The following is a 144,179-nucleotide window of genomic DNA, read 5'->3' as shown; positions in this document are numbered from 1 at the left end:
GTAACCACTCCCTCTACTAATCAGGGCTGATTGGAAAAAGCTGTTCCAAAGAGGACTTTGTATTATCATTTCTTTGTACTCCCTTTTTAAAACTTTGTTTCCTTTGAACATGCCATACAAATAAAGGCATTTTAATTAATTATATATAGAGTGCCTTGGTCCTCTTTTCTTTTCCCTTCGCTATGAGACTTGAAATTGAGCTCCGGTGCATCCTGTTTCCATTGATCATCCTTGAGATGTTTCTACAACTTGGTTTGAGTCCACCTGTGGTAAATTCAATTGATTGGACATGATTTGGAAAGGCGCACACCTGCCTATATAAAGTCCCACAGTTGACAGTGCTTGTCAGAGCATTGTCCATAGCATGCTGAGACAGGATTGTGTCGGCACAGATCTGGGGAAGGTTGCCAAAACATTTTTGCAGCATTGAAGGTCCCGAAGAACACAGTGGCCTCCATCATTCTTAAATGGAAGAAGTTTGGAACCACCAAGACTCTTCCTAGAAATGGCTGCCCGGTCAAACTGAGCAATTGGGCAGAAGGGCCTTACTCAGGGAGGTGACCAAGAACCCAATGGTCACTCTGACAGAGCTCCAGAGTTCCACTGTGGAGATGGGAGAACCTTCCAGAAGGACAACCATCTCTGCAGCACTCCACCAAATCCGACCTTTATGGTAGAGTGGCCAGACGGAAGCCATTCCTCGTATTCGTCTCATTTTCAAAAGTGCATCATCACCATGGCAATGTTGACAATTTCCCTGCTTCTCCATGCTGCCTTTTCTTTGAGTGGTACAGCAGGTATGACACACAGCAAAGCAAATTTATACTTTACAATATTGAGACTTTTTACCTGTCATTCTCATGGTATCTGTATTTGTGTTGTTGATGAGGTACAACCCTCACTGCAGTGTTGCCTATTCTGTTCTGGTTTCAGAGCCCCTACTGGAGGAAAATATGGAACAAATCCCTGTAAGTGTTTCTATAGATGTCCCCCTGGGCACAGACGTCAATTCAACGTCTATTCCACGTTGGTACAACGTCATTTTTTTGGTCCATTCTGCTCATTCAATGCCTTTTTCTGTGCCCTTTCTGGAGACTCATATTGAACAGGTTCCTGCTATGGGTATGTTGATTATTTATCAGTGAATACATGTGTTTCCCATCTCAAATGGTATCCCTCCTCCACTGTGATTTCCTTTGTTTTTATAGAGGATCTGAAGGATGAGGGGAAACACCTTTGAACAGAACCCACTTCTTGGTAAGTCTGTACCAGGTAGACTCCCTCCCCTCACTAGTAGATGCTTTCTGTTGTCAGAATAAGGAGTGGGCAGTCGTGTGTAAACAAAGATACTGCGTTAACATTGCTATGACCGGTCTGTTTGAACTCCACACTGTGTCTGTCCTCCTCCCAGTCGGACAGAGGAGGACGTAGAGGAGGATGTAGAGGACAGAGAGGAGGGGGCAGAGAGCAGGCAGCGATGCCCCACAGGCTGGTCTAAATACGGATCAAGCTGCATCACTGCAAATAACTGGCTGAGCCTGCAGCAAACTATTAGACTACAAAGGGAAGCACACTACCTCACGACTGCATGGCCAGGAACGACTCCAGCACCATCATTAAGTTTGCAGACGACACAAGTGGTAGGCCTGATCACCGACAATGACGAGACAGCCTATAGGGAAGAGGTCAGAGACCTGGCCGGGTGGTGCCAGAATAACAACCTATCCCTCAACGTAACCAAGACTAAGGAGATGATTGTGGACTACAGGAAAAGGAGGACCGAGCACGCCCCCATTCTCATCGACGGGGCTGTAGTGGAGCAGGTTGAGAGCTTCAATTTCCTTGGTGTCCACATCAACAACAAACTAGAATGGTCCAAACTAGAGGTCGACCGATTATGATTTTTCAACGCAGATACCGATTATTGGAGGACCAAAAAAAGCTGATACCGACCGATTAATCGGCTGATTTTAAAATAAAACATGTATTTGTAATAATGACAATTACAGCAATATTGAATGAACACTTTTTTTAACTTAATATAATACATCAATAAAATCTATTTAGCCTCCAATAAATAATTAAACATGTTCAATTTGGTTTAAATAATGCAAAAACAAAGTGAAGGAGAAGAAAGTAAAAGTGCAATATGTGCCATGTAAGAAAGCTAACGCTTAAGTTCCTTGCTCAGAACATGAGAACATATGAAAGCTGGTGGTTCCTTTTAACATGAGTCTTCAATATTCCCATGTAAGAAGTTTTAGGTTGTAGTTATTATAGGAATTATAGGGCTATTTCTATCTATACCATTTGTATTTCACATACCTTTGACTATTGGATGTTCTTATAGGCACTTTAGTATTGCCAGTGTAACAGTATAGCTTGCGTCCCTCTCCTCGCTCCTACCTGTGCTCGAACCAGGAACACATCAACCCTCGAAGCAGCGTTACCCATGCAGAGCAAGGGGAACAACTACTCCAAGTCTCAGAGCGAGTGACGTTTGAAATGCTATTAGCGCGCACCCCGCTAACTAGCTAGCCATTTCACATCGGTTACACCAGCCTAATCTCGGGGATGATAGGCTTGAAGTCATAAACAGCTGCTGGTTGAATGAATGCTTACGAGCCTGCTGCTGCCTTCCGTCACTCAGTCAGACTGCTCTATCAAATCATAGACTTAATTATAACAGTTTCTGGATTCGACCATATTAATGACCTATCATCTCGAAAACAAAACGCTGATTCTTTGTGTGAAATATAGAACAGTTCCGTATTTTATCTAACGGGTGGCATCCATAAGTCTAAATATTCCTGTTACATTGCACAACCTTCAATGTTATGTCATAATTACGTAACATTCTGGCAAATTAGTTCGCAACGAGCCAGGCGGCCCAAACTGTTGCATATACCCTGACTCTGCGTGCAATGAACGCAAGAGAAGTGACACAATTTCACCTGGTTAATATTGCCTGATAACCTGGATTTCTTTTAGCTAAATATGCAGGTTTAAAAATATATACTTCTGTGTATTGATTTTAAGAAAGGCATTGATGTTTATGGTTAGGTACATGTTGGAGCAATGACAGTCCTGTTTCATGAATGCGCACCGCATCGATTATATGCAACGCAGGACACGCTAGATAAACTAGTAATATCATCAACCATGTGTAGTTAACTAGTGATTATGATTGATTGATTAATTTGTTTTTTAGTCTAATGCTAGCTAGCAACTTACCTTGGCTTCTTACTGCATTCGCGTAACAGGCAGGCTCCTCGTAGAGTGCAATGGAAAGCAGGTGGTTAGAGCATAAGACTAGTTAACCGTAGGTTTGCAAGCTTGAATCCCCGAGCTGACAAGGTAAAAATCTGTCGTTCTGCCCCTGAACAAGGCAGTTAACCCACCGTTCCTAGGCCGTCATTGAAAATAAGAATGTGTTCCTAACTGACTTGCCTAGTTAAATAAAGGTGTTAAAAAATATATAAAAAACGGGCAAAATACCGATTTCCGATTGTTATGAAAACTTTAAATCGGCCCTAATTAATCGGCCATTCCGATTAATTGGTCGACCTCTAGTCCAAACACCCCAAGACAGTCGTGAAGAGGGCACGTCAAAGCCTATTCCCCCCTTAGGAGACTGAAAATATTTGGCATGGGTCCTGAGATCCTCAAAAGGTTCTACAGCTGCAACATCGAGAGCATCCTGACTGGTTGCATCACTGCTTGGTACGGCAATTGCTCGGTGCCTTACCGCAAGGCACTACAAAGGGTAGTGCTTACGGCCCAGGACATCACTGGGGCTAAGCTGCCTGCTACCGCATGGCAAGCAGTACCGGAGTGCCAAGTCTAGGACTCAGAGGGTCTGTCGGAGAGTCTGCAGCAGGGAACACTGCCGTAGGTTCTGCCACAAGGTGACAAGGTGCCAGTCGGCCTGCAGACCCAGGACCATTTTAAAATGCTTAGGCTTACACTCCCTTATACTGAGGCAAGCAACGCTGCTGATGCCAAATAATCATGTAATCTTTGCATTTCACATGGGGTTTCTTTCGATTATGGTGCTGATAAGGATCATAGTGGATACTATGTTATAGCACTTTTCGAAAATGTACATCTATTGTTTTTTTTTGTTATATGCCGAGAAAATCATTCATTTTCTGTCACATGCTTTTTGAAAATGATTTGGTGCTGTGTTAAACAAAAGCTTAAGTCACTTGCTTGTACATTAATGTTGAGAAATTATTTTGTTTATTGTAAATAAAAGGAGTGTATACATTTTATTTCCTGTCAAATGTACCAACAAAAAAACATTATAAAATGATTTTATATCTTTCATCTCTTTGTGTTTTCATAATGTTCCTTCAATTCACAAGAGGCTAAATGTATCTCACCGGAGAAAGCATCCAAGTAAGAAAAACTGAGCCTCTCTGTATGTGTAGGCCGTCTATCTGATGCTGTTTGGTTAAAAAGAGTATGACATTGTTGCCGCCTGTAGCATTGAATGCAAGGGAAGCCAAAAACAATTACAAAAAATAATAGCCAAACAGCATTGAGCTAAACTAAGTGAGCTCAACTGTGAATGGTCCTGGCGCACCAAAACAAAGTCAAGGGAAGCCAGTGTGGATTTGGCTTCACTCTTATCACATCACAACGAGATACGTCATTGAAAAAAAAAAACTTGAATTGTTATGTTCTTGTCCTCCGGTAGCTAGCTAGCTAAACTTGGCCCTTTACTAAATTAGCCATGGATGGAGACAGTGATTTGGACTTGTGATTTTACTTAGTTTTCCGTACTGGCCAATGATTATAACGACAATTCTGATCCAACCATAAATTCATACTTTGTGCCCCTGGACTGAAAGGATTTAAGTTCAATATGTTGCTAGGTGTAGAAGATTAACTAGCTAACGTTGCCCGTGGAAGGAAGCAAGGATTTTAGCCAGGTAGCCTAGGACAACACAAAATAAAAGCATGTACTGTATGACAGAGTCATAGACCGTTTCGTCAACATGAAAGAAAGGCGGATGGCATTGGCATTTCTCCACAAATAGGGTGAATCTCAGGTTTACTCCTGCTTGTCGCAGGTTTACTAAACCACCGGTCCTGGCAACCATCATTACATGCACTTGGCGTCAATCATTACGCTCACCTGTTCCTCATGATGAGGCACACCTGGACTCCATTTCCTCACTCATTACCTACCCTATATCTGACACTCACTTTGGTTTATATCCCAGGCAGTAATGATGTTGTTTCTTGTATTGTTCTATGGTTTGTTTATTATTAAACTCACCACTTGCTTCCCGACTCCCAGCGTCTACGTTATAGTGAGTCAACATGTTTTTCCTACTCGAACGCACGCACATATACACACACATTGTAACCATTGACAGCAATATCATATTTAGATTACTTCAATTCGACTAAATTGTTTTTGGTCTCTTTTAGTTGACACTGTATTAGACTGAACGTAGTTGATTTGATGAAGCTGAAATGGTGATGAAATAATGGAGGCAGTGCCTGTTTCTTTGCGACTTCTAAATCAATAGTTTAGTCTGAAAATTTCATAAACATTAACTTGCTTGAGGTTGCTGTCCCGCTTTTATGATAAAACAGGTGTGGTTTAACTTATTCTGCCACTGTCTTGTCTCTGCCTTTGGCCTATAGTTCACATGCCTTGCAACCATGATTTAACAGGATATTATTAACGCAATTATCACAACAGTTGTAATATGGCTTTTCCCTGGCTTGGCTTCCCCAGTGATTATTTTTTCACACACGCACTGCTGTTGTCAATTTAACGCATTCAGACATTGAAGCATTGAGTTTTTGTAGCTAAGCCTCAGTTTTTCAGCTCTAGTGTTTAATGTAGATAGTATCTTCACTTAAAATTGTATGAAGAAGGGGAAAAAGTGTAAAAGTTTGCACTCTGATGTGTGTTTCTTGCTACCTGTCACTCAAATGGCAAGGGGTTGAATCTCATTGGCTGGAACTCGAGTTGCTTAGGGCTGGCCCACATGTTGGGAAAATGGCGCAGCACAACTTCCATAAGTCACTTTCAAACTAGGGATTTTGTGGCTAATTGAGGTAAAACAATAATTTTGCTCATAGATTATGCATGTACAGTATAAACTACACATTGACACATCCAGTCCAAAGTGGGAGGTTTAAAAATACTTACTCGTTACCAATGTACTGTAGCATATCTTTAACACTCACGTTTCACTTCCTGTAAACAACTGAGAGAAGATTTTTATTTCCTCAATATATTTATATTGGGGAGAGTTTGGTTAAGTTGAGCCACCCTTGTTTCTATAAAACCATACACAAAATTAATAATTTGACCAGATATTTAGGTAGAGGTTATCCTTTAATGTCTGAAGGAAGAAACCACAGAGAAAGTGGTAAGCAAGTTAAGTAAAAAAGATTTACACCAAGTCAAATGAATTTGTGTTACAGGTTTCGTGATGCTTATATCTAAACCAAAGTAAATCATTAAGATTGTTCTATATAAGGTCCTAAACCTAGCATGAAAGTCCATCATTGTAGCTGAGTGGACTAATATAGTCACCATGTTTGGGGTAAGCTCAGCCAATGGGATAAGTTGAGCCAATAGCAAGTATTTCTTCCCAGGCATAATGCAAGGCATTATAGCTGAGATATGCGGTAACAGTGCCTGGCCTATGTTAAATCTGATTTTTAAAATGTGCAAAGTACAGCTGGTGGTGTCAGTGTTAAAAGATGGTTCAAATTATTAAAATATTGTGTTTGGGAAAAAGAGACATGGTTTTAAACTAAGTGTTTAATATTTCATTCAGTACAGAAACTTGTTGGCAGCTTAATTTACCCTGTGGCTAAACTTACTCCATACCTGGGGTAAGTTGTGCCAAGAGACCACTTTTTTTGGACAAGCTATGTTATCAAAACTATGTTCAAATGAATTCTGATCACAGCCTTATTCTAAAATTGATACTTGTTCAGACCCTTTACTCAGTACTTTGAAGCACCTTAGGCAGCGACTACAGCCTTAAGTCTTGAGTAGGACGCTAGAACCTTGGCACACCTGTATTTGGGGTGTTTCTCCCATTCGTCTCTGCAGATCCTCTGAAGCTCTGTCAGGCTGGATGGGGAGCGTTGCTGTTCAGCTTTTTTCAGCTATCTCCAGAGATGTTTGATCGGGTTCAAATCCGGGCTCTGGCTGGGCCACTCAAGGACATTGACACTTGTCCCAAAGGCACTCCTGTGTTGTCTTGGCTGTGTGTGCTTGGGGTTGTTGTCCTGTTGGAAGGTTAACCTTCGCCCCAGTCCTGAGCTCTCTCGTGCAGGTTTTCATCAAGAATCTCTCTGTACTTTGCTCTGTTCATCTTTCCCTCGATCCTGACTAGTCTCCCTGTCACTGAAAAACATCCCCACAGCATGATGCTGCACCACCATGCATCACTGTAGGGATGGTGCCAGGTTTCTTCTAGATGTGATGCTTGGCATTCAGGCCAAAGAGTTCAATCTTAGTTTCATTAGACCAGAGAATCTTGTTTCTCATGGTCCGAGAGTCCTTCAGGTGCCTTTTGGCAAACTCCAGGCGAGCTGTCATGTGCCTTTAACTGAGGAGTGGCTTCCATCTGGCTACTGTACCATAAAGGCCTGATTGGTGGAGTGCTGCAGAGATGGTTGTCCTTCTGTAAGGTTCTCCCATCTCCACAGTGGAACTCTGGAGCTCTGTCAGTGTGACCATCGGTTTCTTGGTCACCTCCCTGACCGAGTCCCTTCTCCCACAATTACTCAGTGTGGCTGGGCAGCAAGTTCCAGGAAGAGTCTTGGTGGTTTCAAACTTATTCCATTTAAGAATGATGGAGGAAACTACAGTGCCTTGTGAAAGTATTCGGCCCCCTTGAACTTTGCGACCTTTTGCCACATTTCAGGCTTCAAACATAAAGATATAAAACTGTATTTTTTGGTGAAGAATCAACAACAAGTGGGACACAATCATGAAGTGGAACGACATTTATTGGATATTTCAAACTTTTTTATCAAATCAAAATCTGAAAAATTGGGCGTGCAAAATTATTCAGCCCCTTTACTTTCAGTGCAGCAAACTCTCTCCAGAAGTTCAGTGAGGATCTCTGAATGATTCAATGTTTACCTAAATGACTAATGATGATAAATACAATCCACCTGTGTGTAATCAAGTCTCCGTATAAATGCACCTGCACTGTGATACCCACTCCAATTTGCTTACCGCCCAAATAGGTCCACAGACGATGCAATCTCAACCACACTGCACACTGCCCTAACCCATCTGGAAAAGAGGAATACCTATGTGAGAATGCTGTTCATTGACTACAGCTCGGCATTCAACACCATAGTACCCTCCAAGCTCGTCATCAAGCTCGAGACCCTGGGTCTCGACCCCGCCCTGTGCAACTGGGTACTGGACTTCCTGACGGGCCGCCCCCAGGTGGTGAGGGTAGGCAACAACATCTCCTCCCCGCTGATCCTCAACACTGGGGCCCCACAAGGGTGCGTTCTGAGCCCTCTCCTGTACTCCCTGTTCACCCACGACTGCATGGCCATGCACGCCTCCAACTCAATCATCAAGTTTGCGGACGACACAACAGTGGTAGGCTTGATTACCAACAGCGACGAGACGGCCTACAGGGAGGAGGTGAGGGCCCTCGGAGTGTGGTGTCAGGAAAATAACCTCACACTCAACGTCAACAAAACTAAGGAGATGATTGTGGACTTCAGGAAACAGCAGAGGGAACACCCCCCTATCCACATCGATGGAACAGTAGTGGAGAGGGTAGCAAGTTTTAAGTTCCTCGGCATACACATCACAGACAAACTTAATTGGTCCACTCACACAGACAGCATTGTGAAGAAGGCGCAGCAGCGCCTCTTCAACCTCAGGAGGCTGAAGAAATTTGGCTTGTCACCAAAAGCACTCACAAACTTCTACAGATGCACAATCGAGAGCATCCTGGCGGGCTGTATCACCGCCTGGTACGGCAACTGCTCCGCCCTCAACCGTAAGGCTCTCCAGAGGGTAGTGAGGTCTGCACAACGCATCACCGGGGGCAAACTACCTGCCCTCCAGGACACCTACACCACCCGATGTCACAGGAAGGCCATAAAGATCATCAAGGACATCAACCACCCGAGCCACTGCCTGTTCACCCCGCTATCATCCAGAAGGCGAGGTCAGTACAGGTGCATCAAAGCTGGGACCGAGAGACTAAAAAACAGCTTCTATCTCAAGGCCATCAGACTGTTAAACAGCCACCACTAACATTGAGTGGCTGCTGCCAACACACTGACACTGACTCAACTCCAGCCACTTTAATAATGGGAATTGGTGGGAAATTATGTAAATATATCACTAGCCAATTTAAACAATGCTACCTTATATAATGTTGCTTACCCTACATTATTCATCTCATATGCATGCGTATATACTGCACTCTATATCATCGACTGTATCCTTATGTAATACATGTATCACTAGCCACTTTAACTATGCCACTTTGTTTACATACTCATCTCATATGTATATACTGTACTCGATACCATCTACTGTATCTTGCCTATGCTGCTCTGTACCATCACTCATTCATATATTCTTTATCCCCTTACACTGTGTACAAGACAGTAGTTTTGGAATTGTTAGTTAGATTACTTGTTGGTTATTACTGCATTGTCGGAACTAGAAGCACAAGCATTTCGCTACACTCGCATTAACATCTGCTAACCATGTGTATGTGACAAATAAAATTTGATTTGATAGTCTCAGAGGTCCGTTAAAAGCGCAGAGAGCATCATGAAGAACAAGGAACACACCAGGCAGGTTCGAGATACTGTTGTGAAGAAGTTTAAAGCCGGATTTGGATACAAAAATATTTCCCAAGCTTTAAACATCCCAAGGAGCACTGTGCAAGCGATAATATTGAAATGGAAGGAGTATCAGACCACTGCAAATCTACCAAGACCTGGCCGTCCCTCTAAACTTTCAGCTCATACAAGGAGAAGACTGATCAGAGATGCAGCCAAGAGGCCCATGATCACTCTGGATGAACTGCAGAGATCTACAGCTGAGGTGGGAGACTCTGTCCATAGGACAACAATCAGTCAGTCGTATATTGCACAAATCTGGCCTTTATGGAAGAGTGGCAAGAAGAAAGCCATTCCTTAAAGATATCCATAAAAAGTGTCGTTTAAAGTTTGCCACAAGCCACCTGGGAGACACACCAAACATGTGGAAGAAGGTGCTCTGGTCAGATGAAACCAAAATTGAACTTTTTGGCAACAATGCAAAACGTTATGTTTGGCGTAAAAGCAACACAGCTGAACACACCATCCCCACTGTCAAACATGGTGGTGGCAGCATCATGGTTTGGGCCTGCTTTTCTTCAGCAGGGACAGGGAAGATGGTTAAAATTGATGGGAAGATGGATGGAGCCAAATACAGGACCATTCTGGAAGAAAACCTGATGGAGTCTGCAAAAGACCTGAGACTGGGACGGAGATTTGTCTTCCAACAAGACCTGAATCCAATCGAGAATCTGTGGAAAGAACTGAAAACTGCTGTTCACAAATGCTCTCCATCCAACCTCACTGAGCTCGAGCTGTTTTGCAAGGAGGAATGGGAAAAAATGTCAGTCTCTCGATGTGCAAAACTGATAGAGACATACCCCAAGCGACTTACAGCTGTAATCGCAGCAAAAGGTGGCGCTACAAAGTATTTAACTTAAGGGGGCTGAATAATTTTGCACGCCCAATTTTTCAGTTTTTGATTTGTTAAAGTTTGAAATATCCAATACATGTCGTTCCACTTCATGATTGTGTCCCACTTGTTGTTGATTCTTCACAAAAAAATACAGTTTTATATCTTTATGTTTGAAGCCTGAAATGTGGCAAAAGGTCGCAAAGTTCAAGGGGGCCGAATACTTTCGCAAGGCACTGTATGTTATTGGACCTTCAATGATGCAGACTTTATTTTTTGCTACCATTCCCCAGATCTGTGCCTTGACACAATCCTGTCTCGGAGCGCTACGGACAATTCCGTCGACCTCATGGCTTGGTTTTTGCTCTGATGTGCACTGTCAACTGTGGGACCTTATATAGACGAGTGTGTGCGCCTTTCCAAATTATGTCCAATCGATTGAATTTAAAACAGGTGTACTCCAATTAAGTTATAGAAACATCAAGGATGATCAATGGAAACAGAATGCACCTGAGCTGAATTGAGTCTCATAGCAAAGGGTCTGAATGCTTACGTATTTTCTGCTTATTATTTTCAATACATTTGCAAAAAAATTAAAAACCTGTTTTCAGTTGTCATTATGGGGTATTGTGTGTAGATTGATGAGGATAACATACAGCCTTATTCTGAAGTTGATGAAATGTAACAAAATTTGGAACAAGTCAAGGGGTCTGAATACTTTCCGAATGCACTGTATCTTTATTAGAAAGAATACTATATTTTCCTGGAAGGAGTGATGCTAAATGTAAATAATGTCTAAACATACCCCACTCTCCCCTAACCATAAATGGTCAGAATACTAAAATCAGGAGCAGGAAGTGAGGCCATTAGTTGACCCCCAGTCAGACACCCTTTTATTCCTTTGGGGGTTAAATATACTTTAAGTCCATAGCAGAGGTGCTTTGGTGAACCATGCTTCCGAGATCAGTAACCATGCTTGAGACCTGGTCTACAGTCTAACAAGTTATTGTGACATACAGATAACCTGAGCTCATAGAAAATGTTGACGTGTGCAGTGGGTCCCTGGTTCGCTCCCAGCACGAGCAGTACAGGGATGGATGAAAAAACAACTGTAATCCATTACATTAGCAGAAAAAATATTGTAATTGTAACAGTACTCGTCTTGCGTTGTGTACAATCAGTCATCGACACGGAACTCCAACATGTAGCACCAGTCATGTAGCTTTATTCTGATAAGAACGCCACAAAATTGCACGTCATGCAATGCACGTCTCACCATCCAACTCTGCACTCACGCACGCTGGTTTGGTGCTTGTTCACTGGGGTAGTTACCAAAATAATACAATTACAATATACAATATAATATATTTAACAATGTACCTGATAAGAATGACACAAAATTGCACGTCATGCAATGCACGTCTCACCATCCAACTCTGCACTCACGCACTGTACAAAATATATGAACCCCCCCCACCAGACACAGTAAGTTGCTAGCTAATACTGGCGGGAATTCTCTACAACAAAATGCACAACAAATATTCTCCAAAAACCGCTGCATCTTATGTGTGATGTTCGAATAACATTTACAAACAATTTGATATAAATTGTACATTTAAATCATCACTTGAGAGTATAAAAATCACTTTTGATGTACAGTGCTTTGCAACCAACAACTTACCGCTGGTTTGGTGCTTGTTCACTGGGACGATTCTAACTGGAACATCCCCCCTCGTAAGCAAGCTACGCAAACCAGCCAATAAGATGCCATGTTGAGTAGGTGAAGGCAAAACCAACTCAAACCAAAAACCCATTGGCTTAACAATAAAGTGGCAAGTGGAATCACCAATATAACCCTGTTACACTCCCCCCTACTGAATTCCACTTGCCAAGAAAAATAACAAAATACAAAACGGCACTGTGCAACCATACCAGATACAGAGACACTCAACATATGTACAGAATAATCCAGAGGAAAAAAAAAATATTTACTACCTAATAGAGAACTAAAAGGTAAAGCTGTGTATATCAAGGATGCAGACCCTGCTTTAAATCAGTCACTAAATATTCCAGTCATTAGACTATTCTCCTTGAGAATTAGAGTGAAAAGCAGTTGATCAAACCCCTTAGCCCTCATAGGTAAACATGCCTGTCACATGTTAAGTACAGTCTGTGACTTTAAAACATCCAAGTAATAAAATAAACCACCATAAGAGACTTTATCATATCCGTCACATTACCATCCTGCAACCTCTAATCATGGTCACAATGATGTAAAAGCAAAACAAATAAAAGATGTCAATACCATTGACCCTCTATTCACATATTTAACCTTCAAGAGCTAACTTTCTGCTGATTCATAATCTCAATCAGTCTTGACACTGGTTTAAATAGCCTTCCTGCCCTTGACCTAATATGACCCCGACTACCTTCAACTGCATAAGGGGTAACAGTGTTGTGTACTGTTGCAATAGTGTGTCCGTCAACATAGTAACTGATCAGGTAAGGAATGGTCTGTGTTTGGTAGGTCAGTACGGATATCGTAAGCAGACTGGTCAATTAGCTCACTCACTACACTGTTACAGTCTCGGTCAGATTCTTGAAGACTCTCTGATCGAGGCAGACCTTCCAGCTGCAGTATATCATCCACGGAATCCAAAGGTGAGATATCCTGAGCATCCAAGGATCGCACATCACCCTCCAGGCTTGTGTCACCTGTTCCTTCAGAAGACAACTCTGACACCCACACTCTGGTTCTGTACTCAGCACCATCATCCACTGCAGTGTCCATGGCAGCTGAGACCACAAGGCTGTCATTCATGTCCTCAGACTCTGTTAATCCAGACATGTCTGTTCTCTACTCAACAGCAGCATGGGGAAGAGGAAGAAAGTTGACTGGCATTATCAGGTTGCGATGTACCGTCTTCTCCCGTCCAGTGGAGCTGTTCTGAATCTTAAAAGTGTGACTGATAGCATTCAATCCAGTGACAAGGTAGACAGTATCCTCCCAACGGTCAGCGAGCTTCCGCTTTCCCCGCTCCCCCTTGTTAGCCAGCAATACTCGATCCCCAATCTCCACTGGTGCTCCTCTGACTCTTCTGTCATAAAGGTCAGCATGCCTCTTCAACTGCTTCGCTGCAGATGCCTGTGCTGCATTCATGGCTTCTTTCAGATCTCTCCTCAAAGACTGAACAAACTGGTCATAGTCGACAACTTCTGGGTTCTCTATGACAGAGCCAAAGACTGTCAACAGGCAGTCTTGGCGTCCTCCCAAACATTAGCAGGAAAGGGGCAAAGCCTGTGGTCTCGTGGATTGTACAATTGTATGCAAACGTAAGGGACTTCAGCGCCTGAGGCCATCTGTGCTTTGCTCTCGTTGGCAGGGCCCGGATCATATTTCCCAAAGTCCTATTCATCCTTTTGCAGGACCCGTTCCCCATCGGATGTACGGCGTGGTGTGATACTTCTGAACGCCTGCAACACTCAACAGTTCGGCTATTAAAGCGCTCTCAAAGTTGGCTCCCTGGTCTGAGTGTATACGGCGAGGCATCCCGTAGACACAGAAATAGTTGTTCCACAACTGATGAGCTACTGACTTAGCAGACTGGTTCGGACACAAGAAGGCATGAGCCAATTTGGTAAAGTGGTCAGTAACAACGAGCACATCCAAGGATTTGTTTGAAGAATCTTCTGCAGACCAGAAGTCTATGCACACTAGTTCAAGAGGCTCAGTTGTTATTATGCTCTCAAGAGGAGCTCTTGCTTCCGGATCAGGAGTCTTGCTCACCACGCATCTTCTGCAGCACTTCACATAAGCTTTTACCTCCCTCTCCAGGCCATGCCAGAAGAACCTCTGTCTTGTCAGGTAGACTGTTCTCTGTTGGCCCTGGTGGCCAGCTTCATCATGGACACCCTTCAACACCATTGCTTTCATGGAGGCTGGAACCACATACAGATACATTTTCCTCTTTGTAACCACATTCTTCGAAACACGATACAGTACACCCATCTTCATGGTCAACTTGTCCCAACTTCTGAGAAGACACAAAACCTCAACACTCTCATGGGCACGCTCTCTCCGGGATGGTCTTCTCCCACTCTCCACAAAGAAGATGACTTTGCTGATCACGTTGTCATCACGCTGCTTACTCATCAGTAGGTCGTGTGGCAGAACATCGACATCGGTCTGCTCTGATGGCATAACAGCCTGTGGGAGCTGTGGCAACAGCAGTGCATGTGAGCCCACTTCACCCACCCAGCACCTGTGTGAATGAAGAACAGCTGCAACTTCATGTCTTGATAAAGCACCAGATGGGGGGTCAACAGTAGCCTGACAGCTAATGACCACTTCGTTGGAGTCAGAGGCTTTGTCAAAGGGGTGGCTGGACCAGCGAAACACATCTTGCACTCTGTCTGTGCGCACAGCGTCGGCTTCAGCTAGTAAGGTCTCGTACGGAACCCTTGTCAGGCGATGGAGTGCACTGGGTCGTACGAAGGGCTCTCTGCTCAAAGCATCTGCAACAACATTTATTTTTCCAGGGATGTACTTGATGTCAAACTCGTACGGTGCCAGCTTGGCGACCCATCTCTGTTCACAAGCATCAAGCTTTGCTTTGGTCAGAATGTATGTCAAGGGATTATTATCCGTCCATACCGTGAACTGTTGTCCCCGTAGCCAGTGGTGGAACTTGTCACAGATAGCCCATTTCATGGCAAAGAACTCGAGCCTGTGCGCAGGATACCTCGACTGTGCATAACTGAGGGACTTGCTCGCGAAGGCTATAGGTCTCGCTGTAGTTCCCGGTTCCTGCACCTGAGATAGCACAGCACCTACGCCATTGCTGGATGCATCCACCGAGAGTAGAAAGGGTTTTTCGAAGTTGGGGTGGGCCAACAAAACCTGGTCCAGTAAGGCTTGCTTTAGCTGGAATAAGGCCTGTCTGCATTCTGTTGTCCAGTCGGCAGCCGTCAACTTCCTGACAGGTGAGCTTCGCTTCTTTTTCCAGCGTGGAGCCTTGTGTCCAGTAGTCAATCCAAAGAGAGGCTTTGCAATGGTCGAGCAACCTTCAATGAACTGTTGATAATACACCACCATCCCAAGGAATGACCTAAATTTCTTCTGAGATGGAATGTCAGTGCCATCTTTCATCAGATCAGCTTCTGTTACTCCTGTAATGGCCCTCACCTTCTCAGGGTCTGTAGCTACACCATCCGCACTAATGATATGCCCCCTTGTTCACTGGGACGATTCTAACTGGAACATCCCCCCTCGTAAGCAAGCTACGCAAACCAGCCAATAAGATGCCATGTTGAGTAGGTGAAGGCAAAACAAACTCAAACCAAAAACCCATTGGCTTAACAATAAAGTGGCAAGTGGAATCACCAATATAACCCTGTTACATAATCATATTACATGTACTTTTGAAAAAATAGATTACTTAGAGGATTACTTTTAAATTCAAGGAAGATGATTGTGAGAAAAAAAACATTGACACTTCTCTTTTCTTAATGACATTCAAATCAGCATTGTAAAAAGGAGCTAATTTTATATTTGAATAGCGTGAGCGAGTCTGCCCATAAATCAGACACCACTATGATGACACACCAAATGTGTTTGATGGATCGCGGGAAAAGAGCACGAATAGACTTTTGTACCCTGCAGTCCAAGCTATGTCTTCCAATGGTGCGACTGCTGTCGGCGTCCAATTTGACTAAACGCTTGGCGGTAAATATGAGAGCGACTGTTTGGTCTACAGCGATACGGACAACACTTCTTGATATCTACACAGCGCATTGATGTGAATCACACTGCTGCTCTCTCATTTAGCTAATTGCGCTTTACGGAATGTGGTTGTTGTGGATTGCTGTTTACAAATCTAAATCGGTATTTGAACCCAATAATTAAATTCAAGAAGTTAAATCTGCCTGTCATTCATTGTTTTTGAAACCAGTGGACAGCCAGTGAAAAATGCGCTCTTGCAACAGCTGCATTGTGTGGATCCCAGCCTATGGAATAAAAGTGGGGCTTTTATTGCTCAATCTAATTCAAGCTGATTTAAAAAATACAAAAATCCATCGGCCTAATGGACACATGCTCAAACTCGCGCACTTTTGATAGACTTAAAGGAGCAATCTGTAGTTCCTACATTCATTTTTGGATTTATATAATTTATATCCATTGATGTTTGAAGAATATAACTTATTAAATGACTCATGAGCTTAGTTAAACTGTCACACTACATGAGAACCCAAAATATAAGCTTCCTTTTCTCTGTTTATCATTGTAAATGCAAACAAGCACTTTATAGACTCATAACATGTCGTCTGCGTAGAGGTGGATCAGAGAATCACCAGCAGCAAGAGCGATATCATTAATATATACAGAGGAGAGTCAGCCCGAGAATTGAACCCTGTTGCACCCCCATAGAGACTGCCAGAGGTCTGGACAACAGGCCCTCCGATTTGACACATTGAACACGTGTTGGCGGATCCCATTACGTTGCGTAGCGCGCTCTGTAGGTGTGGCTACATTGCGCGCTCTGAATAAATACCAGTAAACCGTCTGCAACTAAAGAACTAGATCAATTCAAGAAAGCCATCAATGCATATTAGTCTCCGTATCAGCACCAACTGGCAGATTTAAATATACTCTGATCTTGTATTTTATTTAAACTCATTTTATGGTTAGGAACATATGAATCATTAAAACGGCTGTCTCGTCGTTTTTCAGGCCTACCACAGTTGTCATCTGCAGACTTAATGATGGTGTTGGAGTCTGCCTGGCCATGCAGTCGTGGGAGTACAGGAGGGGACTGAGCACGCACCTGTAGGTGGCTCCATTGTTGAGGATCAGCGTGGTAGATGTGTTGCTACCTACCCTCGCCACCTGGAGGTGGCCCGTCTGGAAGTCCAGGATCCAGTTGCAGAGGGAGGAGGTGTTTAGTCCCAGGATCCTTAGCTTAGTGATGAGCTTTGAGGGTACTATGGTGTTGAACGCTGAGCTGTAGTCAATGAATAGCATTCTCACATAAGTGTTCCTTTTGTTCAGGTGGGAAAGGGCAGTGTGGAGTAAAGGTCGACCGTTTAATCGGAATTGCCGATTTAATTAAGGCCGATTTCAAGTTTTCATAATAATCGGAAATCGCTATTTTTGGACACCGATTTGGCCGATTTAAAAAAATAATAATAATTCTTGATTTGATTTATTTAACTAGGCAAGTCAGTTAAGAACACATTCTTATTTTCAATGACGGCCTAGGAACGGTGGGTTAATAACTGCCTTGTTCAGGGGCAGAACGACAGATTTTTACCTTGTCAGCTCGGGGATTCAATCTTGCAACCTTACAGTTAACTAGTCCAACGCCTGCCTGTTAGGCGAATACAGTAAGAAGCCAAGGTAAGTTGCTAGCTAGCATTAGAATTATAAAAAACAATCGATCATAATCACTAGTTAACTACACATGGTTGATATTACTAGTTTATCTAGCGTGTCCTGCGTTGCATATAATCGATGCGGTGCGCATTCATGAAACAGGACTGTCATTGCTCCAACATGTACCTAAACATAAATGCCTTTCTTAAAATCAATACACAGAAGTATATCTTTTTAAACCTGCATATTTAGCTAAAATAAATCCAGGTTATCAGGCAATATTAACCAGGTGAAATTGTCACTTCTCTTGTGTTTATTGCACGCAGAGTCAGGGTATATGCAACAGTTTGGGCCGCCTAATTTGCCAGAATTTTACGTAATTGTGACATAACATTGAAGGTTGTGCAATGTAACAGAAATATTTAGACTTATGGATGCCACCCGTATTTCACTGAAAGAATAAACGTCCTCTTTTCGAGATGATAGTTTCCGGATTCGACCATATTAATGACCTAAGGCTCGTATTTCTGTGTGTTATCGTGTTATAACTGTCTATGATTTGATAGAGCAGTCTGACTGAGGGATGGAAGGCAGCAGCAGGCTCGTAAGCATTCATTCAACCAGCAGCTGTTTATGACTTCAAGCCTATCATCTCCCGAGATTAGGCTGGTGTAACCGATGTGAAATGGCTTGCTAGTTAGCGGGGTGCGTGCTAATAGCGCTTCAAATGTCACTCGCTCTGAGACTTGGAGTAGTTGTTCCCCTTGCTCTGCATGGGTAACGCTGCTTCGAGGGTGGCTGTTGTCGATGTGTTCCTGGTTCGAGCCCAGGTAGCGGCGAGGAGAGGGACGGAAGCTATACTGTTACACTGGCAATACTAAAGTGCCTATAAGAACATCCAATAGTCTAAGGTATATGAAATACAAATGGTATAGAGAGAAATAGTCCTATAATTCCTATAATAACTACAACCTAAAACTTCTTACCTGGGAATATTGAAGACTCAAATTAAAAGGAACCACCAGCTTTCATATGTTCTCATGTTCTGAGCAAGGAACTTAAACATTAGCTTTCTTACATGGCACATATTGCACTTTTACTTTCTTCCCCAACACTTTGTTTTTGCATTATTTAAACCAAATTGAACATGTTTCATTATTTATTGGAGGCTAAATTTATTTTATTGATGTATTATATTAAGATAAAATAAGTGTTCATTCAGTATTGTTGTAATTGTCATTATTACAAATATATATTTTTTAAATCAACCGATTTAATCCGAATCGGTGTGTTTTGGTCCTCCAATAATCGGTATCAGCATTGAAAAATCATAATTGGTCGACCTCTAGTGTGGAGTGCAATAGAGATTGCATCATCTGTGGATCTGTTTGGGTGGTATGCAAATTGGAGTGGGTCTATGGTTTCTGGGATAACGGTGTTGATGTGAGCCATGACCAGCCTTTCAAAGCACTTCATGGCTACGGACGTGAGTGCTACGTGTCTGTAGTCATTTAGGCAGATTGCCTTTATTATGTCAGCTGTTATGACATGGTTATGACCATGTCTTAAGGTGGTATGACACTGGGTGTCAAGTGTTACTGTTATTTCTATTGGGGGAAAAATGAAGTAGATATTTTTCCCACTTGGAACATGTAGGCTCGCTAGACCTTGTTAATGGTTTCCTCGCGCATAAAGGTGGAGGCATGCTCTTAACCCACGATTAGTGGGTTAATAGCATGCTATTCTCATGCTTAAATTCAAGGTCAGAATATGCATAGATAGAAAAACGCATAAGGGAATTACGTTCCATTTACATCCGCTTAACTTGGGTCGGAATCTGGGCCAAATAGTTTCAAAGTAGCTGATATAGGATCTGTTTTTGCCTTATACATTCCTACTCTGAGAAAATATTTATGAATATGGGCCCTGTTTTGTAAATCTGGTCTGTAAGTAATCCATATTTACTACTACACTAAACAAAATAATAAAAACAACATGTAAATTATGGGTCCCATGTTTCATGAGCTGAAATAAAAGATACCTCAAATGTTGTGCACAAATTTGTTTACATCCCTGTTTGTGAGCATTTCTCCTTTGCCAAGATAGTCTACCCCCCCTGACAGGTGTGGCATATCAAGAAGCTGATTAAATAGAATGATCATTACACAGGTGCACCTTGTGACGGGGACAATAAAAGGCCAATCTAAAATGTGCAGTTTGGTCACACAACACAATACCACAGATGCCTCAAATGTTGAGGGAGTGTGCAATTGGCATGCAGACTACAGGAATGTCCGCAAGCGCTGTTGCCAGAGAATGGAATGTTCATTTAAGTCTCCTCCAACATCATTTTAGAGAATTTGTCAGTACGTCCAACTGGCCTCACAACCGCAGACCACGTGTAAGGCGTCGTGTGGGTGAGCGGTTTTCTGATCTCAACATTGTGAACTTGAAATCAAATTTTATTTGTCACATACACATGTTAATGTGAGTGTAGCGAAATACTTGTGCTTCTAGTTCCGACAATGCAGCAATAACCAACGAGTAATCTAACCTATCAATTTCAACTACCTTATATACATACACAAGTGTAAAGGAATGAAGAATATTTTCATAAAAATATATGAATGAGTGATGGTACAGAATGGCATAGGCAAGATGCAGTAGATGGTATAGAGTACAGTATATACGAGATGAGTAATGTAGGGTATGTAAACATATGAAGTGGCATTGTTGAAGTGGCTAGTGATACATTTTTTCCATCCATTTTTATATTATTAAAGTGGCTGGAGTTGAGTCAGTATGTTGGCAGCAGCCACTCTGTGTTAGTGGTGGCTGTTTAACAGTCTGATGGCCTTGAGATACAAGCTGTTTTTCAGTCTCTCGGTCCCTGCTTTGATGCATCTGTATTGACCTCGCCTTCTGGATGATAGCGGGGTGAACAGGCAGTGGCTCGGGTGGTTGTTGTCCTTGATGATCTTTATGGCCTTCCTGTGACATCGGGTGATGTAGGTGTCCTTGGAAGGTAGGTAGTTTGCCCCCGGTGATGCGTTGTGCAGACCTCACTACCCTCTGGAGAGCCTTGCGGTTGTGGGCGGAGCAGTTGCCGTACCAGGTGGTGATACAGCCCGCCAGGATGCTCTCGATTGTGCATCTGTAGAAGTTTGTGAGTGCTTTTGGTGACAAGCCAAATTTCTTCAGCCTCCTGAGGTTGAAGAGGCGCTGCTGTGCCTTCTTCACTGTCTGTGTGGGTGGACCAATTCAGTTTGTCCGTGATGTGTACGCCGAGGAACTTAACTTACTACCCTCTCCACTACTGTCCCGTCGATGTGGATAGGGGGGTGCCCCTCTGCTGTTTCCTGAAGTTCACGATCATCTCCTTTGTTTTGTTGACGTTGAGTTTGAGGTTATTTTCCCGACACCACACTCCGAGGGCCCTCACCTCCTCCCTGTAGGTCTCATCGTTGTTGGTAATCAAGCCTACCACTGTAGTGTCGTCTGCAAACTTGATGATTGAGTTGGAGGCGTGCATGGCCACGCCGTCGTGGGTGAACAGAGTACAGGAGAGGGCTCAGAACGCACTCTTGTGGGGCCCCAGTGTTGAGGCTCAGCGGATTGGAGATGTTACATACCCTCACCACCAGGGGGCGGCCCGTCAGGAAGTCCAGTACCCAGGGTCTCGAGCCTGATGACGAGTTTGGAAGGTACTATGGAGTTAAATGCTGAGCTGTAGTCGAACAGCATTCTCACATAGGTATTCCTGTTGTCCAGATGAGTTAGGGCAGTGTGCAGTGTGGTTGCGATTGTGTCTGTGGACCTATTGGGGCGGGAAGCAAATTGGAGTGGGTCTACGGTGTCAGGTAGGGTGGAGGTAATATGGTCCTTGACTAGTCTCTCAAAGCACTTCATGATGACGGAAGTGAGTGCGACGGGGCGGTAGTCGTTTAGTTCAGTTACCTTAGCTTTCTTGGGAACAGGAACAATGGTGGCCCTCTTGAAGCATGTGGGGACAGCAGACTGGGATAAGGATTGATTGAATATGTCCGTAAACACACCAGCCAGCTGGTCTGCGCATGCTCTGAGGACGTGGCTGGGGATGCCGTCTGGGCCTGCAGCCCTGCGAGGGTTAACACGTTTAAATGTTTTACTCACGTCTGCTGCAGTGAAGGAGTCTGCAGGTTTTGGTAGCTGGCCGTGTCAGTGGCACTGTATTGTCCTCAAAGCGAGCAGGTCACCTTGCCCTGATTAAAAGCTGTGGTTTGCGCTTTCAGTTTTGTGCGAATTCTGCCATGAATCCACGGTTTCTGGTTTGGGAATGTTTTTAATAGTTGCTGTGGGTACGACATCACCGATGCACTTGCTAATAAACTTGTTCGCCGACTCTGCATATTCGTCAATGTTGTTTGACGCAATGCGGAGCATATCCCAGTCCACGTGATCGAATCAATCTTGAAGTGTGGAATCCGATTTGGTTGGACCAGCGTTGAACAGACCTGAGCGCGGGAGCCTCCTGTTTTAGTCTGTCTATAAGCAAGGAGCAAAAAAATGGAGTCGTGGTCAGCTTTTCCAAAGGGCAGGGGAGGCCTTATATGCGTTGCGGATGTTAGAATAACAATGATCCAGGGTTTTACCAGCCCTGGTTGCACAATCGATATGCTGTTAGAATTTAGGGAGTCTTGTTTTCAGATTGGGTTTGTTAAAATCCCCAGCTACAATGAATGCAGCCTCAGAATATGTGGTTTCCAGTTTATATAGTCAAATTAAGTTTGTTCAGGGCCATCGATGTGTCTGCTTGGGGGGAATATATGCGGCTGTGATTATAATCAAAGATAATTCTCTTGGTAGATAATGCTGTCGACATTTGATTGTGAGGAATTCTAAGTCAGGTGAACAGAAGGACTTGAGTTCCTGTATGTTATGATCACAGAAAATCTCGTTAATCATAAGGCATAAGGTTTCTGTCGGCGCGATGCGTGAAGAAACCAGCCGGCTGTACCGACTCCGATAGCGTGTCTCGAGTGAGCCATGTTTCCATGGCTCACATGGTGTGCCCCTTGGTGGGGTTATGATATGGGCAGGCATAAACTACGAACAACAAACACAATTGCATTTTATCGATTGCAATTTTAATGCACAGAGATACCGTGACGAGATCCTGAGGCCCATTGTCATGCCATTCATCCACCGCCCTCACCTCGTGATTCGGCATAGTGCACATCCTCATGTCGCAAGGATCTGTACACAATACCTGGAAGTGGAAAATGTCCCAGTCCTTCCATGGGCTGCATATTCACCAGACATGACACCCATTGAGCATGTTTGTGTTGCAGTTCCCACCAATATCCAGCAACTTCGCACAGCCATTGAAGAGTGGGGCAACATTCTACAGGCCACAATCAACAGCCTGATTAACTTTATGCAAAGCGCTGCATGAGGCAAATGGTCACACCAGATACTGACTGAATGTTTTTTTTAACCCTCGCCCCTACCCATTTCTTTTTTGTTGTATCTGTGACCAACAGATGCAGATCTGTATTCTCATTCATGTGAAATCCATAGAACAGGGCCTAATGGATTTATTTAAATTGAATGATTTCCTTACATGAACTGTAACTCAGTAAAATCTTTGAAATGGTTGCATTTATATTTTTGTTCAGTGCATATATTGTAATGTTTAGTGCTGTAAGACTAATTGTTTAAGACCACACTAACCTAATACGGCACCCCATGGTGGATCCATAGCACTAAAGTTTATGGTAGCCAGTTAACCACTGAACGTGTGTGTGAGCCATGCAACGCTTTTAGATAAACAACCATCAACTCGCTCTCTCTCAACATTATTTTTATTATTCATATTGAACAGGACATATATTCTCAATCTGTTTTGTCTTTGTCTATCCCACCTGGAGACATGAAGCTGATGACTGTAGCTGCTGGTTCTGTTGCTTCTGGTGGGGTCTCGGGCCCATGAGAACTCTGGAAAAGATAAAGAATTTATGGACTTTAACCCATTTTCATGATAATACGGATAATAACATAATCGACACTGATGCTCTTTCTCTTTGAGGCCATTATATATTATCCACCCCTGCAGACTAGTACTTGGAAACAAACAAGCGTCACATACTCAACAACTCTGTCTTCCTCCTCTTCATATGGAAACAATAATTCAGGCAGAGCAGGCCCAGCAGATGTGATTAGGTGACTTAATCCTTCCCCGATCTCTGTGGATTCATTACTAAAAAAAACAACCAGGGTCTCTTTCACCAGCATTTTCAATTGAAACGAACAGAAGCTTAATTATTTTAGGCATGGAGGAGCAGAGCTAGCCGCGGGAACCCGCCCTGCCTCTACCCTGGAAGGAGAAACACTGCTGATGAGATTCGTTGAGCAGTACTCCCCGTGCCTGGACCGAAATGCGTTACAACAAAAGCCAAGGAAGCAGGAGAACAGACAGAAAGCAGAATGAAGAAATTAAAAACAGGACCAAAGGTCCACAGCCCAATCAAGCTGATCTGGGAGCAAACAGAGCAGAAGCAGCCGCAAGTCTTCAAAAGAGGATAAGCCAAACTGATCAAATCTTAAGTCCCAGAGAGCACCACAGCTCCAATCACTTTTAACCCTCAGATAGGAGTCAAATAGATGATTCAAATACTTGTGCTGCTTCATTTAGTTTGTCCAGTAAATTGTAAAGTATTGGAATGGTTACAACATCTCCAATTGCAAAATTCAAGCGCCCCTCAAAGTATAAAAAAATATTTGACAGACGTGTTTGACCAAGGTCTGATAATCACTGCTTCATTCTTGTGCTTTAACATCCATTTCAGATATGTTAAAAATTCTGAGTGGGCACAAAATACGTGAGGATACCTGGGGGGTGGTCTGGAAGGGAGCTCTGTCAGGAAGTTAGCATTTTTCAAACACCTGAAACTGCTTTTTTCCTGAATGTAGAGCCCTAATCATTATGCTTGTCAGTAAAAAAAAAAATCTGCATATCTATAACCATACCTTTTTGAGCTGTCTGTATCCTCCTGATTGGTGGTTATTTTGTTAAAGAAACTAAACCTGCTACTCTGCATCGCTGCAAAAAAATGTAAAGGAATGTGAGTCTTATTTAGTAATTGCTTGCTTTAAAAAAAGTATACCAAACTTGCCAGTAGGCATGCCAGCGAAGATAATTAGACAAGCTAGCTACTCTAACTTGATAGATAGCCTGCAATGGCTTCTTGGTATCTTGACTTGCTAAAGCCTACTTGATAAAATTGCTCTTTGGCTAGTAATATTACATAGAAACACCAGCCCAAAATTCAACAACAAAAATAAGTCACGTTTATGGCAATGTCTGTGTATTTAGAGACATACGTGTCGGATAAACAATCTTTCACAATTGGACACCCAAAATCATGCCTTTTGTTTATATTTTGGGAATACAGGGGAAGTGTACCTAGGCGTCAGTCTGCTTAACTGTAGGGGAAGCACTGAATACATCTACACTCATAAAGCAGAGCTTCAGTTCATAGACCTTCTCTAACTTGCTGAATATGAGCAACAATAATGTCACCATAATGAACTGCCATCTGGACAATGTTCCTACATTCGAGAGCACTCATTAGACTAAGGACACAACACACAATCTCCGGTCATAAAGGGGACTGAGAGGACACAAACAGTGGAGGAGATGGAGAGCAGCTCTCCCCAGCTGGGGTGACCAGAGGTTACACTTCTACACACGCCCACGTCCACACATCACACGCACACTGAATCCAGCAGGAAGGCAACTGTGACCTTCAGGAATAAAAATGTATAACTGATATTTTGTAACGCCATCATATTTTTAGACAACTTTGTCACTACATTTTCTGGAGAATGATATGCTTTCATTTGTGGCCTCTAGATAGGGGTGCCATCACAGTAATGAGGTTCCCATTCATTTCAAAGACTTTGGATATGTCTCTGCTTATAATGCTTTTTTTTATGGGTTTCTTGGCTGCTGCTGAGGAACTGATTCGCAACAATCACTTGACAAAATAATTGGACAAGAAGGGTTCAGGTTCAAGTTAACTCATCATACTAAAACACATGGAAATGTTACATGCTGACCAAACTGGCTCTGCGCGCCATCGTGATTTTGTTTATCCCCATCAGATGCGTTCATGACACACAGGTTAAAATACCAAAACCAATTATATTAATTTGGGAACAGGTTGAAAAACAAACATTCATGGCCATTTAGCTAGCTTGCTGTTGCTTGCTAATTTGTCCTGGGAGATAAACATTGGGTTGTTATTTTACCTGAAATGCACAAGTTCCTTTTTTTGCTGGATATTTTGAGCCATACAAAATCTTCTGTACTCTGACAATCTACAAATAAAGGGGAAACCTAGTTCAAATAAAATGTTATTGGTAACATACACATATTTAGCAGATGTTATTGCGGGTGTAGTGAAATACTTGTCTTCCTAGCTCCAACAGTGTAGTAGTATCTAACGATACACACCTCAAAGTAAAATAATGGAATTAAGAAATATATAAATATTAGGTTAGCCGTCTTCTAGTCGATGCCACTCTGAGATTGCTCATCCTATTTAAGCGCCTAAAAAACCAGTAAGTAGATGGGTGAGGCTGGACTTGCTTGCGCAAGCAGTTTGGAGGAAATTATTGAATAGTGCCTTCAGAAAGTATTCATACCGCTTGACTCATTAAACATTTTGTTACAGCCTGAATTCAAAACTGATTAATTATTTGATTGCGCACTCATCTACACACAATACCCCATAATGACAAAGCGAAAACAGGTTTTTAGAAATGTAGCAAATGTATAAAAACAAACTGAAATATGACATTTACATAAGTATTCTGACCCTTTACTCAGTACTTTGTTAAAGCACCTTTTGGCAGCAATTACAGCTGTGAGTCTTTATGGGTAAGTCTCTAAATGCTTTCCACACCTGGATTGTGCAGCATTTGCCCATTATTCTTCCCTAAATTATTCACACTTTGTCAAATTGGTTGGTGAAAATTGTTAGACAACCATTTTCAGGTCTTGCCATAGTGTTTAAAGTAGATTTAAGTTAAAACTGTAAAATGCTGACCAGACCGCTTTGCGTGCATGTTGATTTTGTTCACACACACCAGACGCTATCAGGACACACTGACACAACTCTGAACTAACTAAACTCTGCAAAAAAAATAAACGTCCTCTCACTGTCAACTGCATTTTATTTTCAGCAAACTTAACATGTAAAAATGTGTATGGAGATAAGACTCAACTGAGACAGACAAACTGAACAAGTTCCACAGACATGTAACTAACAGAAATTGAATAATGTGTCCCTGAACAAAGGGGAGGGGGTCAAAATCAAAAGTAACAGTCAGAATCTGGTGTGGCCACCAGCTGCATTAAGTACTGCTGTGCATCTCCTCATGGTCAGTTCTTGCTGTGAGATGTTACCCCACTCTTCCACCAAGGCACCTGCAAGTTCCCGGATATTTCTAGGGGGCAATGGCCCTAGCCCCCACCCTCCGATCCAACAGGTTCCAGACGTGCTCATTGGAATTGAGATCCGGGCTCTTCGCTGGCCATGGCAGAACACTGACATTCCTGTCTTGCAGGAACAGAACGAGCAGTATGGCTGGTGGCATTGTCATGCTGGAGGGTCATGTCAGGATGAGCCTGCAGGAAGGGTACCACATGAGGGAGGAGGATGTCTGCCCTGTAACGTACAGCATTGAGATTGCCTGCAATGACAACAAGCCCAGTCCGATGATGCTGTGGCACACCACCCCAGACCATGACGGACCATCCACCTCCAAATAAATCCTGCTCCAGAGTACAGGCCTCGGTGTAACGCTCATTTCTTCATCAATAAACGTGAATCCAAGCATCACCCATGGTGAGACACAACAGCGACTCATCAGTGAAGAGCACTTTTTGCCAGTCCTGTCTGGTCCAGCGACGGTGGGTTTGTGCCCACAGGCGACGTTGTTACGGTGATGTCTGGTGAGGACCTGCCTAACAACAGGCCTTCAAGCCCTCAGTCCAGCCTCTGTCATCAATAGGCTGAGAGTCTGAGCACTGATGGAGGGGTTGTGCGTTCCTGGTGTAACTCGGGTAGTTGTTGCCATCCTGTACCTGTCCCGCAGGTGTGATGTTCAGCTGTACCGATCCTGTGCAGGTGTTGTTACACGTGGTCTGCCACTGCGAGGACGATCAGCTGTCCATCCTGTCTCCGTGTAGTGCTGTATTAGGCGTCTCACAGAACGGACATTGCAATTTATTGCCCTGGCCACATCTACAATCCTCATGCCTCCTTGCAGCATGCCTAAGGCATGTTCACGCAGATGAGCAGGGACAGCTTTCTTTTGGTGTTTTTCAGAGTGAGTAGAAAGGCCTCTTTAGTGTCCTACGTTTTCATAACTGTGACCTTAATTGCCTACTGTCTGTAAGCTGTTAGTGTCTTAACGACAGTTCCACAGGTGCATGTTAATTGCTTATGGTTCATTGAACAGGCATGGGAAACAGTGTTTAAACCCTTTACAATAAATATCAGTGAAGTTATTTGGATTTTTAGTTCATTAATTTGGGGACAGGTCGAAGCTTGAAACATTTATTGCAATTTAGCTCGCTAGCTTGCTGTTGCGAGCTAATTTGTCCTGGGATATAAACATTAGGTTGTTTTTATCTGAAATACTCTGACAATTAATCCACAGATAAAAGGGTAAAAGTTTGTTTCTAGTCACCTCTCCTCCTTCAGGCTTCTTCTTTGGACTTTATGGCGGTTGGCAACCAACTTTAAGGTGCTTAACCACTGCCGACTGGAGTGCGGACCTCCCCCTTTCAATCACCCACGTTGGTATATGCTCCTAAAAACCAATGAGATGGGATGCAGCGCGTCTCACACAGAACCAATTTCTATTTTAGCGCCTGGCTACACATATGCTCGTTGATGCGCACTAGAAGTGTGGGTGAAAAATCTAGGATTTTGCCTGTGCTTAGCTCCATTCTGTTTTTTCTTATCCTGAAAAGCTCCCCAGTCCTTAATGATTACAAGCATACACATTACATAATGCAGCCATCACTGTGCTTGAAAATATGCAGAGGTATTTAGTAACGTGTTGATTTAGATTTACCCCAAACATAACTGTTTTCAGGACTCATGTTTTGGAATATTTGCATTCTGTTCAGGCTTCCTTTTCACTTTCTCAATTATGTTAACTGTAGTTACTCCACAATGCTTTCTCCTTTCACAGCCACTTAACGCTAACTGTTTTAACAGTCACCATTGTCCCCATGGTGAAATCCCTGAGCTGTTTCTTTCCTTTCCGGCAACTGAGTTAGGAAGGGCGCCTTTATCTTTGTAGTGACTGGGTATATTAATACACCATCCAAAATGTAATTAATAACTTCACGATGCTCAAATGGATATTCATTGTCTGTTTTTTTACATTTTATTTTGACCCATCTACCAACATGAGCAATTCTTTGTGAGGCATTGGAAAACCTCGTCTTTGTGGTTGAGTCTGTTTTGAAATTCACTGCTCGGCTGAGGGACCTTACAATTATCTGTACCTCATCTCTGTACATTGTCATTCAAAATCATGTTAAACACTTATTGTCCACAGTGAGTCCAGGCAACTTATTTTGTGACTTAAGAAAATACTTGTCTCGACAGTGACACATTTTAATTCAAAGGGTTTGAATACTTTCTGAAGGCACTATGTGTACATTTATTTTGCAAAGTTTGTGCACGCAATGCTGGCGGTTTGGCCAGCATGTTAGGACTTGGGAGACAAGTGGTTAGAAAGAGCCAATTATGTAATGCAGTGGTTAGTTAGAACAATGTAGAGCAGGATGTTGTCCTTTAAGACATGGTGAATGGTTTTGGTGCTAGGATGGACGAGAGGCATAAAAATCAAGAATAAAACAGAAGGAGAAAAAAAAGATTAAACTTTGTCCTGGTGGTACTTCCTTGCCACATTATTTGTCCTAGTAGTAACCTACAACAAACACTCATCCCGATCAACATCAAATGTTAGTCTACAAACACTTTCATTAAGAAACATTGTAGGTAAAAACGATTATGGGATATGTAAACTGTCCAATTTGATTAGTCTTTTATCTCATAACGTCCTGTGAACAACAACTGACTACTGTGTTCACACTTGGCACGATATTCTCCCGCCAAACTGAACTACGAGACAGGAACACTGGACGCATAACATCACGCGCCAGCAGCACATGGCTGTAGCAATCCCTAGCTAAACAGTTTTCTATGCTGAGCAAGGCTTCTATGCATTTTTTTTGTTAGATCTGACAAAAACTGCTATTTTAGTTTCTGCAATCTATCGTGTGGTGTCCAACTCCGATCGGTGTTCTCTCAGGCATAATGTGGCGATAGAACTTTGTTAAACACAGTCCGGTTTCTGTCTTTGATTGTACTGCAATTTACATAATCTCGCGCCAAATTATCGGAAGACAAGAGACCCTGGTTTCGCGCGCTGAGGCTAAACTCCGGACACAGTTTTGATTGACAGGCATTATAGCCCCTCAGAGAGCAAATCAGAAGTGGTAATAGCCAATAGTGAAACAAAGTTTTTTTTTTTGGCAGGCGGGGAATCACTGTTGAAGATTCTCATTGATTCAGTCCCCCTAAAAGCAGTCTATACAGAGGAGTTGTGTACGGATTAAGCTTGACGGTTTACTAAACGTAATTTAATTATCTACATTTGGAAGAAAAAACTGGTAATATAAATGTTTATACTTTGACAAGTTTGGTATTTTGAAAGTTGCTGGCTGAAACTTGGCACAGTGGATAAGCTAGCTAACGTTAACTTTGCTAACATTTGGTAGGGTGAATTCGAAATATTCTAGTTAAACTTTGTCGAGGGAAATGAACGTTAACGTTACATGCTTCACATTACTCACTAGGTACGTGTCAGTGTGATCAATGTAATAGTATTTAATTTGGTTACCTAGCGAGCTACTTCAACTCCACAATGTATTAGATACTAACCTTCGTTATGTTGTCGTGTTATCTAGCTACTGTAGCTAGGCTAATGTAACGTGGTGTGCTGTCAATGTCGATTACCACATCCACCAGTAGTCTGATTTAATCAGGCTATAACTACCTATGTAAGTACCAATTGTGTAGAACCGCCTGATTAAATCAGACTGCTGAAACTATTGCCTGATATCGTAAATGTTCCCTACAAGCCAGAATTTTAAATAAATCAATTTAAACGGCGCTCTAATGTTACATTACCGGTTATCTGTGCGGTTTCTCTTTCAGCTGCTCGAAATGAGACCATATCAACTGGAAAAAAATCTTTATGAAACTTTTTAGAGATCCTGTAGGTACAGTATATGGTTCGGCTTGGCACCGAGGTAGCCAGTAGTTCAGATCCGCTTGCTTACAGCAGCACTAGGGTCGGACAGGTTTCCTGTGTAGAATAAGACCCCACGGAACCAGCAGCAAGATTTGGCTTGGAAAACATACCCCAATCCAGGGATAATAAATGCGTTGCACCCAGAATTGTCCCGTTGTCCCAACTGTTGCACCGAGAAGATTGAAGGACTGCTAATTTAAAAAAAAAATAAAGTCTGCCCACAGTAGTTGCTGCTCAACTCCACTGAAAATTGGGGAGTTTTATTGGCTACCAACAGAATGGAGCAGAGACCAGGCTTTGAAAATTCAGCTGCGACTACATCGATTTGCATAAGGTCAATACTTTAACAAAATGTTATTATGAAATGCTTACCGTGAACCCATGTTTGTCCTCTGTAGTTGAGAGCCTTCCTTTGCTGAAATCAGTACTTTTCTTTTTTTCAATGAACGTTACATGGAACCCAAACCGGCTGCGCACGTGCACCATCATGCATAAATGTATTTTGTCCCCCCACACCAAACGCAATCACGACACACAGGTTAAAATATCAAAACAAACTCGGAACCAATTACATTCATTTGGGGACCGGTTGGAAAGCATAAAACTTTTATGGCAATTTAGCTAGCTAGCTTGCACTTGCTAGCTAATTTGTCCTGGGATATAAACATTGAGTTATTTTACCGAAAATGCACAAGGTCCTCTACTCCGACAATTAACCCACACACAAAACGGTCAACCGAATCTTATCTAGTCATCTCTCCTTCCAGTCCCCACGTGGGTATAACCAATGAGGAGATGGCAAGTGGGTACCTGCTTCTAACTAATGAGGTGGTAGAGGCAGGACTTATAGCGTGATCTGCGTCAGAAATGGAACTGACTTCTATTTTAGCCCTTGGCAACGTAGATGCTTGTTGGCATGCACAGTGGGTGCAATAATTGAATAATATAGGTTTCAACATTTATTTTGCAACGCTCGCCCACTCGACGCGAGCGGTGTAGTCAGCCTGTTAGTGCTATCATTTTGAACACATGCACCTAAATATTTTCCTGTTTTTATTTGGGTGCCCGCAGGGGGGAAAAAATGTTTCATTGCTAACAATTTATATTATTAATACCTCAAATATTGTGCTCCTTTTTATTTTTGCTCTTACATTTTCAACTTAGCTCCTTGTAAAAAATATATTTTAAAGGCAGCGTAGAACCCTGCAACTGTTTCATTGTTGAGATAAAATTGACACATGCGCATTTGCGCTTAATTCCACAAAGCCTGGTCTCTGCTCCACTCCGTTAGTTGAGTTCATCAATCTTACTTCACCGTGGAGTTTAGTCGGCTAGTGTTATATTGGATATTCGGTTTTCTCTTGTCAAAAGCAATTAAACCAAGCATGCCATGAACATTGTATATTCTGAATCAGGAGGATGGAGAACAATTTTTTAAATCTTATAAAAAAATCAAATTCACACGTCGTTGTTTCGATCCCCAGATTCAGAACATACCATTTTCATGGTCATGTCATGCTTGGTTCAATAGCTATTGATGAGAGGGGAACCAACTATCCAAATTTAATTTGACCTCGGTGCCAATATATGAACCATACCTACTGGCTCTCTTAAGTCAGGTAAACAATAATTTCCTGTAGATATTTTGAGCTGCTGAAGATCAAACTGCACAGACACAACAGGTGGAATAAGTTTGAATAAAATTATTATATATTTTTAAACGTTCTGGCTTGTAAGGTACAATTTTGCAGCCATTTGTTTTATATAGAAATTCTGTGTTACAGCCTGATTTAATCAGACTAGATGTGTGGGTGCTAGCCGCTTCTAGCTAGTTAGCTTCTGAATTTCAATGGCTACCCATTAGCTGTTAGGTAGTATGACTAGCTAGTTAACATATAACTAAATTAGCTTAACTTACTAAGATAGCTAGGTAGCTAATTGCAAAATTGTTTGTTTTCGCCAGCTATGGAGATATTACTTGCAGATTGTAATATTCACTTGTATAGCTAGCTACGCCAATAGGCAGGTAGCCTAGCGGTTAAGAGCTGATTTGAAATCCCGAGCAGGCAAGGTGTAAAAATCTGCCATTGAGCATGGCAGTTCTGCCCAACAACTGCTCCCCGGACACCGACGACATGTATGTTAAGGCAGCCCCCCACACCTCTCTGATTTAGGGGTAGGGTTAAATGCAGAAGACATATTTTGGTTGAATGCATTTTTGTATCCCCTTTCCCTAACCAGCCGAGAAAGCAAATGGCGCGCTTTCTTGAAGCATACATAAAATTCCCTGGTTGAGATATTTAAATAGCTAGCTACTTATAATTAGGTTGGCGCACAATTGGACCAGCGTCGTCCGGGGTAGGCCGTCATTGTAAATAAGAATTTGTTCTTAACCGGCTTGCCTAGTTAAATAAAGGTTACACTACACTGACCAAAACATTATTTTGTTGGCTTTTACACGTGTCCCCATTACCAGTAAAACATAATCAATACCTATTTCTTTCACTTACTTGCTGTTTCGTTGTTCATTTGTTCTGTTTCATTCTCAATCATGATTTCTATGGAACACCGTTTGGGTCTTTGCGTGTCAAAAAAATATACTATTTAACACTGTTTGACATGCCAAATAACACTGTTTGACGTACCAAATAACACCTGAATATGACTGCACGTCACTAATAATTTAAGTGCGTTCATAATTTTTTCCTTTAGTTATTACAGTGTAATCAATCACTCATATTTCATGTCATGCTATGATGCTGGTAAAGTTGTCTCGTGCATCTACAGTGCTGATATTTTTTTTAAATAAATCCCTCCCACTTGCCGAATTCTTTGCTTTTGTTTTCCTTAAGACGTCGGTGGGCGGCGCCGCAAGGGTCGTCAGCAAAATGGGACACCTGGGCATTGGTGTGTCCCGTGTGAACAAAACCTAACTGGCCAAGAAACACGAGGATAAAGTTACACTGTAATAGACTTTCTTGTCAATTCAAGTAACTTATACCTTAAGAAAAAAAAAAGTCCCCAAATTATCTGACCACCTGCCAACATGGCTGATGAAATGGACATTCTTACGCGCCAATGATTAGTCTGTTACCTGCATTTAGCGGGTGTTAATTTCCAACCCTGTGTGTGCCCCATCCTAGCGCCACCAGCTGACCAGAGGAAACTAGCCTCCTCCCAGCTGAACACTAAGCTCGCTAGCTAATGTAAAATAAAACAAATGGGCTGTCAAATATACCTTATGCTGGGTGTGCACTACACAACTTTCAATCTTAACATCGCTGAGCCTCATATTAAACGGCTTTCTTTCCTAAACCATGTGGCACAGACGGGTCCCACCACAAGATTCTTAATTTGGTTGTGAAGATTCTTGATACTACGCTGTTTCGCAAAAACAATGTCATTGTTAGCGTAGCTAGAACGAGATGTGGCTCAAAAGCAAGCCTCATAAATGTTTTCAGTCAGACATTCACACTTGCCAGAGTTGCACCATCTAACCAACATTTTGAATTGATTAACATTGCTTGTGAACTTCAGCGCTGTAACGATTTTGATACTTTAGTTAAAGGCAAGCGCATAGGCTACTAGTACTAGCAGGGCATAAAATTAACTCCTGCCAAATGCAGGTAGATTTATTTATTGGCGTGCAAGAAAGTATATTTCACCCACCATGTTGGCGGGTGGTCAATTTGCAGGGCTCTACAGTGCAAGTATTACATTTGTGAATATAAAGTAAAATATGAGCATGTGCGAGTTAGTGTACTAAAAATGCTGCAGTAGCTGGCTTCCTAGTATAAATGCTGTTTTTGTTACATAGTGACTAATGGCATAAAAATACAAATCCTACAACCCAACGGGCGCGTTAACGTTGCCTGGCAGGGGAGCAGTGAAGAACGGATCATTTTTGGGGGGGCGTTGCGCACAGGCATAAAATGTGTATTTTACTCAAGTTTACAAAGTGAAACTTTGTCCTTCTGTTTCTCGGATTTTTACATTTTTGTTCAAGATTTCTTGTTTTAGAAACATTACAATGTTTGATCATTCTTTTTAGTTTGGTGCAAAATATTTTGCCTGGTTTAAAGATCTGCGTGGCTGGTAGAATGTATATATTTTATCTACCTGCCACAGTGGCTGGTGGACCAAACCGTTTATTTAAGGCCCTGAGTTTGTCATCGCTCATGCTCAAGTCTACACATTCTGTGTGTTGCGAAACGTCATTTCACTGGCTTCTTCTCTGGCGAGCTCTCACCACCAATAGTAATAGTGCCTACAAAAAGACGTCAACTCCACCACGGCTCGTTGGTCAATTCTTATGGGGAACTTAATGTTTTTATTGTTGATCAGGTCTGTGGTAAACACCGGCTTAGGAGATCTTAAGTTTTGTACTATGAGATCATCAGCTAGTGTCACTTGTGAATTTTGAAGCATTTGTAATCAAAACATGCACAAAGGCTTCATAAAGGTCATGTTAACTGACTAATATCTCAGAACAAAACCTATAAGATCTAAGCATGTGTTAACCTCAGACCTTATTTTCAGCGTTTATCCCAAAACCCCATTTTCTCATTCATTTACCCCATAGGAATGGCTGAATGAACCAGAGATTGCTGTGCCCCGAGTAGGGTCCCAAAATCATGTAGTGTACGCTGTACTTAGCTTATGTTGTAGTTTCGAGTCAGTAGTTATGTTTAGGCAGGGCAAGTCCGTTTTGGTGATTTCAGGTATCATAAAAATGTGTCACAGTATGTTTTTTGAAAATATTTTTTTACCAGATTGAAGTACAGTACCATTTGGAAATGTTAACGTTCAATTTATAGTCCTAAAACCTAAGTTAAATGTTGCTGCCGCTGCTTCCCGTTGACAAGACATTTAGATAAATAGCCCAATGTCAAAACAGTTTAATGTGTCAAAATCAATATGTACAAAGTTTGATATATTAAAAACATAAAATGTACTATCTACACATGTTTTTAAAAAAAAATAAAAAAAATTGTGACTTTTAAGCAAGTCGGTTAAGAACAAATTCTTATTTACAATGACGGTCTCCCCCAGCCAAACCCTAACCCGGACGACGCTGGGAGAATTGTGCGCTGCGTGGTCAATCTGACGTGTGCATTGGCCTTGCAGAGTTTATGGTGCAGAAGTCAGGGCATCCATAGGACTTGTGTTTTGCACAGCAGCGCTGTTGTCAAGGAAGTGAGTTTGTGTTTATTCCCGACCTCCCGCCCCCACCCATCGTCAACCAATCATGTCAATGCGGAGCTATACGGAGCCCTCCGCATTAAGAAATCTCAGAGGCGCACGGAGATGAGGTACGCAGCTCAATTTGGCCTCTGCATGCCTCCGGAGGCTCCACAATTGTCACACCCTCCATACAAAGCCATTTTTGGGTCAAGCATAAATTGGCAGTTAATGTGTTGAAACAGTGTGCTTAACATTGTCAGGAAGTGAAGCCACATTGTTTGTTTGATACAAGGATGGGGTTGCAGTAGCTGCATTTAAAAGGGGTAGGAGTGGCTTAGTAATCCAGTTTTCCACACTGTATTAAAATCAGTATGGCATGTTTGTTGAATGTTGATTTGCCTTGTCATTGGGAATTGAAATTACTTGGAAGCCTTTCTTTACTGACATTGATCCACTTGGTCAATGGTATTAATCAATAGTTGGCACAGTAATACAGTACTCAAAGGAAAGAAGTGGAGAAACATTGAACGACACTGCTTTTTCAACTCGAGTGTATTAGATGCCATGCTGCTGTTAACCCACAGTTTGGCTCCTTTCTGCACAGGGCAGCTGCAATGTGGATTCAAGTGCGCACCATGGATGGCAAGGAGACTCATCGGATTGACTCACTGTCCAAGCTCACCAAGGTGGATGAACTGCGCCTCAAGATCTCGGAGCTCTTCAAGGTTGAGCCAGAAAGACAGAGGCTCTTTTACCGGGGCAAGCAGGTGTGGCAGATGACTACTTTTCTGTTTCAATTCAGTTACAACAGAGTTGCTGGGGTCCTTACTGATCATGTCTGAATGTGTATGTTCTGTGTCTGATCCCAGATGGAGGACAGCCACACCATCTTTGATTACAACGTGGGGCTGAATGATATAGTGCAGCTCCTTGTTAGACAGGCTACGCCCCCTGCCGCTGTCCTCAAGAGCAAGGACAAAGAAGCCGAGCTCTCTGACTCTGACTCTGGCTGTGGCTCGGCACAGAGCGAGTCGGACAAGAGCTCGACCCACTCTGAGGCAGAGGTGCAAGCAGCCGGAACCTCTGCCCAAACAGACACACCAGACCTGGTCGACCCGGGATTTGGCTTTTACAAGGTAAACATGGAGCATCTCTACAAGGATGAATATTTGCTGTATTGGTATCATTTGATGGAGTGAAAGGATGCTTTTAACTGGATACATGTAAAATGGTAAATCTGCTTCAATATTGTAGAGCCTTCTTGAATTGGCGTTGCATCTATTGTGAAAAGTCTTAATTTTAAATTGCAATACAGATGTTTAATCCGTGACAGTAGCATTGCATGGGTCACTTTACAATATCCATTTTTTTTTCTTCAGATTAATGAGTTTGTTGACGCCAGAGACTTGAACATGGGCGCCTGGTTTGAGGCCCAGATTGTGAACATTACAAAGACCACAAAGACACCTGGAGAGGAAGAGGGCTCTGACTCTAAACTCGGCGAAGAGGAAGTTATTCACTACCATGTCAAATATGAAGAGTGAGAACTTCATGTATTCCATATTTTAAAGATCTGTTTGGAGACATTATGCCTCATTGGTGACATTTGACAGTTACCCATAATGAACAATAGAACATTTGTGCTTGATAATTTGCACATTGCTCTGCCACATTGCAAGCAAAACAAGTGTAAGAACCGGAGGAACATTGAAATTAACAATTACTCGCATTGTTTGTTTCCAGCAGTCAAGGCCCTCAGAATTCAAACACCTTATTTGACCTGCTTCTGTTCTCTCCCGATATGTCAATCATCTTACAAAAGCCCCATTATGTAGGAAGCACCTGCTGTGTGTCTGAACTGAATACTGACACTGCCTATGTCTGTGTGGTCTCTCTCTCTAGCTACCCAGAGAACGGAGTGGTGCCTCTGCAGTCCAAGGATGTACGCCCACGCGCCCGCACAGTCTACCAGTGGCACCAGCTGGAGGCGGGCATGGTGGTCATGGTAAACTTCAACCCAGACGAACCCAAAGAGCGCGGCTACTGGTACGACGCCCAGATCCAGAAGAAGAGGGAGACACGCACTGTGCACGAGATCTACGCCAAAATACTGCTGGGGTAATATAATTGGCTCTGTTAGTCTCCGCTGTAAACCCCTTCCCCTTAAAGGGTCATATCATGATGGTAATGGCATTAAAGGAGTTCAGTGACTCATCTGATTGTATGGTGTGTTCTAATGATTTGTTGAAATTCATAGATGACTTGTTATACAGTATTGATACATCTACACCGTATGGTTTGTACTTTAGCATTATGTTAATGTCAAAGTTTTGCCATTTTATATAATTGTTTTGCATATTAGGACCATGAAGGGTATACCTAGAGTTCATGTTTATTTCAGGGTTGCCGGTGACTCCCTAAACGACTGTCGCATCATGTTCTTGACTGAGATCTACAAAATCGAGGAGCCTGGAGCCTTGGATGGATCCGGAGCGGGATCTGATAGCCCATTGAAAAGTAAGTTGGAGCTGTTTGCAGGGCTTTAAATAAAATGTAATTGGTAGCAGTTTAAAGTTAGGAGCACAACAATTTAGGAGTACCAGATATAAAAATAAGAATTGATTGAGATACAGCCTGTATTTGGGCCTATATGAATTCAAGCTACTTTTGAAGCCCTAGAAAGGAATTATAAAAGCTAAAATGTTGCTACGAATACCTTTCATTGAGTACAAAGTACTTTGTTGAATATTAGGTTCCTACAATGTGTAAAAAGCAGTATTTCCTATTGAGATGCATTAAATTGTTCCCGGTCTCTAATTGTCAAGTTTGAGTGAAGACATGCAAGGGATCTGACGGCTTTCTATGATCGTTGATCTCCTGAAAAGAAGCAATATCTGAATACCAAATCACCCCCTTTCCCTTCCCCCTCGGCCCTCCATTTGTGCGTTCGATCGCACCTCCGCCATATGCACAAGTGTCCCAAAGCTGAAGGTCTAGGGGCTAATTACACTCTCCAATAGCCACTTCGACCATGCCAGCAAGGCTGCAGGCTCCAGAGCAAAGTGCTATCCCAACATGCACCGCGACATGTTTTGGAGTTTGCGCAATTTCATGCAGAAGAATTGAGGTGTGCCTAATTATGATGCGTGTGTTTGTCTGATTTCGAGGCTTGACACACAAAACACATTTGAAATGTAATGTTTTATCTGTTGCTGAGGCTTACATCTTGTAAAACGACGGAATTCTGTTAATTGTATGTGAATAATTGAATAATTGACTTTCGCCCAATACACCGGTACAATGATACGCAATAGTTTCTATTTCATCACATACAGTCCATCTCTAGTCTGTTACCCGTGTAGAGTCAGTGAGTGCATTTATCGGACTGATTTTCATGAAGGATGAGAGTGCATGTAAAGCACATGCAAAATTGTGAACATTTCCAAGACTCTGCAAGTAGGCTGTAGTTTAACAGTGGTGTCAGATGTTAGAAAAGGACAAGACGCTATTGTTACCATAGAAACTCTGGGATTAATGTAGACAAGGTTCATGATGCATAAGATGCATGCTAGTTGCCATGGCTGCACACCAACCTCTTAGTCTTAGTGGTTTACAAAGTACGTAACATATTTTGTATGCTTAATTGCATACATCTAGTATACTGGTGCAGTTCTTACAGTACGGGTTACAGGACCTGTTTTAAAGATGAGTAAAAAGGCTGACGTTCTCTTTGATCCTGCTCTCTCCAGGGTCAAACGGACCCGAGTGCAAACACTGCAAAGATGACCCCAAGAAGAACTGCCGCTGGTGCAACTGCCATGTATGTGGCGTGAAGCAGGACCCGGACAAGCAGCTGCTGTGTGACGAGTGTGACATGGCATTCCACATCTACTGCCTCAACCCCCGACTGACCAGCCTCCCCGATGACGACGACTGGTCAGTATAGACCCATTTCCCTGCCGCGTCTTGAAAAGTTGCGCGCAGGTTCCGGGCTTCAGAAAAAGCAGTGGATACGATCAGATGCAATTTCAAAATTGTCCACTGTTGATACAGTCCCAAAATGTTTGCATGTCAGCAAATCTAGTTTTCAAGATGTAGAACTTTCAAAATGCTAATTCTCATAGCCAGCGTGATGTCTTTTGCGTCATATGATGCAAAACTCCCCATACCGGCTGTATTTCTGCCTGCTTGAACGGCAATGGCTCAAATGCAAATGAAAACATGAAATGACCCTGGGAATCGACAGAACATTTGAGAGAATCACAAAATATATAACATTCAAAATGCAGCATACAGACCTTTCATAATACATAAGGTGTCACAGTATCTTTACACTTGATTGCTGACGTGCAAAACATTTTTAGGACCGTATCAACAGTGGACTAATGAAACCAAAACCTGAAGAGTTTGAGTGGAATCTTTAAGTTTGTCAAGCTCCCGACCTTAGCACAAGCGATCCTGCTACAGAGCTTTTTGGTACCGTTCTTGAAGTCTGTTTGTAAACACAAATTGGTCTAAACTACAGTACAGTCTGGGCTGGTATTCTGTCCGTCTGGCCGTTGCCAGCTTCTAGTGCTGCTTATGTGATGGTCATAGTCATACCAATGCGTCAGATGGCACTTAAACTGTCTCTAATTGGAGTTTGAGGTGAGAAAGTGATGGTTTCTTCAAGCTGCTTTGATTTGGCCATTTTGAGTCGAGCTTTATCAGCTTTCTATCGTGAGCACAAGTCATTGGTGTACTGTCCAAATGACTTTTTGTCAGAACACCCATGGATGCTTGTGTAGCTCTCCCTGGTCTCCAAAGCTGTGCTACAGTGAAGTGTGTTCTGTTTCCACTGCATTGGTGGAGCTGTATTCAGCGGACCAGCACAACTCTTTCCTTTGCCACTATTAACTCTCCACATGTGTGATGCAGTGGTTTTGAAATTGCATCACACATTTTGGCTGTTCTGTTGTTGCCTGCTTGTTCTGATCTGTATTTATTTCAATACCTCTAGGTATTGTCCTGAGTGCCGCAACGATGCTAGTGAGGTGGTGCTAGCAGGAGAGAAACTCAAGGACAGCAAGAAGAAATCCAAGATGGCGTCCGCCAGCTCAACCAGCCAGAGGGACTGGGGAAAGGTAAGGGCTTTTAGAAATGGTGCTGTGGGCGTACCTCTTAGTGGGAAAAAGTACATTGTCTGAATAACTGTACTTGCTTTCTAAATAGTAGGCATTTTGAGTATGTGAAAAAATAACGTTTTATAGTATGTGACATTTTCAAAAATTTACATTTTAAATGCCAGGTGGTCATACACAATCCGGCTTTTCATCTAGTTGAATTCGTTACACACTCTTGAGGAAGAGAATCCTTGTTTGAGACCCACGTGTGTCTGACAACAGGCGAGGGGATGCGCTGTGCTAAACTGAAAGAATTGCGGGAATCAACGCAATTGAGCATTAATGATGCATTCTCAGTAGGATGAGCTTAGTATGCTGATATTTGTTGCGTACTCCATTTGTTTTTACTAAACAGTGTTCTAAATAATTTTGTACAATTAGTATACAATTTAAGTAGGCAAGCTAGATTTCAGACACGGCCACTGTCACACTTCTAAACATGGCATAGATTTGTTGTTAGTTGAGTACATTCCTGTGTTTTTACACTACCTCTTCTCCTATCAGGGCATGGCTTGTGTTGGCCGCAGCAAGCAGTGCACCATTGTCCCTTCCAACCACTACGGCCCTGTCCCTGGCGTCCCGGTCGGAAGTATTTGGAAGTTCAGGGTCCAGGTGAGTTGCTGCCTTTTTGCAGTAGGCTGAAAAGGAAAGCGATAACGGCAGTATTTTTTGGGATAATGTACCCCCAAAAAATGAACATAATTTGACCAAAATAATTTTTCAATGACTAGGTCCTGGTAGGTTGTCCGCTGACATTTTCGCTCCTCTGTTTTTGTTTTGGCAGGTGAGTGAGTCTGGTTGCCACAGGCCACATGTTGCTGGGATACACGGGAGGAGCAACGATGGAGCTTACTCCTTAGTGCTGGCTGGGGGCTATGAAGACGACCAGGTATTTAGACTATCTTCCATATTGCACATCACAGGAGGCTGCCGACGAGAAGACGGCTCATAATAATGGCGTGAATGGTATTAAACACATGGAAACATGTTTGTTCGACACCATTCAATTTATTCCATTCCGGCCATTGCTATGAACCAGTCTTCTCCAATTAAGGTGCCACCTGTGGTGCACATGTACATCTATTACAAGCCCCCCCTCCCCACGCCCAACATTGTAGCTGCAGGGATGGAACACCATAAGCATGAAAGGTCACTGCACTAACGCTGGTTTTCAATTGGTCCCAGGATGACGGCAACGAGTTCACCTACACCGGCTCTGGAGGGCGAGATCTGTCTGGCAACAAGAGGACAGCCGAACAGTCGTGTGATCAGAAGCTCACCAATATGAACAGGTTGGTAAGCAAAACTAATCAGATCTCTTTGCACAGAGAACACCCACGGATGCTTGTGTAGCTCTCCCTGGTCTCCATATCTGTGCTACAGTGAAGTGTGGTTACCTCTGCATTGGGGGAGCAATCTTCTCTCCTACATGTATTCAGCGGACCAGGACAACTCTTTCCCAAGCCACTAACCTTGTGTATGTATGGGTGATGCAGTAGTTTTGTATGAGGGGGATATTGGGGATATTCCGATGGCCGGGCTTATTGGCTTTGCATGTCTATGCCTCTTTTGAGCACTGGTTTGTGACTGTTTTTAACAGTCATTACTTGTTCTAACAATTCACCTTTTTTATTGATTTGCTAGAATGCAATGATTCAAATAGGACACGTCTTATGTTTAAACTGTGAGTGTTTATTTGATGATTCACTGCAGTCCACAATTTGATTCATTCAAATGAGACTCAATCTTAATTTGCCTGTGACCCAGGGCTCTGGCTCTGAACTGCAACGCATCGGTGAACGAGAAGGATGGGGCCACGGCAAAAGACTGGAAGGCAGGCAAGCCGGTCAGGGTGGTGCGCAGCTCCAAGGGCCGCAAACACAGCAAGTTCAGCCCGGAAGATGGCAACCGATACGACGGAATTTACAAGGTGGGAATTCCAGTTTTTTTATGTTTCATGTGAAATTAAGTTCCATTAGGCTTGGGCAGTATACTGGGGTATTTGGCCGTCACCTAATTATTTGAAGTTAATATATTTTAATATTTGAAGGTACGTTAAGTTAATACCTTGTGCAGTACGTAGAGATGAAGCAGGTTCGTTCTTAATTTCACCTGTCACATTACTTTACAATATGAAGCTTACCGTAGTTCCCCAGAACAGTTGAGCCAGTAAAATGTTTGTAAATAGCACGGCGGGATCTGGTCCATAGCGTTCTATAGCCATCGGCGAGTCTCTGTTGAATTCAATTCACTATTAAATGTTTGCTGTCAGATATCTTATGACTTTCTGCCAGAAGTCAAAGAGCTCTGGATTTCTTCCCTGTGCTTCCTGCTAGTGTTTTTCTTTTTTCTTCTTCAGAACAGCATAACTTTATTCATTTGCACAATTTCTCATTCACTTTCACTTGTAAATGTCCACACTCACTGACAATTACATTTGGTAGCTACTAGCTTTGCTTTTATAACTGAGCTGGCTTTGCCTGTCTTTGAAATTAATTTGTTAGTGTTTGCTCGTTAGCATTTAGCTAACAGTGGCTGTGATTTCACTATTCGTTGGTAATTTTGTTAGCATTCAGGTAAGTCCCAATGGGCTTTTTTAGCGCCCCCTTGTGTGCTATGCTGGTAATACCGTGAATTCCTGGGATGAGAAAAGAACTAAATGAAAATAAAATGTTATGTCACTTTTTTTATTTTTACCTTTATTTAACTAGGCAAGTCAGTTAACCCCTAACTCCCCATCCCGGGTCCGGGAGCGTAATCATCGACTGACACTAATTAGCATAACGCAACGGACATAAATATTCCTAGAAAATATTCCTATTCATGAAAATCACAAGTGAAATATATTGAGACACAGCTAAGCATTTTGTTAATCACCCTGTCATCTCAGATTTTCAAAATATGCTTTACAGCCATTTGTGTAAGTTTATCGATAGCCTAGCATAGAATTTTGTCCAGCTAGCAGCAGGCAACCTTGTCACAAATCAGAAAAGCAATCAAATTAAATTGTTTACCTTTGATGAGCTTTGGATGTTTTCACTCACGAGACTCCCAGTTAGATAGCCAATATTCATTTTTTCCAAAAATATTATTTTTTTAGGCGAAATAGCTCCGTTTGTTCTTCACGTTTGGCTGAGAATTCGCCCGGAAATTGCAGTCACGAAAACGCTGAAAAATATTCCAAATTAGCTCCACAATATCAACAGAAACATGGCAAACGTTGTTTATAATCAATCCTCAAGGTGTTTTTCAAATATCTATTCGATAATATATCCACCGGGACAATTGGTTTTTCAGTAGGACCGATTGGAATAATGGCTACCTCTGTATTTTACGCGAGAGCCATCATGTGACCACTTTCTCAGGCTTTCGCCTGCAATATCAGTTCTGTTATACTCACAGACAATATTTGTACAGTTTTGGCAACTTTAGAGTTTTCTATCCTAAGCTGTCAATTATATTCATATTCTAGCATCTTGTCCTGACAAAATATCCCGTTTACTACGGGAATGTTATTTTTCCAAAAATGAAAATACTGCCCCCTAGTCACAAGGTTAACCAGTTATGCATTAGTGGGCACTCTTTTAATTTTTGGATAAAAAAAACGTTCCCGTTTTAACCTCTTACTTCTACCCCTTCCTTTTTCGAAAATTCTGTTAAAAATCGCGCAACTTTTCAGCGTCCTGCTACTCATGCCAGGAATATAGTATATGCATATGATTAGTATGTGTGGATAGAAAACACTCTGAAGTTTATAAAACTGGTTAAATCACGGCTGTGACTATAACAGATCGTGTGTTTCATTGAAAAACGCAAGAAACTGCTCTCTGAAAGCTAAAAATAATTTCCATAAGTCACTTCCACCAGTTATTAAAAGAGAACAGAATTTAATGGCGATCTGCCTGAAATTCATACAAATTCCGCACGATGGCGCCATTGTCCTAATTTTCAATTGAATTAATTGTTGGAAAATCCTTCTATCTGACCTGCAGTTTCCCAGTCTTCACCCGGATGCAGTTGAGGGAGATATTAGAAGCCATTGTTTTTGCAAGTGAAGACCTATTGAAAAGACATCGCCCTGTAATCATTTTGATAGATTATAAACGTTTACTAATACCTAAAGTTGGATTACAAAAGGATTTCGAAGTGTTTTGTGAAAGTTTATCGTCGACTTTTTTAATTTTAAAAAATTACGCAGCGTTTAAAAACGATGATTTTTTCTGAATGACACAGATCCCATACAAAGCTATTTTGGGTATATATGGACCGATTTAAACGAAAAAAAGACCCAATAGTGATGTTTATGGGGCATATAGGAGTGCCAAGAAAGAAGCTCGTCAAAGGTAATGAATGTTTTATATTTTATTTCTGCGTTTTGGGTAGCGCCGGCTACCGCAAAATCTGTTGTTTACGTGTCGAGCTGGCATTTTGGGGGGTGCATGCTATCAGATAATAGCTTCTCATGCTTTCGCCGAAAAGCATTTTAAAAATCTGACTTGCTGGCTAGGTTCACAACGAGTGTAGCTTTAATTCAATACCCTGCTTGTGAATTTTGATCAAAGATTGAGTTGTAACGAGTACATTTAGCATTTAGCGTAGCGCATTTGCATTTCCAGGGGCATACTTGAGACGTCTGCGTCTCAAGTATGGTAAAGATATTTTGTCACGAAAAGATGCTCGACTATGCATATAATTAACAGCTTTGGAAAGAAAACACTCTGACGTTTCCAAGTCTGCAAAGATATTATCTGTGAGTGCCACAGAACTGATGCTACAGGCGAAACCAAGATGAAATTTCAAACTGGAAATGCCCCAGATTTTGAAGGCGCTGTTTTCCAATGTCTCCTTATATGGCTGTGAATGCGCAAGGAATGAGCCTACGCTTTCTGTCGTTTCCCCAAGGTGTCTGCAGCATTGTTACGTATTTGTATGCATATCATTGGAAGATTGACCATAAAGAGACTACATTTACAGGATATAGACACCTTCTTGCGACTCCAAACCCGTATCCGGGAGCGTAATCATAGCCTCAAGCTCATTACCATAACGCAACGTTTCCTATTCATGAAAATCGCAAATTAAATAAATATATTGAAACACAAGCTTAGCCTTTTGTTAACAACACTGTCATCTCAGATTTTCAAAATATGCTTTTCAACCAAAGCTACACAAGCATTTGTGTAAGAGTATTGATAGCCTAGCATAGCATTAAGCCTAGCATTCAGCAGGCACCATTTTCACAAAAACAAGAAAAGCATTCAAATAAAATAATTTACCTTTGAAGAACTTCGGATGTTTTTAATGACGAGACTCTCAGTTAGATAGCAAATGTTCATTTTTTCCAAAAATATTATTTGTATAAGAGAAATAGCTCCGTTTTGTTCATCACGTTTGGCTAAGAAAAAAACCCGAAAATGCAGTCACTTACAACGCCAAACTTTTTTCCAAATTAGCTCCATAATATTGACAGAAACATGGCAAACGTTGTTTAGAATCAATCCTCAAGGTGTTTTTCACAATTCTATTCGATGAAAAATCATTCCTGGTAGTGGGTTTCTCATCAGAGGCAAACGGAAAAATACTGCAGCTGGAGATTATGCAATAATTGCGACGGAGGACACCAAGCGACCACCCGGTAGATGTAGTCTCTTATGGTCAATCTTCCAATGATATGCCTACAAATACGTCACAATGCTGCAGACACCTTGGGGAAAACGTGGAAAAGGTAAGCTGACTCCTAGCTCCTCCACAGCCATATAAGGAGTCATTGCCATGAGGTGGTTTCAAAAAATGCGGCACTTCCTGATTGTATTTTTATCTGGGTTTTTTCTGTAACATCAGTTCTGTGGCACTCACAGACAATATCTTTGCAGTTTTGGAAACGTCAGTGTTTTCTTTCCAAAGCTGTCAATTATATGCATAGTCGAGCATCTTTTCGTTACAAAATATCTTGTTTAAAACCTGAACGCTTTTCATCCAAAAATTAAAATAGCGCCCCCTAGTTATAAAAGGTTAAAGTGACTGCATAGATGATAACAGAGTAACAGAAGCGTAAAAGGGGTGGGCAATGCAAATAGTCTGGGTAGCCATTTGATTTGAACACTTGAACCTAGACTTAGTGCTCCGGTACTGCTTGCCGTGCGATAGCAGAGAGAACAGTCTATAACTAGGGTAGCTGGAGTCTTTGACAATTTTTAAGGCCTTACTCTGACACTGCCTGGTATAGAGGTCCTGGATGGCAGGAAGCTTGGCACTATGGTGTTTGTTTTGTCCAGGTGGGAAAGGGCAGTGTGGAGTGCAATAGAGATTGCATCATCTGTGGATCTGTTGGGGTGGTATGCAAATTGGAGTGGTTCTAGGGTTTCTGGAATGATGGTGCTGATGTGAGCCATGACCAGCCTTTCAAAGCACGTCATTGCTACAGACGTGAGTGCTGCTGGTTGGTAGTCATTTAGGCAGGTTACCTCAGTATTCTTCGGCACAGGGACTGTGTTGGTCTGCTTGAAACATGTTGGTATCACAGACTCAAGACGGGGAGAGGTTGAAAATGTCAGTGAAGAGACTTGCCAGGTTGTCAACGGATGTTCGGAGTACATGTCCTGGTAATCAGTTGACCTGTTTAAAGGTCTTGCTTACTGTAATAGTTTGCAAGCCCTGCCACATCCGCTGAGCATCGTAGCCAGTGAAGTATGATACAATCTTAGTCCTTTATTGACGCGTTGCCTGTTTGATGGTTCGTCGGAGGGCATATTGGGATTTTTTTTATCAGCTTCCGGGTTAGCAACAGCTCTACCCTTTTAGCTCAGTGCGGATGTTGCCTGTAATCCATGGCTTCTGGTTGGTGTATGTACGTACAGTCACTGTGGATTACGTCATCGATGCACTTATTGATGAAGCCAATGACTGATGTGGTGTACTCAATGCCATCGGATGAATCCCAGAACATATTCCAGTCTGTGCTAGCAAAGCAGTCCTGTAGCTTAGCATCTGCTTCATCTGACCACTTTTTTTGTATTGACAGTCACTGGTGCTTCCTGCTGTCATTTTTGCTTGTAAGCAGGAATCAGGAGGATGGAATTATGGACAGATTTGCCAAATGGAGGGTGAGGGAGAGCTTTTTCTCTCTTTTCCCCCTCTGGTTGCACATTGAACATGCTGGTAGAAATGAGGTAAAACGGATTTAAGTTTCCATGTATTAAAGTCCCCGGCCACTAGGAGCGCCACCTCTGGGTGAGCGTTTTCCTGTTTGATTATGTCCGTATACAGCTCATTGAGTGCGGTCTCAGTTCCAGCATCTGTTTGTGGTGGTAAATAACAGCTATGAGAAATATAGATAAACTCTCTTGGTAAATAGTGTGGTCTACAGCTTATCACGAGATTCTCTACCTCAGGCGAGCAAAACCTTGAGACTTCCTTAGATATCGTGCACAAGCTTTTGTTTACAAATGTGCATTAACGCCACCCTTTTTCTTACCAGAAGCTGCTGTTCTATCCTGATTTTTTATTTTTATATATTAATAAAATTAATCTTTGTCGGTTGTCATTATGTCTTGTCTCTATTAGTCACATTTTAATACCAAGTGTAAATGGCATCTCCGTTCCATGCTGACTAAACAAAATGCCTGTCTCTTTTCCAGGTGGTGAAATACTGGCCAGAGAAGGGCAAGTCTGGCTTCCTCGTCTGGAGGTATCTGCTTAAACGAAATGATGACGAGCCAGCGCCATGGACCCGGGACGGCAAGGAACGCATCAAGAAACTGGGACTCACCATGCAGGTAAAGCGACATGGATTGTCTATTATGTAGCTTTTTCGGCGACCTGACACAATTTACATAGAAATGTGAGTTATAGATCTCATTGATAGCAAGTCTTAATTTTAAAAAATGTAAGCGTGTCTTTCGGTTTTGTACACCAGCTGAAAAATATATATATATATATTTTTTTGAAGAGACATAACAATACTTAGGTGCCGATATGTTTTGTGATTTGGTGTTCAAAACATTTATTAGGTACACACCTCTTAGTACCAGGTCGGACCCCCCCTTTGCCTCCAGAACAGCCTGAATTCTTCAGGGCATTTTACAAGGTGTTGGAAATGTTCCACCGGGATATTGGTCCATGCTGATGCTGTGGCATCGCACAGTTGCTGCAGATTGAATGGCGGTACAGGCATGCTGTGAACATCTCATCCCAAAGATACTCTATTGGGTTGAGGTCTGGGGACTGCGCAAGCCACTCAAGTAAACTGAACTGACAGCTTTGGACAGAAAACACTCTGACGTTTCCAAGTCTGCAAAGATATTATCTGTGAGTGCCACAGAACTGATGCTACAGGCGAAACCAAGATGAAATTTCAAACCGGAAATGCCCCAGATTTTGAAGGCGCTGTTTTCCAATGTCTCCTTATATGGCTGTGAATGCGCAAGGAACGCGGTCATGTTCCAGGCAACTTTTTTCAGCTCCTCAATTGTCCAGTGTTAGTGATCATGTGCCCACTGGAGCCGCTTTTTAGTTTGTATCTGATAGGAGTAGAACCCGTTGTGGTCTTCTGCTGCAATAGCCCATCCGTGACAAGGATCGGGTTGCGTGTTCCAAGATGCCGTTTTGCAAAGCACCGTTGTACTGTGCCGTAATTTGTTGGTTTGTGGCCCGCCTGTTAACTTGCACAACTTTTGCCGTTCTTTCGACCGCTCTCATCAACGAGCTGTTTATGCTCACAGGACTGCTGCTGACTGGAGTTTTTTTTTGTTCGTCGCACCATTAATCGGTAAACCTTAGCTACTGTCGTGCGTGAAAAGGTCAGGAGGGTGGCCATTTCTTAGATGCTGGATCCGGCGCACCTGGCACAGACGATCATATCACGCTCAATGTCTCTTAGGTGACTCGCTTTGTCCACTCTTGTGTTTTAATCGAACAATAACTGAATGCCTCTGCTTTGTAGCAAGACACGGTCATGCGACTGTCTGTAGGAGTGATAAATTGAACAGGGTGGTGTATCAAAAAGAAAATACACTCACCTGTCTGCTGCAGAGAATTACTTTTGACCAGTCGTGGTAGTAAAAGTACTGAACATGTTCGCTAACTATTTAAAAAGATGGTGAACAAGCTACAGGATGAGAACTTTGACGCAGGTATAGCCCACGCTACCTAGCTATTTATTTTTTTGCAAATTGGTACTTGGAGTCAAATATCAATATCGTCATAACTATAATTTTATAGAATTTAAATATTTGTTCTAATAATATTGTTTATCCCAACCACACAACGGTTTAGATTGTACCATGATTCACATACATTTCTTGTTTTGTGACTAACTGAAATTAGGTGAATGTGAGTTTTTTTGCAACCAGGTATTAACTGTAGCTCAGGTTATTATGCAATTTAAGCTCTTGTTTTGAGGAATATGTTTGGTTTTAGTATCCAGAAGGCTATCTGGAAGCCCAGGCTGCCAAGGAGAAGGAGAAGGAGAACAAGGAGAAGGAGAACGAGGAGGTAACTGAAACACCCACCAAAGGGAAGCGGAAAAGAAAGTCTCAGTCTAATGGTGAGTGACTTCTTTAAAGTAGCTCTATAATTATCTTTAACCACACAAGACACTGGTAGAGTTCAGATTTCCAACTGCGAATACAGCTGCAAATGTTTTAATATAATAATTTAACATGTCTTCTGACACACTGGTGGCGTTTTTGTTGCAGAAGCTGAAGAGAAGTCATCGCCAGCTAAGGGCACTCCCAAGAAGATGAAGTTGGAGGCTTACAAACTGACTAAAGAACAGAAGGACTGGATCAAGGACGACGAGCCCAACAGGAAGGTGTGGGACGAAGCCATGGAGTCTCTGGACCTTGGCCCGGTAAGAAAAGCCTTTCCAGATTTCACATTATTGGAATTTATGCCAATGCAAAGCCAATTGGTCTTTGTTGTGACCATCTGAACTAGGGTTATCACGATACATGTGCCACTATACTACTAGACCAGATTTTCCTTAACAAAGCAATCTAAGCTCTTATGTTCCTTATGTAAAATATTGTGTGCTATAGCTTGCGAAATAAACATGTGACTGGGTGATAAGGCAGTTTTTTTCCATCATTAGGACTGTTCAAGTAATTAAGTCTGCTTTATTTCCTTTTCTTCCTAGTATTGCGATACGGATATCTGTAGAACACTAATGCGAACCTTGTAATGCTGGTTCTTTTGATTATCTTCATCACTACACCAATATAAGCTTAGGTGGTGGTGTATTAAAGCATGCAGGTAGAGCGACATGGATCACCCTGTAAAATGTCCAATATGTCACTTTTTTAGGGTGACTAAATTTGCATGGAAATAATTGTCTTGGATCTGTCGTTCTCATTTAAATGAAGTCTAAGAAGCAGTAGATCTGTTCTATATGCACTATTTCTATGCTGTCTTTCTGTTTTGTACACAAGCTGAAAATACAATAACTGGTTATGGAAAATATATTTCACAGCAGTTTAGATATGGTGTACAATGATTCTCTACACCAGGGGTCTCCAACCTTGTTTTTTAAAATTTTTTATAATGGTTAATTATCCATATTTGGCCTGACAGGCCCCATCAGTTTCTTGTTATTATTTTTTGTGGTTTGGGATAAACATTTTACTCATTTGTAGAGGATCAACAAATGGATGTTCTGAGTCCATGTCAAATGCTTAAATTACATCAAAAGACAATTTTGGGGTCTGTAAAAACAAATACATTTGGCTTTGTGTAATTCCCCTTTAATTGCGAATCTAGAAAGAGAGGAATGTGTTGGTTTTGATGTTTATGTTGGGCGTCACGTCATAGCAGAGTTTGTAAAACCAAAGGCCGCCCAGTGGATACAAATAATCATAATATAGTTCTCAAGTAAGCCTACTCTGCAGTTAACATTTAATTAAGGCGCTCAAGTGGCGCAGAGGTCTAAGGCACTGCATCTCAGTGCTAGAGGCGTCACTACAGACACCTTGGTTCCAATCCCGGCTTTATCACAACTGGGCGTGATTGGGAGTCCCATAGATCGGCACACAATTGGCCCAGCGTCGTCCGGGTTTAGCCGGTGTAGGCAGTCATTATAAATACATTTGTTCTTAACTGACTTGCCATATTGAAATAAAGGTTAAATCAAAAATATTAATGTTTTTGGGGAAAGTTTGTCTGCCCACAAGACGGTTATCATTAGCATTGCTAACTGGCTACAAAAGGAGTGGTAAACAAATGCGCGCACCAAACAGACATGCAGATACTGTTACGGTTAGCTTTTTTAAGCCAATAGTGGCTAACCAGGGGTTGGATAATGGAAATGTGGATATGTTTGGAAAGTAGCCGGGAGCTTTATGTATATGACAGTTTGTGATGGAATAAAATGGGGGAGAAAAATAAGGTGGATCTACCTGTTGGAGACCCCTGCTCGCTACATTATACTTGCTTGTTTTGTCACAAACTGAAATTAGGCTAACTATCAGAATTTTAGCAACCAGGAGGAAATGGCATGCATAAAAATACTTTTTGTTTTTCAGCTTCTTAATGTCTCAATCTCCTCACTTACTATGGTTTGGGTACTAGGTACTTAACAGTTATTTTTGCATTTCCAGAAATTCCTGAGCAAAGTCGAGGAGGTTTTCTTGTGTATATGCTGCCAAGAAGTGGTATTTCAACCTATCACCACTGAGTGCCAACACAATGTCTGCAGGGTAAGTTGATCTTTGTTAGCCTTGCACTGAGATTTTTCCTTTCCTTCCATAAAGAGCAATACAAATTTAGCAAGAGGTATTGAAAGGTGCATTTTTCATTTATTTTAGGAATGCCTTCAGCGGTCTTTCAAGGCAGAGGTGTACTCTTGCCCAGCATGCAGGCACGATCTGGGCAAAAACAACCCAATGAGTGTCAACAAACCCCTCCAAGCCATTCTCAACCAGTTCTTCCCAGGATACAGCAGTGGACGGTGATAACTCGTTCCAGCTGCTTGACCAGCATGTGGACTACATGAACTATGAGGGAAGTTAAGCAGTACAGGCAAAAACAAAAAACTTTTCTAATATAATTAGCAAATGTAAAACGCTGTCTGTTTGGTCGCTGAAATGCCACCCCATCTTCTCCAGTCCTATTTGTAACGAACTGTAGCTATGAAACTGCCTTGATCAAATGTATCTAACGTTCTTCTGTAACAATGCATTTTAACTTAACTTGCCAAAATCAATACTCAAGTTTAATTCCTTCAAGCACATGCAGTTTTAAGATGTATATGATATGGATACTTCGCAGAACACTTTGTAATAGATTTTAATCAATTGCATACATTTGTATTTAGAAAACACTCCCTTTATAGAATGTATGTTTTATATTCTAAGTTTTATGTCCAATAGTACTGTTCCTAGCTCATGTATTTCATAAGCGAAGCACAACTGATAAATCCGTTGCAACCCTGTTTTGAGAAAATGTCCTCCATATCCCGGGCTTGAGTGAATGTCCTGATCTTAGATTGTGCCTGCCATCGCTCAATGGCTTGTTTTACATGTAACATCACGTGTTGCTGCGTCCTTAACAACTTGTGCTTGAGTACATGCCTGTGGGCTAGGATTTGATATTGAACCCTAAAGTTATTCTATTTTCTATAGAAATGATTTAGTTGTGGTGTATGTGATCATTTTATGTGTTGAATGAATTAACATTCCAGCAATGTACGTACTTTAAAATGTATGTTTACTCTTTCAAAAACTTTTTGTCATTTATTTTGCCATGTGTTATCTGATGGAGTTGCTGAACATTTGATTTAAATTTGAGCAGAGCAAAAATACTCCACAGAAACGTATACCTTTCACTAATCTATGAAATGGCAGATTTTTCTATTTTGTAGTTATTTCCTAGTTGTAAAATGTATGTCACCTTAACCCTTTAACTGCGGTCTAAGCACACATTTTCCATCTGAACAAACCCAAAGATGTAGAACCTGTAACCATTGTAGGGTTGAGCACAATTCGCCGTTTAGGTGTGCCACAACCTTTTGATTCATGGCAGGGCTGTGGAAAACATCTAGCTCTGTTGAACTTGACCGTAGTGGTTCAACAGAAAAATATTTAAGATCCAGAAATTTAATTTGGCTCAATTTCATATTTCTGCTTGTGTTTTATTGCAAAATGAATGCCAGTAGCTGCAGATGTTAGTAATATCCCAAATATTTACAACATTTGCATAGACTGGAAATGTATATTTTCAAATTGTATATTTTTTAGCACATGTTTTAGTTGTTTGTAGTTTTAGAAGTAACTTGCTTGCACATGGTTTCCCAAGTGCAGAATTTTCCAATACATCTTCAACCTTTTTTATCAAATAAAAATTGCAAAATTGAAATGTTACTGAGATATAAAGAATATAAATGGTGCCTTTTGTTAAATATTATGATTACTGTTGGGTTTTTTGTGTTGTTTTTTACAATAAATGCATAGAGAACTAAGTATGTCCTTTTGAAAGTGCTTATTCGTTATGCTGCCACATTTTACAATACATTTTTGGCAAGCGTTGCCTGGCTGAAATCCATAGGTTCTCTGCCATTTATGAAAATATGTACACGTCTTGTTGTAAAGGATGTTGCACTTTTCCTAATAACATGGCTCTATTTCGATCAAGTGTCAATTTCTTCAGAGAAACACCGGTCAGAGGACTTTTGATGTAAACGTTTATGTAATTCTGTTTCTGGTAAATTTAGATATTGCAAAATGACGCTTCCTTGAAGTTAACACCTTCAAAACCGGATGTTGTTTTAGCTCTTGCTATTGGTTCATCTATCCATCTATCAACAAGATCAGCCAAATAAAACCTTTTTAACGTATCCAGTGAATACCTACAAACATGGTCTGGCCAATCATTGCGCTAAAGCTCGAGAAGGAGGCGTGAGGCCGAGCTCGTATGTGCGCAACCAACTAGCTAATGCTCAACGGTAATCGATCGTGTGGATTTTACAAAACGAGAAATCGATTGAGGAAAAAGAAAGGAAAATTATTTGCTGCGAAAGGTAATGTTGCATGATTTGCTTAATTTTTGGGGGATCAAATGCACTTAGATACAAATGTTATTTCCGATGTGATCTAAACAGTTGTAGCTAGCTTAAGCCAGCAGCAGCAATGGTGGTTGTTTTGTTGACTTTTATGGAATGGGGAAGGCAGCCTGCGGACTGTGTAGCTGCGCACGGGTTGTAGTGTACAGGTTGTCAATTTAAATGAACTCATAACCGGCCATTCGACACTTACCGTTTTGAAAGTTTTACCAACAGCTGACATTTGCGTTCTTACACGTAGTGTAACACCAATTTTAGCTAGCAAATAAAGCTGTAAGAAATGTCAGCTGTGGTTTGCTAGCGCCAGGTAGCTAACGCTAGCTTCGCTTTAATTGCATATCTCTGGCACCAAGGTAGCTAGCAATTGGTGCTAACACGAGTGACCCCACGAAATCGTTTTGAATTGATCCATACTTGTCATTTTGTTTCGGAACCACGGTTCATTCTGAGTATCGAGTTTGCTACGTACGTCACGACGGTCATCATACTCGTGCACGCGAGCCATTTCTGCACGTAGCTATAGTTTGCGTCTACCTTGAAAGACGTGCTAGTTATGCTAGCTAAGTAACGTTACAAATAACTCGAGTCCGTGATGCTATTCATGTCTACTTTCAATCTCTATTCCGTTTGCCAGTTTAGTCCGTGTGCTAATGCTAGCTACAACTTCTAGCTCCTCTATGTGTGAAGCTAGCCAGTCAGAAAACGTAATTGGCTTTAAGCTCCCCAGTTTTTTTCCTCCTTTTTTATAGCCAGCTGTAACTGCCTGTGCGTGTCTCCTGCCATACCATATACCACATGCAGAATTTAGAAAAGTGTATGAGTGAATTTAAGAACAAGGTTAGTGAGTGTTCTTCAATGTCGCATCTCCATAGTATTTACAATCAAAAATGAAAAAAAAAAAAAATGGAATGCAGGTTATGTATAGTAATAACATCACAAAGAATTCTAAGAAGTGACAGGATCAAGTGTTTTTATTCTAGATTAAATGTGTTTTGGCCGATACCAATATCCAATATTTTCCTTGACAAAATTATACCGAAAACTTATTTCAATTTTTTGCGGCCTTTTAAGCATTCGAGTACAGTTCAATAGTTAACACGGACGCAGTGGTCTAAGACACTTCATCTCCGTGATCCGGCCGTGATTGGGAGTCCCATAGGGCGGCACACAATTGGCCCAGCGTCGTACGACGCCCGTACGGGTTTGGCTGGGGTAGGCCATCATTGTAAATAAAAACAAATTGTTATCTGACTTGCCTAGTTAAATAAAGGTTACACACCACACTGACCAAACAGTTATTTTGTTGGTATTTACGTATGTCCCCATTACCAGTAAAACATAATCAATGCCTTTTTCTTTCACTTACTTGCTGTGCTGTTTCATTCTGTCGTTTCATTCTCAACCAGGATTTCTATGGAACACCGTTTGGGTCTTTGCGTGTCAAAAAAGATACTATTTAACATTATTTGACGTGTCAAATAAGCTTGTTGACTTATTAGGACCTGAATGCACGTCACATTTAACGCGTTCATCATTTTTTTACGTAGTTATTAAACATTGATTACACGATCACTCGTATTTCATGTCACAACGATTCATTGATACGTATGCTATGATACTGGTAAAGTTGTCTCGTAGCTAGCTAGCTCATGAATGCAAACAATGTTCTTCCCCCAAAACATAGCAACACGACATCCGTTTCAGTAGCTATAGTTCACTAGGTAACTATATAGCTAGGTGTCATCATCGAAAATAACCCTAATTTATAAGACAGTTCTTATTTGATTAATGGTGGTCGAACCCATCTGTGAAGCTAACCACAATAGTGGACTTTGCGGTTTGCCCTCAAAATAAAAGTATGGCATAATTCTACTATTTGTATTAATTTGCATCACTGTCAATGACATGCTTTTATTTTGAAGGCAAACCGCAAATTTCACTATTGTGCCTAATCCTTATTGTGCCTAGCTTCACAACACATAACCCGGTCCGGGCGAGCATCACTAGCCAGATGAAGCTAGCTGGCTGCTAGCTTCATTCCTAAATCATTGCTAAGAATAATGAAAAGAACTGCAGTTTCTACTGGTCATTGTTTTCAGGCTGATTGTATTGGTGCTAGCTAGGTACCAAGCTAAAGCTAGCTACACCAGAAGTTGCGGTCGAACAAAGGATGCTTTGTTACCAACGCAGTATTGTAAACACATCGTTCGTGGCTGGTGTTTGCTTGTTTGTAGACTTTTTTTGTACAGCTTTGACAGTGCTACTGTATCTTTTTTGACATGCAAAGACCCAAACGGCATTCCATAGTATGTATGTCGTGAAGCTAATAACAGTGACGCTATGACTGTGTTACTCCGGTAGGGCAACATCGGAGAAATAGCACACTTGGTAGTGTTAACCGGTGATAGACCAGTCGGCGAAATTCAACATCACCCACGACAGAGAATGTTTGATTGTCAAGGGCAATGAATTCCATTATCTTGGCTTTAATGGATTTCGCCATTGAGTTGTCTCGCTGAAATTTTGTTACTCTTTCAAATGACTGCTTGACTTGTTGACTGCTTGATCCACACAGACATTGTGGGCTAGGTTAGGAATGCTGTGTTGCGCGTATAGAGTAAAATTTTACTTGGCGACATTGTCATGAACCTACGTTATATAGGTATGCACGTCAGCTTTGACATCGGTTTTGCTCATCGGCGTTAAACTAGACATCAGCCAATACCGATGTTGGCATTTTTAGCTAATATCTGCCGATTCCGATATGTTCACCGATATATCCTGCCTCCCTAGTTCTAATACAGTTCAAGTCGGAAGTTTACATACACTTAGGTTGGAATCATTAAAACTCATAAACACCATGGGACCACGCAGCCGTTATACCGCTCAGGAAGGAGACGCGTTCCGTCTCCTAGAGATGAACGTACTTTGGTGCGAAAAGTGCGAATCAATCCCAGAAGAACAGCAAAGGACCATGTGCAGAAGCTGAAGGAAACAGGCACAAAAGTATCTATATCCACAGTAAAACGAGTCCTATATTGACATAACCTAAAAGGCTTCTCAGCAAGGAAGAAGCCACTGCTCTACAGTGCCTTGCAAAAGTATTCGGCCCCCTTGAACTTTGCGACCTTTTGCCACATTTCAGGCTTCAAACATAAAGATATAAAACTGTATTTTTTTGTGAAGAATCAACAACATGTTGATTCTTCACAAAAAAATACAGTTTTATATCTTTATGTTTGAAGCCTGAAATGTGGCAAAAGGTCGCAAAGTTCAAGGGGGCCGAATACTTTCGCAAGGCACTGTAAAACCACCATTAAAAAGCCAGACTACGGTTTGCATCTGCACATGGGGACAAAGTTCGTACTTTTTGGAGAAATGCCCTCTGGTCTGATGTAACAAAAATTGAACTGTTTGGCCATAATGACCATCGTTATGTTTGGAGGAAAAAGGGGGAGGCTTGCAAGCCGAAGAACACCATCTCACCCGTGAAGCACGAGGGTGGCATCATCATGTTGTGGGGGTGCTTAGCTGCAGGAGGGACTGGTGAATTTCACAAAATAGATGGCAACATGAGGGAAAATGATGTGGATATATTGAAGCAACATCTCCAGACATCAGTCAGGAAGTTAAAGCTTGGTTGCAATGGGTCTTCCAAATTGACAATGACCCCAAGCATACTTCCAAAGTTGCTGAAAATGGCTTAAAGACAACAAAGTCAAGGTATTGGAGTGGCCATCACAAAGCCCTGACATCATCCTATAGAAAATGTGTGGGCAGAACTGAAAAAGTGTGTGCGAGCAAGGATGCCTCCAAACCTGACTCAGTTACACCAGCTCTGTCAGGAGGAATGGGCCAAAATTCCCCCTAACTTATTTTGGGAAGCTTGTGGAAGGCTACCCGACACGTTTGACCCAAGTTAAACAATTTTAAAGGCAATGCTACCAAATACTAATTGAGTGTATGTAAACTTCTGACCCACTGGGATTGTGATGAAATAAATAAAAGCTGAACTAAATCATTCTACTATTATTCTGACATTTCACATTCTTAAAATAAAGTGGTGATCCTGACAGGGATCTTTACTGGGATTAAATGTCAGGAATTGTGCAAAACTGAGTTTAAATGTATTTGGCTAAGGTGTCTGTAAACTTCTGACATCAACTGTAAATACTGTATTCTAGTGAATGCCATTCTATTAAACTATTGCTGTATACATACTATTCTATCCTACAGACTAAATATTCTATCCATGTACTGTCCATCATGTCTATACACTGCTCAGAAAATAACACAATGTAACTCCAAGTCAATCACACTTCTGTGAAATCGAACTGTCCACTTAGGAAGCAACACTGATTGACGATACATTTCACATGCTGTTGTGCAAATGGAATAGACAACAGGTGGAAATTATAGGCAATTAGCAAGACACCCCCAATAAAGGAGTGGTTCTGCAGGTGGGGACCACAGACCACTTCTCAGTTCCTATGCTTCCTGGCTGATGTTTTGGTCACTTTTGAATGCTGGCGGTACTTTCACTCTAGTGGTAGCATGAGACGGAGTCTACAACCCACACAAGTGGCTCAGGTAGTGCAGCTCATCCAGGATGGCACATCAATGCTGTGGCAAGAAGGTTTGCTGTGTCTGTCAGTATAGTGTCCAGAGCATGGAGGCACTACCAGGAGACAGGCCAGTACATCAGGAGACGTGGAGGAGGCCGTAGGAGGGCAACAACCCAGCAGCAGGTCCGCTACCTCCGCCTTTGTGCAAGGAGGAGCAGGAGGAGCACTGCCAGAGCCCTGCAAAATTACCTCCAGCAGGCCACAAATGTGCATGTGTCTGCTCAAACGGTCAGAAACAGACTCCATGAGGGTGGTATGAGGGCCCGACGTCCACAGGTGGGGGTTGTGCTTACAGCCCAACACTGTGCAGGACGTTTGGCATTTGCCAGAGAACACCAAGATTGGCAAATTCGTCACTGGCGCCCTGTGCTCTTCACAGATGAAAGCAGGTTCACACTGAGCACATGTGACAGTCTGGAGACGCCGTGGAGAACATTCTGCTGCCTGCAACATCCTCCAGCATGACCGGTTTGGCGGTGGGTCAGTCATGGTGTGCGGTGGCATTTCTTTGGAGGGGGCCGCACAGCCCTCCATGTGCTCGCCAGAGGTAGCCTGACTGCCATTAGGTACCGAGATGAGATTCTCAGACCCCTTGTGAGACCATATGCTGGTGCGGTTGGCCCTGGGTTCCTCCTAATGCAAGACAATGCTAGACCTCATGTGGCTGGAGTGTGTCAGCAGTTCCTGCAAGAGGAAGGCATTGATGCTATGGACTGGCCCGCCCGTTCCCCAGACCTGAATCGAATTGAGCACATCTGGGACATCATGTCTCGCTCCATCCACCAATTCATCCCAAAGGTGTTCGATGGGGTTGAGGTCAGGGCTTTGTACAGTCCAGTCTTCCACTTCATCTCGACAAACAATTTCTGTATGGACCTCGCTTTGTGCACGGGGGCATTGTCATACGGAAACAGGAAAGGGCCTTCCCCAAACTGTTGCCACAAAGTTGGAAGCATAGAATTGTCTAGAACAGGTGTGGGCAAACTTTTTGGCTCGAGGGCCACATCAGAATTTTGAAATTCAACGGAGGGACGCATTTTTTGTGTGATAAATCAGTTTGCGTGGGCCTCCCAAGTGGCGCAGCAGGCTAGAGGACCTGCATCGTAGTGCTTGAGGCGTCACTACAGACCCGGGTTCGATCCCAGGCTGTGTCACAGTTGGCTGTGACTGGTAGATCCATGAGGCGGCACACAATTGACCCAGCGTCGTCTGGGTTAGGAGAGGGTTTGGCAGGCCGAGATTTCCTTGTCCCATCGCGCTCTAGCGACACCTATGGCGGGCCGGGGCGCATGCACACTGACACGGTCGCCAGGTGTATGGTGTTTCCTCCGACACATTGGTGCGGCTTGCTTCTGGGTTAACTTCACTTGGGTAGGGGGCACTATTTTCACCTCCGGATGAAAAGCGTGCCCAAAGTATACTGCCTGCTCCTCAGGCCCAGAAGCTAGGATATGCATATAATTGGTAGATTTGGATAGAAAACACACTAAAGTTTCCAAAACGGTTAAAATAATGTCTGTGAGTATAACAAAACTGATTTGGCAGGTGAAAAATCCATCCAGGAAGTGGGATTTTTTTATGTTTGTAGTTTTCTATTGAATGCCATGACAGTATCCATTGACTTAGGACTCAAATTGCACTTCTTATGGCTTCCACTAGATGTCTGAAAAAATGAGCGAGTAAGGCCACTCAGAATGAGTTATTGTCCGGTTTAAATATTATCGATTATTTAGGCTAAAAACAACCTGAGGATTGATTATAAACATCGTTTGACATGTTTCTACGAACTTTACAGATTTTTCGTCTGCCTGTTGTGACTGAGTTTGAGCCTGTGGATTATTGAACAAAACTCACGAACCAAACATTTTTGGATATAAAGAGGGACTTTATCTAACAAAACAATTTATTTTGAGTAAATGGGAGTCTTGTGAGTGCAACCATATGAAGATCATCAAAGGTAAGTGATTAATTTTTTCTCTTTCTGACTTTTGTAACTCCTCTACTTGGCTGGTAACTGTTTGTAATTTGTCTGCTGTGCGCTGTTCTCAGATAATCGCATGGTATGCTTTCGCCGTAAAGCCTTTTTGAAATCTGACACCGTGGTTGGATTAACAAGAAGTTCATCTTTAAACCGATGTATAACACTTGTATGTTTTATGAATTTTTATAATGAGTATTTCTGTTTTTGAATTTGGCACTCTGCAATTTCACTGGATGTTGGCCAGGTGGGGCCCTAGTGAGGTTAAGCAGGCATTGTGTCAAGAAGCAGTGCGGCTTTGCTGGGTCATGTTTCGGAGGATGCATAGCTCTCGACCTTGGCCTCTCCCGAGTCCGTACGGAAGTTGTAGCGATGGGACAAGACTGTAACTACTGATTGGATACCACGAAATTGGGGAGGGAAAAATTGATAAAAAAAATAAAAAGGTAAAACATTTTATTTTTTTATGTCTCGTGGGCCGGCTTGAAGGGCCGTACTTTGCCCCCCATTGGTCTATAATGTAATTGTTTGCTGGAGCGTTAATATTTCCCGTCACTGAAACTAAGGGGCCTAGCCCGAACCATGAAAAACAGCCCCAGACCGTTATTCCTCCTCAACCAAACTTTACATTTGGCACTATGCATTGGGGAAGGTTGCGTTCTCCTGGCATCCGCCAAACCCAGATTAGTCCGTTGGACTGCCAGATGGTGAAGCGTGACCCATCACTCCAGAGGACGCATTTCCACTGCTCCAGAGTCCAATGGCGGCGAGCTTTACACCACTCCAGCTGACGCTTGGCATTTCGCATGGTGGTCTTAGGCTTGTTTCCTCTGCCATGGAAACCCATTTCATGAAGCTCCCGACAAACAGTTATTGTGCTGACGTTGCTTGCAGAAGCAGTTTGGAACTTGGTAGTGAGTGTTGTAACCGAGAACAGATTATTTTGATGCGCGTCAGCTCTCGGCGGTCCCGTTCTGTGAGCTTGTGTGACCTACCACTTCGCGAGTCATTGTTGCTCCTAGATGTTTCCACTTCACAATAACAGCACATATAGTTGACCGGGGCAGCTCTAGCAGGGCAGAAATTTTACGTACTGACTTGTCGGATAGGTGGCATCCTATGACGGTGCCACATTGAAATTGTCACGAGCTCTCCAGTATGGGCCATTCTACTGACAATGTTTGTCTGTGGAGATTGCATGGTTGTGTGTTCGATTTTTATACACCTGTCAGCAACGAGTGTGGCTGAAATAGCAGAATCCACTCATTTGAAGGGGTGTCCACATACTTGTGATGTAGCTAGCTGCTTCTCTGAACACGCTTGTGAATGAAAGGCGGACACCACAAACATGTTGTCCCGGAAAAATACTGTCGGTTGCAAACGTGTTAAAACAGTAAGTCTATATTTGTGACGTTATGTTGATGTGATATAAAAGTAGAGGGCTTCATGTTTCTAGAACCATACCCAATAGCGGAGGTGCATAAAGATGGTATCCCCCATGCACATACCACAAATTCCAAATTTTTCTAAATTCGCCATATTGTACATTGCTATTGGTTACTCTATTTTTGTATGGTAATTAGCACAGTGTACACGATCCCAATTTTTAAGGTGACGACAATTTAAAAAAATGATTTTGAAAAAGTAGATTGTTTTTTGATTTATTGGCACAGTGAACCATGTCGTGCGCTGTATTTTAAAAACTCAGTGCTAAAACAATAATTCTGCCATCGTTATGCACGTTCCCCATTGAGATTCAATTCAAGTTTAGATGGAGTATTTGGCTGTTTTTGCTGCCAGAGCCATTTCTTCTCTAAACAGAATATATACGGTCCTGGGACTATAAGGAGTAATGTTAGTCTCCTTTAGTTCATTATTGGGCTAGCCTACATCCATATTTGGACTTTTAAGTGAATGATATCTATCTATCGCCATTGTATATATTCTTGAAGAATATAATATCCATCATCATGAACTGTCTTACACCACCTGAACTCTAAATATGTATGTTTATTTTACTCCATTGTTTGAACCCCAGATTGCCCCCAAACCATCAAACAGGCAAAGCGTCAATACAGGATTAAGATTGAATCTTACTACACTGGCTCTGACGCTCGTCGGATGTGGCAGGGCTTGAAAACTATTACGGACTACAAAAGGGAAACCCAGTTGCGAGCTGCCTAGTGATGCGAGCCTACCAGACGAGCTAAATGCCTTTTTATGCTCGCCTTTGAGGCAAGCAACACTGATCCATGCATGAGAGCACCAGCTGTTCTGGACAACTGCGTGATAACGTTCTCGGTAGCCGATGTGAGCAAGACCTTTAAACAGGTAAAAATTCACAAAGCCGGTGAGTACTACGGAACACCTATGTGAGAATGCTGTTCATTGACTACAGCTCAGCATTCAACACCATAGTGCCCACAAAGCTCATCACTAACCTAAGGACCCTGGGACTTAACACCTCCCTCTGCAACTGGATCCTGGACTTCCTGACGGGCCACCCCCCTGGTGGTAAGGGTAGGCAACAACAACACATCTACCACGCTGATCCTCAACACTGTGGCCCCTTGAAGGTGAGTGCTTAGTCCCCTCCTGTACTCCTTGTTTATCCACGACTGCGTGGTCAAACACGACTCCAACACCATCATTAAGTTTGCTGACGACACAACAGTGATGGGCCTGATTACTGACAACGATGAGACAGCCTATAGGGAGGAGGTCAGAGACATGTCAGTGTGGTGCCAGGACAACAATCTCTCCTTCAATGTGAGCAAGACAAAGGAGCTCATCATGGACTACAGGAAAAGGCGGGCCAAACAGGCCCCCATTAACATCGGCGTGGCTGTAGTGGAGCGGGTTGAGAGTTTCAAGTTCCTTGGTGTCCAAAATCACCAACAAACTATCATGGTCCAAACAAACCAAGACAGTCGTGAAGAAGGCACAACAACACCTTTTCCCCCTCAGGAGACTGAAAAGATTTGGCATGGGTCCCCAGAACCTGTTCCCCTGCACATTCACTCGGTACTGGTATGTAGTCTCGTTATTGTACTTTTTATTATTTTCTACTTTAGTTTATTTGGTAGATTTTCTTACCTCTTTCTTGAACTGCATTGTTGGTTAAGGGCTTGTATAAGTAAGTAACAGGTTGTATTCGGCCCATGTGACAAAGTTTGATTTAATATGTGCTCATATTCATTACATTTTAGAACTAGGCCTAATTTGTAAAGTCAGTAGGCTAACCACCCACCTATCCCAACACCATCTGAGCCTTCAAAATAATATTGGGCAAATAATTCCTAGGTGTCAAGCGTTCAGATTCAGTAATCTCATGAACGGACTGGGGATGGGTATGAGTAATCGAGTACTCGAATGGGCGTCAAAACCCCATCTTTAACCAGCGATCACTTTTTTCATATACTGTTAAAGTATCTGGTCAAATTTGTCTTGAAGATGATGTTAATTTGATTTGACTCTAGTGTTTTCATTTGTACATGTGCATTTGCGGGTGTCATGACTTTCCTGTGAAGATCTGAAGGATCAGGTTACAGTAGCTCTACAGCGCCCTCTCTCTCCCACAGAGAGAGCACGCCCAATTTTTCAGTTTTTGATTTGTTAAAAAAGTTTAAAATATCCAATAAATGTCGTTCCCCTCCATGATTGTGTCCCACTTGTTGTTGATTCTTCACAAAAAAATACAGTTTTATATCTTTATGTTTGAAGCCTGAAATGTGGCAAAAGGTCGCAAAGTTCAAGGGGGCCGAATACTTTCGCAAGGCACTGTAGCCTAGTGAAATAATTAACATCCAGTCATATTAATATTCTCTTGCGGGAATTCCACTAACTGTCCGTATGTAGCCAAACATAGCTGCTGCTCATGTTGGTATCTGTACTAATGGTGCCAAAGCCATGACAGGGAGACAGCAAGCAGTTGCTCCCGACGCCACTTGGGTACACTGCAGCATCCACTGAGAGGCTTTTGCTGCCAAGGGAATGCCTGACAGCTTGAAAGATGTTTTGGACACTACAGTGAAAATTGAAAATTTAACTTTGTTAATTATAGCAAGGCCCCAGAACTCTTTGTGTATTTTCTGCACTATGCAATGATATTGGCAGCGACCATGTAACGCTTTTACAACATACAGAAGTGCGCTGGTTATCATGGGGCAAAGTATTGACAAAAACATTTTTAAATTGAGAGACGAGCTTAAAGTTTTCTTTACTGACCAGAATTTTTACTTGTCTGACCGCTTGCATGATGACCACTGGCCTACCCGGGTGATGTTTTTTCTCCCCTGAATGATCTGAATCTAGGATTACAGGGACAACTATATTCAATGTGCGGGACAAAATTGAGGCTATGATTAAGAATTTGGAGTTCTTCTCTGTCTGTATTAATTAACAAGGACAACACACAGGTCTTTCCATCATTGTATGATTTTTTTTTGTGTTGCAAGTGAACTCAAGCTTACGGACAATGTCAAATGTGATATATGCAATATTTTCAGGTACTTTCCCAAAACAGATGACACAAACCACTGGATTCGTTATCCCTTTCATGCCCTGCCTCCAGTCCACTTACCGATATCTGAACAAGAGAGCCTCATCAAAATTGCAACAAGCAGTTCTGTGAAAATTTGAATTTAATCAGAAGGCACTGCCAGATTTCTGGATTATCCTGCCTTGGCAAATTGCGCTGTTAAGACACTGATGCCCTTTGCAACCACGTACCTATGTGAGAGTGGATTCTCGGCCCTCACTAGCATGAAAACTAAATACAGAGACAGACTGTGTGTGGGAAATGATTTATGACTGAGACTCTCTCCAATACAACCCAACATTGCAGAGTTACGTGCATCCTTTCAAGCACACCCTTCTCATTAACCTGTGGTGAGTTATTCACATTTTTCTATGAACAAATAAGGTTTTTATATATAAGATGGTAAACTAAAGAGCAAAAGTATTGATTATTATTATTTGTGCCCTGGTCCTATAAGAGGTCTTTGTCACTTCCCACGAGCCTGGATAAATGTATGGTATCGTATAGTGTGTGTGTGTGGCAGGCTTACAATGATGGCAAAAACAACATTTGAGAGTGCGCTGACCCTGGTGCTAGAGGCGGTACGCGGGTGGAGGTTGAATGTTTGAAGGGGTACGGGACTATAACATTTTGGGAACCACTGATGTAAAGAGATCAGTCAATTGAAATCAATTAATTAAGCCCCAATCTATGGATTTCACAAGACTGGGGTTGTCACCCAGGCCCAGGCCCAGCCAATCATAATTTGTTTTTTCCCCACGAAAGGGCTGTATTACAGACCGAATTACTCTCTTTCATCAGCTGCCCGGGTGCCTGGTCTCAGACGATCCCACAGGGGAAGAAGCCGGATGTGGAGGTCATGGGTTGGCGTGGTTATACGTGGTCTGCGTTTGTAAAGCCGGTTGGACGTACTGCCAAATTCTCTAAAACGACATTGGAGGCGGCAACAGCTCTGGTGGACAATGTTCTGGCAACAGCTCTGTTGGACATTCCTGCAGTCAGCATGCCAATTTCAAGCTCCCTCAACACTTGAGACATCTGTGGCATTGTGTTGTGTAACAAAACTGCACATTTTAGAGTGGCCTTTTATTGTCCTCAGCACAAGGTGCACCTGTGTAATGATCATGCTGTTTAATCAACTTCTTGACATGCCACACCTGATTATCTTGGCAAAGGAGAAATGCTCACCAACAGGGATGTAAATACATTTCTACACAACATTTGAGAGAAATAAGCTTTTTGTGTGCATGAAACATTTATGTAGTCTTTTATTTCAGCTCATGAAAATGGGACCAACGTTTTCCATGCTGTGTTCATGTTTTGGTTCAGTGTAAATGAGCTATACAAGCAAGGATTGACAGTCGATGAGACCAAAATAATAATTTTATAAACATAATTTGGTTGTACATTGTTTGCGTCTAACTTTCTCACTCATCATTATTTACGATTCATTAAGGATTATGTGTAATCATTGTAGCATCCACATTAATTAATGTAGAAGTGTTTAGAATCATATTCTAACCTCATAGTCATTAGTCGTTCATTCAGCTAAACTTCTCTGTTGCTCAGGGGCCAAATAATATATATATATATATATATATATTTTTTTTAAATTTAACCTTTTATTTAACGAGGCAAGTCAGTTATGAACAAATTCTTATTTACTATGATGGCCTAACCCGGCCAAAATCTCCCCTAACCCGGACGATGCTGGACAAATTTTGCGCCGCTCTACGGAACTCCCGATCAAGGCCGCTTGTGATACCGCCTGGGTTTGTAGTGACGCCTCTAGCACTGAGATACAGTGCCTTAGTCCGCTGCGTCACTCGGGAGGCCCTATGTATCAAGTGTCTCGGAGTAGGAGTGCTGATTTAGGATCAATTTAGCCTTTTAGATCAAAATTAATACGTTTACATGGACAGGTGGGACCTGATCCTATATCAGCACTCCTACTCTGAAACACATGATACAGTCAGACCTGTGACCATATGTGTCTTATTGCTTTGTTGTTGTAGATTATAGGTTGTCCTTTTGTATTTTCAGTTCTACCTGCCTCCATGTCATTGACAGTGCCCCCAGATCCAACTGCCACCATGTCGCTGGAAGCTTCAACCCCAGCGCCAGACCTAGCCCCAGCACCAGACCTAGCCCCAGCACCAGACCTGGTCCCAGATCCAGCCCCAGACCTAGCTCCTGAATTAACCCCAGATTCAGCTCAAGCCCCAGAGCTAGCCTCAGATCCAGCCCCTACCCCAGCTCCTCCAATCCCAGTCATGAACCCGGGGTGTAAGATCATGACCTTCCGGCCAACCATGGAGGAATTCAAGGACTTTGCCAAATACGTTGCCTACATGGAGACTCAAGGAGCACACCGTGCAGGCCTGGCAAAGGTACACACATACACACACTTTTCATATAAATGGCTTTCTGACCTATTAGAACTGACCTACTCTGAAAAAGTAGTCCTATTGTGTATATTTTGCAGTATAACAAGACAACAGTTCACATAAAAATCTCCTGGGTGCTCTAGATTCTGACAGTTTTGTTTGAATTCAGCCATGCAATGTCACTGTAGCTCCACCTACTTTTGCCACATGTTTCTCGCTCTCTCTACCCCCTCCCCTCTCTTGCTCTGTCCCCTCTTTCACTCTCATCCTCTCGCTCACGTTCTCTCCGTCCCTCCTCCTCTTCTCGCAGGTGATTCCTCCTAAGGGCTGGAAGCCGCGGCAGTCGTACGACACCATCGAGGAGATGGTGATCCCTGCTCCCATCATGCAGGTGGTGACGGGCCAGTCGGGCCTCTTCACCCAGTACAACATCCAGAAGAAGTCCATGACCGTCGGGGAGTACCGTCAACTGGCCAACAGCAGAACGTAGGTCCTCAACTAGCTACCAGCCATTCTACACTCAATGAGACACAGTCAAAATAGTGCAGAAGAGATACGGGCTGGGTGTATACTGTCTTTTACTATGTACCAATATTGATGCACTAATCGGTTTGGGTTTTTACTTTACCTTCTATAACAGTATTTCAATGTTAGGTTTGCTAATAATATTATTCACAATACATTTAATTTGTAATTCCCTTTTTTATTACAGTTCTCAAATCTCTCTCTTTTTATTTCTACAATAGAAACAACATAAGTTTAGAATCAAGGCAGTTTAAATAGCAAGTGTTAAATGTGATACGCAACTCCGGCATGTGTAATGCCAGTTTTTGTAGTTTACTCCATTTGCTACTTTCAAGTTGTCTCCCTCTTCTTGCATGCTTCTTCCCACAACAAGCCCTGCCTCTCAAGAAAAGCAGTTCCCGTTCACTCTGCATTCTGCATGGTCAGACGCAACAAGATGTTGTTGACAATGATGATGCTTTCAAAGCGTTCTGTAGTAACACTATTAGTTTGTGTATCTTACTGTCTGCAAACAGCTAGTTTGTCTTTTCTTAGCAAGTTATGGCTAAAACTAAAAAGAAATGTTTGCTGTTAATGCTAATTGCTAGTTAGCTGAACAGCTAGCTAGCTAAATGTAATCAGTTAAAGCAAACCTAGCTAGATAATACAGGCTGATATCAGTGCTAGTGTAGGTCTAGATCAGCGTGTTGTTTGTGCAACAGTGTCTTCTGAATCAGAGAGGAATAGGCGATTGGCATGAATTAGGAATAGGCATGAATATGTTAGCTAGCTAGCTATCAATGCTGGCTATCTGCACGAAGAAGTGGGATGTAACATCGTATAGGGTCCCCTGGGAAACACTGACCAACACTTGGGTTCCTACCCTGTCACAATAATTCCTATTTATTTGTTGTCATGTCAAACAACAATGTATTCAAAGTGTTGCCCACTATATTTCAACTATTGAATTACAATAATCATTATACTTCCATGATTCCAACAGTACACCAATAAACAAGGCCTTGATTGTTTACCCATATCATGCAGCCCTATATGCCACAGTGTGGAAATAATAACAAAAGTGCAGAAATGGATACATGCTTATAATAAATGTTGGATTGAACAGTATTAAACAATCAGAATGGAGAAATCCCACTTTGAAATCACTTATAATTAATGTGTTGCCACCCTAAAGTCATGAACAAAATTTAGGCACTGGGCAAATTTCCGGTCTGTTGAGCGCAAACTTGAATGTTGTGAAAATTCTGTGCAACGCTGTGAACATTGAGGCTGTACCCGCTTTAAGTTACAGTTTTAACAGTGGCCAAGTAGGCTACTGTGGCTATTTGATCATAATGTAGGCCTACCACAGTGGCCTACCATCAAAAACAAAATGCATCCCATAACATTTTAACATGGAAATAGCTGTTCTACCATTAAGTCTACAGTAGCAGCCAATGTGTGGTGTTCAATGTAGACCTACATTCCGTGAGACTTGCAGGGCTTGCAAAATAAATGTCATTATTATTCCCATACCATTATTGCAGAGAATCAGAGAAATTATGCTACGCTCTACGTATTGTTCAATACCATCTCAAAATACAACACTGACCCTTTAAGACAGAAAAAAAGCTGTTTACCTGACTCGCTTTTTCAAAGATGGCTAGAAATGCATATTTTTTGTGCTCTTGTAGGAAGCAACCACTCCCCCCATTTGTTGACTATAAATGAACTATAGCTGGGCTAAAAACTCACTAACTAGCAAAGAATTTGAACAAATGGGCACAAGTGGTACACGCAGCTCTCGCTTTGATCTCAAAACCAGCACATCTACTCATTATACACTCATGACTGGTCTGTACTGTATCTTAAACAGTCCAGGCGGGCCTGAGTCGTGCCTGTCAATGCAATAGAATCATACTCCAATGTGTTCTGTCCACAAGAAAATCTCTTGCACAGCTAGTTTTGCATACTAATTGCGTAGTTTGTTTCGGGTACATTACATTGAAAGTGGCAAATATTGCATTGACTCGATCACAGTTCTCACAGTAGAGTGAAACCTTAATAGTGTTAACCAAAGGGGAAAACTCAATAGAAAGTTGAGTGAAGTTAATTCGCATGCTTCTCTGCGCGGGCTGATATTTCTTCTGCGTGGCAGGGCCGAGTGGAGCTGTGCGACCGCACTTAGGTTCGACAGAACATTTGGTTATGAACTACTCTTAAAACATATTCTTAGAGCTTTTTTTTTGTTCTTCAAAAACGGTAAAATACCGTCCAAAATGTGAAAAATATTCCGATATGATATTTTGGCCCCAGCCCTAGAATAGAGACCGTATTCAGGTATATGTATATGTATTGTTTTTCCTAGGTTGCATTAGCTAGCGCTAGTCATCTGTACCTGCGCCAAAACGCTGGTATTTTTCATCTTATATCTTCCTCCATCTTGTTTTTTTAAATAGTGAGCCAACATGTTTTCAGTGCTTTTATTTCCATGACTGAACAAAACACATTTTGTCATGCTCTCTCTTGTCTCTCTGCTGCAGACGTATAGTGAGCAATATGTTTGGAACACCAAATCTAAAAAGAACAGATCGCAGTATCGAATCACAATATATAGACTCGTGAGAATCACAATACATGTCGTATCGACACCTAAGTATTGTGATTATGTCATATTGAGAGGTCCCTGGCAATTCCCAGCCCAAACCTTTTGATTCATTCTTTAGATACAGTTATTATTGTAGTCATTAGATATTATCGGGTTGCTTTGCAAGAAAAATCAGTATTCACGCTACAGGTTTTTACTTTCTTTACCTTCAGTGTCTATATCCAATGTCTTGACTGGTCATAGGATGAAAGGCACTCTTAAATCTCCCGACTGTTACTGGGTCATGTTCATTAGGGCACACCGTAGAAAAAGAGTGCTTCAATGTTTGTTTGTTTTTTTATTGGAAGAAATTGAGATGGTATCTCTCTTTCAAAGCTTCTTTTTCAGTTTTTGTGCCTACTAAACACGGCCCTGTCCTCCTCTCTCTCAGGTACTGTACTCCCCGACACAAGGACTTTGACGACCTGGAGAGGAAATACTGGAAGAACCTCACCTTTGTTTCGCCCATCTACGGCGCCGACGTCAGCGGCTCCATCTACGACCCGGTAAGTCAGCCCCGGTGACAGCATTTCTAATCACATACATGGGCTGTGTAGCAAAATGTTCTGCAGCAGGACAAGTAAATGAGCATTTCTTGTGGGACAAGTTTAGATGGTACCTATCTGTTTTTTTTTGTTGTTGAAAAGTTGAAATTTCTATAGTTATTATATAAAAGTTACTTAATGAACTTCTTTGGGATACATTGAAGCAAGTTCCACTAGGTACCCTTTGGGACAGAGTTACTCAATTGTGTTGAATTCCTTACTTCCTTACTACCAGAAATGAGCATTTGTGTGCCAATGGCCTAGGAGATCCATTCTGATTATTCCACTGAATGGAAGTATTTGAACTGAGTGTATTTCAGCGATAAAGATGAACCGCTGGTATCTGTTCTCATTAGATCTGTGTATTTTATTTATTTAGTTTTTTCCCTAAGACATTTATTTCGTTTTTCAATTGACAAAGGACGCCTTTTCATTTGAGGTGTTTTTGGGTGCATCCTTTTAGTTCTTTAGCCTTAATCCCATCTGGTGGTTAACATGTGTTATTACATGACCTTGAGAACTGCAATACAGTACAATGAACAAGATATTTCACCGGATTTATAAATGTGAAGTATCCGGTTGGCGTTTCTACCCACAATCAAATATGGTGATGAGAGAAAGCCCAGTGGCCGGCAGTGGGAGAAGACAGAGCGAAATTGATTTTGGCCTCCATTCTGCTCATTTTCATACAGTTTTCAGTTTCCAAAACTAGATTCTGTAACAGAGTGAACTTTGTTTTGTAGACTTTACCCTTTGCTAAAGTAAAAAAAAAAAAAGGCATTGTTTTGGAGTGCAAGGGTAAAGAGAGTTATTTCACAAGGTGTTCCCTAATGGAAATATGCAAATAAATGCCAGAACGCGCCATTAGGATCTCACTAGCTCATGCTTGACTTTGCTCACCTCCTTGCTTGTTCTGCCCTCTGATTAATTTGCTCCCAATGGAAACAACAGGCTCTGGTCTGTCTTGGGTTAGTTATACAAGTCTTTTGACTGCAATGGGAATCTACTTTATTCACTGGGTAAATACTAACTGAAGTACAACTGTAACAGGGCAACTCCATGTCTGTAGGCCTTGGATTGTTCAAGACATATTTATATAATTGTTTTCCTACCTTAAAAAACATGTTTAGACTGTAATCCACTTAGGGCTGACCCCAATTAGTCGACTGGTCGATTATTTGGTCGTTAGGCTGTTGGTCGACCGAGATTGTTTTAGTCAAGTGGTAACAAATATATGCAGTACAAAAGTTTGGACACACCTACACATTCCTGGATTTTTTGTTATTTTTTCTATTTTCTACATTGTAAAATATTAGTGAAGACATCAAAATTATGAAATAACACATATGGAATCATGTAGTAACCAAAAAAAAGTGTTAAACAAATAAAAATATATTTGAGATTCTTCAAAGTAGCCACCCTTTCCCTTTGTTGACAGCTTTGCACGCTCTTGGCATTCTCTCAACCAACTTCATGAGGTTCACCTGGAATGCATTTCAATTAATAGGTGTGTTCATTTGTGTAATTTCTTTCCTTCTTAATGCGTCTGAGCCAATCAGTTGTGTTGTGACAAGGTAAGGGTGGTATACAGAAGATAGCCCTATTTGGTGAAAGACCAAGTCCATATTATGGCATATTAACAGCTCAGATAGGCAAAGAGAAACCACAGTCCATCATTACTTTAAGACATGAAGGTCAGTCAATCCAGAAAAGTTTCTTCAAGTGCAGTCGCAGAAACCATCAAGCACTATGATGAAACTGCCTCTCATGAGGACCGCCATAGGAAAGGAAGACCCAGAGTTACCTCTGCTGCAGAGGGTAAGTTCATTAGAGTTACCAGCCTCAGAAATTGCAGCCCAAATAAATACTTCAGAGTTCAAGTAACAGACACATCTCAACATCAACTGTTCAGAGGATACTGCATGAATCAGGCCTTCATGGTCGAATTGCCACTACTAAAATACACCAATAAGGAGAAGAGACTTGTTTGGGCCAATTAACATGAGCAATGGACATTAGACCGGTGGAATTATTTTGTTGTTGTCTGATGAGTCCAAATGTTCGATTTTTGGCCAAGAAGGAGAGTGACTGAATGCTGCATCGGATGACCTGGCCCCCACAATCACCCGACCTCAACCCAATTGAGATGGTTTGGGATGACTTGGACCGCAGAGTGAAGGAAAAGCAGCTAACACGTGCTCAGCATATGTGGGAACTCCTTCAAGACTGTTGGAAAAGCAGTTTATGTAATTCCATTTATGGGTTCTGTCAATTTTGTTGTCTTTTCTCCATTGTCTTTTGTTTTGGAGCACTCCTGTCAATGTTGAGTAAGGACGCACACACATGGAAGTAAGCCTAAGCTTCTCAAAGTAATGTTTTTTTCACCTCAAGCAGCAAGCAAGAAAATTATGTTTTTACGTCTAATGAGAATTACAATAGTTCTTCAATGTATTTGAAAAATCTTTCTAGCTCTCTCTCCCTTTCGATTACCACTCGGTATGAAAGGGAAGAATGTAATGCTCTGATCCAGTGGAAACATCATAAAATAGGCTTCTTATCAGTGCTTGACATGAACTGAAATAGGTTCCGGTACTCATTCTGAGTGCTGGTACTGTTTATATTTAGGTGCAGGAGCTCCACAATACTTTTGAGCTAATATTCTACAAGTGGAACAGGCGGTTAAGCAGTAGAACATTTGACGTGCCTGTACTCAGCTCCGTTGAGCTCCTGTCCAAGTCAAGCACTGCTTCTAATCCCTTGTACAAATAGCCTACAGCTGTGTCTGTCCAGAATTAGCTGGCACTGGAAACTGAGGGCCCAGGATATTTTATACAATGTTGCAAATTCGCTCATGCAAACTTTGGGCTGGAGCAAAGTTAATAGTTGATACAATGTTTCAAGTTTGTTGCAGACAGGTCATGTGTAGCCATTGTGATTGTTATGGGATATGTATTGTATAATTTTAATTTAGATTTGGATAGAATATTGATTAACCACATGACATTGATTTTGAGATCTGAACACTTTATTATAAATGTAATTGTTTTACGAAAATGTACATATGAAGGCCATAACTGGCACACAGATTGGTAGAAATGGTAAGATACATTTGGCATTCCAAATGAGGAAGTTTGCCGACTCCTCGTGTAGCCTATTACCGACAACTTCAGGAGAGTAAAAGCAGAATCTGGAGAAGTCAGCAGGAACTGGAGGAGAATAGTTGGGCCAGGTGAAGTTTTTTTTTCTTCTTCTGGTTATCTAAATCTCTGGCGCCCTCTTGAGGCATCAAAACGTAAGTTTAAAGCATCAGGCAAGCTCAATGCACGTAGTTGATTTTATTAAAACACATAGGGTCTATAAATGGAAGAATACATGTTTAAAAATTTCAGGCAATCGATTGGTCGAAAGAGCAGACGACTTTCAGTCAAATAAGTTGCTTTTTTGTCGGGGACAGCCCTAAAAAATATATATATATTTTTACGATATATATTTTTTTAACCTTTATTTAACTAGGCAAGTCAGTTAAGAACAAATTCTTATTTTCAATGACGGCCTAGGAACAGTGGGTTAACTGCCTGTTCAGGGGCAGAACGGGGACAAAATCCACTGTTACATTTCATTGGTAAATATAGCCAACATGCTTGAATCGGGTCACAGTGTTAAATGGATAGTTCACCCAAATTATAAAATCAAAAATTTGAATATAAAGCGAGAAGGGAAAATCAGAACCATTGACTTGCACAAGATTTGTGCCACAAATGCTAAAAAGTGAGCACTTGGAACAGTGGCCAGGTAAACAAAACAAAAGCACGGATTGCTTTCATAACTTGTCCATAAGTCTGCTTACAGGCTGGGTAAGGAAACTGTCATTTTTTTGTTGTTGTTGTATTTGATTTGGGTGAACTAACCCTTTTAACCTCCCTTTTTTGTGTCTGTGTTTCCAGGAGATCGGTGAGTGGAACATCGGCCACCTGAACACGCTGCTGGACATGGTGGAGCAGGAGTGTGGCATCGTGATCGAGGGGGTAAACACGCCCTACCTGTACTTTGGCATGTGGAAGACCACCTTCGCCTGGCACACAGAGGACATGGATCTCTACAGTATCAACTACCTCCACTTTGGAGAGCCCAAGTCATGGTCAGTGGCTGTATTAGTGGTTTATTTCTCCATTCTTTGCATCTCTTTCGCTCTCTGTGTGTGTGTGTGTGTGTGTGTGTGTTACTTGTAGGTCAATAAAATGTGTGTTTTTCTGTGAATATGAGTGTCTCTGTGTCCTACAAGCAATTTGATTGTCCAAGCCCAACCATCCCATCACTCTTCGCTCGGGTTGCAGGTAGCAGTAGTGACCTTTTGGTTACTGGCCCAACGGCGCTCTAACCGCTAGGCTACCTGCCACCCGTGTGACAGCTCTTTGCTTCAGTTGCATCCACATCAAAAAATGGCAAGCCAAAATTGTTCCTTGATTTCAGGATCTGGGCAGGCTTTGGCAGTTGCTTCTCAAGCATCTATCATTCCTATACGTGTGTAAAATTTAACGTGAGTCCCTGTTTGTGAGTTAAGGAGACTGACTGGTCATACATGCATTTGTGTACTTAAACAGATGGCCACTGGAGGACACTCTAGACTTACAAAAGTTTCTAAGGAGCCAGGTGGGTTCTGTAGTATAAAGCATCTTCAATATGAGCAACATATTCACTCAAATTTGCTACTGTGTGTGTGTGTGTGTCATTGTATGAGTCCATGAACACTTATGGGAGATTCTGGAGCGGCGCCTGAGCCAGCGTTTTCCATCAACAAAACACAGAATGATGGAATTTCTAGTGGATGAATGGTGTCGCATCCCTCCAATAGAATTGTAGGCCAAAGTGCATTGAAGCTGTTCTGGCTCGAGGGTGGCCCAACGCCCTATTAAGACACTTTTATGTCGGCGTTTCCTTTATTTTGTCAGTTAACTGTAAGTCTATAAAATCTAGGTGTGTGTGTGTGTGTGTGTGTGTGTGTGTGTGTGTGTGTGTGTGTGTGTGTGTGTGTGTGTGTGTGTGTGTGTGTGTGTGTGTGTGTGTGTGTGTGTGTGTGTGTGTGTGTGTGTGTGTGTGTGTGTGTGTGTGTGTGTGTGTGTGTGTGTGTGTGTGTGTGTGTGTGTGTGTGTGTGTGTGTGTGTGTGTGTTTTTCTGCGAAGATGAGTGTTTCTGTGTCCAACAAACAGTGAAATTGTCCCGGCCCGACCATCCCACCACTCGTCGCTAGGTAGCAGTAGCGCTCTTCGAACACCACTCTTGCTCCCTCCTTCCTTCCCTCCCTCCTTCTTTCCTTCCCTCCCTCTTCCCATCATTTTCTAATTCCTCCTCTTGTAATACGACCGCCCGTCGAGACTCACTATTCCCAAAGGCCTCACTTGGCATCCAATTCGATTTCCTAGCGTTTATGGCTCTCCCAACACAAGTCACATGAAGAGCCTCTATTTGCCGACACATCTCCATCACTTTCGCGGCCATTTCACGTCAAGCGAATGGGGGGGAACCAACACGACTGCATAGGCCCTATAGTATCACGCACTCAAGGGGTTCGTTCCAAATGGCAACCTAATCCCTATATAGTGCACTAGTTTTGACCAGAGCCCTATGGGGGGAATAGGGTGCCATTTGGGACGGGCCCAAAGACATACAGCCACTCCCGGCTAAACGAGTTGCACGGCGGCAAGGTAATGACGGTAGACGATAAGGGTATCGACAGAACGCTATTGGAGGGTTGATGCTTTGTCACAGCAACGGTAACGGAGGTGACCTCACTGGGCGACCTTGGTAGGGGCAATCGGGTGTCAGCGCCCGGCGCAGTCCCCGTCATCTGTAAGCTGTGTCTGCAAGGTGAGAGCATGTTTTTCTCTCTCCTTCAATCTCTCTCCAGGGTCTCGCTGGGTGACTAATACCGGCTCCGCCATCAGAGAAGGATCGATCTCCTCCTCGTCCGTTTCTCCTCTGTTATTTTAACCTTTCATCCCTTCATTTTCGTCCACCTTTCTTGCTAGGGATGTATTGACTGAAGCCTAGCTGGGTTATGTTTTTGACCATAGAATGGCAGTTTTTTTCCCCCTTTATTTATTGGATACAAGTCTGCAAATATGACTTGAATATGACTGTAGTGATACACATGATAAAACATTTACCCTCAAGGAGTTTGCATTTCCCCCCATCTCCCATTAACAAGAAAAGACCCCAGCATGAACAGGCTTGATTTCTGAAAGACAGAAATTGTTTTGTGGTAGATATCCTATACTTACGGTATATCGCTGGCACTGTCGTTTGAATGGGTACCTCAGACTAGGAGAAATTGCCATTATAATGTGTGGGTGATGAGGTTTTCATGGTGGCATTAGAAAAAGGGGCTCTGAACTAGAGCTGCAGGTCCCCAACAGAGATCATTGCCGGCATGGTCAGCACTGTTCATGCTGCGGTTGGGAGCGGAAGGGAAAATATTTTTGTTGTCCAGCAGATTATTTGGAAACGGTCATATTTCTGCTTTGTATGCGTTAGCCTACATATTGTGTTAAAAGCACATCTTTGTCGCATACACACTCAGAATTCGCTGCTTTAATTAGCCTACCTCTCCTCTCCTAGTTTGGCGTGCACGATCAAGTGATCCGAGGACCTATATGTGGGTCTCAATGAAATGGAGTAGGCTACCTAATGCATGGGCGGAGAATCACATGGCAGTTATCTCTCCAAGGAAATGTAATCAAATCAAATTGAATTTGTCACATGCGCCGAATACAAAAAGTAGATCTTATCGTGAGATGCTTACTTTACAAGCCCAACAATGCAGTTCAAGAAATTGAGTTAAGAAAATATTTACTAAAAAAAACGAAAGTAAAAAAGAAAATAAAGTTAACACAAAATAATAACAATCACAACGCTACTGTATATACATGGGGTACCGGTACAGGTGTGGGGGTACAGGTTAGTCGAGGTAATTTGTAGGGGTAAAGTGACTGCATAGATAATAAACAGCATTAGCAGCAGTGTAAAAACAATGTAAATAGTCCGGGTGGCCATTTGATTAATTGTTCAGCAGTCTTATGGCTTGGGGGTAGAAGCTGTTAAGGAGCCTTTTGGGCCCAGACTTGGCACTCACCACTTGCCATGTGGTAGCAGATAGATCAATCTATGACTTGGGTGACTGGAGTCTTTGACACTTTTGACACCGCCTAGTGTATAGGTACTGGATGGCAGGAAGCTTGGCTCTAGTGATGTACTGGGTCGTACGCAATACCCTCTTAGCGCCTTTTGGTCGGATGCCGAGCAGTTACCATACCAGGCGGTGAGTAATCGCTGTCCTGATATCTAGAAGCTCTTTTCGGTCGTAAGACACAGTGGCAGAAACACTATGTATAAAATAATTTACAAATAACATGAAAAAATACACACAATAGCACAATTCGTTAGGGGATCGTAAACGGGCAGCCATCTCCTCCTGCGCCATTATTCATTATACCATGGAGAGCGAGCATTGCGCCTTTTCATTTTCAATGAATATTGATTAGTCATTTATTTGTCTCTGTCTGCAAAGGCTATACCCTATATGTGGCTCGTTTCAGGAACTATACGCATTTCACCCGTCACTACTTCACAGGAGAGCCATTTGAATGTAAACATTTTATTTATCTACCAAAATGTTTTTGGGGCTGAAATGCTTCCTGGAGCATGTGAACTTTCATGTGCCTTAATAACAAACGTGTATGCCATCTGTAAATACGAATAAAAGTGTTAAATTATGAGCTTAGTTGGTTTAGCCCCGGAAAAAGTGAGCAACCTTCCCGCTAGCCATGATTGGCTGAGATAATGAGTGGGCTGGACATGAGAGATGAGTTTTGATTTGTCTGCCATGTAGCACACTTCGGTCTATAATATGAGCTGGTCAGTGTGTTTAAGTAATCCTTTCTGATTATGCTTTTTTGAAAGATATCACATAGTAGAACTGCATAAGTGTTGCTCTCCACTTTCTGGAGGACCGAGATTTGAAATCACAGGAATTTGAGTCTGATAGATAAGGACACAATTCTGGCATTTGATTGCATCCGTGAGAGAGGGAAAAGCGTTCATCCATGTTTACGGGTAAGCTAGCTACATTTTCAGATATTACACGTTTCTAATTTTGTGCATCAATTTTTATTTATTGTTATTGTACTGTAAGCTAGCTAGCTAATGTTAGCTGGCTAGATAGCTAACTTTTAAGTGTATGATCTGTGTAGTAATATTATTCATATCTCAGAGCCATTTGCATTGCTAGTTATTAGCCTAATGTTAGCTAGCTAACATTGAACCTGGTCGGTTATCTACCTGCAGATTCATGCAGGGTAGTAACGTTGTGAGTTGGGATTATGGTTCACTGTTTAGCTAGCTAGCTACATGTCTAAACAAAAGACTCCACTTTGCAAGTAACTATTTTAAAATAATTTTCATGACGTTACTGCGACAACTGTCGATCGACGTAGCTGGTAAATTAGCTCTGGCTATCTACTCCGATTTTAGAGCAGCTCTCTGGCTGGCAAGTGAACTGTGTCACATACGCCTAAAATAACATTGCGGGACTGTGGTTGGGTTCTGGAACCAGTTCTTGTGGTAGCGTGTGGGAGTCGGACGGACGTCGGACCTCTGCTCTGAACAGAATATTTGCTGAGCCTCATATTTGCTGAACGCTCATTACTGCCCAGGCAGACCTTTTTTGCTTCTCACTCTTCCTCCTTCACTCTTGCTCTCTTTCACTCCTTTGCGCTCTCACGCTCAATTTCTTGCCCTCTCTCTTTCTGTTTTTGATTCTCTCACTCTCACTCTCTCACACACACACACACACACCTTCCTATTCTTCACTCCCTTGGAGGTCCCCGGCTCTTTGTCTGTGCAACTCAGAGGGAAGGGCTTAGTTTTTCTTTATTTTCTCTCCCCTCCCTACCTGCCCGGGCTTGGAGCGTACCACTCAATACCAGCATCACAGTGTGTGTGTTTGTTTGTTTGTGTGTAGGGCTGTGGCGGTCATGACATTTTGTCAGCCAGTTATTGTCGTGCAAATGTTTAGCATCTCCAAGGCCTTTTGCATGCCTTTTGGAACATGTACATTTTTTTTTAAGTCGAATGAATCCATTTCATTTACACCGTCACAATAAATCCATTCTTTATTTTAGGCAGGTTTAAAGAAACCTTATGATGAAAATGTATTTCAGAAGAACAGAATAGGAGTTGGCCTACTGTATGTTATATGGCTATGCGCCATGGCATAGGCTGTAGGCTTGTTCATTTTGCAGACAAGATATGCTTATTAGTCAAATGCCATTATTTTATGTTATATGATTTTATAGTAAGAAGAATATAATGAACTTTGCTGAATAAAATAGAATGGATATTTGTCACGTTCAGAGCGAGTGCGCATATGAAGTGGCTTATGAAGTGGCTATGTTATAGACACGTCCTATGTGTTTTGATCAAATCACCCATATGCGCTGAGCTTGTCTGATGCTTTATGAGCTCTTTTTGATGAAATAATTAAAACACACAAATGACTAGAGGGAGTTCAACCGCAATTGATTTGTGCCGGTCTCAGACTGCGCTGTGGAGAAGAGAGGGAGAAAAATGGCAGTGAGTGACTGTGTGACTCACTGACTCTCACACGGCGGTGAGATATTTTGTAGGTAATATGTCAGCCTATTAATTTTGATTGCTATTTTTTTTTCTCCCTACTACTAGGCTATTCAAAATCAAATACAAATTCACTGTAATTGTAGGCCAACTCTAAGCCGTCCTGCACAGTCGATGCACCAACAGCATCACCTACGTCTATATTTTCTCTACCAGACTCATGCATATAAAGTTTTGGTCGTAACATAAGGTAACCAGTCCATCCAGTATGCATAATAATACAGTCCACAATCAAGGGCGATTTTACTAGAAATGGTTTAATTTTGGAGTACATACTAGACCAATGATGTACCAAAGACATCTGAAATCTTTTAAAATATTTGTTATATTTCCCTATCGTAATATGTGGTAGGCCATTTAGGTTTTGTATTGCATACCGTCACAATTATTATTTGAATATTTTGTAAAACTTTGGGGGGACTTGGGCTCATATAAATGGGCTATGCGTATGCATAAACTCTAATATGCATATGGGTGTTTTGAATGAACCTTAGAAAGCACTGTCCATTTCATTATGTTTGGCTTTGAAACAACATCCACAATGTCCATGTTTCCCCACTCAGTTTCAACCTGTCGCTGAACTTCTTTCTTCAAATTGATCCATCACAGTGAGGCGCGTTTTAAAAGCATGATACTGTTTTGATGATAAGTGTTTGATGTGATTTTTAGATTGCATTTGCATTGATGTCAGAGTGGTTAGTGGGGCAAAAGAGCCCTGAGTGCCAGGCCATTAGTGACCTGATGGTCGTTTAGCGAGTTGGGTACAACCAACGCATGTCCAGAGTGCATAAGAGGAGATTACTGTGACTCAACGGTCACCTGGAATTTGACTGCGGTTGTGACTCATGGCTCATGTTTGTGTGCCTGTGTGTGTACCTGAGCCCCCTCCTGCACCTCCACTCTATCCCACCACTCTCCTCTTTTCCTTTTTGTCTCAGTGTGGTTCCTATTCGTCTCAATGCTTCTCTCATTGCTTTAGCCATCTCCCTTAGGGTTGGTCTTGGGTTGTGCAACGAGGTGTTTGTGTGTGTGTGTCTCAGCGAGCATATGGTGGCTACACAGACCTGGAGTGTACCAATCAATACCTGTGTGTGTGTGTGTGTGTGAATATTTTGAATGCGTGTTTCTCCATGTCCTGCATCCCCATCCCTGCAGTGGGATGTCATTTAGAAGCAGCAGCTCAGTCAGTCTGTGTCCCAGCCCTGCTCCATCAAGAGGCATGTTCACAATAAATATAGCGTTTCGAGAGCACATTCCCCATGCTCAATGTGCATAAGGTAGAAGGTTCAAAACAAACAAACGGCATCAATAAGTAGAAACGACGGTCACAATGCATCAAAAACATTACCTCCTAATTACGACTAATGTTCCATTAGCCATCACGCTACTGCTCTATCTATAAAACCCATCCTTTACACTCTCTCTTTATCTGCTAGTGAACTGCTTTCATTTTTTTGAATAAAGCCTTTACAAAGCCCGTATGCCTGGGCACAAAAACAGAGAGGTGGTGTCCAAAATGGCACCCTATTCGGTACACTACTTTTGATCAGAGCCTTGGTCAAAAGTAGTGCCCTACATAGGAAATAAGGTGTGATTTGGGAGGACACAACCAGAGCCTCTCCATAGTATAATAGAGAGGGGTTGTCATGCTTCAGTAGCACCTCTTGATCCACTCTCTAGTCTCCCCTCCTAGCAACCCTCTCAACCATCTGAAGATATATTTTCCTCCTCCCCTCTTCTTCTCCTCCTCCTCCTTCTGCCTCCCCATCATCTCCCTCTTCTTACATATGCCCCTGTGAGGAAAAGCAATATTTCCTTGTCACTCTTTAAAAGTAAATTTACTCACATGGATGCACCCCTCAACTCTGTTTAACTGTGAATGTGCGCTGCACGCGTGCAAATACACACACACACACTCACACACACACACACACACACACACACACACACACACACACACACACACACACACACACACACACACACACACACACACACACACACACACACACACACACACACACAGTATATGTTTTACTATCCTTGTGGGGACCTAAAATAGATTTCCAGTCAAAGTCCCATTTACCCTAAACCTTAAGTTAACCCTAACCCTCAACCTAAAGAAAAACTAGCCTTTGTCCTGGGAAATGTCCCCACGAGAGAGAATTTTCCTTGTTTTACTATTTCTGCTACCCACAAGGATAGTAATACACACACACACACACACTCACACTCTATCCTCCTTCTCTTTTTGAAATTGAATAATTTTCACTTTTTGGGTAATTACAGTATGTTAAACTGTGTGCACGGAGCTGTTTGCCTAACCCCCCTGTGCAGCCACTGTGAAATTAACTCCATTCCCCTCCAACTCTGCTCCCATCAAAGTCATATTCCCCCCCCCCCGAAGATCTGCTGTCAGATGCTTTAACGATTGGCTGGCTGTTTGCGAAGCATCGAGCAGAGAGAGTAAGGAAAACTGCTAAAGAAAATGAATGTTAGGGTTGGGTGAAACAGACTTTAAAACGGAGCAAGAGCCCATTATTAATTCATTGTTCGCTTCTTGTTGTACTTTTATTGGATAGTAGACGCCATTTTTGTGTCTTCAGGTAGGAAAGAGATGAGAGTTCACTTTAAGAGACGTCAGTTTCTACAGTCTCGTTACAATGTAAGTGTTTCATGAACGAAGATTGGATTGGGAATAGTTCTAGTCGCCGAATCAATGATATTGTGGTCATCCCAGATTCATGCTGATCATTTCAGTAGCCTGGTCCCAGACCTGTTTGTCAAATCAAATCAAATCAAATTTTATTTGTCACATACACATGGTTAGCAGATGTTAATGCGAGTGTAGCGAAATGCTTGTGCTTCTAGTTCCGACAATGCAGTAATAACCAACAAGTAATCTAACTAACAATTCCAAAACTACTGTCTTGTACACAGTGTGAGGGGATAAAGAATATGTACATAAGGATATATGAATGAGTGATGGTACAGAGCAGCATAGGCAGATACAGTAGATTGTATCGAGTACAGTATATACATATGAGATGAGTATGTAAACAAAGTGGCATAGTTAAAGTGGCTAGTGATACATGTATTACATAAGGATACAGTCGATGATATAGAGTACAGTATATACGTATGCCTATGAGATGAATAATGTAGGGTAAGTAACATTATATAAGGTAGCATTGTTTAAAGTGGCTAGTGATATATTTACATCATTTCCCATCAATTCCCATTATTAAAGTGGCTGGAGTTGAGTCAGTGTCAGTGTGTTGGCAGCAGCCACTCAATGTTAGTGGTGGCTGTTTAACAGTCTGATAGCCTTGAGATAGAAGCTGTTTTTCAGTCTCTCGGTCCCAGCTTTGATGCACCTGTACTGACCTCGCCTTCTGGATGATAGCGGGGTGAACAGGCAGTGGCTCGGGTGGTTGATGTCCTTGATGATCTTTATGGCCTTCCTGTGACATCGGGTGGTGTAGGTGTCCTGGAGGGCAGGTAGTTTGCCCCCGGTGATGCGTTGTGCAGACCTCACTACCCTCTGGAGAGCCTTACGGTTGAGGGCGGAGCAGTTGCCGTACCAGGCGGTGATACAGCCCGCCAGGATGCTCTCGATTGTGCATCTGTAGAAGTTTGTGAGTGCTTTTGGTGACAAGCCGAATTTCTTCAGCCTCCTGAGGTTGAAGAGGCGCTGCTGCGCCTTCTTCACAATGCTGTCTGTGTGAGTGGACCAATTCAGTTTGTCTGTGATGTGTATGCCGAGGAACTTAAAACTTGCTACCCTCTCCACTACTGTTCCATCGATGTGGATAGGGGGGTGTTCCCTCTGCTGTTTCCTGAAGTCCACAATCATCTCCTTAGTTTTGTTGACGTTGAGTGTGAGGTTATTTTCCTGACACCACACTCCGAGGGCCCTCACCTCCTCCCTGTAGGCCGTCTCGTCGTTGTTGGTAATCAAGCCTACCACTGTTGTGTCGTCCGCAAACTTGATGATTGAGTTGGAGGCGTGCGTGGCCACGCAGTCGTGGGTGAACAGGGAGTACAGGAGAGGGCTCAGAACGCACCCTTGTGGGGCCCCAGTGTTGAGGATCAGCGGGGAGGAGATGTTGTTGCCTACCCTCACCACCTGGGTGCGGCCCGTCAGGAAGTCCAGTACCCAGTTGCACAGGGCGGGGTCGAGACCCAGGGTCTCGAGCTTGATGACGAGCTTGGAGGGTACTATGGTGTTGAATGCCGAGCTGTAGTCAATGAACAGCATTCTCACATAGGTATTCCTCTTGTCCAGATGGGTTAGGGCAGTGTGCAGTGTGGTTGAGATTGCATCGTCTGTGGACCTAGTTTGTATTGTCTTGCCAACTCCTATGGTCGTTGTCACGGCATTTGGTAACATAGAATAGCACAAACGGATCTGGGCCCAGGCTATCATTTCAGTTGTGTAGTTTAACATAGATATGAGAACATTATTTGGCGTTAACGCAGCACAAGTGGCGCCCCAGTCAGCACAAGACGTTGGAAAGAAAACAACCAAAAATATGTATTTTCAACGTCCTTTTTGTCCATAGGGATAGGAGGGATGGCCTTATATCATACAGTGCATTCTGAAAGTATTCAGACCCCTTCACTTTTTACACATTTTGTCACGTTATAGCCTTATTCAAAAATTGATTAAATAAATGTTTTTCCTCATCAATCTACACACAATACCCCATAATGACAAAGCGAAAACAGGTTTTTTGAATATTCTTCAAATGTATTAAAAATTAAAAACAGATTATTTACATAAGTATTCAGACCCTCTGCTATGAGACTTGAAATGTAGCTCAGTTGCATCCTGTTTCCATTGGTCATCCTTGAGATGTTTATACATCTTGGAGTCCACCTGTGGTAAATTCAATTGATTGGACATGATTTGGAAAGGCCTGTCTATAAAAGGTCCCACAGTTGGCAGTGTATGTCAGAGCAGAAACCATGCCATGAGGTCGAAGGAATTGTCCGTAGAGCTCAGAGACATGATTGTGTCAAGGCACAGATCTGGGGAAGGGTACCAGCATTGAAGGTCCGCCAAAAACACAGTGGCGTCTTCATTCTTAATTGGAAGAAGTTTGGAACCACCTCTTCCTAGAGCTTCCCCCTCCTGGCCAAACTGAGTAATTGGGGGAGAAGAGCCTTGGTCAGGGAGGTGACCAAGAACACGATCTCTGTGGAGATGGGACAACCATCTCTGCAGCACTCCACCTTTATGGTAGAGTGGCCAGACGGAAGCCTCTCCTTAGTAAAAGGCACATGACAGCCTGCTTGGAGTTTGCCAAAAGGCACCTAAAGGACTCCGACCATGAGAAACAAGATTCTCTGGTCTGATGAAAACAAGATTGAACTCTTTGGCCTGAATGCCAAGTGTCATGTCTGGAGGATACCAGGCACCATCCCTACGGTGAAGCATGGTGGTGGCAGCATCATGCTGTGGGGATGTTTTTCAGTGGCAGGACTGGGAGACTAGTCAGGGTTGAGGGAAAGATGAACGGAGCATTGTACAGAGAGATCCTTGATGAAAACCTGCTCCAGAGCGCTCTGGACCTCAGACTGATGACGAAGGTTGACCTTCCAACAGGACAACGACCTGAAGCACACAGCCAAGACAACACAGGAGTGGCTTCCGGACAAGCGTCAACTTCCTTGAGTGGCCCAGCCAGAGCCCGGACTGAACCCAATCGAACATCTCTGGAGAGACCTGAAAATAGCTGTGCAGCGACGCTCCCCATCCAACCTAACAGAGCTTGAGAGGATCTGCAGAGCTTGTAGCGTCATACCCAAGAAGACTCTAGGCTGTAATTGCTGCAAAAGGTGATTCAACAAAGTAGAGTAAAGGGTTTAAAACCTTATGTAAATTTGCCAACATTTCTTTAAAAAAAAGAAGTTTTTTCTTTGTCGTTGTGGCGTATTGTGTGTAGAATAATATATTTTTTAAATCAATTTTAGAATAAGGCTAGGCACAGCAAAATGTGGAATAAGTGTAGGGATCTGAATCCTTTCTGAATGCACTGCATCTCTGCTCCAAATGTCTCTACTCTAATCTTAACTCATCTGCTCTGCCATTCCCTTATGGATATGAATACCCGAATCAAGACTCAAACAACCATATGTCTTCTGGCTGTTACCAATACACACCTTTTTTTATAATGACCTTTGGATATTGATTGGGTTTCCTTGATGAAAGAGTTTTCCAGATGAAAAACGAACCCAATAGATGTAAGATAGAGTTTGGATGTATTGGAATTAAAGTTTCAGTAGTTTCAACACGCACACACACACACACACACACACACACACCAAGTAGGTCTCTCTGCTTTTGCGACAGGGCTGGCTGAGAAAAGAGACATCAAATTAGTATCGACCGTCTGTGGCACTTCATGCACAAAATCAAATTTGCTGCTACTAATGTCCTCTTGAGTTGTTAGCAGGCGGAGCAGCAACAGGCCTCCTGGTTGGCTATCTGGCATGCATTCTGAATCCTTTTTAGAAGACCTAGGCAGGTTACTTTCCCAAAGTCATAAAGATTGTCTTTAGCACTAGATCATCTTGGTAGGCAATGGACGAACGATCATCTCTTTATGCTAAAATCATTTTTTTTTCTGTGACACCCAGACGAGTAGAGGATAGAGCGAGAATATGACTACTCATGTCTGTTGAACCACACTGTCTCTGTGTGCTTTATTGACAAAGATCTTGATTCTTCATAGAAATGCAAGGTGGTGGATTGTGCCTCAGTGTATTTAAGCCCGTGTGTTGCAGATCAATTGGTTTAGCTGTGTAGATCAGCAAGACCTAGGTTGTAATCCTTAGATATCAAAACCCAGATTAATTTAATAGCCGTGAGCAACAATAGTGAACACTGATGTACTGTGATTGATTTAGAGTTTATTCTACAGGATATTGATTTTGTCTTTTGAACGTGCTTTGATGACTTTGGTTCCCTTGGTAACCCAGTTGAATGCATTCGTGGTTTAGGTTCAAATTACAAATGTCGCTTTCAAAATTATATTTGCCCTTACCCATATCCTCCCAATTCTTAGCCATTCACAAGAATCCCTCAATAGGATAAGGTTCAATCTTATTCATTGTGATCCCCCAAAAAAGGGGGGGTTCCCAAAATCAGTCTTCCAAACCTGATGTAAAAGGCTAAACTGATCCCGTGTCAGCACTCGTACTCAGACACGCTTCATGCATATAGACCATGGTCAACATGACAAAATAGCATTTTGACACTAGGCTAATAAATCTGGCAGTTGACCCCTGCTACTTGTTTGTCGTCTACACACCCGCCTCCCTGTCCATGTGTGTTTTAGTATAAACATAAGAATGACTCGTTTCTCCTTTTTAATAGGACACTTTAACATGTTAGACTCTGTAGCGAGGAGAGGAGGCGTGGGTTTTAAGAAGACAGCCCGTTGAGCGGATGTGTTTTATACCACGTGGTGTTACATCTCAATTAGATCGTCACGTTCGGTTTGTTTGTGCTCCTGCATCTCCTGTGGCGTGTGAAGGACAGAGCAGTGGATGTAGGGTTACTTATCTTGTTTTAATGAATTTCTGTGTGTGTGTGTGTGTGTGTGTGTGTGTGTTTTTTTTTGGTTGGTTGGTTGGTTGGTTGTAGGCCTACATGTTCCCACTAGGGATTTGAAATCATTCCACTATTCAAATAGTATGATGATTTTTTTGTTGTTGTCAGATAGTCAAAATACATGTGGATTTTAACCTGAATATTGCTGAGCGAGAGGCTGGCGCTCTACTGCTGCAGCTGCTGAGGGGCTGGTGAGATGGGAGCGAGCAGACGAGGTGAAGAGAGAGCTGCAGTACCCAAGGCAACTAGGCTACAGGCAAGACTAGCGCGCTTGTGGCAGCCACAATGTTATTTAGCATCCCGTATAACGGTGCCTGTCTTGACTGGAGTAACCTAGAGCAGATAGCGCTTTCTACCCCCATTCAGATAAAACAACAGCCTACCTGTTGGTTGCTCATTGTAGCCTACTCCTTTTTAATTCTGTAATTTCATTCCGTCTTGCGTTCCGTTAGTGAACTCTCACTCCACTTACTACACATTGAGCCTCTTTGCTGCTTTGGTTGACCAACATGAACAACAAGCTACAGCACTTGGAGGCTACGACACTCCAAAAAGTTTGTTTTGTTAAATTCATATTTAGAAATGTCGTGGTATATCCTTGTATGTAACAATGTCACATGGATATTTTTATGTCATTTTAGAAAAGCATTTTCACGGTTAAAATAGGCCTATCATTTTTTTGGGGGGGGGGCACAAATGAAGACTCACAAGTGTTCGAGTGCTAACATATGTTCACATATTCGAATAACCGTGCACATCCCATAGTTCCCATATGATTAGACTAAGTCAACTTTGCCCCAATCTTACTAGAGCACTCGCACTTCACCCCCCCCCCCCCCCCCCCACACACACACACACACAAACACACACACAGACCAGTCGAACACTTACCTACAAGCTTTTCCTCAAACTGTCAAATATTCCCCCACGCAGCTCCTGACTCCTCTCCTCAACAGTAGTAGTAGCAGCAGCAGCAGTGAAAACATCATCTCATCTCACTGCCGAAGAGAAAGGGAAAAGTTCACAGACCTTTCATTTACTCTGTGTTCTTTGTTTGTTTATTTCGGTCGGGCGCTGGCAAGAAGACGTGCCGCTGCCATGACAACAGTGGTCCAGGGAGGATGTAATAGAGGTAGATGTGATGATTGCCTGATTAGATGTTTGAAGGAAGGGCTCATCTGTGCACACACACTCGCACAATACACACACACACACACACACACACACACACACCTGACAAAGGCGTGTGTTAGTTAGAGAATGTGAGAATTCCCAGGGGGTGCCAGCAAGGTTTTCTTTTGATTCCCGTGAAGAGACACACACGCACGACTTATTAGCATTGTAATATTGACATCAACACCATTATCTCAGAAACCCTAGGCTCACTCCAATTTGCATAGTGCACCAACAGATCCACAGATGATGCAATCTCTATTGCACTCCACACTGCCCTTTCCCACCTAGACAAAAGGAACACCTTTGTGAGAATGCTGTTCATTGACTACAGCTCAGAGTTCAACACCATAGTGCCTCAAAGCTCATCACTAAGCTAAAGACCCTGGCACTAAACCTCCGTCTGCAACTGGATCCTGGACTTCCTGATGGGCCGCCCCCAGGTGGTAATGGTATGTAACAACACATCTGCCATGCTGATCCTCAACACGGAGGCCCCTCAGGGGTGTGTACTCAGTTCTCTCCTGTACTCCCTGTTCACACACGACTGCACGGCCAGGCATGATTCCAACACCATCATTGAGTTTGCCAATGACACAACAGTGGTAGGCCTGATTACCGACAAGGATGAGACAGCCTATAGGGAGGAGGTTAGAGACCTGACCGTGTGGTGCAACAACCTCCACGTGATCAAGACAGAGGAGATGATTGTGGACTACAGGAAAAGGAGGACTGAGCACGCCTCCATTCTCATCGACGGGGCTGTAGTGAAGCAGGTTGAGAGCTTCAAGTTCCTTGGCGTCCACATCACCAACAAACTAACATGGTCCAAGCACACCAAGACAGTCATGTAGAGGGCACGACTAAACCTATTCCCCCTCAAAATGTTCTACAGCTGCACCATCGAGAGCATCCTGACGGGTTGCATCACTGCCTGGTATGGCAACTGTTCGGCCTCCGACCGCAAGGCACTACAGGGGGTAGTGCGCACGGCCCAGTACATCGCCGGGGCCAAGCTTCCTGCCATCCAGGAACTCTATACCAGGCGGTGTCAGAGTAAAGCCCTAAAAATGGTCAAAGACTCCAGGCACCCTAGTCATAGACTGTTTTCTCTGCTACCGGAGCACCAAGTCTAGATCCAAGAGGCTTCTAAACAGCTTCTACCCCCAAGCCATAAGACTCCTGAACATCTAATCAAATGGCTACCCAGACTATTTGCATTGCCCCCACCCTCACGCTGCTGCTACTCTCTGTTATTATCTATGCATTGCCACTTTAATAACTCTACCTACATGTACATAATTACCTCAATTTCCTCAACACCAGTGCCCCCTGCACATTGACACATTGACTCTCTACCGGCACCCCCTGTAAATTGCTCCGCTATTGTTATTTACTGCTGCTCTTTTAATGATTTGTTATTCTTATCTCATACTTTTGGGGGGAATTTTTTCTTAAAGCTGCATTTTTGGTTAAGGGCTTGTAAGTAAGCATTTCACTGTAAGGTCCACCGGGTGGCAGTCTAACACAGCTGCGTCTCGCCGTATACTCCAGTAGGTGTCTTTCTATTCCGATCACATAAACAGGGCTTTGGCCAGAGGGAGGGTGAGGCACTAGTTTTGCTTTCCCTAAACTGGAGGAAATAATTGTGATAATGATGGTGGTACAAACAAGAGCAATGAATGCGCTGAGTCTCTTAATGCGGACGGAGAGAGATTTGGCCTCTCTTCTTCTCTTGTTTTCTGATGATTTCATTTGAAACGGGGGAATGGAGCACTACAAAGACGACTACAAAGTCCTCAGTCATTTGATTTCTCCAAGATGGTTTTGATGAATTCCCTTTTTTTAATGTTTTGGAGTGTTAGCCGAGTTAAGTGTGTTTTGTGTGTGTTCGCGCGTGTGTAATGAGGACTTTGACAAGAAGCATAATAAGCGGAGAATTCTCACTAGTGATAGCAGACTTATGTCTTTGGAGAGAGAAAAGTGTATATGGCTGTGTAAAGTGGAGGTGAACTACTCTCTGTCTGTGTGTGCGAAAAAGAGGTATAAAACTGTCCATTTCCTCTCCTGAAGACTGTAAAAAAAGAGGAGGAGATGGAGTTCCCTTCATTTCGCGCCATCTTCACTCTTCTTCTCTCCCCGCCACCCACCTCATGTTCTCTCTTCTTCCTCTTCCGTTCAGGTACGCCGTCCCACCTGAGCACGGCAAGAGGCTGGAGAGACTGGCGCAAGGTAAGACTACTCCAGATCCTGACGCACACATACACACACTGAGACAGACGGCCTTGGTTCATGTTAAACAAATATCCACCTGATAGTGACTATAGAGTGGCCTGTTAACTGTCTGGCCTCTCCATCAACTGCTGTTTAAAAAAAAATCCCCTAGCGCAACGCAATGGAAAAGGCCTTCAAAAAGGCAGACGACGCAGAGAGTGCGGCCTTTCTCTTCACATTTCTCGCTCCTTCTTCCCAGGAAAGAAAATGCACTATAGACACCTATGCCCTTTTTTGTTTTTGGTCGCTAAAAACGACCAGTTCATTTCTTTATTTAGTAACGCTTCAAGTACTGTACAACACGTTGCGCTGCGAATGGGTAAGAACGTCGTGGAGTATTGACGCTAGGGCTTGCACAATAGTCGTATAATCGTGTAACGGACCATTATGGACAATAACTGTGAACTAAAGACCATCATCGTCTTAATACATATATTTTGTGTATACAGAAGTAGTAGAAAATGTATTTTCAAGTAGATCTAGTTCACCCAATAGCAGTTTCAAACTTCTTACATAAGTATGTTTAAAGGTGGTAGTCATTTTACGAGCAGAATGGCACAGTCGGGAGGAAAAACGTCCTTTCCAAAAGTTTCAAGCAGTCGAAACCATTCATTTTTTTGAGGACGGGGGTGACACCAAAGCGGCGTTGTATTCGTTCGGTATGTCTTGAATGCTTTGCTTGTGGAGTAGAGGGTTACACATCGTTTGTCTCCTCAGATCACTCACTTTGTAACAGGTTTGCTCTTGACTGTTGGTCGTGTGCAACCGTACATAACGCCAAGGTAACAGCAACGCAGACAGTCGTAACGCCGACCACAGCCATGCGTATGCTTACCTCCCACGCTTATGAGATGCTTTTTGATCTATTTCAATATGTCATCGTCAGTGTGCAGAGTCGCTGTATGAACAGTTACACAGGACCACGAGTACAGAGCATCACACAGACATCATCACACATACCCGACGTTACACAAATAACACTCTCAGCCAGTCACACCTGCTACCACTCTCTCTCTCTCATCACGTAATTTCAGTCATAGCCTGGTCCTTTTTTTTTTTTCGCGCGGGGGGGGGGGGTGGTTAATTTCAAACTCAAAGGACGAAATGAAGCTTTAAGTTAATATTGCCCCGGGGAGAGTTCCACACTGCTGGCTGAATTTTAATGGGGATTAATACGCGGGCTTCGCTGGTACATTATTCACCTTTATCAGCTCACACAGCAGCCGCCAGAGAAAACGCCTCTTTGAGACGAAACAGGCTCTGAAACAATGCAATGAAAATGAAGGATGAAATGGGCCTCGATTATACTGTCAGTTATATTAAAGTTTAACTGGGCAGACGGTCTACCCATCCTTTGAGTCGCAGCACAGACTGCTCATCGGGAGAGGTGTGTGTGTGTGTGTGTGTGTGTGTGTGTGTGTGAGAGAAACATATTTTTCCCTTGTCTAGTAAGTTGAAGGCTTCAAGAAACTATTGATATACAAGAGGAAAGGACTGATTTGTTTTTGAAGAGGAGACTCTGGTCTTTGAGGCTATGGGCGTGAAATGAATTGTCATCTGAAGAGGAGCGAGGAAGAAAGGCGGAAGAGAAGGAAGGGTTTTCACATGAGATCGGATGAGTTTATTTAGGCAACAAGCACCTCTCGCCTTCTGAACAAGCCGTGGCAATCGAGAAAAGACAAAGAAAGATGAAATGGTATGACACCGAAAAAGAATTCATAAAAATAAAGGCCCGGTCAGAAAACGGTAAAACTGTCACGTACGTTATTTGATATCAGTGTGCCATTTTGGCACTGGTTCAATTTTCTCACTTCACTTTGGCTTGCCGTGTAGTCTGGCCCGGTGACCTGCTGACGTTGACCCGGGGTCTGGCGCGGAGGGAGGGATTGTGGGACCAAAGAAATGATTATGATAATTAAAGGCTTTCTGGATGTCTACCACGTCGGGACTCCGAGCACTGTGACCTGTACATCCTGCGTCTGACCAAGAGGAGAGCTCTTCTCCGATTGACCTCCAACCACCAATTACAGTGCCTTCCGAAAGTATTCATACCCCTTGACTTATTCCACATTTTGTTGTGTTACAGATTATTTTTATTCTTACCCATCGACATACAATAACTCATTATTACAAAGTTGAAAACATGTTTTTTAGAAATTTTTGCACGTTTATTGAAAATGAAATAAGTATTTGCACCCCTTTGCTATGACACTCCAAATTGAGCTCAGGTGCATCCAATTTAATTTGATCATCCTTGAGATGTCACTCCAACTTCATTGGAGTCCACCTGGGGCCAATTCAATTGTTTGGACATGACTTAGAAAGAAACACACGTCTATATAATGTCCCACAGCCGACAGTGCATGTCAGAGCAGAAACGATATCATGAAGTCCAAGTAACTGTCTGTAGATCTCTGAGATTGTGATGAGGCATATATCTGGTGAGGGGTATAAAACATGTTCTAGTTTCTAAAAAAACAGTGGCTTCCATCATATGGAAATGTGAAAAAATACAGAACTACCCAGACTCTGCCTAGACTTGGCCGTCCAACCAAACTGAGCAACCGGGCAAGAAGGACCTCGGTCTGGGAGGTGACCAAGAACCAAATGATCACTCTGACAGAACTTGGCCCAGATGGGAGAAGCTGCCATAAGGACAATGGTCTATAAAGTACTTTGCCAATCTAGGCTTTATGGGAGAGTGGTCAGACGGAACCAGGGGTGGAAAAAGTACTCAATTGTCATACTTGAGTAAAAGTAATATAAATATATAAAATGACTCAAGTAAAAGTGAAAGTCCCTCAGTAAAATACTACTTGAGTAAAAGATTGAAAAAAAAATTGTATTTGGGTTTAAATATACTTAAGTATCAAAAGTAAAAGTATAAATCATTTAAAGTTCCTTATATTAAGCAAACCAGACGGTACAACTTTTTAAATTTTTTTATTGATGGATCGCCAGGGCCACACTCCAACACTCCGACAAACAAAGCATGTTGTGTTTAGTGAGTCCGCTAGATCTGAGGCAGTAAGGATGACCAGGGATGTTATCTTGATACGTGTGTGAATTGGACCATTTTCCTGTCAAAATGTAACTTTTGGGTGTCAGGGAAAATGTATGTAGTAAAAAGTACATCCTTTTCTTTAGTAATGTAGTGAAGTAAAAGTTGGCAAAAATATAAATAGTTAAGTACAGGTTCCCCAAAAAATGACTTAAGTAGTACTTTAAAGTGTTTATACTTAAGTACTTTACACCACTGGATGGAACCCACTCCTGAGAAAAGCACATGACAGCACGCCTGAAGTTTGCGAAGAGGGACGTGAAAGACACAGTGTAAGGCAAAAGATTTTGTTGTCTGATGAGACAAAAATGTAACTCTTTGGTCTGACTGCAAAGCGCTATATCTGGAGAAAGCCAGGCACAGCTCATCACCTGTCTAACACCATCCCTACCGTGAAGCATAGTGGTGGCAGCATCATGTTATGGGGATGCTTTTCAGCGGCAGGGACTGGGAGACTGGTAAGGATAGAGGGAACATTGAATGGAGCCAAATACAGGCAAATCCTTGATGAGTACATGCTTCAGTGTGCAAACCACCTTAGACTGGGGGGGGGGGTGAAGATTTAGGGCAATGAGCCCAAGCATACAGCCAAAGCAACGTTGGAATGGCTTTGGAACAAGAATGTGAAAGACCTTGAGTGGCCCAGCCAAAGCCCAGACTTGAATCACATTGAAAATGTGTGCCGTTCACCGCCTCTCCCCATCTCATTTAACAGAGCTTGAGGAAATCTGCAAGGATGAATGGGAGAAAATCCCCAAAACCAGATGCGCAAAGCTGATACGGACATACCCAGGACGACTCAAAGCTGTAATCGCCGCCAAAGGTGCTTCTACAAAGTATTGACTCAGGGCTGTGAATACTTACATAAATGAGATATTTCTGCATTTCATTTTCAATACATTTGCCAACATTTTCTAAAATTATGTTTTCACTTTGTCGTTATGGGGTGTTTGTGTGTAGATGGGTTAGACGGGGGGGGGGGGGGTGATTTGAATACATTTTGAATTCATGCAGTAACACAACAAAATGTGGAATACATCCAGGGGTATGAATACTTTCTGAAGGCACTGCATGTCTTCCGTTTGGGTGGGGAGGTTAGGCCTAAGTCCTGCGCCGTCTGTGGCTTATTCACTAGAGCGGGGTCATATGGTCATCGTAAGCAGGAAGTCTATGTGTAAGAGACTACACGGTCCATCATATGTTATGCGAGTCCATGTTGGACGATGACCCTCTTGCACCGCCTTGATTTTGACTGTTGTTCCAATTTCACAGAGCACTTAACAGTTCAAGATTTCACATCGAGGGAATACGTTTCACTATCGATGCCACAACGGGTAAATTCACACAATGGGATTAGGGTTGAATATTCCCCCTCCCCCCCCCGGTATTTTACAAATGTTCCATCCTGAGAATATCACTTTTCTCCTGGGTAACCCGGTATTTCTCACCAAAAACCGGAAGTGTCGTTCAAAAGAATTCTAAAGCAGATAAATAGGCCTATGTCTGGATTTGATTAGAGCATTGCTCGCAAATTCAACCCTGCCGCTTCCTGATCCATACATTAAATACGTTTTATGAGCCCTACATTTTAATGAGCCCAAGCCCCCCCAAAAAAAGCACAAATTCGGTGTGTGTTCAGACCCTTTGACCTTTCCCATGTTTTGTTACGTTACATCCTTATTCTGCTGCGCTGTCTTCAACAGGACAGTCAGCCCAATGGGCCCAAGCCTACAGACAAGGCAGGTCCTACAGGCCCTAGTTTTGTCGCACCTAGACTACTGTTCAGTAGTGTGGTCAGGTGCCACAAAGAGGGACTTGTGAAAATTGCAGTTGGCTCAGAACAGGGCAGCACAGCTGGCCCTTAAAAGTACACGGAGGCCTCTTCACAGTCCCCAAGTCCAGAACAGACTATGGGAGGTGCACATTACTACATAGAGCAATGACTACATGGAACTCTATTCCACATCAGGTAACTAATCAGATTATTATTATTATTATTTTTTAAACAGGTAAAAATACCTTATGGAACAACAGGGACTCTGAAGAGACACAATGGTACAGACACATGCATACGCATGGATTGTGGTATTGTTGTATGGTGGTATTAAACCATTTGTATTGTAGATATGTAGTGGTGTAATAATGTTATATGATGTACTGTATTATCTTTTGTTTTATAGGTCATGTAAGTGCTTTAATAGGGTTGGACCCCAGGAAGAATTCCGGCTTAATCAGCAGCTAACGGAGATCCCTAATAAATACAAATTCAAATATTATTTTGTTTGTCCTCCATCAATCTGCACACAATACCACATAATGACGAAGCAAAAAACGTTTTTTTTAGACATATTTGCAAATGTAATAATAAATTAAATATCCATTTACATAAGTGTTCAGACCCTTAAGTCAGTACTTTGTTGAAGCACCTTTGGAAGCGATTACAGCCTCAAGTCTTCTTGGGTATGACGCTACATGCTTGCCACACATGTATTTGGGAAGTTTCTCCCATTCTTCACTGCAGATCCTCTCAAGCTCTGTCAGGTTGGATGGGGTGCGTCGCTGCACAGCTATTCTCTTCAGAGATGTTCGATTGGGTTCAAGTCCGGGCTCAGGCTGGGCCATTCCAGGACATTCAGAGACCGTCCTGAAGCCACTCCTGCATTGTCTTGGCTGTGTGCTTACGGTCGTTGTCCTGTTGGAAGGTGAGGTCTGAGGTTTTGAGTGCTCTGAAGCAGGTTTTCATCAAGGATCTCTCTCTATTTTGCTCGGGGCATCTTTCCCTCGATCCTGACTAGTCTCCCAGTCCCTGCCGCTGGAAAATATCCCCACAGCATGATGCTGCCACCACCATGCTTCACCGTAGGGATGGTGCCAGGTTTACTCCAGACGTGACGTTTAGCATTCAGGCCAAAGAATTCAATCTTGTTTTTTTTCAGACCAGAGAATCTTGTTTCTCATGGTCAAAGTCCTTTAGGTGCTGTCATGTGCCTTTTACTGAGGAGTGGCTTCCATCTGGCCATTCTACCATAAAGGCCTGATTGGTGCAGTGCTACAGAGATGGTTGTCCTTCTGAAAGGTTCTCCCATCTCCATAGAGGAACTCTGGAGCTCTGTCAGTGTCCATTGGGTTATGGGTCACATCCCTGACCAAGGCCCATCTCCCCTGATCGCTCAGTTTGCCCAGGTGGCCAGCTTTAGGAAAGGTATTGGTGGTTCTCAACTTCCATTTAAGAATGATGGAGGCCACTGTGTTCTGGGGACCTTCAATGCTGCAGAAATGTTTTGATACCCTTCCCCAGATCTGTGCCTCGATACAATCCTGTCTCTGAGCTCTACGGTCAATTCCTTCGACCATACAGGTGTATGCCTTTCCAAATCATGTTGAATCAATTTGAATTTCCCACAAGTGGACTCCAATCAAGTTGTAGAAACATCTCAAGGATGATCAATGGAAACAGGATGCACCTGAGCTGAATTTCGAGTCTCATAGCAAAGGGTCTCAGGTATATCTGTTTCGCTTTGTCATTATAGGGTTTTTGTGTGTAGATTGATGAGGGAAAATGTTTTATTTAATCAATTTTTAGAATGAGGCTGTAACATAACAGAATGTGGAAAATGGAAGGAGTCTGAATACTTTCCGAATGCACTGTATCAGTCAAAAACAGGATTATCTATTTTTGGATGCAATTTTGAATAGGAGAGAGGGAGAGAGAACTGATTTTAAAGCAACGATTTTGATTGACAGTCTGTTTTTTTTATTTTTTATATGCAGCTGCGATTTAAAATATATATATATATCTTTACAAAAAGAAAATGTGACCCACAAAAGCCAGAAAAACCCCCACAAAAGCCAAGCTCCATACTGCGATGGACTGTCTGTCCACACCCTGAACAGACATGCAGTGGCCGTAGAGAAGCCAGATTTAGACTTTGCATATCATTTAACAGTTCCATTTCACGCCATGCTGTTCATATAACCAATTTATTATAATTTACCAGGTTCTCACAGTTATTTATCCTGGGAAAAGGGAGTTGTTTTGGGTGGTAGATCCCGGTAAATCTCGGTAACCGGGTTCCCACCACTCAACTCTAAATGGGATGCAATTTAGTAATGTGGCGTTTATTTTGTTATTGTTTTTTTTTACCTGCAGGTTTCTTCCCAGGCAGTTCCCAGGGCTGTGACGCCTTCCTCCGCCACAAGATGACTCTCATCTCCCCGTCCATATTGAAGAAGTACAGCATCCCCTTCGACAGGGTAGGTAGCAGGACACAGTTGGGGGGGGGGTTGAAATTGGGGTCTGGAAAAGGCCTGTGCCCGAATTCATAAAGCATGTCACAACAGGAGTGCTGATCTAGGATCAGTTGCCGTTTAGATTATAATGAATGGACATGGGGGGGGGGGGGGCGGGACCTAATCTTAGATCAACATCCTACTCTGCGCGACTCTTGATACATACAGCCCCTGGGCTCTAAAGTTTGAAAGCAACAGAATGTTCCGTCAGGGTTAATTGAGGAAGTAAATGAAGTGATGTTACATTCTGCGACCGCATCCATTTGATTTGATGTCATACAATCATGTGTGACATTTAACCAATAACACACCTCTTAACACCTCTCAATTTGACCATCTGTATTTGACGGATATTCCGGTAATGCAATAGAACTCATTTCATCACACCACCACTTTTAACCTGTCAAACAGCTCTCAGAAAGGAGACACTCGACCCCCGAAGGCTGTTTTTTTTTGTTTGTTAACCCCTCTGAATGGAACCCTCTGCTGAACCACAATTGCAATTCTTCAACCTGTAAGAGGACATGGAAGCTTGGTTCAGCGCATGCCTGTGTCCCAAATTGGCACTCTATTTAGTGCACTACTTTTGACCAGGACCTATAGGGCTCGGGTCAAAAGTGGTGAACTATATAGAAAATAGGGGTCCATTTGGGACACACGCCATATGACGAGCTGACTCTAGCACCGACCGCAGATACATAATGAACGGGGGTGTATGAAAGCCTGCCAATCTCTGAGCAAAGTGGAGGTTAATGGCACATTAGATGAGGATGGCTGGGTCAGGAGGCATGCTGAAGTTGGTGTCGATGTGCGGGTGATCTCCTGTCAACCTACGGGACGAACAATGGGGAAATTGCAGAAGACGAGTGGATGGATGGACGGAGGACGTAGAAGGGGACGCGCCAACATGTGCGCGAACACGTGGGCCTGCGCAACACGTGCACATGTAACGGGGATCAAGTGTGCTGCTGGCAGCTTAGCTTCTTCCGCTGTCCGACTGACCCACACTGGTCTAGAACCAGTGATCCTCTGCTTCACAGTACATGTGACCCCCCCCGACAACATTCCAACGGGTTGAGCCACCCAAAAGGTACAAATTGGATGGTTCCACCCGCAACATTTCAAGCTAGCTGGGGGAATGAGCTTACCATATGTTTTTAACTCCGTTACTCGCACAAATAGGCATATGCAGTGTACAGACACACACACACACACACACACACACACGGTATTGAAAAGTTGATAATGAGATTGATGACATCTTTATATAAAGACCATAGCTTCACTTCACACTAAATGATGATGGAGATTGAGCCATGAGTCTTGGTTACATTTCAATTTCCATATTTTCACATTTCCGCGATAGAAAATGAATCACTATGTTAATTTTTTTCTATGGATAATAATTGTAGGAGATAGAAACTCTCACGGTGCGAAATAGATCGAAGATTAAAAAAAAGTGTACGTTTCTAATGCGGGCATACACAGTTCTCTACTGTCTGCAGAGTTCGGCTTTTTCCCCAAAGTTTTTTTTTTTTCCTCTCCTTTTTTTCTCTTCCCTTTTTTCCGTTTTCCTTCGGGGTGTCGTTATCACAGGGACCGTGTTACCTGGCACACACTGAGAGGATCTCCCTTGATTTGAGTGTAAAAATAACAGCGGCTTTGTGCTTTGTTGAGGCTACAAGAGGAGGCCTTTGATATTGGGACTATTCTGTTTTACCTCCCACTCTCTCTCTTCCGTCGCACTGCCTGCCTGTCTCCCATCTCTACACTTCCTTAAGGCTGAGTTCATGTGCCTCTCTCCTCGATCATGAGCGCTAGTCCTAACTAGTCAATGGTTATAGCGAACAGATTATGCCTTCCTCTTGGAGAGAGGAGGTGAATTGATGAAGAGGCGGTTAAGAGCAAGGATCCAAAACTTCTAGCGTAATTTGAAGTTTGAAACTTTTTGTTTTTGAGTGCAAAAATAATGTCATATTTCTGTCAGGGGTTGCCAATGTAATAGTTAACACAGAAAACTCAGGAGCGTCGAAATAGAAACCTCAATCATTTGTCAGGCTTAATTTCGAAGAGATGCAGAGGGGACCGGTGAGCTGTGTCTTCTTCAGCCTCTCCGGCTCTCAGTAAGTGATGGCCCTGCCTCAGAACGAAGCGCAACCAAATGCAAATGTTGATTTGCGCGGGCTGGCTAATTCCCTGCGCCATGCTCGCTGGTTTCAGTCTAATTGCGCTTGTACCGCCGCAAATGGTTCTCTAGGAGCCGGCGCCGCTAGGCAGCTCAAGTGAGGGAGAGGTGGAGGGAGGAAGAGAAGGGGGGGGGGGGGGGGTGTTGAGAAAGCAAATCCGCCTTCCCATCAGCACTTAATGATTGTGGATATTAAGAGCTAGCCCTGCGCTCCCTGTTTTTGCCAAGTCTATCCGTCCGAATGGAGTTTCCTTGAGTGTAACTTACTTCGTCATTTTGGCACATCTCCGCCCATCAAAACTTGGGTTAATAACACTGTTTTCTTATGCGATATATGGATATGACTTTTTATGAGTTTGCATGCTCAGTCAGTTAATGTACATTTAATGTTTGTGTGTTTTTGTGTGTTTCGACTGAACATTTTTATGCAACTATTTTACAGTTTTCAGGGTCAGTCATCCAAACCGAAACAGAATGTTCAGATATGCATTCATGTGGAAGTAACACTCGATTATACCACTGCGTCCTGTTGGTTTAGTATCATAACGTTGACAGAGGGACGTTATGCTTTTAACTCTTCCCTCTCTCCAGATCACTCAGGAAGAAGGCGAGTTCATGGTCACCTTTCCCTACGGCTACCACGCCGGTTTCAACCACGGCTTCAACTGCGCCGAGTCCACCAACTTTGCCACCCTGCGCTGGATCGACTACGGCAAGATGGCAACGCAGGTGGGTCAATGCACACTCGACCAGACGGTCACCTCAGTGTCCCCTACAAAACACACAGCACTGTAACGGACCGCCATTTGAAGTTGCATATGGACGGGTGTAGTTGGGGGCGTTTGCAGCTAGATTTAGCGTGACGCCATCGTCCCTTAGCCCTGAAGTTAGCGGTCACCTTGACTAAAGCTAGCTTTAAGTAGTATTTGCGTTTGCGGACCGCTAGTGTAGATTGAAATCCATGTGTTGTACTCTGCTACGCATGCTACCTGTCATCTCATACACAATCATGCAATTGCATACTTGGAATACCGGTTCCACAGCCCAGTGCTCACACAAGCTGTTTTACGCCCTGAGCATGAGGTAACTGGCGCGTGTTTATGTGTGTAGCGTGTTTATCGTGTGGCAAAGGGGACCCCGCGTCACAGGATCATCTGTAAGCTGTGTCACGTCGCCCGTTTCTTCTTCCATCTCCTTTTTCTATTCATGTCTTCCTCTCCTCTCGCAGAAGGCAAACTAGGTCTTTTTTATTTACTTTTTTTGCTGTTCATATTTTTTATTTTTTATTCTTGCACTTTGTGGATTTGATCTAGGCTTTACCTGTAAGGGACGCGCACGCGCGTAAACACACACACACACACACACAAGCGTGCGCATGCGCGTAAACACACACACACACACGCATGCGCGTAAACACACACATACGCGCGTAAACACACACATACGCGCGTAAACACACACACGCATATGATGCGTGTCAGAGTTACGAGGTCGCCAGTTCAGTGTGCTGCGGTAGTGGGCTCTGCCCTCTCTGAGCGGCCAACTGTTTTTAAGAACCAGAGGGCTACTAGAAGCCCCTCTCCTCCCCACACGGTCTCTCTGACGTACTTAACCCAGCCGTGCCCCCCCCACTCAGACCCTTCTCAGCGTTGGTCACATTCCACTGGCCAGGGAGCCCTCCCTCACAGTTCTGTCTGAATTTGATAGAGACGAATTGGTCAGCTTTGCGCTTTGCCCTCCATTTTGTGTCAGCGAGTTGACAGGCTGCTCCGGAAAGTGCCAGAGCAATGTGAAAGAAAGAACAGCTTGGGCACCAAGAAAGCCATATGTTGTTGTTTTTTCTGTCTCTCTCTCTCGGATTCGTCTGTCCACTCCTTTTCCCATCTTTCGTTCGTTCCCCTCCATCCTCTCTGCCAAGCCCTACTCTCTTCCTCTTGACGCGGCAGGGAAGATGGTCCTTCGAGCAGGATCTGTCACTTTGGGCTGTGTGGCTTGTTGCAAGTTTCCTGTCTACTAAAGCTGAGAGGCTGTAATAGCTGACCCATCTGTCCGCCGAACTGCATTAATAGAAACCAAGACTGTTCTGCCTGGTTGTAGCTACATTTAGCAAACCCTAACCCTTTTCCTAACCTTAACCTAATTCTCCTAACTTGCACATGAATTCTCCTAACCTGTTACAAAAAAGTCTCTCCTGCTCGTCAAAACTGGTAGACCTGCCCTGGGGGGCAGTTTGAGTATCCACTAATGCGATACAGCCATCTGTCCTGCCTACCAGCACCTACTAGCGGGTTCTCTTGTTTTTAGTAGTCCCCTTGCAGTCACTCTGGTAGGCTATGTTTGTTCACAGAGCAATGATACCATGCTACCCTTATCTCATTGTAGCCTCCCAAGGCAGTGTCAATGTAAACCCAAAATGCCTCTATTTTTCACGCCTTGTGCGCATAGAGAACGCTGAATAAACAGGCGAGACACTACACGACAGTGGCGCCAGTTCCCTGTGGGCCCCAAGAACGGAGTGTTGTGAATGGACGTTCATCACGCTGTATGAATAGAAGATTAATTTCCCTTCCTTTCATCTTTCAAAGAGAATTGCAGATGACTCACTCTCTGAATAGTGATATTTGTTTGCGTACGCTTGTTTGTTTGGGGTTAGAGCTGATGGGCTTTGATAAGGAGTGCTGGAGATGCCGAAGACTAAAGCATTATCATTGTGGTTTGTGTGGGTGGGTGGGTGGGTGGGTGGGTGGGTGGGTTTGTGTGTGTGTGTGTGTGTGTATGTGTGTGTGCTCATTCTTGCGTACGCTCTAGGCCGGGAGCGTTTCACTACACCCGCAATAACATCTGCTAAAATATGTGTATGAGATCAATGAAGTTTGATTTGATTTTCAGCAGGCTATAGACAAAGTGTGTGTATTGTCATTTCACTTCTTATTGTGTGATAATGCCGTGCTGAACTGACAACAGACTGCCATGTTAATATCTGGTGGCTCCGACTAGAAAATCGGAGCACAGCGGCAGGAGTCAACGCTGCGTCACTGAATCTGACGTCGCCCACTAAGTTGTGCCCAAATAAGCTTGCGTTCTTTCGTTTTGTCCCCCCCTGACGGCAGTTGTGACTGCTTCCTTATGCAATATGCAGGAAAGTGTTAGCGTTTGTTTTTGAGCTTTCCCCAGAAAACCACTGTCGTTCCTCTACCTGCTCAGTAAAGCTTCCTAAATTCATTTCAAACAAATGGAGTTTGTCTCGTGCTGCTGAATGTTTCTTTTTCCTCTGGAAGCCTGCGCGCGTCCTAATGCCAGGTAAAGTCCAGCCGAGTTGTAGTAAACTTGAAGGATACTCTCCTATGGGTGCAGGCGAGAGGACAAAGACAGTACAGTACACTACAGACTCATTAACGGTTGTAAACTTGATTTCCCTACCCCCCCCCCCCCCTCTTTGTTTCTCTCTCTCCTCTTCCTCACTCTGTGCAGCTGTTGTCATTAAACGAGGGGAGAAAGCGGTGCGATGGGGAGCGAGCAAGTCATTATTTGAGTTTGCCTGGTTTGGCCTCCATGTGCGTTTTTAATGGAAGAGCTCGTTAGCAGGGTCTCTGCAACTGAGGCTGGAGGGCAAACACACACACACACACACACACTTATGAAACCTACCACATGTGATTTAATCACACACCTCCACACAGCAAATAAAAACGCTCACTTACAAACTTCACACGGTCACTATTTCAAGCCTTGTACATTTCCGCATTAGATGGACTTCCATGACTCTGGTCAAAGTTCACTAAGATGTGACAGTTGTTTGTCTCGCCGTAACACTTTCATGCGCGGTATAAGAGAGCATGTTCCCTGTTACAAAACGCAGCTTGTTTCGTGTCTAGTAAAATATTAATACATGCCATTTAGCAAAGTGGTGCATCGAAGGGGCGTAAGGGGGGGGGCACCAGGGTCTATAATTACCCCATTTTCTCCCCAATTTCGATCTTGTCTCTTCGCTGCATATCCCCAACCAGCTCAGGAGGCGAAGGCGCTTCTTAGCACCCGCCTGCTTAACCCGGAAGCCAGCCGCACCAATGTGTCGGAGGAAACACCGTTCAACTGACGACAGAGGTCAGCCTGCAGGCGCCCGGCCCGCCACAAGGAGTCGTTAGAGCGCGATTAGCCACTTAAACCCTCCCCTAACATGGGCGATGCAGGGCCAATTGTGCGCCGCCCTACGGAACTCCCGATCACGGCCTGGGATCAGCCTGGGATCGAATCCAGGTCTGTGGTGACGCCTCTAGCACTGCGACGCAGTGCCTTAGACCGCTGCGCCACTCGGGAGGCCCGCCGGGGGTCTTTTTTAAAGGAACACAGTCCCGGCTTCCAACTTACTCTTGAAAGTTGTAATAGTAGAATGCAAAAGGTGCAATTTTTTTAAATGGCTAGTGAATCATCAGTCCTGTCATGTCAGTCACTGCAGACCTTAGACCTATTTATAGCTTGTCAGCAATGTCCAGATGAACTAGCCCATGTCAGCCCCCCCCCCCCCCCCCCCCCAAAAAAAAACGTAGATATTGTTTTAATTTTTGTGTCACTCAAATATCACACGAATACACATTAGACATGGCAAAATGTGTAGAATTGCAAGAAAATGTGCTTTATAACTGCAAAATGTTACTTGCACCCCAAGACATTGTGTAGAATTGTAGAAAATAAGTGTTAAACCTGCACACTTCTCTCCACCAGCAAGATGGGCGTGAACAGTTTGTGTCATGAATAGTGCTTGTACCCATAGAAACAGATGTGGCACACACAGGGGGAGCAGGCTGTTCCCAAATGCTGGAAGGGGAATCACAAATATTGGGATTTTTAAACAGGAGCTCTGTCAGTCACTGCTGCCAATGGGACCGGAGACTGTAAACGTCCAGACCTATTTAGTGAAGGATGACAGATGGAACCAGAGAGGTTGGGTGGCGGAATTTTAAGCGCTCCCCTAACGTTGGATATTATTCTAATAGGGGGCGACATTGCCTCAGGACTTATCCTACGATCATTAAACTTCATTAAGATATAAACTGAAGTAGGCTATAGGGCTCATTGGTTAGAAGGCCTTGGGGTCACTCGTTGTTTTGGAGACATTTTGTACATTTCTAAATGCATTTTCATCCGATAATGAAGTCATCTAAGCATAGCATGTACTCCCCCCTCTAACCCACCCCTCTCGGAAATGGTACATTTATACATTTCCCTTAATAGTTTTATACGACAGAAATGTGATCTTTTTGGTTCCTACTTCCTCTGGTGCGCTTCTTAATACAGTGCCTTGCGAAAGTATTCGGGGGGGCCGAATACTTTGCGACCTTTTGCCACATTTCAGGCTTCAAACATAAAGATATAAAACTGTATTTTTTTGTGAAGAATCAACAACAAGTGGGACACAATCATGAAGTGGAACGACATTTATTGGATATTTCAAACTTTTTTAACAAATCAAAAACTGAAAAATTGGGCGTGCAAAATTATTCAGCCCCCTTAAGTTAATACTTTGTAGCGCCACCTTTTGCTGCGATTACAGCTGTAAGTCGCTTGGGGTATGTCTCTATCAGTTTTTCACATCGAGAGACTGACATTTTTTCCCATTCCTCCTTGCAAAACAGCTTGAGCTCAGTGAGGTTGGATGGAGAGCATTTGTGAACAGCAGTTTTCAGTTCTTTCCACAGATTCTCGATTGGATTCAGGTCTGGACTTTGACTTGGCCATTCTAACACCTGGATATGTTTATTTTTGAACCATTCTATTGTAGATTTTGCTTTATGTTTAGGATCATTGTCTTGTTGGAAGACAAATCTCCGTCCCAGTCTCAGGTCTTTTGCAGACTCCATCAGGTTTTCTTCCAGAATGGTCCTGTATTTGGCTCCATCCATCTTCCCATCAATTTTAACCATCTTCCCTGTCCCTGCTGAAGAAAAGCAAGCCCAAACCATGATGCTGCCACCACCATGTTTGACAGTGGGGATGGTGTGTTCAGCTGTGTTGCTTTTACGCCAAACATAACGTTTTGCATTGTTGCCAAAAAGTTCAATTTTGGTTTCATCTGACCAGAGCACCTTCTTCCACATGTTTGGTGTGTTTCCCAGGTGGCTTGTGGCAAACTTTAAACAACACTTTTTATGGATATCTTTAAGAAATGGCTTTCTTCTTGCCACTCTTCCATAAAGGCCAGATTTGTGCAATATACGACTGATTGTTGTCCTATGGACAGAGTCTCCCACCTCAGCTGTAGATCTCTGCAGTTCATCCAGAGTGATCATGGGCCTCTTGGCTGCATCTCTGATCAGTCTTCTCCTTGTATGAGCTGAAAGTTTAGAGGGACGGCCAGGTCTTGGTAGATTTGCAGTGGTCTGACACTCCTTCCATTTCAATATTATCGCTTGCACAGTGCTCCTTGGGATGTTTAAAGCTTGGGAAACTTTTTGTATCCAAATCCGGCTTTAAACTTCTTCACAACAGTATCTCGGACCTGCCTGGTGTGTTCCTTGTTCTTCATGATGCTCTCTGCGCTTTTAACGGACCTCTGAGACTATCACAGTGCAGGTGCATTTATACGGAGACTTGATTACACACAGGTGGATTGTATTTATCATCATTAGTCATTTAGGTCAACATTGGATCATTCAGAGATCCTCACTGAACTTCTGGAGAGAGTTTGCTGCACTGAAAGTAAAGGGGCTGAATAATTTTGCACGCCCAATTTTTCAGTTTTTGATTTGTTAAAAAAGTTAGAAATATCCAATAAATGTCGTTCCACTTCATGATTGTGCCCCACTTGTTGTTGATTCTTCACAAAAAAATACAGTTTTATATCTTTATGTTTGAAGCCTGAAATGTGGCAAAAGGTCGCAAAGTTCAAGGGGGCCGAATACTTTCGCAAGGCACTGTATGTCCCCCCATTCCCAACACAGCCGTCAGTGCAAAGAGACACATTTATCTCCTTTTCATTTGTGTTGTTGGTTTATCGCACCTATTCCTCTGTTCCAGGTGACGTTTTTATGAAAGTCCCCAATCTGACCATGGTAACCAGCCGCCTTTTTCCTTCATCCGTCGGCCCCCCCCCCCCCTTCTTCCATCCCTCAAGTGCTGCCTAGATGAGATGTAGTGTGTGGATATTGGTTTGCAGTGGGGGGGGGCTAGCTCTTGTTGTTGTGGTTATTACTAACCCCCCACCACCACAACCACCTCCCTCCTCTCCATCCAGTACCTCTCCCTCGCTCACTCGCGCTCTCTCTCTTCCCCTTCCTTCCTTCCACTTGTTCTGCCTGTCTTTGTCTGAGGCGCGGCAGGCCTGAAGAATGTTCCCAGTAATTGAACATAAGGCCTCTCAGCGCAGCTCAGGAAATAAAGCAGAAATATAATACACCTACCGGGGCCCAAAAAGAAAATTAGTTTTATTTTCATCTCTTGCTCTCTTTCCATTTCCCCTCTCTCATCATCTCTCTTCTTCTCTCTCTCTCCATCCATCCATCCATCCATCCATCCATTCCCCCTCACCATTTATCTTTCTCTCTCTCTCTTTCTCTCTCTCTCTCTCTCTCTCTCTCTCTCTTTCTCTCTCTCTCTCTCTCTTTCTCTCTTTAAAACGCCTATTTCCTTCCATTGCAAGTAAAAATATGCCATTGTCACCCATTTAGTGTCATTTTGAGATATCTTTATATTGTGCGTTTGAACTCTTTCTTTTTATTTTATGGGGGGAACTCAAATGAATGCTATGAATTTAAATTTACTGGCTGTATAGTCCTGTTCAGTTAGACTTGATGCCACAAGTTCAGATTTCCTCTTGTTTGAAAAGTCTATTTTAGTCATGTTTCCTGTCCCTTGTGAAAGCTCCCATTTTCAGTTTAACTGGATATAAATCCTTGAGGATTTGAGGCTATGATCCTAGTTTATTTCAACCTGTAAATCTGTAATGCTGAAATCTGTTCAACCCCATTGGCCAGTGACTGTTAGGATCCTGAATAGGAACCTATTGAGAGTTCTGGGTTTTTTTCACCGCCTAGCAGTAGTCAATGTCGACTTTGCGGCATTCTTTGATGTACCGTATACTCTCTTTTCGACTTCGGGTAATTGAAATCTCTAGTGGACATAGAATTCAAGGTCAAAGTGTCACCCCCACAGAACCAATTTTGTCTGGATTTAGTATATTCTCAGTGACACACACTAAAGAAGGATTTTGACCGAAATGTCTGTGTGTAAGGTTCTTGCTGCTGCAACAAAGGAAATCATAAAAAAATGTTTTGCAAATGGAAAATATTGATATAGGCTAGATATTGGATTTTGTCTACTTTATGTGAACCTCCCCTCCTTTCTCATTGCTGTATCTACCCGCCCCCCCCTCTCTATTCTGCAGTGTTTCCACATTGTGTGGATAATAAAGTTTTTCTCATTCCAACCCCCCCCCCCCCCCCCCCCCCCCCGCCCCCACACAGTGTACGTGTCGTAAGGACATGGTGAAGATCTCCATGGACGTGTTCGTACGCTGCCTGCAGCCCGAGCGCTATGAGCAGTGGAAACAGGGCAAGGACGGCACCGTGCTGGACCACCAGCGACCCACCACCCTCAACAGCCCCGAGCTGGAGCACTGGAGGGCCAACCGGGTCACCTACCGGGAGAAGCTGCTCCAGAGGTGAGGGGAGACAGACGGACCGGCAGCACAATTACAGAAGAATTACTATACAATTGAATTTCATAACCCCCCCCAGGGTCAATACGAAGGGCATCATTGGCCGTACAAGAGCATAATTGCATACCACTTACTGTACATTCATACTAAGAGATGGAATGACGAGGGTTAGGGAAAAAACTCCTGACCCTAGTAACAGGGCACTCTGAGCTACAGTATGTGAATAGTGTTTTTGCGGTGACCCCATTACCGCTGCACTGGCAGTCATGAGTCACGACCGCAGTCAAATTCCAGGTGACCGTTGAGTCACAGTAATCTCCTCTTATGCACTCTGGACATGCGTTGGTTGTACCCAACTCACTAAACGACCATCAGGTCACTAATGGCCTGGCACTCAGGGCTCTTTTCCCCCACTAACCACTCTGACATCAATGCAAATGCAATCTAAAAATCACATCAAACACTTATCATCAAAACAGTATCATGCTTTTAAAACGCGCCTCACTGTGATGATCAATTTGAAGAAAGAAGTTCAGCGACAGGTTGAAACTGAGTGGGGAAACGTGGACATTGTCGAAGAACTGAACACAACGACGCGGACAGCGCTTTCTAAGGCGATGATTCATCCAGGACACCCATGTGCACATTAGCGCTGATGCATAGCATAGGCCTGTATATGAGCCCATGCCCCCCCCCCAAATAAACAACAACCATGAATTAAAATGATGATTGTGCCGTTATACAATACATAGCCTACCAACATATTACAGAAGGCAGAAAACCATTCAAAAACTGATTTTAAGATATCTTCGGTACATACTTGGTCCAGCCTAAATTAAACAAATTCAGAGTTAGCCTTACGTTATAGTGAGTTTGTATTTGTATTTTGAATAGCCTAGTAATAGGGCATTTAAAAATATATATTTTCACAATGAATAGACTGCCATTACCTCGCCACCGGGTGTTTCCATCTCCTCCTCTCTCTCTCCTTCATTCCTTTCACCAGAGGACAGAGAGAGGGGCTGTCAACAGATGTTTCGTTGTGAAAACACAATTTGCTATCGATGTTCCCGACCAGATTTCACTTGGTCTCTCAAATGAAGCACCGGGTTAGCTGCAGGTTCAGGGTTGCAGAGCCAATGGCATACAGAGTTTGGGCAAAATAACAGGAGTGCCTTCCCGACGTGGGTGGAACCAGTTCCTATCGGATGATATGTATTTTTCCTCTTGCCCCTGTTCCTGCCCATTCGAAACAAATTCTACATATTAGTAAAGACGAGATTAAATTGAGAATAATGATCACATGATGAGGGCTGGAGAGAACAGCGTGTGTGTCCTAAGGCAAGGAGCAGAGCGCAAGCTTCTTTTTTTTTTACGACTTTTCACAAATCATCATTCAGCCCGTGTATCTTTAAAAAATATCTAAGGCCTTCTAAGGTTTGTGTCATTCACAACAAAATTTGTCAAATAACTCTTAAGTCGAGCGTATAGGACCTGTTTCAAATGATCACTTGTACTCTCAACGTAGCCACTCTAGCTCTGGAATGGGGAAAAATATCCTTTCTATTTTATTCAATTATAATCTTCTTACTATAAAATCTGATAGCCTAATATAAAATAATGGCATATAAGCATATCTTGTCTGCTAAATGAACAAGCCTACAGCATGGCGCATAGCCATATAACATACAGTAGGCCAACTCCTATTCTGTTCTTCTGAAATACATTTTCATCATATAAGGTTTCTTTAAACCTGCCGAAAATAAAGAATGGATTTATCGTGACGGTGTAAATGAAATGGATTCATTCAACTTTTTTTTCTTTTGGAAATGCACATGTTCCAAACGCGTGCACTGGCTGCTTGTATTTGTGGAGGCCTGGAGATGCTAAATGTGTTTTATGTTAAGTAACAGTCAATTACCGTGAGACCGGCACTCTTTTGTATGGCAATAACAGGCTGACAACATGTCATGGCTCCCACAGCCCTAGTTGCGGTCTCACTCAGGTGCCAGGACAACGGTCAGGTCGCATAGTGCCAATCACACTGTGGCATTACATCGCCGGGGGAAACCGTCACTGTCGATCACTTTCTCACACACTACAATTGTGAGGCCAGGCTTTGTCAGTCAGACGTGGAAATGTGTGCAGCAAGAAAGCAACCTTTAGAATCTGGTGCATCTCTCTCTCTCTCTCTTTTTCTCTTTCTCTCTCTCTCTCTCTCTCTCTCTCTCTCTCTCTCTCTCTCTTTCGTTCTTTCTCTATCTTTTTCTTTCTTTCTTTCTCTCTCTCTTTCTTTCTCTCTCTTTTTTTTCTCTCTCTCTCTCTCGCTCTCTCTCTTTCTTTCTCTCTCTCTCTCTCTCTCTCTCTCGCTCTCTTTCTTTCTCTCTCTCGCTCTCTCTCTTTCTTTTTTCTTTCTTTCTTTCGTTCTTTCGTTCTTTCTTTCTTTCTAATGAACAAGCCTCAGTCACTCATGTCCCAATCTCCCCCATCCCTCCGTCCCCAGAGCTTTGCAGAAGAAGGAGCAGCTGCGCCGGCTGAAGCTGGAGGAGGTCAAGGTGCTGGCGGAAGAGGGCATCGAGCTGGACGCAGTGGCCTACCAGCGGCAGGTGGAGGAGCGCGAGGCCCAGCGGCGGCAGGACAGGGAGGAGAGGATGGCCCGCGAGGCCCTGCAGACCCTGGAGGCCATGGATAGAGAGGACCGGGAGAGGCAGGAAGCCCTTGCCGCCCAGGACGCAGGAGGTGAGGGTGTAGGGCGAAGTAGTTTGACGTCGCATTTGCATTTTCGCCGCGAATGGTTAAGGTTCGGATTGGGGGAGGGGGAAGCTGATCGTTGATACGGGGAAGTTCACCCCCCGGAGCCAGGAAGTGAGGGTGAGGAGGGTGGTGAAGGTATCACAAGGCACAAGTTGGCTACAGCGTTAGGGTCAGTTTCCATTTAAATTTGGTTAATTCGGGGAGATTAACTGACATTGCAGTTCCAAATCACACGGTGCCCGATCAAATAAGTATCCGAATAAATGCCTGTCGGAACCAATACGTGGTACAGAGATTAGATAACCTTTTTCACCTTTTGAATTGGAAAAAGCATTGAGGTTCCATGTTTCCCCCGGCAGTAATCCCTCTCTGTTATTTATCTTGCCGGGTAGGCCTACAAGACCCCCAGGTAGACCCGCTGCACTTGACGGCGAATGGCGAGAAGAAGAAGAAGAAGAAGAAGAAGAAGAAACAACCCGCCCTGCCCTCCGACCCCATGAACTCTTTCCAAGCAGCTTTTGAGAAGTTTGCCACGTTTAAAATCCCGCAGACCCCAAAGCAGCCCAAAGGCAGCAATGACACAGACCTACCAGCAGAGGGCAAGCTTGATGTGAACGGTATGCAGCAGGTAAGCACTGGTGGAATGCCATAGGGTGAAGTTGCCCCTATACCCCACTAATGGTTAAGGTTAGGATTGGTAGATGGAAGGCTGATTCTAGATCTGTACCTATGGGAAACTTCACCCCTGGATCACGGAACAACCATAACACTGGCATTTGAATCGCACAGATTGTCATGCTGTGTTTTTGAAGCTTCCTTTGAAGATTTTTCGTGTATATTTTAATCATGACTTTTATGCAGAGCAACTTCTAATTCGGCCAGTCGTCTCTCACGTTAATTGACCAATCGGTCTGAGCGTCTGCACACCTGGTGTCCAATCATTAGCGTGAAAGGTTTTTTGAACATTGCAGATAGAAATCTGTTGTATTAGAATGGTCACATCTTTCCATTAGGCTTGATAGAGTATTGTGTTTGATTTAATCCAATGCATATCTATCTGCACAGCGTAGCCACTAGGCTAAACCAGTAGCTTATGAAAAGGCATGACTTAAAACTAGCTGACGCTCAACCCCATTAGGTTCAGATTTGTCAGGTTAACGCAATAGATTCATTGATTATTAATGTTGATTGTGGTTCGAGGTAAATCGGATGAGAAAAATCTAACAGGCTCAGTGTGGATATCAGGGTGTTGATTTAAGTGAAGTTTATTCCAACCCAGGACCTTACCCAATAACCTGTTGGTGACCTTTGTATGACCCCCCCCCCCCCCCCCCCCAGTCATCGTCTTACTCCAAGCAACTGAAGATGAGGATGGAGGTGAAAAAGAGTCGCCGGCACCCCCTCAGCAAACCCCCCATGCGATCCCCACTGTCCATCGTCAAGCAGGAGACATCTAGTGACGAAGGTGGGTTCTGCGTGACCACGCCGTAGCACAGTCTTTATACTCAGTACAATGTCAGTATAATACTGTGGCTTTGTCATGATAGCCTGTTCCCAGGTCTGTATGTGCTGTATACAGCCAACTGCTAGGGTTGTTATTATTTGACAAGACGGCACGATAAGGATCTGGGACCAGGTCTATTATCATGATGCTAAAAACATGTAAATGGTAGAAGAAAAACAAAACAAAGTTGGTCAGTGCTACACTACAGCCAGCAGGCGTCCGGCATTGCCATCAGCAATTGAGGGAATGCTTCCTTTGAAATCAGTCATAGTTGCTGTATTGTCCGTGTTGCGTCACGTCCAAGCTCAGGAATCGCAGAGGTTCAATTATTGATGGCTGACACGAGCGTTTCATCCTATCTCCTGAATTGAAATAATGAGGAATAAAGTAGATTTTTGGTCGGTTTCTGGAGGAGACAGAACGTCACATTGACACAACGCTGATGACGACACAGCGTGACATAGTGTAGTGTAGCGTAGCTGAAGTCTAAGACTCCTGTCTTTCCCTTCTTCCCCCACGACCTCTCTCCCCTATTCTTTTCTTTCATGACTGACACATATTGATCCCGGGATCATGACTCTGAATTAACTGCTTTCAAAGTGACTTTGAGCTGCCTGGCGATAGACGGGGAGAGGGAGGCAGAGGGAGGCAGAGGGAGAGGCGCAGGCGAAGGGTTTGTATTCTCCTCTCTGGTCAGGTCTAAACACAGTATTGGGGATTGTTTTGGGCCTTGTGTTACATGCATTGCAGGCCGGACAGAGCATACATCCTTGCATGCGTGCTTGTTCTGTGTTCATCCAGTCCCACTGATCTGACTTGTCTTTTTTTCTCCTTTCTCCCTAAGCAGAACTTTTCTCCCCCTGGCCACTGGATGGCGACGTGAAGAAGGCAGGCCACTTGTGGCAGAACCGCACGCCCAACTTCCTGGCCGAGAAGGGTTTCAACGCGGCCGTGGCTACCCTGGAACCCTACTGTGCCATATGCACTCTGTTCTGTCCGTACACACAGGTAGGGCACACAACATAGACTAAAATAGAACAATGTATATGCTGTCATGGATCGCAACGGCACAAACACTGTCAACATCGCAATCAGGCAACAGTTGTCTTTGACAACTACGGGCTATGTCAAAGAAAGTTAACCGTTTGCTCTGTCGTTTTGCTAGAAAGTTTAGTAAAGAAACATTTGTTGACGCACGCCCAAAAAAGATATGTAGGGTTGCATACTAACGGAGGTCAACTGTGTACAAGGAAAGGAGGTTGCACACCCTAAATATGCTCCCAGCAATTTAACGGGTACATCTAATCAATGTTTTGGCACGGAGTGCCTTCTTCAGGGTTGCAAACAGAGCGAAAATGATGGTGCCTTCATGTGGAAACCTTTAAGAAATAATAATAATTGGCACAATGAACCTTTGGGCACCATGATGTTCAAATAAATATATTATGTTTATTATAATATTTTTGCATTTAAGGTTCCATTTTGGATTTATTCCTCTTTTTCAACAGTCTACGGGGTCTCCATCTCTTTCAAGGTCTGAACTCCACCCGGTAAACCCAACAATATTCTATAACGTCCTTCCCTGTTTCATTCAACTCCAGAAGGACTCCTCCTACCCGACCGACAGTCCCGGTGCCCCCAACCACCACAGCGTATCCCGCTGCGGCAGCCGTACCCATCCGCTGGTCCCCGAGATGTGCTTCAGCGCCGGGGCAGGCAACACCGAGCCGCCGCCCTCCAACTCTCGCACGGGTGACGACGGCACCAGCCCGCTGCTCTCCTGCTCCTCCTGCAGCCTGCAGGTCCACTCCAGTGAGTAGACAGACGGATTGACCGTGGCGGGCAGACAGACAGACAGGAGGACAGGTGCCAGACAGAGGCGCAGACAAACTCACACAGTGTTTTTATCGATCCAGTCAAAATGTGGCTATCAGTCAAAAACAATCACATTTTTTTTTCTCTAACGTCCAATACCAACCAGATAAAACACCCAAGTTTACGAAAGTCGAGTACCAGCCAGACAAAACTCTTAATACATTTCAAACTTCAGTACCTATCGGCCAAACTCTCACCAAGCCCACGCCAACAAAGCTGGTGTATATTCTGGTAAGTCCATGCCAGTCAGTCTGTACCAGCCAGTCAATACCAGTCATTCAACTCCCCCACCATGTTTACTTAAGACTGTAATTACTGTGTCTGTTCTCCCAAGTCTTGTATTTATTCAGCCAACTAATGGTCCGTAGTATTGCACGCCGTATTAATTTAAATTCCCATTACATATTTGCTCCCCCTCGGGCCCGAAGCAAGGATTTTTTTTCTCTCCGCGAGGATCAAAATGCCAATCAAATTGTTCTAGTTAATTTACTGCAACTCAGCCTGAACTGACTGGGATTGCTGTGCCAGTGTGCCCCCCCTAAAACTGTCCCCCTGCAGAAAAAGAGGTAAATAAAATTGTTTGGTGTCATTTTTTACTCGGCCAGTCTAAGCTGCGTAGCCAATTAAGCTTGCCTTTGTATGGTACGGTGGCAGGGAGCGGTTAGCGTGCAACGCACGGGGAGCGGTTAGCCTGCGCACACGCAATGTTAGCCAGGTGACCCTACTCTGATTAGAGGACTTGGGAGAGGAGAAAAATCTCAAGCTCTCCTCTCCGGCCTGCCCCCCGTAGTCGTAGTACTATCAAAGATGGTGAATAAATTAAGATAGTTGAGTCAGGCCTTAGCATTGGACTTTTTTCAGTTCATGGCCACTTAAGGGGGTGGCTCTCCCATAGACACCAATGCGATAGCAGCTGGGTCTGGTGTACTTAGTGCAATTGAACCAGAAAGAACCAGAAAAAAACTGTGACTGGTATGTCTCGCTTTTTCTTCCATCTCTGGTACTATTTTTCTTCCTTGAGCCAGATGGCAGCTCTCAAAGTAGCCACCCTTTGCCTTGATGACAGCTTTGCGCACTCTTGGCATTCTCTCAACCAGCTTCACCTGGAATGCTTTTCCAACAGTCTTGAAAGAGTTCCCACATATGCTGAGCACTTGTTTCCTTCACCCTGAGGCCAGGTCATCTGATGCAGCATTCCATCACTTTCGTTCTTGGGCAAATAGCCATTACACCGCCTGGAGGTGTGTTGGGTCATTGCCCTGTTGAAAAACAAATGATTGTCTCAGAAACCAGATGGGAAGGCGTATAGCTGCAGAATGCATGCCATGATGCATGATGTGATAAGTCCGTTCACCAACGACAACAAGGCATGTTAAATGAATGGTGGTCTGGTAGTCAGACCTAACTTGATGAATGGAGATCTGCAATGAGCTCATATAGGCCGAGTTCAGTTGGTTCATATTCCAAATGGCCTACAGGAAGCTAGACTACTGCATTGAATTATTCCCAACATTTTCTCCCCAAACAAAGTTATTAAGAAGCCAGTTTACATTTTCGCTAGCCTATCCACATAAAGACACCTATTAATTACAATAATCATTAGACCTAAAGTTAACCGAGACCTGTTTTAGTGTCATTGAGAACCGCCTCAATTTCATTCAGGGTCAAGCACAGGCCTTCTGTGTTGGCTACATTGTTTAATATAAACAAAGGGGCGCAGCGGTCTAAGGCACTGCATTTCAGTGCTAGAGGCGTCACTACAGACCCTGGTTCGAGTCGAGGCTGTATCGCAACCGGCCGTGATTGGGAGTCCCATAGGGCGGCGCACAATTGGCACAGCGTCGTCCGGGTTAGGGTTTTAGCCGGGGTAGGCCATCATTGTAAATAAAAAATTGTTCTTAACTGACTTGCCTAGTTAAATAAAACATTTATATAAACATTTTATTTAACCTTTATTTAACTAGGCAAGTCAGTTAAGAACAAATTCTTATTTATATATAATTTTAAAACTCTAGGTTTCAGGAAATGGCAGTTACAGGTTTTCCTGAGGGGAAGTTGACTGACACCCTCCGGACCTCCCCCCTACCTAATTTTAGGCCTACATCAGCACCACCTTGTCAGAAAATCCCAGGGAGAGCCCTGATTTGTACATTTAAACCACAGGAGGTTGGTGGCACCTTTAATTAGAAAGACGGGCTCTTGACAATAGCTGGAGCAGAATAGTGGAATGGTATCAAATACATCTAACGTGGTTGATACCATTGCATCTTCCCCATTCCAGCCATTATTATGAGCCGTCCTCCCCTCAGCAGCCTCCTGTGATTTTAAACATGGTTTCTAGTTAGCTACTAAAGAGCAGCCAATTACCAAGTACCCATACCAGTCTATGGCCCACCATTTCTACAGAGGCAGTCTTCAGCCGGCAACATCGTTATAAGGTTAAAAAAAAGAATAATAAAAAGTGCATTTGCCTAGGATTTAAGCAGTGGGTGTCGCACGTGCGCCGTCGTGTGTTCCGGGGGGGTGGCTGAAGTGGTACTCGTAATAATTCTTCAGGTTGGCAGGTCTGATTTACAATTCATGTGCTGATTCTCCACCCACTGAAAAATCAAATCTTCTTATTTGACATGTTGAACATGGGCAACTGTCTTTGTTGGCTTACTGCCATCTAATTACTCCAAATTGGATTATTCCCCAGCTTTGGTTAGAATGAGATAGTAATTACAGTACGTTCTTACCACACACACGCACCTCCCCAGCAGCTGTCTGTCCGGATCTGGCCGGCCCTACGCCTGGGCTGCGTTCGGCCCTCGCCAGCTGCTGAGGTCAGGAGAGGTCAGGAACGGACATCCTGTAGAGGCACACTCACCCAGGCCTTCAACACTAAAATCAAATCAAAGTGTATTTGTCACGTGCGCCGAATACAACAGGTGTAGTAGACCTTACAGTGAAATGCTTACTTACAGGCTCTAACCAATAGTGCAAAAAAGGTGTTAGGTGAACAATAGATAAGTAAAGAAATAAAAACAATAGTGAAAAGACAGGCTATATACAGTAGCGAGGCTATAAAAGTAGCAGACACCAGGTAGTCAGGCTGGTTGAGGTAGTATGTAACACACACACACACACACACACTTTTATATCCTAGGTCCATCGAGCACCCATAGAAGAGGCAAGTAAGACAGGGCCTTGACTGGGTTAAAGCAGCCATCGGCGGGCCTATAGCACAACAATGATCCGGCTTCGGGTCTCAAATCAAATCATTTTTATTTGTCACGTGCGCCGAATACAACAGGTGTTGTATTACAGTGAAATGCTTACTTACAAGCTCTAACCAATGGTGCGGGGGAAAAAAAGGTGTGTGTGTGTGTAGGTAAGTAAGGGAATAAAACAACAGTAAAAAGACATTTGAAAAAGAGGAGGAAGGCTATATAGAGACACCTGTTAGTCAGGCTTATTGAGGTAGTATGTACATATAGGTATCGTTAAAGTGACTATGCATATATGATGAACAGAGAGTAGCAGAAGCGTAAAAAAGAGGGGTTGGCGGGTGGTGGGACACAATGCAGATAGCCCGGTTAGCCAATGTGCGGGAGCACTGGTTGGTCGGGCCAATTTAGGTAGTATGTACATGTATAGTTAAAGTGACTATGCATATAAGATAAACAGAGAGTAGCAGCAGTGTAAAAGATGGGTTGGGGGGTGGCACGCAATGCAAATAGTCCGGGTAACCATTTGGTTACCTGTTCAGGAGTCTTATGGCTTGGGGGTAAAAATAGTTGAGAAGCCTTTTTGTCCTAGACTTGGCACTCCGGTACCGCTTGCCATGCGGTAGTAGAGAGAACAGTCTGGGGTCTTTGACCATTTTTAAGGCCTTCCTCTGACACCGCCTGGTGTAGAGGTCCTGGATGGCAGGCAGCTTTGCCCCAGTGATGCACTGGGCCGTACGCACTACCCTCTGAAGTGCCTTGCGGTCGGAGGCCGAGCAACTGACGTACCAGGCAGTGATGCAACCAGTCTCTCGATGTTGCAGCTGTAGAACCTTTTGAGGATCTCAGGACCCATGCCAAATCTTTTTAGTTTCCTGAGGAGGAATAGACTTTGTTGTGCCCTCTTCACGACTGTCTTGGTGTGTTTGGACCAATCTAGTTTGTTGTTGATGTGGACACCAAGGAATTTGAAGCTCTCAACCTGCTCCACTACAGCCCCGTCGATGAGAATGGGGACGTGCTCGGTGCTCCTTTTCCTGTAGTCCACAATCATCTCCTTAGTGTTGGTTACGTTGAGGGATAGGTTGTTATTCTGGCACCACCCGGCCAGGTCTCTGACCTCCTCCCTATAGGCTGTCTCGTCGTTCTCGGTGATCAGGCACTGTTGTGTCGTCAGCAAACTTAGTGATGGTGTTGGTGTCGTGCCTGGCCATGCAGTCGTGGGTGAACAGGGAGTACAGGAGGGGACTGAGCACGCACCACTGGGGAGCGCCAGTGTTGAGGATCAGCGTGGCAGATGTGTTGCTACCTACCCTCACCACCTGGGGGTGGCCTGTCAGGAAGTCCAGGATCCAGTTGCAGAGGGAGGTGTTTAGTCCCAGGATCCTTAGCTTGGTGATGAGCTTTGAGGGTACTATGGTGTTGAACGCTGAGCTGTAGTCAATGAACAGCATTCTCACATAGGTGTTCCTTTTGTCCAGGGGGGAAAGGGCAGTGTGGAGTGCAATAGATTGCATCATCTGTGGATCTGTTTGGGCGGTATACAAATTAGAGTGGGTCTAGGGTTTCTAGGATAATGGTGTTGATGTGAGCCATTACCAGCCTTTCAAAGCACTTCAAGGCTATGGACGTGAGTGCTACGTGTAGTCATTTAGGCAGGTTGACTTTGTGTTCTTGGGCACAGTGACTATGGATGTCTGCTTGAATATATTGGTATTACAGACTCAATCAGGGACATGTTGAAAATGTCAGTGAAGACACCTGCCAGTTGGTCAGCACATGCCCGGAGCACACGTCCTGGTTTTCCGTCTGGCCCCGCAGCCTTGTGTATGTTGACCTGTTTAAAGGTCTTACTCGCGTCGACTTCGGAGAGCGTGATCACACAGTCGTCCGGAACAGATGATGCTCTCATGCATGCCTCAGTGTTGCTTGCCTCGAAGCCAGCATAGAAGTGATTTAGCTCGTCTGGTAGGCTCGTGTCACTGGGCAGCTCGCGGCTGTGCTTCCCTTTGTAGTCTGTAATAGTTTGCAAGCCCTGCCACATCAACGAGTGTCGGAACCGGTGTAGTACGATTCAATCTTAGCCCTGTATTGACGCTTTACCTGTTTGATGGTTCGTCGCAGGGCATAGCGGGATTTCTTGTAAGCTTCCGGCTTGTAAGCAGGAATCAGGAGGATAGAGTTGTGGTCGGATTTACCAAATGGAGGGCGAGGGAGAGCTTTGTACGCGTCACTGTGTGTGGAGTACAGGTGATCTAGGTGATATTTTTTTCCCTCTGGTTGCACATTTAACATGTTGATAGAGATTTGGTAGAACTGATTTAAGTTTCCCTGCATTAAAGTCTCCGGCCACTAGGAGTGCCGCCTCTGGGTGAGTGGTTTCCTGTTTGCTTATTTCCTTATACAGCTGACTGAGTGCGGTCTTAGTGCCAGCATCTGTCTCTCGTGGTAAATAAACAGCCACAAAAAGTATAGCTGAGAACTCTCTAGGCAAGTAGTGTGGCCTGCAATTTATCACAATATACTCTACTTCAGGCGAGCAAAATCTAGAGACTTCCTTAGATTTCATGCACCAGCTGTTGTTTACAAATATGCACAGTCCGCCCCCCCCTCGTTTTACTGGAGTGTGCTGTTCTTTCCTGCCAGTGCAGAGTGTATCCCGCTAGCTGAATATCCATGTCGTCATTCAGCCACGATTCTGTGAAGCATCGGATATTACAGCTTTTGATGTCCCATTGGTCGGATATTCGTGATCTTACCTCGCCTAGTTTATTGTCCAATGATTGCACGTTGGTGAGTAATATTGACGGTAACGGCAGCTTTCCTAGTTGTCTTCTGCGGGTCCGGATGAGGTCTGTGTCCCAAATGGCACCCTATTCCCTACACCGTAGTGCACTATGTAGGGAATAGGGTGTCATTAAGGACGCCACCTCTTCATTTTTTATATATATAAAAAAATATATATATATATATATAATTCCATTCCATATACAAACGTATACATACAAACAGCAACTTACAGATGCACACAAACAATGGCGACATCTCATCTGCCCAGACCTGCCTGCTCACACCCCCATCCTTAGTGCCTGCATTATTGTTTGACACTTGGCCTTAAATTGTATCGATTTGTTTTTCTAGACTCGCCCATGCTATTTCAATCATAAATCATCAACCTTTTCCAATGTGTTAATGATGGTGGATGGATTGATTTCCAAGTTTTCAGTGTGTGTTTTTTCAAGATGAGTGACGAGAAGAGACTCATCCAGCCCATTGTGTATCTCACTACGCCCCCATATGCCATGTCTTGAAATAAACAGCCTCTCTTTCTGAAGACAACACTCCAGAAAGTTCCGTCTCTCTTTATTTACCAACAAACCCACTTTCCCCACCACTTGTTATTTTTTTCACGGAGATGCCGAGAGTTCAATTTTAAGGGGCATACGGCATCTGTCAAAGTGCAACATCTGTCAAAGTGCAGCGCCACGAAATGGCAGAGAGCTTGTTATCAGCGCTGTGTGTGTGTGTGTGTGTGTGTGTGTGTTTCTGCTTGCTTATCTGGGTTTTGACTACAGTTCAGCTTCGGCCTAGATGATTGTTCTCAACTCTGTTGTTTTCTAAGTTTCAGTGAATTGATAGTCCTATGTTTTATTGTGGATGAGATCCCACTTAAAGGCATACATTTAGGCCACATTTAAACACAATTGGTTCCTTAGTGAAGGACACACACACTGCCCCCCCCCCCCCTCCCACAAACACACACACACACAACCACACCAAGTGGGCCTCCTGGGCTCTTATTAGCACTAAAGCGGAGCTCCCACCCCAGACAGGGAAGTTCATTATCCCATCCAGGAGAGAGGAGCACTGAGCTAGCGAGACACTGGACAGGCAGCAGCAACGGTGTTGTTGAGAAGAAGAAATGAAGCGAGGAGGCATCCTGTCAAAAAACAAACACGCTCTCTTCTCCCCCCCCCCTCCACACACACACTCTCGTCTTCTCTTCCTGGGTCTTTGCTTGTAGCTGATCTACATGCACGGGAGTTCAAATGCACAAACGACAACAACAACAAAAATATTTTGCCGCCCAATAAGCGACTACTGCAGAACTACGTGTAGCTGTGGGGATTTGTAAAAAGAGAGGAGGAAAAAGTTGTGCTTTGATTAACAGAATCCTTTTCATGGCTCAGTAGGTTCAGTACCAATAAATGTGAATGGCAGGCCAGAATATTCAGTTAATGTTGACTTGTTTCTTTTCTCTCTCTGTCTCTCTTTCTCTCTCTTTCTTTCTTACTCTCCCCCCCCCCCCCCCCCCCCCCCCCAGGTTGTTATGGTGTTAGGCCGGACACGGTACACAATGGGGCCTGGAAGTGTTTGAGATGTACAGCGCTCGCCTGGACAGCGGTGAGTCCTCAATCAAATCAACACAAAACCGCATTATGCCTTCACTGGAAACAACTCCATGTGGACTCAGACCACCGGGCTTCTTAATTGACCATATTTATCCCATTTGGAAACGTATTTTATATGCAGGGATGTTGATACGACTGAACAACACCCCTCACTTCCCCTCTGTGCCCACTACCTACCCACATCCTAACCCTTCATGTGTTCTCACAGGACTGCTGTCTGTGTAACTTACGGGGAGGCGCTTTGAAGATGACCACGGACAACCGGTCAGTGTCCCCTTCCCTAACTTCTGCACGGCACTGACCGTCCCCTATGTTACTGTAACATGGCATGGCTTGTGATAAGTTGTACGCTGTGTGTTGTGAACAGTTGGGTGCTCGCGTCATATGTGTCCCCCCACACAAACACACACACGTCATGTCTCCTCTCTTCTCCTCCCTCCAGGTGGGTCCATGTGATCTGTGCCATCGCTGTGGCCGAGGCCCGCTTCGTCAACGCCGTCGAGAGGGAGCCGGTGGACATCAGCGCCATCCCAGAGAACAGGAAGAGTCTGGTGAGTGGAGGGAGGGAGCCCAAGAGTCATGTTCAATTGGCACCAAGTGGCCTGAAACAGGGAAGGGGACTAACTGAACTTGTCCAATGAGTGGCCCTGACACTGTGCCCTAAAGTACATGACTCTGGTCCTAGATGGCCGATGTGTAAAATGCACGGAATTTTCGTCAGATGCTTAAACTTGGTGATCTCCTTTGAATTGGGGGGAGCCTTCTCAAAATTAGACTGGAGTATTCTAGAATTACGCTCCTCCCATCCTGCTCCTCAACTGCTGCGACTGCTCTGTCGCTACCAGGGCCCGTATCCGCAAAGCATCTTAGGGTAGGAGTGCAGATCTCGGATCAGTTTTGCCGTAAATTATATGGACGGATCCTAGGTCAGCACTCCTACTCTGAGATGCTTTGTGGATACGGGCCCGGGTCTCTCAACTATTCTCTCACAAACTACCTCGCGTCTCCCACTCTCATGTCGTTTTCTCTCCCCATCACTCCTCCTCTCTCCCCATCACTCCATCTCTGTCAGTCCTTGGTCTTTTTAATTCTTTCTTTCTTTCTCTCTCTCTGTTCCTTTTTCTCTATCACCAACTCCCTTCACACTCCACTGTCTCCCGTTCTCTCTTTTGCTCTTGCCACTCTGTTTCCTTCCATCCGTCACTCCCTCTCTCCTCATCCCGGATGGATGGATGGTGTATTAGTGAGCCGAGGAGGACGGTGGCAGAGTTAAATAATAGATGCACGGAAATGAATGGCTGAATAATCAGGTGTCATTTCTCTGTGCGCTAAATGAACTGCGTTGATCTCGCGGGCAGGAGGCAATTTCCCATTGCTGCTGCGCCTTTGAACACACGGCTCCCTTCCCTCCCTTTATCTCCCTCTCTCCGTCCCTCGCTTGATCCCTCCCTCCCTTCATCCGAAGCGACTTCAGTCGCACAGCCTCCGCAGTGGATCTACAATCTACAAATATAATGTCCCCCCCCCCGAATAATCTATCAAAAGAAGTGAAGATCGTCTTTTGAATAATTTACATCCGAGCACTGTTTCCTCCACCTTTTGAAAAGGGCTGTTAAAAAGCTGCCGCGCCCTCCTGATGATTTGGACGACTGGGCTTATCTCTATTGTAGAGGAATGGTGTGATCTAATTAATTTGGGGCACCACATGTTATTAGTCCACAAGAAACTGTAATTGTCATCTCATTTGGAAGGTCATTAAGTTCTCAAATGACGAGCTAAATCCATTCCTCAGAGGCCAGTGGATACTTTTATAGACGAAAGACTTATTCTAGGAGCATCGAGATAAGAGTTTACAGGATGAACGAATAGTGGCGATTTCACTGGCAAACTACTCTGCGGTACAGAATTAGAATCCAAAAAGCAGAAAGGGAAAAGTATAAGGGGGAGAAGGTTGTAGAGCATTTGATCAAATGGACAAAGGCAAGGAAATTGTTTGAAAGTAGTCCAAATGAAGTGAGCCAGGTAATCCTAGGAGAATGACAGCCTTAATGAAGTAAGACGAGGCAGATTTACACCCTCGGTCAAATCAAGGAAGTCACAGGTGACCTGGATACTGCACTTCAGACAAACGGATTGTTATTGTGGTGCGCAGAGAATGGAGTCTCAACTTTCGGGAACACAGATTCACCGCATGTCCATCACTCAAACAACAAATATGCAAAAAAAGTAGCCCAATTAGCGGGATGGATCTGACCATCATCTTGTCCCCGCAGTGCTCAAGTTTATAATGGCTGTCAGTGAAAACCCATACAGCGCTGTGAAGCGGAGAATGTGACCCCTGAAGTTGTGTACAACACGTTACTGTACACCCACTGCGTTCCAATTTAGGTGCTTATCAATGACAAACTCTGCCATTTTTAACCCCGTATACAGGATCACGAGGGCTACCAAAACCCTCAAATCTGTGAGCTAACTTAAAACAAATAAAATAGTACAGTCAAATTTAACTTGGTAAAGTCAGAAGCAATAATAAGAATTTTATAGAAAATACAATTTTTTTCAAATAGAGAGAGTTTATTTTGCATAGTGAAAAAAATATGCATCTCACGTGTAAGCATTTATTTTCTTAAATCTAGTGATAATTGGTAACGGTTGTATTAGACTCAATTTGGAGAGTTAAAAGACAGCAGCAACAGATCCTCTTTATTGATACCAATTCAAAGGCCAGGATTGTGGGGGTAAAATCACGTTTATGCAACCTAATAATCACCCTTACAAAATTCAGTTGCTTCTGGAAGTATTCTATTTTAAATTTGAGAATCTACAATAGAAATTGACCTTCTCCTAGTCTTCATCGAGCCCTGGTTTTGGGACAGATGGGATGAGTTCAAATCAGGTGCCAATCCTTTGGAATTCCCCCCCTCGAGCTGTTTGATTGATTTGATCTGCTAGTTAAAGAAACACACACACACGCACATGACAGGGATATCATTAAAAAAAGACAGACTTGTTTCCATTGTGGTCTTCATTGATGGAGATGGAGTTTGAAAAGTCTCTCTAGTAGTCCGTTCCGGATGATGGAAAGGGAGTTGATGCAGTGGGTTGGAAATGCAGTATAGCATGAGTGGACGGGGCATCAATGGTACAGCCAGGGAGAAACAAAGACGGTCAGACAAAACTGGCCCGGAGCTCTTCGTCAGTGTACCACAACCTGCTTCCCCAACGTTCAGTTCCTCCACAGGAGCGGCTCCTCCACAGTTATTAGTGCTCTATTGCCGAACATGTGGCACCCACCCACATCGGAAGTTTACATACACTTAGGTTGGAGTCATTGAAACTCGTTTTTCAAAAACTCCACAAATTTCTTGTAAACAAACTATAGTTTTGGCAAGTTGGTTAGGACATCGACTTTGTGCATGACACAAGTAATTTTCCCAACAATTGTTTACAGATTGTTTCACTTACAATTCACTGTATCACAATTCCAGTGGGTCAGAAGTTTACATACACTAAGTTGACTGTGCCTTTAAACAGCTTGGAAAATTCCAAAAAATTATGTTATGGCTTTAGAAACTTCTGATGGGCTAATTGACAACATTTGAATCAATTGGAGGTGTACCTGTAGATGTATTTCAAGGCCTACCTTCAAACTCAGTGCCTCTTTGCTTGACATCATGGGAAAATCAAAAGAAATCAGCCAAGACCTCAGAAAAACAATTGTAGACAAGTCTGGTTCATCCTTGGGAGCAATTTCCAAACGCCTGAAGATACCACACTCATCTGTACAAACAATAGTACGCAAGTATAAACACCATGGGACCACGCAGCCGTCATACCGCTCAGGAAGGAGACGTGTTCTGTCTCCTAGAGATGAACGTACTTTGGTGCGCAAAGTGGCAATCAATCGCAGAACAGCAGCACAGGACCTTGTGAAGATGCTGGAGGAAACGGGTACAAAAGTATCTATATCCACAGTAAAACGAGTCCTATATCAACATAACCTGAAAAGCCGCTCAGTAAGGAAACTGTAGTCTGGCCGCTCAGCCAGACTACAGTTTGCAACTCACATGGGGACAAAGATCATACTTTTTGGAGAAATGTCCTCTGGTCTGATGAAACAAAAATAGAACTGTTTGGCCATAATGACCATCGTTATGTTTGGAGAAAAAAGGGGAGGCTTGCAAGCCGAAAAACACCATCTCACCCGTGAAGCACGGGGGTGGCAGCATCATGTTGTGGGGGTGCTTTGCTGCAGGAGTGACTGGTGCACTTTACAAAATAGATGGCACCATGAGAAGGACAATTATTTGGATATATTGAAGCAAAATCTCAAGACATCAGTCAGGAAGTTGAAGCTTGGTCGCAAATGGGTCTTCCAAATGGACAATGGCCCCAAGCATACTTCCAAAGTTGTGGCAAAATGGCTTAAGTACAACAAAGTATTGGAGTGGATATCACAAAGCCCTGACCTCAATCCTATAGAACATTTGTGGGCAAAACTGAAAATGCGTGTGCGAGCAAGGAGGCCTACAAACCTGACTCTGTCACACCAGCTCTGTCAGGAGGAATGGGCCAAAATTCACCCAATTTATTGTGGGAAGCTTGTGGAAGGCTACCTGAAACGTCTGACCCAAGTTAAACAATTTTAAAGGCAATGCTACCAAATACTAATTGAGTGTATGTAAACTTCTGACCCACTGGGAATGTGATGAAATAAATAAAAGCTGAAATAAGTCATTCTCTCTACTATTATTCTGACATTTCACATTCTTAATAAAATAAAGTGGTGATCCAAACTGACCTAAGACAGGGAATTTTTACTAGGATTAAATGTCAGGAATTGTGAAAAACGGAGTTTAAATGTATTTGGCTGTAAACTTCCGACTTCAACTGTATTTCTATGAGGAAATTTGATGCATTGGTTCTAACCTCAGCCGGCAAAGACCAAAGCAAAAGAAGGGGGCAAGCTAAACAAACAAACAAATAAATAAATGTTTGTTGACGTCCATAAATCTCCTCCTGTGGTTCGTTCCGTTTGTGAAGCCTGTCTCATGATTCTGCCCAGTGGAATATTAAATCAGGCGACTGCGAGGCCGGTGAAATATCTCCTAGCCGAGGCCCTATCGAGAGCTGTTGTGCATTTCCACCGCTGGCCCACGGGGTCTAAAATGAAGTATTGACATTTTAATAAATATTTTTTATTTTCCATCGATCTCCTGCGGGTCACGGCGGGCTATATGCAATCTGTCAGCGAGAGAGAAGGAGACAGAAGAGGGGTGGGGAGCGAGCGAGGGGAGGGGAGGGGGGGGGGGGGGGGGGGGGCAGGGAGAGGGGTTAAGAAAGTGAGGGGGGAGAGATGGGGGAGAGAAGAAGAAAGGAATGGAGAGAAGGAGAGTGTGGAGATGGGATCGGAATAGGTTGAAAGAGTGGGAGGAAGGAAAAAGGAGGATGGTGAGAGAGGGAGGCGAGTTAGAAAACAGGTCTTGAGGGTGAAGGAGAGATGGGAGAAAGACAGAAAGAGATGAGCGACCGATGCGAGGTGGGGGAATGCCACGTACGAGAGGATCAAGGAGGCAGAGAGAAGAAAGGATGGACAGGAAAATAACAGATGAAGGATAATATTTAGTTTGAAGAGCCAACTTAAAATGTTGCCTCGTTTAAACTCCTGCTGTGCGCAACAGAGCGCACCACCTTTGTAACTGCATTTGATTGAGTGTTTCTCACCTTTTCATGACATTTACAAATATCAAAAGTTAAAACAAAAGTTTCACTTGTAAACTTTAGAGTGAAATACTGTTTCGCCGAACTTACGATGAGCATTTATTCCTTGTTCACTTGCTTTTACACCATGTTTTGACTAAAACTGTACCCCTGAGATATCGTTTTTGCTCAAACAATATTTGGATGTTTTTGTTTTTTAACATCAACTTCGGACACAACAGGTACACTGTGTTGCTTCCGTATCAAAGTAAACTCAATCAAAGTTAAGCATTTATTTTCAGCCAAGTCTCTTGCTCTTGTCGATATTGAAACATACTCCTGAAATACCAAATGCTCTGACAATAGTGTAGAAAAGTTATATATTTTTTTTTAGACAGACTTTAGACACTGTCAGTACGATGTTTTGACTCTTAACATGCCTATTCCCTTCTCTGGTGTTGCAGAAGTGTGTGTACTGCCATAAAAACACCAAGCAGATGTGCGGCGCGTGTATCCAGTGTTCCCACGACAGCTGCTCCACCTCCTTTCATGTCACCTGCGCTCACATCGCCGGCGTGCTCATGAAGCCCGCCGATTGGCCCTACGTGGTGTCCGTCACGTGCCACAAGCACAAGAAGACCAATCACAAGGTGCGAGCTGTGTTACGCTGTGTGAAATAGACATTTGCAAAACGAACAGCTTCTGCTTAGCTTTATGTTATGAATGTGTCAGGCTAAGTGTTAGCTTCACTGCTACACTATACGTTTTTCAGATTAAATCTCATATGTCCCACTTATGGGTTTCCTGCCAACTGAAATGATCATAGAATATGAAGGCTGTGCACTGTCTGTGATCCACTGCTCTAACAACATATAAATAAAATGGCAATAGATAGATTTTAATCAAGTACATGATATTTCCCTCCATGTCAAATACTCAAACACCCTCCCTCTCTCTGTCTGTCAAGGCGAGGGCGGGGCCAAGGGGGGAGTTTTTTCTGGGCCAGAAGGTGATTGGTCGGAACAGCGACGGCTGGTTCTACCCCTGCACCATCATCGGCATGGCGTCGCACACCTTCTACGAGGTCAACTATGATGACGGCTCCTACTGTGACAACTTATTCCCAGAGAACATTGTGGTGAGCTCCACTCTACACCGCTCGGTGTCTTAATCAAAGCAAAGTTTATCTGTCACATGCGCCGAATACAACCTTACCGTGAAATGCTTACTTACAGGCCCTTAACCAATAGTGCAGTTCAAGGAGAGTTAAGAAAATATTTACCAAGTAGACTAAAGTAGAATTAATAATAAAAAGTAACACAATAAGAATAACAATAACGAGGCTATATACAGGGGGCACCGGTACCGAGTTAGTGTGCAGTGGTACAGACTAGTTGAGGTAATTTGTACATGTAGGTGGGGGTGAGGGGACTATGTATAGGTAATAAACAGTGAGTAGCAGCAGTGTACAAAACAAATGGGGGGGAGGTGGTGTCAATGTAAATCATCTGGTGGCCATTTGATTAGATGTTCAGCAGTCTTATGGCTTGGGGGTAGAAGTTATTAAGGAGCCTTTTGGTCCTAGACTTGACGCTCTGGTACCGCTTGACGTGCGGTAGCAGAGAAAACAGTCTATGACTTGGGTGACTGGAGTCTCTAACACTTGTATGGGCTTTCCTCTGACACCGCCTATTAAATAGGTCCTGGATGGCAGGAAGCTTGGCCCCAGTGATGTACTGGGCCGTTCGCAGTACCCTCTGTAGCGCCTTACGGTCGGTCAGATGCTGAGCAGTTGCCATACCAGGCGGTGATGCAACCGGTCAGAATGCTCTCGATGGTGCAGCTGTAGAACTTTTTGAGGATGTGGGGACCCATGCCAAGTCTTTTCAGTCTCCTGAGGGGGAAAAGGTTGCGCTGTGCCCTCTTCACGACTGGCTTGGTGTGTTTAGACCATGATAGTTTGTTGGTGGTGTGGACACCAAGGAGCTTGAAACTCTCGACCCGCTCCACTACAGCCCCGTCAATGTTAATCGTTAAGGTTTAAAACAGTGAGGTGACCATTATATGGTGAAGTGTTGACGTAGTCGACGAACATAACAACAGGAGAGAAAATGAGCTCTCAAAGCCGTGTTTCATAGAGCGGCATATCGAATGGATATGTTGGATGCATCTCAAATCCTAACCTGTTCTTGTCTTGTTCCCTCCTCTCATTCCCTCACTCCCCCCCCCCCCCCCCCCCCCCCCCCCATTTCTCCCCTCTTCCAGAGTCATGACTGTCTTCGTAACGGCCCGCCAGAGATGGGCGAGCTGATGTTGGTCCACACCGCGGAGGGCAAGTCGCTCAACGCCTCCTACGTCAGGGACCACGTCCACAAGCACTACCAGGTGAGTAGCGGTGGCCTCCCATACTCTCCTTTATTCACTCCCCCTCATCAGCCCACCAACCATTTTACCCGGAGAGCGACTATAGGCCTCGGTGCAGGTTTTTGATTCGAGCCCAGCACTAAGTTGATTAGTTGGAATCGGGATGTTCGAGCTAGTCCAGTACAGAAGCCTGTACACCCTGTGTACCGCCATGTGGGTCCGAGGGGTATATGGCTTAAAATCCCGACCACTTTTGAAGTTTGTAAACATCTGACGTCTAAAAAGCGACACTTGAGTCATAAAGTCCACATTAGCATAGCCTAGGGCTATATTATCGTTCTACCACTAGGATGCGCGGACAGGTCAAGAAGAATATATTTCCCCTCAAACCTGTTGTAAACTCTTTTTAGTAGGCTTTATGAAAGGCATTTACATTGATTCCCTATCACTGCACGAGGTCGGTTCTACAGCTCCAGCCTCTTTACGACACAACTTACAACCTACAGGACTTTTACTCTCCGGCACGGTATTTATCTGCGTGCGAAAAAGGATGGCCACCCTTGTAGGTTATGGCGGAGGATCTTGATACAGCGGGCATTGAAATGTAAAAGTCGAGAGATTTAGCCTTTGCGGTCGGCACGTGGGGAATTTATTGGTGCGATGCGCAGAGTGCTTACGAGGTATACCGCTTAGAGGAGAGGAATTTCCTGCTTAGTGTTCCTGGAATTTGTACCGGAGCAACACAACTCCTCAGAAGACACGTGGTGTATACACACACACGCACACACACACACACGGCGAGAGAGCGAGAGAAAGAGCCTGTTATATTAATCTCGAAGCAAGTCGGCCTGGTCTTAGCCTTGTGAGCACGTCTGTGCGCTCACACACACTTTCAGCGCTCAGAGCTCACACATACTCGGCATGGGCGACGTGTGATATGACAAGACAAATGCCACACACACTTTTTCTGGTTTAGGATCACACAGACCAATCCCTTTTATCAGTGTGTGAGTCTGTCTGTATGTACAGTGTCTTTGGAAAGTATTCAGACCCCTTGACTCTTCCCACATTTTGTTACATTACAGCCTTATTCTAAAATGGTTCAAATAAAAAATTTTACTCAGCAATCTACACACAATACCCCATAATGACACTTGGAGACAGGTTTTTAGGCATTTTTGCAAATGTATAAAAAAAAAAAACTGAAATACCTTATTTACATAAGTATTCAGACCCTTTGATATGAGACTTGAAATTGAGCTCAGGTGCATCTTGTTTCCATTGAACATCCTTGAGATGTTTCTACCACTTGATTGGAGTCCACCTGTGTTAAATTCAATTGATTGGGCATGATTTGGAAAGGCACACACTTTTCAGTAAAAGGCACATAACAGCCCGCTCGGAGTTTGCCAAAAGGCACCTAAAGATTCTCAGACCATGAGAAACAAGATTCTCTGGTCTGATGAAACGAAGATTGAACTCTTTGGCCTGAAAGCCAAGCGTCACGTCTGTAGGAAACCTGGCACCAACCCTACGGTGAAACATGGTGGTGGCAGCATCATGCTGTGGGGATGTTTTTCAGCGACTGGGAGACTAGTCAGGATCGAGGCATAGATAAATGGAGCAAAGTACAGATAGATCCTTGATGAAAACCTGCTCAGGACCTCAGACTGGGGTGAAGGTTCACCTTCCGACAAGACAACAACCCTAAGCACACAGCTGTGGCTTCGGGACAAGCCTCTGAATGTCCTTGACTTGCCCAGCCAGAGCCCGGACTTGAACTCAATTGAAAAATATATTTGATCCATTTTAGAATAAGGCTGTAACGTAACAGAATGTGGGAAAAGTCCAGGGGTCTGAATACTTTCCGAATGCAGTCGATGTGAGTTCATGGACATGCGCATGTGTGTGTGTGTGCGCTCTAATCTAGGAGTCTCACTGTGCTTGTAAAATCCTGTTTTTTCAGATGTTATTTCCAACATAACAAACAACCACAACACTTTCAGAAGAAAAAAAGAAAGAAAAACTTCTCAAAAAGTGTATTCCCTCCCCGTCTTACTGGCGGTGAGATGTCTGTGTGAGCCAGCGCTAAGAAGCTGTTAAAATCAACTCTCCAGCTGGTGCCTGTGTCAGGGTGGCGAGCGCGACCTTGTCTAGTAGCCGTCACCACCCCAAAGGGCCTCTCTCTCACTCACTCACTCACCAGAGTTTTCAAAATGCATACCCTCTCCAGCTCATTCCAAAATGGTGGGTAAACGAGCTGATAACCTGCCTACCATTGCTTATGTAATAGAATGGGGAATGGGAAGCACGCTTCAATTACCAGTTTAAATTTTTTAAATAATTGTAGCTATTTTTAATCAACCTCCGTTTGCATTTGTTGAATTTTTGTTACCCAATGATTGGGCTTATAAAAGCACATTTAGTCCAGCAGCAACGAATGAGCTGTTTGAGAAGCTCTAGCTGTTGCTCTCACGCTGCCTGACAGATTTCCTACTCATGTGCTGTGCACTTGTGATAAACATAACTACTAACAAAAATACACCCGCGGCAATTTAATTCCACTACATTATGCAAATGGACCTATGGACTGATAAGCATGACCAATCGAAATGTATTTACATTGACGGGTATTTCCATTGATGAACAGGCTAAAAAAACTGTATTTTGGCATCCAACTTTTTTCTTCTCCTGGACAATTGGCCGGTGGCAGTTTTTTATTTATCGGCTTTCCATTTTTTGGGCGCCCAAAAGCCGGCTATTACCTGCTAATGGAAACCCTGGTGTTTGTGTTTGTTACCTTCAATCACGCAATTCTGGTACTGTATTTTGTCCTATTGACCTATCCAACTTGGAGCCAGGGACTCTCCAAAAATCATAGGGTCTGTTTTTGTAGTTTTTCCAAGTATGACACTTCATCAACTTTTTATTAAAGTTTTTTTTTATTTTCTCTCTCACTCTCTTGCCCTCTCTCTTTCTCTATTTCCATCTCTCTTTTCTCTCTCGTCTTCTCCACTATTCAGGTGGAGTTCCAGGATGAGTCACAGTTGTTACTGAAGCAAACAGAGATCCACTCGCTGGAGCAGGACCTGCCCAAAAGGGTCTGCGCCCGCCTGGTACGCGATCACCTGGCACCCACCTACTAGGGAGAGGGAAGCAGGGGGATGGGCTGGGGAGAGGGAAGCAGGGGGATGGACGGGGAGAGGGAAGCAGGGATGGGCTGGTGAGAGGGAAGCAGGTGTTGTTTGGGGGAGAGGATGGCAAGAGTGGGCTGGGCTGGGGGAGAGGATGGCAGGAGTGGGCTGGGCTGGGGGAGAGGATGGCAGGAGAGGAAAGGAAATTGGTGCGTGCACAATATTATTGCACATTACGTTATGATAATCAGTTCAGTCAGGGCTGTGCTGAGCCCTTTTATAAAATGTACTTCCCACTGTATGTACAGTGCATTTGGAAAGTATTCAGACCCCTTATTCTGAAATTAATTAAATAGTTTTTTCCCCTCATCAATCTACACACAATACCCCATAATTACATAGCAAAAACAGGTTTTTAGAATTTAGTGCAAATAAAATAACATTTACATTTACATAACTATTCAGATCTCCGCTGCAGTTATTTTCAGGTCTCTCCAGAGATGTTCGATTGGGTTTAAGTCCAGGCTTTGGCTGGGCAACTAAAGGGAAATTCAGAGACTTGTCCCGAAGCCACTCCTGCGTGGTCTTGGCTGTGTGCTTAAGGTCATTGTCCTGTTGGAAGGTGAACCTTCGCCCTAGTCTGAGGTCCTGCATGCTCTGGAACAGGTTTTCATCAAGGATCTCTCCATGCTCCGTTTATCTTTCCCTCGATCCTGACTAGTCTCCCAGTCCCTGCCGCTGAAAAACATCCCCACAGCATGATGCTGCCTCCACTATGCTTCACCGTAGGGATGGGCCCATGCACTGTCAACTGTGGGACCTTTTAGAGACAGGTGTGTGCCTTTCCAAATCATGTCCAATCAATTGAATTTACCACAGGTGGACACCAATGAAGTTGTAGAAATATTTCAAGGATGATCAATGGAAACAGGATGCACCTGATTTCAATTTCGAGTCTTATAAGCAAAGGGTCTGAAAACTTAAGTAAATAAGGTATGTTTAGCATTTTCATAGATTTGCAAAAATGTCTAAACCCTAAACCTGTTTTTACTTCGCCGTTATGAGGGCATTGTGTGTAGATTGACGAGGAAAAATATATATCCATTTTATAATAAAGCTGTAACGTATCAAAATGTGGAAAAAGTCAAGGGGTCTGAAATACTTTCCGAATGCACTGTAAATAAACTATGTTCAGATACTTATTACTTTTTTAAACGGGGGGACTAAATATAAGAAGTGCTTTCATTTCTAAATGCTGAAACAGATATGTATGAAAATACCCTCAAGTAAAAGGGTGACATTCTGTGCAATCGCCTCATATGAAACATTTCATCTCATATCCAAAGTCCTAGGTTACAATGCTAAAATATAGAATGTCAGCTTCACTGTCCAAATGGATAAGGCGGGGAGTTGTACATACTGTGTATATACAAAAGTATGTGGACACCCCTTCAAATGAGTGGATTCGGCTGTTTCAGCCGCACCAGTTGCTGACACATATATACAAATCGAGCACACCGCCATGCAATCTCCTTAGGTCAACATTGGCAGTGGAATGGCCTTACTGAAGAGCTCAGTGACTTTCAACATGGCACCATCATAGGATGCCACCTTTCCAACAAGTAAGTTTGTCAGTTTTCTGCCCTACTGGAGCTGCACCTGGTCAACTGTAAGTGATGTTATTGTGAAGTGGAAACGTCTAGGAGCAACAACGGCTCAGCCACACAAGCTCACAGAATGGGACTGCCGGGTGCTGAAGCGTGTAGTGTATAAAATTGTCTGTCCTCGGTTGCAACACTCACCACTGAGTTCCAAACTGCACAAGAACTGTTTGTCGGGAGCTTCATGAAATGGGTTTCCATGGCCGGCTAGCCGCACACAAGCCTAAGATCACCATGCGCAATGTCAAGCGTCAGCTGGAGTGGTGTAAAGCTCGCCACCATTTGACTCTGGAGCAGTGGATACGCGTTCTCTGGAGGGATGTATCACGCTTCACCATCTGGCAGTCCGACAGACTAATTTGGGTTTGGCGGATGCCAGGAGAATGCTACCTGCCCCAATGTATAGTGCCAACTGTAAAGTTTGGTGGAGGAGGAATAATGGTCTGGGGCTGTTTTCATGGTTCGGGTTAGGCCCCTTAGTTCCAGTGAAAGGAAATCTTAACGCTACAGTATACAATTACATTGTAGTTCCAACTTTTTGGCAACAGTTTGGGGAAGGCCCTTTCCTATTTCAACATTGTACTTCCAACTTTGTGGCAACAGTTTAGGGAAGGCCCTTTCCTATTTCAACATGACAATGCCTCCGTGCACAAAGCGAGGTCCATACAGAAATGGTTTGTCGAGATCGGTGTGGCCTGCATAGAGCCCTGACCTCAACTCCATCGAACACCTTTGGGACTAATTGGAACGCCAACTGCAAGCCAGGCCTAATCGGCCAACATCCGTGCCCGACTTCACTAATGCTCTTGTTCTTTAATAGAAGCAAGTCCCCGCAGCAACATCTAATTGAACACCTTCAAAGAACAGTGGAGTCTGTTATAGCAGCGAAGGGGGTACCAACTCCAAACTAATGCCCATGGTTTTGGAATGAGATGTTTGACGAGGAGGTGTCCACATACTTTTGGTCATGTCGTGTACTTTACTTGATGGGAAACATACATGCTTACAGTTTGGTTGAAAAGGTTGTAGTGGTTTGTATGATGATGGGGCAAAGGTATGGAAGAAGGGATTGTGTCTATTTCATGCCACTGTTTTAATCATAAGCTGTATCTTACCTCTCCAGGCAATACCAACCCAGGAAGGTGTTATGTCAGGAGATGAACCACAGGCAGCCAAGCGGCCTCGCCTCCCCGCTCCTCACCCCCCACCTCAAGCCCTCATGGACTCAACGCAGCAGCACCTCGGACGCCACCCCCCAGCCCCAGCACCTCACAGTATTACACCCACCACCCCCAGCCATGTGTCTGCTCCCCCCAACACTGACATCAGTGCCCCTACCCTCACACAGGCTCTGGCAATACCCATCCCCGAGCCCACCCTTAACCCAATGCCCGCTCTCCCTGACCCCTGTCTCGCTGACCATCTCCCAGCCGCCCCCCTGCTGCCCCTGTCCCCAGACATGCCCTCCCAGCACCAGGGCGAAGTCTACACGCCTAGCTCCAGCTACGTATCCTACATGGAGACTCTGCTCAATGCACATTTCCCCCCTCAGGAAAAGGGCCCCGGCCCCCTGTTTTAATGAGACATACCACTCCGCAGTGCTAGCTAGGCTCACAGGAGCTCAGCTAATGCTATGAAAGATAACTTAATCTATGCTAACGGAAGCTAGCGGTTGACGAAGCTAACGGAGGCTAGCTAATGGACAGTAGCATCCGCTACACAGGAGTTGAAAACAGGGCGGCAGAGGAAGCCCTCCTCGGTTGCATGTCTCTTCATTTGAATTTTCTCACTGTGGTGATGGGCAGCTCCTGGAACTGCAGCGGGAAAGGGAGGCTTCTTCCGCACCTCTGTATCTTTTCCATTGTGCAAGACACAATGTATAGACCTGAATAGACTCTCGCGAGCATCAACGCCGTACCTCTCTGCATCCATTTATTTACCCATTTCTCACACTTTTACAGAAAGGAGAACCCCTTCAAATGGGCACGTGACATCAGCAGTCTACGTGCATCAGCTTTTTGAGTTGTTCTATAAAACCAGCTACAAGTCTTTTTTTATTTTTTTTTTAAAGAAGCCATACCAACCGCTAACAAGGAAACGGAAAATCAAATGGACAGAATATTTGTGTACAGTTTCAACAATGTATTTTTGTTTTTTCTTGCGAGAGGTCCTGGGGGAAAGGGTGGGGGTGTATTACGGGGGTTTCACAAGTATTTAAATGTCTTAGTCACATATTGATATCAAATATTGTACAAAGAAAAACATGTTCAATGCAACCATGGTAGTTGCACTTTACCGTAAACTTGTCTGCAGAACCATTGAATTTTGTGAAGATGTGTCGCAGTAGTTGCGAATGTGACCTTGCGTCGACTAAACCCCAAAATGGTGTTACACAAATGGCCGTATACAAACGGCTCACGTTTTCCAACTCCAGAACTTCTACTTCTGGGCTTGTTTTGTAGCATTCTTCGTAAAATGTCAAATCAATGTTACTATTCAATTTTGTCTGTCTGTATGACTGTTCTTTCTGTTTCTTTTGTGAATATATATTAACTAACCTCACGAGGTGACGGAGAAAATGGTTTGATTATCAAATTGTGAACCTTTTTTTTTTTTGATTTTAGAACCATAAATTGAATTTCTACTCCGGTGAAGAAATGATGAATTTTCAAATGGTGTGTTGACTCTTTATATAGGGTGCTGTAAGGTATCCTGGACCAACTGAGGAAGCATGTTTCTCATACCCTTAGTCACATTGTACATAGTGCAAGCCTTGTGTATGTGAATCACATCTGTCAATGTCATACTAGCCATTTCATTTAACTGTTAAAGAGGCTTTATTTCATAGGAATTAAACAAGAGTTGCAATGATTACTAGCTGCCGTGGTGTTCCTTTCCTTTCTCATGTTTAGAAACTCGCTCTTATCCCTCTCTCTTTCACCAGCTGTCCGTCCTTGCTCATCCCGCGCACCACTCCCCTTCCCTGCAGGCCGCTACGGTTTGACTTTGCTCTAATGGTGCGATTGAGCACAGTGGAGGTATAACTGCAGCTATTACTTGCCCCCCCCCCCATCCTCCTCTGGCAACAACAGAACCTGAATCCCAAAGAGGAGGCTAATGTTTGAAGGAGGGGAAAAGTGTTCCAGAGGCCATTGAGGTCACTATTGATTTTTACTGCCCATAGGTGTAGTTCTAATGAGAAGCGGGACAGTGACTGTTCCTCACCTCATCTGCCAATTGTGGCTTTCTGTCGGATTCTCTACTCTTCTCCGAAACTGTGCACTCGTACATTTCCCCTCTCATCGATTATAAAAGGAATGGACTGGTGTAAGGGATATGGTGGGAACTCCCTCCAGCCATGCTTGCACCAATCCGATAGCTTTAAATGCATGGGGGGGGGGGGGGGGGTGCACACTTCTGGATAAAGGGTAGAGAATCAGAAGGCAACCGGTCTCAACATCTCTAAAATGCCTTCTTCTAGAGTTCCACCACAAAAGGCAGCTGTTGCTGCGTTTACACAGCTAGCCCAATTCTGATATTTCCTTCACACACATTTTGACCAATCAGATCAGCTCTGAAAAAGGATCTGATGTTAAAAGCTCTGGTGTGATTGGTTAATATCAGAATTTGGCTGCCTGTGTAAATGCAGTGTTCAAGGATGGCAACCACAATCACCAGAATATGGTCAAAGGCAGTGACAGAACACTGTATGAATAGGATCTAGTAAACAGATATGCAGTGCCTTCAGACAGAATTCATACCCCTTGATTTATTCCACATTTTGTTACAGCCTGAATTCGAAATGAAATTTTCACCCGTCTACACACAATACCCCATAATGACAGTGAAAACATGTTTTTCTACATTTTGTTTTGGACAATTATTTGAAAATGAAATGCATAAATGTCAAATTTACATAAGTATTCACGTCCCTGAGTCAACACTTTGTAGAAGCACCTTTGGCAGCGATTACGGCTGTGAGTCTTTCTGGGTAAGTCTCTAAGAGCTTCCCACACCTGGATTGTGCAACATTTGCCCATTATTTTCTAAATTCTTCAAGCTCTGTCAAATGGGTTGTTGATCATTGCTAGACAACCATTTTCAGGTCTTGCCATAGATTTTCAAGTAGATTTAAGTCAAAACTGTAACTCAGCCACTCAGGAACGCAACACGTTGTGGTCAGGACAAAAAGTTAGCTGCTTTGCCACATTTTTTGCAGTATTACTTAAGTCTTGTTGCAAACAGGATGCACATTTTGGAATATTTTTTATTCCGTACAAGCTTTTTTCTTTTCACTCTGTCAATAATGATGAATGAACTAAAATAGTACTGCAAAACATGTGGCGACGTAACTAACTTTTTGTCCTGTGTGTTATGTTTTGTGCAAATACAAATATAGTACCACTCTCCATATTTTAAAGCATAGTGGTGGCTGCACCATGTTCTGGATATGCTTGTAATTTTTAAGGACACAGGAGTTTTTCAGGATAAATAATACACGAAATGGGGCTAAACACATGCTAAATCCTAGAGGAAAACCTGGTTTGGTCTGCTTTCCACCAGACACTGGGAGATTAATGTCTTTCAGTAGGACAATAAACTAAAATAAAGGGCCAAATCTACACTGGAGTTGCTTACCAAGAAGACAGTGAATGTTCCCGAGTGGCCGATTTTACAGTTTCGACTTAAATCTACTTGACCATTTATTTAACCTTTTATTTTACTAGGTAAGTTGACTGACAACACAATCTCATTTACAGCAACGACCAGGTGAATAGTTACAGTAGGGGGGATGAATGAGCCAATTGAGAGCTGGGGGTGATTAAGTGGCCATGATGGTATGAGGGCCAGATTGGGAATTTAGCCAGGACACCGGGGTTAACACCCCTACTCTTACGATAAATGCCATGAGATCTTCAGTGACCGCAGAGAGTCATTACACCCTTTTAACATCCCATCCGAAAGACGGCACCCTACACAGGGCAATGTGCCCAATCACTGCCCTGGGGCATTGGGATATATAGTTCATTTTCAATAAACATATTTTTTTTGACTTCGTCATTATAGGGTACTGTGTGTAGATGGGTGAGAGTTGTTTTTGATTTAATCATTTTGAATTCGGGCTGTAACACAACAAAATGTGGAATAAGTCCAGGGGTATCAATACTTTCTGATGGCACTTTGTATTGTATATGACATGATGAGACATGAGTTGTGAATTATGGGATCCCCTCTCTTCTTACTACAGAAATATTGATTATGTGCTTGCACTGTGACAAATGACCATGTTTAGAAAACCATTTGGAGATGTGTGAGCGAGAGTCCCTTAGGCCCTAGCATATCTTTACTGAGTACAGATAAATGATTCATCTTGACTTGCTTCAAATTTGCCTTTTCATATTTTGATGCTCTCTTCAGCAGTGACATTTGTACTGAGTGGATTCAAATATTTATGCTGGTTTCAAACTGCAATCATTTTGTCATTATACGAAGGATGAACCCAGCACCGCAACACGTGGCACGTTTGAGAA

At 43.4% G+C, this 144,179-nt stretch overlaps 2 protein-coding genes across 6 annotated transcripts; both read left to right on the top strand.

The window, feature by feature from the left end:
* Nucleotides 1-30,701: 30,701 nt before the first annotated feature.
* LOC139408983 (E3 ubiquitin-protein ligase UHRF1) lies at nucleotides 30,702-55,265 on the top strand. 2 transcript variants are annotated; one of them, XM_071153548.1, is made up of 17 exons: nucleotides 30,702-30,825; nucleotides 37,258-37,420; nucleotides 37,523-37,789; nucleotides 38,033-38,193; nucleotides 38,556-38,771; nucleotides 39,055-39,170; nucleotides 40,403-40,589; nucleotides 41,653-41,776; nucleotides 42,320-42,427; nucleotides 42,600-42,704; nucleotides 43,001-43,107; nucleotides 43,583-43,745; nucleotides 49,453-49,590; nucleotides 51,233-51,359; nucleotides 51,511-51,665; nucleotides 53,407-53,505; nucleotides 53,614-55,265. In XM_071153548.1, exons 2-17 carry the CDS (start codon nucleotides 37,268-37,270, stop codon nucleotides 53,758-53,760), a joined length of 2,373 nt encoding a protein of 790 aa, XP_071009649.1. In that variant the 5' UTR covers nucleotides 30,702-30,825; nucleotides 37,258-37,267; the 3' UTR covers nucleotides 53,761-55,265. The 2 variants fall into 2 exon arrangements, with proteins under 2 accessions (XP_071009649.1, XP_071009647.1); XM_071153546.1 differs by lacking the exon at nucleotides 30,702-30,825 and adding an exon at nucleotides 36,743-36,781.
* A 425-nt stretch (nucleotides 55,266-55,690) lies between these two features.
* Nucleotides 55,691-141,525, top strand: LOC139408981 (lysine-specific demethylase 4B-like). Of its 4 annotated transcripts, none has more exons than XM_071153545.1 (22): nucleotides 55,691-55,823; nucleotides 69,079-69,398; nucleotides 69,706-69,881; nucleotides 72,938-73,052; nucleotides 77,036-77,229; nucleotides 93,755-93,804; nucleotides 101,058-101,161; nucleotides 103,974-104,111; nucleotides 111,842-112,038; nucleotides 114,539-114,774; nucleotides 115,182-115,417; nucleotides 116,128-116,254; nucleotides 117,141-117,301; nucleotides 117,895-118,105; nucleotides 125,702-125,781; nucleotides 125,998-126,053; nucleotides 126,232-126,340; nucleotides 131,954-132,139; nucleotides 132,457-132,627; nucleotides 133,755-133,874; nucleotides 136,877-136,969; nucleotides 139,772-141,525. In XM_071153545.1, the coding sequence occupies exons 1-22, from the start codon at nucleotides 55,739-55,741 to the stop codon at nucleotides 140,225-140,227; spliced, it is 3,621 nt and encodes a 1,206-aa protein (XP_071009646.1). In that variant the 5' UTR covers nucleotides 55,691-55,738; the 3' UTR covers nucleotides 140,228-141,525. The 4 variants fall into 4 exon arrangements, with proteins under 4 accessions (XP_071009646.1, XP_071009644.1, XP_071009643.1 ...); XM_071153543.1 differs by having other exon boundaries at nucleotides 69,052-69,398; nucleotides 139,772-141,519; XM_071153542.1 differs by having other exon boundaries at nucleotides 69,052-69,398; nucleotides 117,138-117,301; nucleotides 139,772-141,519.
* The last annotated feature ends 2,654 nt before the right edge of the window (nucleotides 141,526-144,179 follow it).

The sequence above is a fragment of the Oncorhynchus clarkii genome, chromosome 5 (assembly GCF_045791955.1).
Source record: "Oncorhynchus clarkii lewisi isolate Uvic-CL-2024 chromosome 5, UVic_Ocla_1.0, whole genome shotgun sequence".
Lineage (NCBI taxonomy): Eukaryota > Metazoa > Chordata > Actinopteri > Salmoniformes > Salmonidae > Oncorhynchus > Oncorhynchus clarkii.
This window is presented reverse-complemented; position numbering and strand designations above follow the sequence as displayed.

Coding starts and splice junctions, on each gene's coding strand:
- LOC139408983 (XM_071153546.1), top strand. Junction 38,772..39,054: donor TACGCCAAAATACTGCTGGG/GTAATATAATTG, acceptor TGTTTATTTCAG/GGTTGCCGGTGACTCCCTAA. Junction 51,360..51,510: donor AAGAAAGTCTCAGTCTAATG/GTGAGTGACTTC, acceptor TTTTTGTTGCAG/AAGCTGAAGAGAAGTCATCG.
- LOC139408981 (XM_071153542.1), top strand. CDS start 55,739: ATGCTCAACGGTAATCGATCGTGTGGATTTTACAAAACGAGAAATCGA. Junction 69,399..69,705: donor ACCGTGCAGGCCTGGCAAAG/GTACACACATAC, acceptor CTCTTCTCGCAG/GTGATTCCTCCTAAGGGCTG. Junction 118,106..125,701: donor CAGCCTGCAGGTCCACTCCA/GTGAGTAGACAG, acceptor CCCCCCCCCCAG/GTTGTTATGGTGTTAGGCCG.